We start from the raw sequence: 144,179 nt of genomic DNA on the forward strand, positions 1-144,179 counted from the left end.
CGGTGCCATTCAAATAAACTGTGAAAACATTCTTCCAGATGCGCAATGTCATTGGTCCTTAGCAGGTACATTATTCAAAGTCACCAACAGGCATTAATGATGGAACAGTGCCATCTAGTGGCATCTCTCAGTACACCTCAAGACCCCCTAGTAGTGACGGTTCAAAAAGAAAGGTAACACATCTGCCAAGGTTTCAGATTGCTATGTGTGACATTTTCATAATTACATTTTCATAATTTCAGTGTAATTATGAGTGACATTTCAGCAACTATGAGTGACACTTTTTCGCAAGAAAATTCAAGCGATGAAGACGAGGGGACAATATAAATATCGTAATATATTAAGAATCCTATACCTCCCGTTGTACACCAGCGCTACTTTGTGGCCTTTGATATACACAACATGAAGCTTAGCTAGCAAAGTGAGAGACTGGAACTAGAAGCATTTACCACACTTCAGGACACGGTTCTTTTGGAAGACAATCTCAGGCACTGCGGTAATGCGGAAAATGACTGAACATGCGTTATTCTAACACAAGACGCGTGGCACTTGGCAGGGCTGGAGTAAGGTGTAGAAGTTCACTCCAGGCCTCTGGTTGTCTGTACGAGTCAGGCTTTTAACGTGCTCCTTGGGCCTCACAAGCAATAAGTAAGCGCTATATAAACAGCACTACATGGCACTGGATATGAACTGAGGCAGCTGCAAGGAGAGACTGGTGGCAGCTGCCTAAACTCTCTTTTGAGAGACAGCAACAGGCTGGCACATCCTTGAAACGCGAAATTCCTTGGAAAGCACATGAAGTTCTGCACAACTCATGAAAAGAAAGTTACAAAAAATAAAAAAAAGTATTTTAGAAAAAAACTGCTAATAACTACAAAATATAACACATCTACATTATAAAGTGTCAAAATAAGCATCCTAAAATTAAACCCCTCGGCGTCCTCATTACTGAGAGAACATATCAAGGTGGTAGGAACGGTGGTGCCCAGGAACCTTCCATCCATGGTCTTGTTGCAGGCGGAAGCCCATCGCTACCGGACCGAGTCCGTCGTCGGTTTCAATGAATGCCAAAAAACAAATACAGTTCTAGTATGACCAAGTAAAGCGCTGGGAAGGCAAGCGTCATCGAGTTAGAAAACGAACACCCTATGAAGCGTTGGTGTTTACAGCGATTGGCAGCAGCTCCCAAATCTGGCGGCCATATTGTACATTGTATTCCTCATTGAACTGAGCCAAGAAACCCAAGTAGCTTAAGACGCCTCGTAGTTTCCTATAAAAAATAGATATTTTTATTATAATATTTAATTTATTCAAGTAAATACTTTAAACTAATTTCAAAAATCGAATTCTACTCAACAAATAAATTATCTTCTGATTATGTAAAAAACATTTCGCTATTTTAATAAAATTATATTGCTACCACAATGATTACATTTCCTCATCGCACAATACAGATAAATGCTTATTATTTTGACCGCGCTGGTCCTGCCACTTTCTAAGATGGCGACCTAGTGACAGGAAGCGGGCGCCGCGGCTCCGCCCCCTCTAATCCGCCGCAGCGTCCATGCCGGCGCCAGGCAGTCAGGCAGCCCACGGTGATGGAGGAGGCTGGGGAGACGGGGGTACCCTCGCCGGCGGGGCCCCCAGAGCCCGGCTCGGCAGTGCTGTCCCTGAACCGGCAGCGGCCCATGGTCTGCGTGGAGTACCCGGGAGTGCTGCGCAGCGTGGCGGGCATGCTGGCGACCCTGGGGGGCGCGGAAGGGGTCAGCCGGGTAAGCGCACCTGTCAACCGGTGAGCCGCCGGCTCACCCCTAAGCAGAGGCCCCCAAACCTTTAATGTTGCGCCCCGCACCAAGGGAAAATAAATAGCATTGGGGCCCCCTTCAAAATTTTCATAATTATTCTGCACTGTTTAAATATAGAGGTATTTAAACATTGCATTTAAGTTTTTCATATGGTTTTAAAAATGCAATCATATGCATATATATAATAATAATCTCAAACGTCCTGTTGTGGTCAGGCAGGCTTTACTAACTTGTAAAAGTATCCACTGTGTGATTACTGGGGGTGGGGTTGGGGTTTTGAGGAGTATTTAGAGTTCCCTCTCTTTTGACACACACTCCCAACTTGGATATGAATGACAAACACGGCAGTGATGGCCCATTACTGAGCATTTTACTGCTGCTTGCTTTTTTTCAGCTTAAACCAAAGCCCTGTTAGCAGCATAATGTTTCTTTTAGCCAGAACCTGGCGCCTCCTCCCCCTGGGATCACTTTTAGACCCCCCCAGTTTGAAGGCCCCTGCCCTAAAGAAATAGAGCGCTTCTGTACACTTCTGCGGGTCCACCGCTTTTTGCAGACCTGCTTCACCTCCGTAAAATAAAATACTTGCCCATCCACATTTTTAGTTCAGCCTTTTATGTGCAAGGATGGTGTTTGGTGCTCTGCACGCAGATATGGCAAAAGAACAACCTTTGATGAAAAAAAAATATATGTGTGTGTATATATATATATATATATATATATATATATACACACACACATACATACATTCAGCTTCCCTAATTTAGACAAACATTCTGCTGGCTCTCAGTGATGTTGACTGAATTTCAACCCAGTATACCTGTTCTGGATCACCCTCAGTATAATGGTACTTTATTAGATCTTATGCCAACAGTTTTGGGAATTAATTCTGGGACTGCACGGGCAACATTGGATGTTGGTATGGATCTCTTATTCATAAACTTGGTATATGTAGTATGGAGATCAGATAGTGTTCTGGAAGTAGTGAAGAGACAGTAAAGCAGGGTTTGTGCTTCACTATTAATTTTGGGGTGTATTATGAAAGCAGACCTAAGTCATCAGGGTTCACGTTGTCTGACCTCAATGGTGAATACACCCACACACACACACACTTGATTGAAACATATAGTTATAAAATGGTCAACATGTAATGGTCTGGGAAGGATTTTGTGGCAATATGTTGGGGTGTTGTACAATGACAGTATGTTTATTCCATTCCGTGTTGCCCCGTTTTTCACAGAATTAGCTTAGTTGATATGTGTCTGGTTAGGATTTGTAAAACAATGGAAATAATTGAACAGAACAGTTTGAAATTCCTTTAAAGAAGAGATTCGCCTCTGTATAGTTCTGATTAGATCAGTTTACATAGGAAATACTTTTTTTGTTTCTTTAATAACTTTGGCACTGTTTGATGAATTTGCCTAAACTTTCCAAAAAAAGTTGTTAATCCACTCCAGCTTCTTCATGGAAAGGTTTGCGCCAATCCATCAAGGAGGGGCACAAAAGAATGATTTCCCATGTTATTTCCCTTAGGAAGCTTTGCTCTACGATACATAAAAAAAAAAAATGGCTTGATCAAATCACAGTGAATTTGGCGGTAACAATTTAGAACAATCTAAACCATTGGTTAGCTGGAACTACCTGGACCTATTCGTAGTGGATGGATGGACACTCATTGACTGGCCACAATATGTTGTGGCAGTTATTACAGGACTCTGGGACTTTGTCCTAAATCCTGAAAAAAATGAAAACTCACATAAGGGGCCAAGTGGCGGCACATCTTGACCCCAAAAGCCATGTGCGGTGGAGGGTATCAGAAGGAAACCTCCTTAAGTTATAATGAAAAAAAAAAAAGTCATAGGTCCCACATTACCAGCTTGCCCTGTGGTATTGCTCTGTGGTATTGTACTGCTGTGGAACCACTAAAACCATAATAAAAAAATAATAATATTGTTATGAACGGACACTTCAGTCAAACACCATTAGCCTCTTGGAGTGGGATTGGGTGCAAGGCCTACCCACCGCTCCACACAGCTGAAGGCTGGGCACAAAGATGGAGGATGGGGCGCAAATAGAAGGTTGGATACATGCCCTGGCTGAAGGTCTCACCCTGCAGCCAAACCACGCAGCACACTGCCAAAGGCTGTACACAGCAGTTGGGTCACCACTGACCAGGGCTTGGGAGCAGAGATGGGTATCGATGGGGTTTTGGTGCAGTGCCTATCTTGGATGCCTGTGAGGCGTTGGGCACCCATGACAGGAAGGAGACTAGGCCAGTTACCAGGCCATGCGCGTCACCTTGTGCTGCGCATGGCCTTTGACTGTGCTCGTTGGGCAGTTGGTCACTCGCAGTGGATGCGGTGCCTAGGGTGGGGCGGAGGCTTTTAGGTGCTCATGGGGGAATAGACATAGGTCATAGCCAGAGGCCAGATTCTGCCCCCAAACCTCTGCTGTGCGTGGGCAAAGGCTATGCGCAGAGGGGGATTGGAAGCCTGGCAAGATGGGCGAATGGCCAGGCCGAAGGTTGAGCAACGGGTGGGGGTTGGCTGGAGGTCATTCCCTGCAGACAACACTTGCTGTGCACGGGCAGAGACACAGAGACACACTGAAATTCATAACTGCAGATATGTTTTGCTTCACTGCTGACCGAGCTGAAATACACACACACTGAAAATAATCTTTGGTATGCAACTCTTAGTCTAGGAAATACATTTATTAAATCACTCTGCGAGGCTTGTAAAGAAAGGTCAGTACAATTGAAAGTGCACGTTTAAACTGTGTGCAATAATGAAATGAAAACGTGTACACGGAACCTTCAATCTATAAAGAGCAAATATATATGCAAAGACACACACATATATGTATATATATACATACACAATGCAAAGCAGATAATAGGAATTAAAAATGCATCACCATGGGGCACAGTTGCTTCATCTTTCTCCCTTCAGTAAACAGTCGTAGACCCCAGATCGACTGTGAAGAGAAAGAGATCTACCCTCACAGAAAGGATGACAGGCATCAGCGTCCCAACCCTACCAGAGATCTGAATCACTTCACTTCCATCCGGTTTTCGGTCTCTTATATACCCTAAACAGGCCAGAAAGGACTTTTCTAGAAAACCCCTCCCGCTCTGCAAGTTGTTGTTAAAAAATACTGGCTACTTCAGGTCAGTTTTGAAAGCAACACGTTGGAACTGGCCAGGATCCCAAGGTGCTCTCTCAAAACCAAACTGTTCCCTGCTGTACCATTAACATTATTCTAATACATCCTTATCTGTCTAATCGATCAGGTTGAAGTTGGGGGTGGTGGGTCCCTCCTGACCCCACACGCCCGAAAGGAGACCACACAGCACACCCACGGCAGAGACAAGCTGTAGTATGATCTGTAAAAAAAACAAGTATGGTCATTCTTGCAAATAACATTTGTCAGCTGGGACGTGCTCCCATTTTTCCTTTCCTGGTTTCATGATCAGCAGGACATTATTGGGGCCCTTGGCTATAATTTCTGCAGGTTCTGAAGGGCCGTTTGGGGATTCCGCCCACACCTTAGCACCAGGCTTTTTGTCAGTTGAACCAAAACCTCCCTCCTTGCATACTGTCAGAAGGGCTGGTGCAACCCCCTTCTTCACCAATCCTCCATACACTGGAATTATGACAAGGTGGGCAATTCTGTAAGCATGTAGGTCAAGACCTGCAGATTCTGGTGTGGCTCTGTAAGGAGCTAAAGCTCCAGGTTTTATTTACCAGTACACAATGGTGTTGGTGGCCACATGTGGTTGTATCTGCAAAGCTGGGGTTAGCATTTGTATCAGGTGTGTTTCAGCATTTGTTAATGGTCAGTTATTCAGACTCTGGAGGGCTTCATTTAAATGCTCTCTCCAGTTTTTCAGAGTCCCATCAGATAAGTAGCACTTGTCATTGGGAGAAGTGAAATGCCTAAGTAGATTTGATGGCAGGGAGAGATCTTTGACAGTGATTCTAAGGAGATCTCCCACCTCCTCAAACTGTTTTGATGACATTAATGGGAATTACGTTTTCTTATTAGTGTGTGACTACAAGGCTCTCCTCGTTAACTCCTCCATGTAGCCCTCTTGACCTATGGCAAGGGTAGGAGAGTGAATGTGTGTACTGGTATGGTTTTAAAATACAGTATGTGTGCCCACCAGTTTGCAGTGATTACCCACGGTGTTATGTTTGCAGTGACACACAGCTGATACAGCATGTCTCAAAGAGGAGACTTCTGCTCCCTTTCTTGTATGCATGTCCAATATGTCGGTGTTGTTTTGTTTGTTTCATTAATTTTCTGCGTTTGTATGTCACATGACTTCATAAAGCTTGCATAAACAGCAAATCTTCCTGCTGCAGCACTTAAATAATACTGGTACTGAATGCATGTGTGCTGGTGACGTATGTAGTCAACTTAGGGATTGCGGTCCTGAAGAAAGCCCAGGATTATCTGAGGGGGTCATACAAAGGGCTGAAACATGTTGACCTGCTGCATGTAGGAGCAGTAATCTCTCCAATACATCCTATTTGCCAAGGTAACTATAACTCTTGACCCTACCATACAAAGTTTTCTCATCAATAGTTTTACAGCAAATGTTGCAGCGATATTATCAATGATGTCATAGATGTCGTCATGACTGATTTGCAGCCAACACCCCGCAAGCTGCCAACCCCACGGTTTTCTGGGCCTCTGAGTGGGTGTGTGAGTGGTTGTGTGGGTATGTAAGTGGACGTGTGAGTGTGTGGTGGGTGTGTGTATAAGTGGATATGTAAGTGGCTGTGTGGGTCTCTCAGTGATGTGTCAATGACTGGGTCTGTGAGTGGGTGTGTAAGAGGGTCTTTCTGTGTGTATTTGGCTATGTGGGTCTGTGAGTGGCTGTATGGCACTGAACGTGGGAGTCAGTCTGCGTATGTGGTGAGTGTTTGAGTGCATGTGTGGGCCTGTGAGTGGCTGTATAGGTGTGTGAGTGCCTCTGTGGGCCTGTTAGTGGATGTGTGAGTGGTTTCTGGGTCTTTGAGTAGGTCTGTGAGTGGCTGTATGGGTGTGTGAGTGGTGTTCTGGATCTCTGAGTGGTTGTGTGAGTGGCTGTATGGATGTGTGAGCAGGTGTGTGAGTGGGTCTGTCAGTGGGTGTCTTTGTTTTTTTTTAAATTGTGACTCAGGACCCGCAAATCCACCACATATTCATGGGGGGAAGGTGGGGGAGGGGGTGGCTGAGCACTACAGTGGATCCACGGATCCTTGTTTATGTAATAAAAAGTTTTCAGCAATTTCTTTCCCATGAGGCGTCCCTCACAGACCACTCCATCAGTCCCATGGGGTCAGGATATGTGTATCCCAACCCCTTATATCCTATTTAATCTTTATTTCCTCCCTTTCCCCCGGGAACCGTGTCCTGATTCACAAAATGGAGGCTGCAACTTTTTTTTCAGATTGCGGCTAGCCATTCACAGCATTGCAGTTGGCGTGTGGTGACTCTAGCTTCGCATAAACCTTTTTTCTTTAATCACTCTAAAACTACTAAACAGATACACACCATGATACCAAAAGAGTTTTTCGGAACCAAGATCTAGCTTTCTGCCAAATTTGCAGTAACTCCATCCAGCAGTTCGGGCTGTAACAGTGTCTAAAATCCCTATGGGAAATTGCATGAGGAAAACGTGTTTTGGGACCCCCCGCCCACTTTTCTCAGCCTCCTTTTGACAAATCACACTGAAACTTTCCAGACAGCAGCTGAAGTGAGTTGCGCGCTAGTTTTGAAAAAATTGTGAAGATTCGTCAAAAAGCTCAAAAACTAAAAAACGATTTTCCTATTTAAACTAGGTCCTAACTATAACTACCTACTGGCAACTGCCAGTGGTATATATGTATGTATATCTACCTATCTGTCTACCCTGGTACAAATTAGTTCAACATCATGAACTTCCAATGAGGTCATCAAACACCGACTCTTGGTTGCCTTCATCCCTTATACAGTACAGGGTACTAGTGTATTTGCGTGTACATTGAAGATAATGCATTTTTGGAGTTAACTAATATTTTGTTTCTAATGAAATTGAGAAACCAAGAACAAAATCCTCAGACTAGAATACATAAATTTTAAGCCAAATGCATTAAATAAATAAAAATATACAGAGACTGCAACTTTACGTGAAACTTGTGCTGTGTTCAAGTGATATCTTACTGTGATTCTACCCTGCCTGTGCCTACCAGGGCATGTCCCGCTTGCATCGCTCCCTGAAGAGGCGAGGTGGTGCAGCAAGGGTGTCGTGGGTATCGCGTACCAGTATGGAAATGTGACCTCCATCCACTAGTTGAATAGTAAAATACAGCCAGAGTTTGGGAGCAGTGGCCCCGTCAAGCACCCCTAGCCCTGGTGCCATTGCACCTGCTTCACTGTGTCCCAGGAGAGGCTCCCTTTACTTCTGTCCCCATTACAGAGCTCAAGGACTGCACTCAAAGCGTCCTTTCTGCTGGGAGGGAATTCAGCAAGAGGCCCAGTCCAGCGTGGCACATACAGGGGTTGGCTCCAGATATTACCTCCGAACAGGACCTCTTCAAATACGTCTGGCAGAATCAATGGTGATGTATGTTACTTTGGAAATGCAAACAATTATTTTGCAAAATTAGTCACTCGATGCCCCAGTTTCTGAACATGTGTTGCTGCTTTAGCAAATAAAATGCTTGCATTTCAAATGGAAACTGCAGATCATTTTTTATCCTGATGTTTCCGGGTACCAGGCAAGGGGCGCCTTGGAACAGGAAAGCACGAGTGGGGTCACGCCCCTCCTCCCCCCTTACCTTTCCCCCTGTTAGCTCTACCACTGAGTTACCGATCCTCTTTGGGTTCATTTTGACCTATTAATTAAAAATAAATGCCCTTATACAACTCGCTCTATATATGTTTTTCAAGCCTGTCAAGTACTTTTTGCATTCAAAAGTGAATGTACAGACTGTAAATTGCTGTAAGAGTGAGTCCATCAGGATTAGTTGCTCACATTCCGCGCCGTCTGCTCAAGGGTCCTAGGGCAGTTTGTCTGCATTGTGGGCGTTAACCCGTCCTTTTGGGAGATCTAAGACACCAAAAGCAAGCCACAAAAAAGTGCAGAAGAGCTTTGGAGACAAAGGAAGAGGTTTTTGCGACTCTTCACCAACATGAGTGGACTGACCAACCAGGAAGCCAGTGGTCATCTCACATACTGACGGATGGCTCTTGTCACCAATCGGAGCCTCGTTGATGATGAAATGAACAACCTGAAAAGGTGGTGGTGGCCCTCCTCTGTGAAACAGTGAGGACCCTCTCTTGATATCAGCAGCTGCTCACCCTGGTGTCCCATCACAGACATCTCATATTGAGAACAGTGCCATCGCTTCCAAGGCTGTGTTAAAAAAAAAAAAAAAAAAGACACATCCTGCCTCAAACCACCTAAAGACACATCCTGCCTCAAACCACCTTATACGATGTTTATGAAAATCTGCTCCACCACAGTCACCAAGACAAGCAGGCGGTGGTTGTGTTTCTCATGCAGTCCACCACTTCCAGCAAGCTCCACCCCTATATTATTTCAAAAGGGTGGTAGAAGTTTCTGAAGAAGCCACAAGCCTCTCTCGAAGGAACACCTATCTTTCTAAAGACTGCATTTACTATTCCCTTTGGTGACATTGCGTGCTCTCAGGACCGTGGCCCTTTACATTATTTTAGCAAACTTCACTTAAATGTATAGGTGGTTTTGCAGCATGCATCCAGAACATATTACATTTCTTTCCTTTTCTCTGTCCACGTTAAACTGCATTCACTCACTTATTCGTGTTCGATTAATAGCCTTAGTTTCATGCAGCATGCTTACAAAGTTACGCACTCTTACTCTGCTTGACAAGCAGGGCTACTGGAGTTATGTGATTGTGCAGCCGCAGTGTTTTATGCATAATTATATCTTTTCTGCATTTGACACATAATCCATCATCTCCTGCATAATCTGCATATTTTAACCAAAAAATCGTTTCCAGCTCAAACAGTTAAAATGTTACTAAAAATGCAGCCACATGTGTTGCTGCGCAGTGGAAGGCCCTTTACAAAGGTTGACTGGTCATCTTTCTGTTGCGGATTGCTGTTTTTGGGTTGTAAACTGGTACTAATGAGATGCAGCCTATGCCCAGACAGTGTTAACAAGTGTTCAAATGACAAAATAATTATGTAATGCTGTCACGAAATGTGCTGCATTACGCCGCATAATTTGCCTTTTCTTGCTGCATAATTTAGTCAATCCTGTCACATAATTTGTCCCTCCCCTGCCACATAATTCCAGTTGCCCAGTTGATAAGTGAACAACCTTGAGTGCACCTGGTCTCTTTCACACTTGTGATCAGATGTTATTCTCCCTGAAATAGAGATATTTCTTAAGTTTTGTAGATTTTTTTTTTCCTCTTTGTGGATCGAATCCTTTTTCTATTTGTGGGTAGAGGTTCTTAGCAGAAGTGTACATACAATTCATACCACGCGACTCACCCAGAGGAAGAGAACCGCATAGACAGATGAGGAGGAGACAGGCTCCACATAAAAGGTGAGAAAGAAGAAGAAGATATATTGGCCACTAAGGAGAGCATCTGGCAGCTTAGAAAACAAGCATTGGCCAGAGTCCATGTGGCTTTCAACTTGTTTGTGGTCTTTAAAAGAAACTAATCACCACGTCGCTTGAGTGAGTGAACTCCGCGAGATGAGTCCTGTAGCCACAATGTTCAGAACTTGCTACTAATACCCCAGTGCATCTTGTATCTGCCTGAATGTGTGACCAGCGGATTGCCTGACCCCCCACCCCCTCCAGGCTTGCCATTAATACCCCAGTGCATCGGGGATCCGCCTGAATGTGTCACCTGCGGAGTGCCTGACCCCCAGTACTTGCCATTAATACCCCAGTGCATCACAGATCTGCCTGAATGTGTCACCAGTGGATTGCGTGACCCTCAGCACTTGCCATTAATACCCTTGTGCATCGCAGATCCGCCTGAATGTGTCACCAGTGGATTATCTGACTCCCAATACTTGCCGTTAATACCTCAGTGCATCTCAGATCCGCCTGAATGTGTCACCAACAATTGCCTGACCCCCAGTACTTGCCATTAATACCCCAGTGCATCTCGGATCTGCCTGAATATGTCACCAGCAGATTGCCTGACCCCAGTACTTGCCATTAATACCCCGGTGCATCTCTGATCCGCCTGAATGTGTCACCAGCAATTGCCTGACCCCCAGTACTTGCCATTAATACCCCAGTGCATCACGGAGCCGCCTGAATATGTCACCAGAAGATTGCCGAACCCCCAGTACTTGCCCTTAATACCCCAGTGTATTGCAGACCCGCCTGAATGTGTCACCAGAAGATTGCCTGACCCCCCAGTAATTGCCATTAATACCCCGGTGCATCTCAAATCTACCTGAATGTGTCACCAGCGGTTAGTCTGACCCCCCCCAGTACTTGCCATTAATACCCCAGTTCATCGCAGATCCGCCTGAATGTGTTACAAGTGGATTGCCTGACCCCCTGGTACTTGCCATTAATATCCCAGTGCATTGTGGGTCCGCCTGAATGTGTCACCAGCAGATTGCCTGACCCCCCAGTACTTGCTATTAATACCCCAGTGCATTGTTAACCCGCCTGTGTGTCACCAGCGTATTACCTGATCCCCCAGTACTTGCCATTAATACCCCAGTGCATCGTTAATCATCCTGTGTGTCACCAGCGTATTACCTTATCCCCAGTACTTGCCATTAAGGCACCAGTGCATCGCGGATCTACCTGAATATGTCACCAGCAGATTACCTGACGCCTAGTTCTTGCCATTAATAATAACCCAGTGCATCGCGGATCTGCCTGAATGTGTCACCAGTGGATTGCCTGACCCCCCAGTACTTGCCATTAATAACCCAGTGCATCACGGATCCTCCTGAATGTGTCACCAGCGGTTTGCCTGACACCCCCAGTAATTGCCATTAATACCCCTGTGCATCTCAAATCCGCCTGAATGTGTCACCAGCGGTTAGTCTGACCCCCCCAATACTTGCCATTAATACCCCAGTTCATCGCAGATCTGCCTGAATGTGTCACCAGCGGATTGCCTGACCCCCCAGTACTTGCCATTAATACCCCAGTGCATTGTGGGTCCGCCTGAATGTGTCACCAGCGGATTGCCTAACCCCCTGGTACTTGCCATTAATATCCCAGAGCATTGTGGGTCTGCCTGAATGTGTCACCAGCGGATTGCCTGACCCCCCAGTACTTGCCATTAATACCCCAGTGCATCTTTAATCCGCCTGTGTGTCACCAGCGTATTACCTGATCCCCCAGTACTTGCCATTAATTCCCCAGTGCATCTTGGATCCACCTGAATGTGTCACCAGTGTATTACCTGATCCCCAGTACTTGCCATTAATGCACCAGTGCATCACGGATCTACCTGAATATGTCACCAGCAGATTACCTGACGCCTAGTTCTTGCCATTAATACCCCAGTGTATCGCAGATCCACCTGAATGTGTCACCAGTAGATTGCCTGGCCCCCAGTAATTGCCATTAATACCCCAGTGCATCACGGATCCTCCTGAATGTGTCACCAGCGGTTTGCCTGACCCCCCTAGTACCTGCCATTAATACCCCGGTGCATTGCTGTGTGTGTCACCAGCCGGTGTCCTGATCTCACAGTACTTTTAATTAATACTCCATTCATCTCATATCCTGCTGAGGTTTGGAAACCCCTTCAAGGTCAGGGACAGGGACTGATCAGTCCTGGTAGATTGGACGTTTATATCTATGAGCAAACCTTGTTGACGTGATATTAGATCAGCAGAAAATTAGCAAATCTTCACATGTGCAGTGTTCCCAGGTAGCCATTTAAACTGGACTTAAACAATCTTCTTTTGAAAAAGCTTATTTACATGAATTTGAATAACTTTATACTACTGCATGATGGCGTTCATGGTTTAGGGCCACTTGTTAAATTATACACATGCAGACCACTGAATACAATTTCCTTATGATCTTATTCTGTTGCATCAACAGCTCATGCATAAGATACTGGCCTTCAGAACACCCTTCTCGACTCAAAACAATGACCATGTGAACCTCAGCTTCTGAAAAGCAGCGCAGCCCTGGTGCTTCTCAAAATCATTAGTTCCAGAACCCACACATTTCCCTGCTCCTTATAAATGGATGCTCCCCTCCTGACTCACCAGCACCGCACTGTCTTACTGGGCTTTAAATGGCAATAAACAAGAGACTAGACGCAGACCATCCAGTCTGGTTAAAAATAACCCAGGTGCATGTTAAATCCTAGGCAGCCAGGCTTTCTAATTGCAAAACATATATTTTTCAAACACTTCGAATAAACTCTTGTGTTTCAAAGATGGCCTACAGTTCTCATGATGGCGGTGTTCTATGGGTGATGTGCCCGGTTCAGGTGCATATTAGGGATACTATAAGTCACTCAACGGTTCTCTTCCTCTGCAGTCAAAATGGATATGCCATAAAACTTCTTGGTGACCTGTGCTGTGCTTCTAACGCAAAGTTTGGGATGCTCTGTTCTATATATACATATAGCCTCTAATGGAAGTGAAGCTAGAATTGTCAGCATAAGAAGGTGTGTGACCAGACAACATGGATGTGCGTGACAAACCATGCAGGAGCGTGCTATGTGACTTGTGTGACCAGACCACATGCAGGTGTGTGCAATGTGAGTTGTGTGACCAGACCACCTGTAGGAGCACGCAATGTGAGGTGTGTGACCCGACCACACGCAGGAGCGTGCAATGTAAGGTGTGTAACTAGACCACATGCAAAGCATGCAATGTGAGGTGTGTGACCAGTCCACATGGAAGAGCGTGCAATGTAAGGTGTGTGACCAGACCACATGCAGGAGCGTGCAATGTGAATTGTGTGACCAGACCACATGCAGGTGTGTGCAGTGTGAGGTGTGTAACCAGACCACATGCAGAGGAGCATGCAATGTGAGGTGTGCAGTGTGAGGTATGGGACCAGACCACATGCAGGAGCAGGCAGTGTGAGGTGTGTAACTAGACCATATGCAAAATCGTGCAATGTTAAGTGTGTGGCCAGTCCACATGGAGGATCGTGCAATGTGAGGTTTGTGACCAGACCACATTCAGGAGCGTGTAAAGTAAGGTTTGTGACCAGACCACATGTAAGAGCGTGCAACAAATGTGAGGTGCGTGACCAGACCACATGCAGGTATGTGTGCAATGTGAGGTGCGTGACCAGACCACATGTAGGAGTGTACAATGTAAGGTTTGTGACTAGACCCCATGTAGGAGTGTGCAATGTGAGGTGTGTGACCAGACCACATGCAGGAGCGTGCAATGTAAAGTTTGTGACTAGACCACATGCAGGAGCGTGCAATGTAAGGTGTGTGACCAGACCACATGCTGGAGCGTGCAATGTAAGGTGTGTGACCAGACCACATGCTGGAGCGTGCAATGTGAGGTGTGTGACCAGACCACATGCTGGAGCGTGCAATGTGAAGTGTGTGACCAGACCACTTGGAGGTGCATGACAAACCACATGCAGATGTGTTGAATAAGAGTGGTGCGAGCACACCATCTGCAGGAGCATGCAATGTGTGGTGTGTGACCAGACCATGTGCAGGAGCATGCAATGTGAGGAGTGTGTCCAAACCACACGCAGAAGCATGCTGTGTAAGGTGTATGACCAGACCACATGCAAAAATGTGCAATTTAAGGTGCGTGACAAGACCACATTCCGGAGCGAGCAATGTGAGGTATGTGACAACACCACATACAGTAGCGTGCACTGTGAAGTATGTGTCCCGACCACAGGCAGGACCGTGCAGTTGGAGGTGTGTGACCAGACTGCTTGTAATCTACATTTTGGGATGCTCTGTTCTATCTAAATATACAGAACAGAGCATCCCAAACTTTACATTACAAGCGCATTATCGGTTCCCAAGAAGTCATGGCATATTCAGTATGATGCAAGAGGAACAGAAGTCTTGTGTGACTTATACTATCCTTAAAATTCACTTGAAGCAGGCCTTGTGGTGTGTGTGTGTGTGTGTATGTGTATATATATACATATATATTAATGTAGTGAGGTATGACACAGAAAGGCAGTGACTTGCCTACAAATCTACATATTTTTTCATGAGAATTCTTCAAGATGCTCTTTTTTTCCCCCCCAACTTTTGTTATGTTTTCCTTTCTTCAATAGATTCACGCTGACCCCTCCAAGAGACTTGAGTTGTACTTCCGTCCTAAGGACCCCTACTGTCATCCTGTGTGCGCCGACCGCTTCCCGACCACCAGCATGTTACTGCGTGTGAGGCGAAAGACCGGGCGGCGGAAGCGTCCTGCGGATGGTGTCCCCACACCTCGTGGGCCTGAACCCCAGCAGAGACTGAGAATGGACATCTTGGGCATCATCAGCACGGTCTACAAGTTTCAAGGTGCTCCTCTGCTTCTCTCTTGGTGGGGTGCTGACTAGTCATAATATACTTTACTGTAGGTTTATCTGTCCGATTGGACCTTCTGTTGCTGATCCGCACGTTTCTCATAGGGTCAACACAAGTGTGTGATGGGTTTGTCGTGTAGGGTATTTCACGTTGGGTATGTCATGTAGTGTGTCATATAGTGTTGTATATCTTCAGCGTTATTCCGCTTCGGATATGTGTTTCCTGCTTTACTTGTATCGTTCTGCATGACCATTTTTAAAGCGCTCTGATACCCCGGTGGGTCATGTGCGCACTATATAAAGCTTTTATAAATAAATAAAGTATGTATTATTATTGTTGTTTAAGGACAAGGCAGGGCAGGTGTGTCCTGAACCTAGATACTGCATATGATGGCCACTGTAGGGAAGGCTCTTTCCTCGGAGGTGAAGCTGGAATCGGAGTGAATAAATGTCCTGATTTTCTTTAGGATTTTTCTCCTGAGTATTTTGTTGAGGGATTCGATTATACATCATAACCAGAATGTTTTGTGTGAATCTTATGTTGAAAATAATTGTGTATCTTTTAAATTGTAATAACCCTGCACTCCTTCGCCCTCAGTGGAACAGGCCAGTGCAGTAGCCGTACATGTGGAGGCAGGGCAAACACCCAGCACGGCAGTGCACACTGAGACAGTGATACTGAGGCAGGGTAGAACGAGGCAGGGTAGAACGAGGCAGGGCACACCGACTCAGCAGCAGATGAGGTAGGGCTGAGTTGGGTATCAGCACACAAGGCGGCAGGTTGGATTGAGGCAGGATGGACTGAGCCAAGATCCACAAACACAGGAGGAATGGAAACAGAAAATAACAAAAGCGTGCAGACTAATATAGCCATGAGGCTGAGCCGACTGAGGCAGCAGCACAGGCTGAGAGGTGCAGCGCGTCAGCAGTAGGAGAGACATCAAGACTGGGCAGACTGAGGCAGCAGCTGCAGGAAGATAAAATGGAATGAGGTAGGATTGACTGAGTCAACACCCGCAAACAGAGGTAGAATGGAAGCAGGGCAGAGTAAGCTGCAGCGGACAAAGCTAGCAGGATATGAGGCCTAACAGGCTGCAGTAGGAGCAGTCAGTAGGAGACTGAGGCAGCAGCAGGAGACGCTAGACCGTATCAAGGTAAAATGGAATGAGGCAGGATAGGCTGCGGCGGCAGCAGACTTGAAAGGGAGGGCTGGGACAGCAACACGCGTGGCACAGATCAGAATGAGGCACTAGCAGCACACAGAGGACTGACTGAGATAGCAGCACGCTGTGTGATGGTTCAGGATGAGGTGGTAGCAGCACACATGAAAGCAGCACACGAGGTAGAATATACTGGGGTAGCTGCACACATGAAGGCACCGTACGAGATAGCAGCACACACTGAGGCCTAATAGAATGACGTAGTAGATCACATGGAGGCAACGCAGGGAGTAGCAGCACATGCCCAGGCAGAGCAGACTGAGGTAGCAGCATACATGTAGGCAGCACATGGGGTAGCAGCACACGCCCAGGCAGAGCAGACTGAGGTAGCAGCATACATGTAGGCAGCACATGGGGTAGCAGCACACGCCCCAGGCAGAGCAGACTGAGGAAGCAGGAGACATGTAGGCAGCACATGGGGTAGCAGCACACGCCCAGGCAGAGCAGACTGACGTAGCAGCATACATGTAGGCAGCACATGGGGTAGCAGAGCAGACTGAGGTAGCAGCATACCTGTAGGCAGCACATGGGGTAGCAGCACACGCCCCAGGCAGAGCAGACTGAGGTAGCAGCATACATGTAGGCAGCACATGGGGTAGCAGCACACGCCCCAGGCAGAGCAGACTGAGGTAGCAGCATACATGTAGGCAGCACATGGGGTAGCAGCACACGCCCCAGGCAGAGCAGACTGAGGAAGCAGGAGACATGGAGGCAGCACATGGGGTAGCAGCACACGCCCAGGCTGAGCAGACTGAGGAAGCAGGAGACATGTAGGGAGCACATGGGGTAGCAGCACACGCCCAGGCAAAGCAGACTGAGGTTGCAGCATAGATGGAGGCAGCACATGGGGTTGCAGCAGACGCCCAGGCAGAGCACACTGAGGTAGCAGCATACATGGAGGCAGCACATGGGGTAGCAGCAGACGCCCAGGCAGAGCACTCTGAGGTAGCAGCATACATGGAGGCAGCACATGGGGTAGCAGCACAGGCTAAGGCAGAGTTGAAGGAGGGACAAGCACACGTGGAGCCACCACGTGAGGTGGCCACACACATTGATGTGGAATAGAATAAAGAAGCAGCACACGCTGAGGCGGAATAGAATGCGGTAGTGCACAGCGAGACAGCGCGTGAGGTAGCAACACACATTTGAGTATGTCTGACAGAGGCAGCTCACATTCTCAGTGTGTGTGTTTGTTCTTGGAGCTCAGATGCGGGACTTGTGTCTGGTCTGCAGCCACACTTGAATATTGTCGTTTTCAGCCTCCTCTTCTGTCTGCACTAATCCCTAGGAATGTGTGACTTCCAGTACCTGGCGGTGCACACGGACACAGATGGGAAGCCCGTCTCCATGTACGACAAACTTCTGCTGCGGGAACCTCAGAGAGAAGAATTCTTCACCCAGGATGTCCCACTGTACATTCCTCCTCCCATATTCTCTCGCTTGGACAACCCTGTGGACTATTACTACCGACCGGACGTACAGCACAGGTCTGGCATCACTGTGTTTATGGAAGACGTGCATGCACGTGTGTGGTTCTGCTGCCCCTTACAGATACTGCATGTGGTCTGATCTGACACGCCTCGCATTCACCTCAATGTAATATGACCTCACACAACTCTTATTGCTTGCACTTGCATGTGGTCTCAAGCGCCTCCTATTGCATGTTCCTACATATGGTGTTGTCTCACATGCTTCCCATAGGATGCACCTGCATGTGATATGGTCACTCATCTCCCATTTCTTGCTCCTTTGTGTGGTCTGGTCTCCCATGCCTCCCACTGCATGCTCTTGCTCATGGTGTTGTCTCACATGCCTCCTATTGCATGCTCCTATATATGGTCTGCTCTCACATGCCTCCCATTGCATGCTCCTGCGTGCGGTCTGGTCTGATATGACTCCCATCATACACTCTACATGTGGTCTGGTCTCCCATGCCTCCCACTGCATGCTCTTGCTCTTGGTGTTGTCTCACATGCCTCCTATTGCATGCTCCTATATATGGTCTGCTCTCACATGCCTCCCATTGCATGCTCCTGCGTGTGGTCTGGTCTGATATGACTCCCATCATACACTCTACATGTCGTCTGGTCTCACATGCATCCCCTTGAATGTGATCTAGTCACATACTTCTCATTGCATGCTCCTGCCTAAGGTTTGGTCTCACACAACTCCCATTACAGGCTCTTGCATGTGATCTGGTTGCACACCTCCCTTTGCACACACCTGCATGTGGCCCCACGCCTACGCTGCACACTTCTGCATCTGATCACACGCTACTGTGTATATGTGCCCTGGTGAAAAATAATTGCTGTGAGTTTTACATATGACTATGCAGTGCTCTGCTGCTGATCATTAATGTCCACCTGCATTCCAGTAGGAAGTGGCGTGATTGTTTCTTCTAATGCAGGTCATACCCCGGGGCACTGACGTCATTGGGACTCTCTCCTGCCATAGTCAGACATGTGTTGGTTCTGATTTCCCAGATTGGCAGTGCTAAAACGCGCACGTGCAAAGATATGGCAGTAGCAGGTTTTACCACTTTTTGGAGCAAAGCCCTTGGGTAAATTTTAAAATACTGGTGTATCGGAATAGTTCCTAAGAGTCTTCAGGACATTACGCTGTCAGCTTGACTCTACAGCGTGTGTCTTGTAATTAATAGCTGAAAATTAAGGTTTGTGATTCACAAAATATGAATTTACAGTTGGAACTGTATTTACTCGCATGTAAAATAACACCAATGTGGCGTATATTTAAGGATTAATAAATGTATTGACAAGTAAGTTATGCGCCTTTGGGGGTGGATAAATCTGTGAAGTCAAGTGACGTCCGAACACTTGTAGATTTTTGGGTATTCTCAAACATTTTACGGCTCGTCCCCTGTCCTGCCAAAGGCCACATATTTATTCTTGATTTGCTCAGAGTTATGCTTCTACGAGAGGAGAGGACACCCCCAAACTGATGGAGTTGTAAGAGATTGGGGTACTCCACTGGAAAAATAAATCCCTGTGGGGAACCAACAAAAGGTTGCTTGGTGCAAATGCACTGATGCTTTACTTTGATGCAGTTGCAAATGTATACTTTCTAGAAGTTCAAATGCAGAAATGTTAATGCATGCAAGTGTTTTTTTTGAAGCTGCAACAGATAGAGGCAAGTTTCTGACTTCTTTGCGAGTTGGGCCCAGTCGGCTCATAGAAACACTGTTATTGAGGGGCTTTTGTGACCATGTACCACATGCCTGAATCCAGGTATGGAGCAGATAGGCCCGTGGTTGATGACATTGAATAACATGCCCCAATCGGTAACAGGCTCAACCCCTCCTTATTAAGGACAGTGTGCTCCTGTTGGCCTGCAGGGGAGACTTGGCAGACCTTCAAGTGGTGCCAGCGGTGGGACGGTTGTGTAATGCCTCTTGATAGGACAGTGGACAGAGCTGCTACCTACAGTGGGCCCCTTTCTTGGGGCATTGAGGCTCTGATTATGGGGCAGTACACTTTGTTGGGGCTGTTGTTTACCATTGGTGTCCCGGGGCAACAACAATATTGGATTCTTATTAGATAACCAAGTTACTCCCTGTGGGCAGCTGACACTCTCTAGGCTGTGGGGGCGGTCGGTCTTATTAGTCAGCGGGAGGGTTAGAAACCCTGAGACAGTACAGCACTTAGTCACACCAATGTCCAGGGAAAGTAAAGTACAAATAAATAGAGAAATAAAAATAACACACAAATCAATGATATGTGGCTTGTTTGTTTAGGCTGAGGTTTGACCCCAGACGTGCTACTAAATCAGGCGCAGTGACACCGTGCTGCAGGACACAGAATAGGAAATCACAAATTAGGAAATGCAAAACCAAGAGTGCCTATTGGCCTCCAACCCCCTTGTTGCTTCCCCCCCCCCACAAAAAAAGTGGTGCACATGTAAAGTACACAAATGCCCTAGGGGCATGTGCCTGCAACATGGCGTGTTAAAAAATGCATTTTGGGTGCATTTTTAAAAATTGCACAGGGTTACCATCGACTTGGAGTCTATGGTGATAGCATTTCTTAAATGGCCATCTCTCATTTAGGAAGTGCTTTGTACATGTGTTTAGGAAATCGCAAATAGGAAATCCATATTTGCGATTTCCTATTAAAGGAATCGCAAAATGTGATTTCTGCTAAGTAGAAATCGCATTTTACGATTCCCTATTGGCCTTTGTACATATGAAAAGGCAATCTATAATTTCTGAATGGACCGAAATTGTGATTCATTCCATTAAGAAATGCTAAATCCTTTCATATGTCCGGTCCTTTGTTTGTAGGTCCAAAATCACTAATTGCCACCACCCACACAACAAAGATCACCACCACAACCAGTGGAGCAGTTCAGGGTTGCTTTTGAGTCTTGGCGTTGAAGACAAAGCTCGTCACTTCTCGTGTTAGGTGCAGTCTAACTGATCTTTCAGGCATTTAAGCTCTGCATCCAGCAGCAAAAGTTCACGCAGGAATCTTGACTTGGACCCAGTCAGGAGGAAGAGGAACAATACGGCAGAGGTTCAGATTCTGGCAGTGTTCCTTCCCTGCCTTGGTACGCCTCCTTGAAGTCAAAACGAGGCACATCTATTGATTCAAGGATGTGAGTGTTTATCCCACTTGGCTGGCAATGACCTGCTTGCCCACCAAAGGGATGGCATTTTCTTAAGTTTGAAAGTGTCCCTAATCTAGTAAAGCGTACTTTTCTTTCTGCATGAAGGAGTCACAGGTCCGACCACTCAAGATGAAGATGATTTTGTAGAACCCCTTTGTAGGGTGAAATCTCCTCTAACCAAGAGAATACACTGACAGCATCCCCCACTCAGCCGGCAAAGCAGATTTTGGGGAGGGGCTCCTGGGCATGGGTACAGGCAGGCCCAGCCTCCCGTCCTGGATAAGGGCAGCCCGTGTGAAGCAAGAACACATGAGTTTCAAAAAGACCACACGTGCACACACGCCACATGTATTGCACGCGTGCAAGGGCAGGCTGACTATTGACTGCATTGTTTGTGCATTAAAGCATTGAGGCCATGCCTCAGCTGGTTTAGGTCTGCTCTGCTGCTGGTTTAGGGTCACTTCGCTATATGTGTTCACATTCCTCTTCCTTAACATCACAAAAAGGTAAACATGTTTCTGAATCTACGTTGTGTAGGGCACCTGTGCTACAGCGCCTCCTTTCCACTCCCCTTGTAATGAAGCGCTAACTTCTCACAGACAGCTCTTCACACCTCATCTTCAGTGTGTAGGGCTAGGCAAGGTACACCTGCAGGCAACTGAATGCTTCCCAATTCACTCCTGCACACATGCCCCACACAAAGAAGGCAAGAGACCCCCATCAAGGGGAAATAGATGGATCTTTAAACAGGGAGGAACCGTAGGAAAGCTGTCCGCAGAGTTACAGGCCTGTGCACTTGGGCCAACACCTCACCTCTACCACTGCTACTCACCGTATAGCCTGGCTTTTTGAGGGGCGGGAGAAAGGTGATCCCCCCCCCCCAGACTTCCCAATCCAATTTTGAGGATGATCAGCAAAGTAATTGATGGAAAATGTCCAGAGGAGTGTCATGAATGTCACTTTTGCTAGAGAACCATCCCAAGGCTTGCGAGAAAAAGCAGCAGCTTGTACAAGTCTTGGAGAGGACCTTTGTCCAAGCGCCTACACAGAATTTGGTAAATCACCTGTAGAGAGCCTATGTAGGGGGACCATGTCAGATGTGTCAGAGCTTGTCCCTGCCATGGGAGAAGGGTAAGTCATGGCATAGTATGTGTTCCACCGGTAGTCAGTTTGCCACAAGGCGAGTAAGCGCTCTTGCGTTTCTCTTCCGGTTGAAATGCCAGGTTAATATGAAGAGGGGAATGCTTGGTAGCCTCCCCATCCTTCCCAAGCTCCTGTCAGTTTACTTTTTCTTAAATGAGTGCAGCGATATCCTTATGGTCACGTGGCACACACGTGTGGAAGGGTGCAGTGGAATTTTGGAAGCCCTACTGCCAGCCACAGCTGTTATCATGTTTGCTATCCAAGCAGCACAAGTGAAATCTGCCCATTCTCCCAGCTGCAGCCGTGGGCTTCTCACCATTAACCTTGAGCAGAGTTTAGAACATAAGTAAACAAGGCGCGAGTCGCAGGCGCTTGCAAAGTTTGCTTTAACATGGCCACAGATGGGCAGAATAGTGTCTGGCATGTGCTCGACCATCTGACCTACTGAAGTACATGAGGTATCACCTTGAGAGTTATTACCTGGGATCTGATCAAAATGTGTATGGGTTCACCACACACACACCATGGATGTTTCTGCAGGTTGAGCAGTCGCTGAGTGCACATCCAATGCACTCCTTCGAAGATTGAGCAGTGTTCTGTCAGAGTACACATATATGTGCGCGTTGCACACGTCTGCAGAGTGAGCAGTCACCATTGCATGTAGACACGCCTGACAAGTGAGTCGTCTGCTGTGTGCACCTCGAATGCAAACGTGCAAAGGGAACAGTGGGCAAATTGCACATGCTTGCAGATATAGCAGTTTGAGTATAGCACGTATTTCACGGCTCACATGGCACACTCACTAAGTGAACACTCATCTGTAAAGTGAGCAGTCTTATTAGAGTGTTTATGCGTAAACCTTCCACCCCCAATCTGTGGATAGAACGCAATCACCAAAATGTAAATTTATGTACTAATTAATCACAAACAAGTTACTAGCTCAAGCAGTATTTTCAAAGTGTGGTTGTGTACACTTTACAAACACGAACATTTCTCCAGAGTGAGCAGTGTCTGATCATTGTACAGGTGTGAGCATCACAGACCAGCTTGCACATGCCTGCAAGCATTCTGTGCTCAAAGTGCATGCTTAGTCCCCACAAGCACAGACACATTAAAGTAACTGATCCATGACCATAGTACAGATGTAAGCACCTGACATGCTGAGTGAGCACTTCACATCCATGTAGAGTGACCTGTCTGATAAGGGAATGCAGATGTACATCACACATACCCACCTGCAAAGAGAAGCAGATGTGGTCATCCCAAGGTACCACAGTAGAGTAAGTGAGCTGATCAGAGTACATTTGTGCCCTGCACACACGCATATGGACGTAAAGTGAACAGACTTATCGTAGTACAGAGTTTGCACCTAACGCATGCCTGTAGAGTGAGGAGTTCTATCCAAGGACAGCTGCGCACCTCACATCCACAAGCATGTAGTGAGTAGTCAGAAAAGCGTGCTCATTGTATAGACCTGTGCACCCCAACATGCACATGTTTGCAGATTGAGAAGTTTGGAGTAAGATCATGGAGTCTGTTGGTTTGTACAGGGAGAAGTATTTCAAGTCAGGCTGGAAGAGCACTGGAGAAGAGCTGTAAGTTTGCTGCAGCCGGGATGTTTCTTACATTTGTAGAGGCGCCTGGCGCCGAGGACTGGACTAGCAAGCGGTACTGCAGGTCAGGATTCAGGTGCATGGGCAGGAACTACACGTGGTTATCGGAACTAAAAATCAGGTGTGATGTGCTTTTGCAAAACTTTGTATGGGGGGGGTTTGTTCCCGGTACTGGATTGTTTGTGTGCTACATACATGTGATAGGAGTGTTCGGACTAGATTGAGGCAGGTCATCTGGTTTACAAGCCTTTTAGGAAAGGTGTCTTTGAGACGTGAAACATATGTTGGTCTCCCCTAAAACATTACTGCGAAGGTACTGATGCAGTAGTAAAGACAGTCGTGCAGAAATGTAGTACTATGGTTTGTCGAGTCTTTAGGTAGGACTGCTTCCATCGCCCCGTTTAACCTGGAGCACTATTACAAACCACAGTAACCCACATGCACCATAAAAACATATTAAGCACTTTCTAGACCTTATGTGATTGAAGAAAAAAAAATGCTTTCTGGAGTAGAGGGACTGTGGCTCTGCCCAGATTATGATTACCCAAGTACAGCTTTTGGTGTGTCAGAAGCTGTGTACTTCCACAGGAAGAGTGCCTCCACTCCACCCAGCTGTGATCATTGGTTTATCCAGCTGCATAAGGCAGGCAAAGCTATTGTGTTTGACCTTTCAGGTCACACCCATGCCAGTGCGATGGATGGAGCTTGCCCTTTGATGCCACACAAATGCCACTGAGATACTATTAAACCACTTCTCTTTGGTAATTAGGTAATTATGATGTTTGTTCTTCTCTGGTTACAATGTGTGAAAGCTTATGCTTAGTAAAGCAGGGCCTTGTTGGTGACCGAGGCAAGCCAATGACCAAGACTATAAGCTAGATCTGTTTATTATGAAAAGTTATGCCAGTGGGCCTGATCTACCTATTGTGGAAAGGACATGTTAAAGTCAGCAAGCTTTTAAGGGTGGATTGTTTTTACTGTATTAAAATCTGCAGAGGAGTATTTTGTTACTTGGAATCTCACAGCTTACTGTAGAAGGCAAAGGTTTTAGGGCCCGGGTTAGATTTCGGCAGACAAGTTACTGCACCGAAATCTAAATCGGGCCCTTAGTGTTGATTACCCCTCTGACACACCAGGGGGATGGAAAATGTGTTAGTCCCTCTCAGGAGACCTAATAGTTTGCTTTGCAATCTGTAATGTTGTTTACATTTCTAGTTTTGTGACTGCCTTCCTGATGGTTGCCTTGCTGGAAAGCTTATGGGCAACGCAGTAGACCGGAGTTACTTATAGTAACAAGCCACTGATAAAAGGTACAAGCCTCATTGATCCACTGGTAAGAGTAATGCTCAAAGCCATAGGTCTGATGCCCTTATTATAAAAAATTATGACAAAGCCAGTAGGTTTGGTTTATTCATTGAGAAAGGCATTTTTAAAGCCACTAACCCTGTTAATTGTCGATTGTTATCATGCTGTGTTACAGGCTGCAGAGAAGTATTTTGTTATATGAAGTCAACGGGTTTGGTGTTTTACATCCCCTGTGACATACCCTAGGGCTATAAGGTTTTCATTGTGGTAATCCGTGTTAGGCTTGTTTGAAGTGGACGTGCAGGAGGGGTTTGTATCTTGAGTTGCCAACTGTAGTTTTGTATATTTTTGTAATGAAATTTTATGACCTTATACCTGATGGTTGCCTTGTGGGAAAGCGTACGCTCAGTACAGAGGCCTGAGTTGGTTACGGTGACAGGTTAGTGATAACACTTGTAGGACTGATTGGCTCACTAGGTAAAGGTATCACATAAGTTAAAACCAACAGGCCTTTAAAAAGGGTGTGTTGTTTTCACGCCATGTTAAAGCCGGCAGTTGAGTATTTTGTTCCATGAACTCTCGCATGTTATCTTGATAGGGAAGGATTTTGGTGTTGGTTACACCCTCTGACAAAACCCTAGGGGTAGAAGATTTGCACTGTAATAATCCTTGCTAGGATCTGTTCAGAAGGCCTGCCAGGCTTAGCTGTCTGCCATAATCTTATAGTAAAAAAAATCAATAAATAATAAAGTAATTCATTTATATCCATATAGATACATAGATGGCCTTTGAGTCAGCGCTCTTCTGCCGTTGCTCTGTTGGAGTGTCATTTCCACTCTGCTTCCATCCATGACTGTGTATTTCATAGGAGAGGACTCCAGTCCACATCAGCCATTGTCTCTCTTGCCCTGTGAATGAAAGTGTTGTCTGATCGCATGCACATCTAACGGAAAACGAGGGCGCTTCACTCTCAGAGCTGGTCGACCAGTTCTTTAGTCTTCAATATTCTCCTTTTATTTTTTCCCCTTTTATTTCTTTGCTTCTCTTTTTATTTTATTGTTTCCCGAGAGAATACAGCAGGTTTTCTGGCCGTGCGAATAGGCTGCTTGCTGCTCATGTCATCTGCACAACACATCATGGCAACTTCCTCTAAACTGGGCGACCGTTATGGGATGCTATTGTCCATAGTGTGTCGTTGTACTATTCCAAGACGGCCAGCATGTTGGTTCTAAATGTTTTGGCCACGTTTAAACTCTAAATCAGTGATGGACTATGTACGACGCACTGTAAGATGGACCCCCTCTCTTATGTTAGTTTTGTTATTACGAGCAGTGTTTAAATGGCAGCATATTTTATTTTTTTCTTCTTGTAGTCTTCTATCTTCAATATGTGGTTGAGTTTGTGTGGTCTTATTGTTTCAGAGGAGGAATACAAGAGTCAGTGGATAGGTGAATAGAAGCATGAGTGCAAAGATGAGTGACAGACTGTTTGCAGGATAACTGATTGTCAGTCTACATCCTTCAGTGACAAAAAGTCAATTTAAATCATAAACCAGACCTTTTGATATTGCCAGTGCTTGTTTTATATCTTTGTTTGACAGAATCTTGTTTCAGTTTTCTATGAGTTATTATGCCTCTAGTGGCATGTAAAAAAAATAAATAATAATGTTGATGCCTTAGAAAGACAAGTGTAGTTGGGTGATGTCTCTATTAGCATGTTGGGCAGTTGAATGTATGGTCCACTCTGTGTGGTTGTCACCATTGTTCGCAAGTGAGCATGTATCACTGTGAAATTTTAGTATGACAAGCACAAGTCTGTGACCTGATTTCCTTACTTTCTAGGGAAGGCTACAACCCGCCCCAGGTGTCCAGTGAGAACCTAATCGGCCTCAGCAGGGCCCGCCGCCCACACAATGCCATCTTTGTCAACTTTGAGGACAAGGAGATCCCCAGCAAGCCCTTGCCAGCTGCTCTGCAAAACTGGAAGAGAATTTGTACAAATGCCGTCGACAAACGGCTGGAGGATGATCTGAAACAGGTACAGTACCTTGGGTCTATCTCACAGATAGCACGATTCTCAGTACTTTTCTACAAGACCATTCCTCGCACCCAGGATTATACCTAGTCTTTACCTGAAACTATCCAGTCCACATCAGTGTATTCATAGTATCCATCTATTTTCCCCAGTTTGTTCCTGTTGCAACATCCCAGAAGCACTCAGTCCACATCTTGGTATACTTGGTAGAGCATAATGCATTGGCCATTCAGCTGTCCCCAATTTATACCTAGTGCTGTACCCAGCCCATGTGTTAGTATACTCTCAGTAGAGCATAATGCATTGGCCATTCAGCTGTCCCCAATTTATACCCAGTGCTGTACCCAGCCCATGTGATAGTACACTCAGTAGAGCATAATGCATTGGCCATTCAGCGTGCCCTATTTTGCACCTGGCGCAGTTCCCCAGCAGCACCCAGCACATGTTGGTCTACTCATTAAAGCTCTCTCCAGTTTATACCTAGTGCAGCACCCAGCCCATGTCTCAGTATACTCATCAGAGTCCAATGCACAGGCCTTTCATCTTGCCTCAGTTTATACCTAGTGCAGTGCCCCAGCTGCACCCAGCCCATGTCTCAGTATACTCATCAGAGCCCAATGCACAGGCCTTTCATCTCGCCTCAGTTTATACCTAGTGCAGTGCTCCAGCTGCACCCAGCCCATGTCCCAGTATACTCATCAGAGTCCAATGCATAGGTCATTCATCTCGCCTCAGTTTATACCTAGTGCAATGCTCCAGCTGCACCCAGCCCATGTCCCAGTATACTCATCAGAGTCCAATGCACAGGCCATTCATCTCGCCTCAGTTTATACCTAGTGCATTACCCCAGCAGCACCCATCCTACTGCTCGGTCTACTCAGTAGAGTTTGATGCATCGCCAGTCATCTCACCCTACTTTGTACCTGGCACACTACTCGAGGCATACCCAGTCCACGGTGGTGTGTTTTTAGTGTACCACGAAACCTTCCATCTTGCCATACTTTACAACTGGTACAGTACCCAAGGCTTTTCAGCCCACCTTGATGTGTTCTTAGGTTAATATTATGGGACATTAATTTCACTCCGTTTTATGCCTGGTGCAAAAACTATACCTATCCTGCCCATGGCTCGATATTCTTAGCAAAAAGCGATGCATGGGCCATTCATCTTGGCATATTATATACCCATTACAGTGCCCCAGGCTGTTCTAGCCCACATCGGTGTATTCTTAGCAGACTCCCAGGCGCCTTCCTTTTCCTCCAGGTTATACCAGGCACAGTACCCTCACACAATCTGCCCTCTATTGTGTATTCTTAGTAGAGAACACAAGCCGCCCGTCTCATCCTCTCTATACACAGTACAGTATCCCAGTCACCGGTAGTCCACTCCTTTGGAGAGTACCAATGGGGCTTCCATTGTACTCCAGGCAACACCTGGTACAAGACCGAGGCCCATCCAATCCACGTTTGTGTATTCTTAGTAGAGAACCACAAGCCGCCCGTCACATCCTGTCTACACCCAGTACAGAATCCCAGTTACCGGTAGTCCACTCCTTTGGAGAGTACCATTGGGCTTCCATTGTACTCCAGGCAACACCTGTTACAAGACCGAGGCCCATCCATCCACGTTTGTGTATCCTTAGTAGAGAACCACAAGCCGCCCGTCACATCCTGTCTACACCCAGTACAGAATCCCAGTTACCGGTAGTCCACTCCTTTGGAGAGTACCATCGGGCTTCCATTGTACTCCAGGCAACACCTGTTACAAGACCGAGGCCCATCCATCCACGTTTGTGTATTCTTAGTAGAGAACCACAAGCCGCCTGTCACATCCTGTCTACACCCAGTACAGTATCCCAGTCACCGGTAGTACACTCCTTTGGAGAGTACCATCGGGCTTCCATTGTACTCCAGGCAACACCTGGTACAAGACCAAGGCCCATCCATCCACGTTTGTGTATTCTCAGTAGAGAACCACAAGCCGCCTGTCACATCCTGTCTACACCCAGTACAGTATCCCAGTCACCGGTAGTCCACTCCTTTGGAGAGTACCGTGGTGCTTCCATTGTACTCCAGGCAACTCCTGGTACAAGACCGAGGCCCATCCATCCACGTTTGTGTATTCTTTGTAAATCTAGTGCCACAGTCATTCCATCTCCCTCAGCTACCCCTGTTATCCCACATTCACCCATCCCATGTCTCAGTATTCTTAGCAGCAATTCATCTCACCACAGTTTATACCTCATCAGAGTACCCCAAGCCCATCTAACCCTCTTCTCTCTTTCAGTCTGATACTAGGGACTGGTCAGGCCCGTGTCTTTGCTTTCTTGCCGTGGCACACCGGGCGCTAACCATGGTTTCTCAGTTTCCTTGCCATTTAAGAGGCTGCCCTTATCTGCCTCAGGCTTCTGGGCCTGTTTCTCCATGCCATTGAGCTTTTCTTAGAAGTTCCTCATAACTCACTGCCCTACTTTTGCAGGTTACCTGCCAGCACTTTGCATGTATGTAATTCCTCTCCCTTTTAAGCCTTCCTCCAGTCTCGCCGTGAGCATATTCCACGCTTGCTCCAGCAGCGAACCCACAGCCACATCTGCTCACACCGTTCCATCCGCGAGTGATGCACGATCTGCATTATTTTGTAATTATTCACCTCTAGCACTCTTTGAGTCTTACGGAAGGTCCTTACTCCTTGATAGAGACACTCTCTCTGTCAGTGCTGGCCTCTTCTGTTGTCACTGCTCCCCTCTGGTAATGTGCTATTAACATTCATGATTTTGTTTAGAGTGTACCCCATTGTAGAAAAGAAAATGGGTCGCTCAGTTGGAAAGTCTTTCCTGCTGAGATGCTTGTTGTTGTAGTTCTTTCACTATATTACTAGAATAAACTTCAAACCCTAAGGGAGTGACCTGATTAGACAGGAAAGAGTGAATTTGTCAGGAGCATCTTGAAAACGTTATGCTTGGATATGTGACATTTTGAAAATCTCATTTACTGTTCTTGGAGCAAATGTTATAAAAAAAAGGCCATTGCAGATACAAACGAGCATTGGTAAAGCCAATAGGTCTTGCCTACATAGTGTGATGGCTTTGCCAATGTTTGTCTGTAAAGTATTGTTTAAAAAAATGTAAAAAGGAATCTGTAGGGAAAGAATTACATATCTAATGGTATCTCAAAACTGTACATTAAATTAATTGTTTTCAGTATTTAAACTTATTCCAAATACTTTTCACTTTGGAAACACTGAACAGAATTTCAAATAAGGTGGTGTCAGAATTTAATGGGAAATGCTTGCTGTTGGACCTGGCTTTTTGACAGGGAGATCCCCAAACTTTTTGCCTCCTTCCTCCTATTTTTTCTGACCTGTTGTTGTTGGCTTTTGACCTCTGGGCACTTTACCACTGCTAACCAGTGCTAAAGTGCATATGCTCTCTGTGTAAATTGTACTACTGATTGGTTTATCCATGATTGACTATTTAATTTACGTGTAAGTCCCTGGCAGAGTGCACTACATGTGCCTAGGGCAGGTAGATTAAATGCTATTAGTGGGCCTGCAGCACTGGTTGTGCCACCCACCTCAGTAGCCCCTTAACCCTGTCTCAGGCCTGCCATTGCAAGGCCTGTGTGTGCAGTTTCACTGCCACTTCGACTTGGCATTTAAAAGTACTTGCCAAGCCTAGGGCTCCCCTTTTACTACATATAAGTCATCCCTAATGTGTGCCCTAGGTAACCCCTAGAGCAGGGTGCTGTGTAGGTAAAAGGCAGGACATGTACCTGTGTAGTTATATGTCCTGGTAGTGTAAAACTCCTAAATTCGTTTTTACACTACTGTGAGGCCTGCTCCTTTCATAGGCTAACATTGGGGCTGCCCTCATACACTGTTGAAGTGGCAGCTGCTGATCTGAAAGGAGCAGGAAGGTCATATTTAGTATGGCCAGAATGGTAATACAAAATCCTGCTGACTGGTGAAGTCGGATTTAATATTACTATTCTAGAAATGCCACTTTTAGAAAGTGAGCATTTCTTGGCACTAAAATCTTGTTGTGCCCTTCAATCCACGTCTGGCTAGGTTTAGTTGACAGCTCCTTGTGCATTCACTCAGACACACCCCACACACAGGGTACTCAGCCTCACTTGCATACATCTGCATTTTGAATGGGTCTTCCTGGGCTGGGAGGGTGGAGGGCCAGCCCTCACACAAAGGACTGCCACACCCCCTACTGGGACTCTGGCAGACAGGATTGAACTGAAAGGGGGCTTGGTGCATTTCTTAGAGACTCTTTGAAGTCACCCCCACTTCAAAGGCACAACTTAGTATAAAACAGGGCCTCTGCCCTACCTCATCAGACACTTGCTGGAGAAGAAACCTGAACCAGAACCTACATCCTGCCAAGAAGAACTGCCTGGCTGCTCAAAGGACTCACCTGCCTGCTTTCTACAAAGGACTGCTGCCTTGCTGTTGCCCTGCTGCCTTGCTGAACTCTTGTCTGGCTGTGAAAGTGCTCTCCCAGGGCTTGGATAGAGCTTGCCTCCTGTTCCTTGAAGTCTCAGGACCAAAAAGACTTCCCTCTTTTACTTGGACGCTCCGTGCACCGAAAATTTCGACGCACCGCTTGTTTCGCGGCGAGAAAAACGCCGCACTCCGACGCTGATCGACGCGACGCTCTCGGGACGATCGAAGATCCGACGCACGGCCTCGCAAGGACAACGCCACCCGACCTCTAGAGGAGAAATCGACGCAACGCCTGCCGTGAGATCGTAATTTCAACGCGCAGCCCCGCAGATCGAAGTCTAGAGGAGAAATCGACGCGACGCCTGCCGTGAGATCGTAACTTCGACGCGCAGCCCCGCAGACCGACGCGCAGCCGGAGAACAAGCAGGAAAATCCACGCACAGACCCGGGACATCTGGTAATCCCCGCGATCCACAGAAAGAGACTGTCCAAGCGCCGGAAAACGACGCCGACTTCCCCGCGTGGAAAATAACGACGCAAGTCCGTGTGTGCTGAGGAGAAATCGACGCGCACACCCGTTTTCCACGCACCTCTTCTCCTGTGGCCCTCTGAGAAGATTTTCCACCAGAAACCAGGTACTTGTGCTTGAAAGAGACTTTGTTTATATTCTAAAGACTTAAGACACTTTCTATCACTTTTCAGTGATATCTTTACAAATTCGTATTGCAACTTTGATCGTTTTGACCTGAAGATACCCAGATAAATATTATATATTTTTCTAAATACTGTGTGGTGTATTTTTGTGGTGTTATGCTATGGTGTTGTATGATTTATTGCACAAATGCTTTACACATTGCCTTCTAAGTTAAGCCTGACTGCTCGTGCCAAGCTACCGGAGGGTGAGCACAGGCTGATTTTGGATTGTGTGTGACTTACCCTGACTAGAGTGAGGGTTCTTGCTTGGACAGAGGGCAACCTGACTGCCAACCAAAAACCCCATTTCTAAAATTGGTGATCAGCGGTGAGGATAGGACTTGTGTTTGTGCAGTGACATACAGTAGCTAAGTATTTCACTACCTACCCACAGTTGAAGGTCAACTTGATTTTTCATCTTTTTTTGCTTTTGGTTCTCTGATGTCCTCCTGGATATACTATTGATATTTGGGACTTTGGATTTTGGTTTTTGCTAGTAAGATCTTATCAGAATGGGATTGCTTACCTACGCACTCTTTGTGCCTACTGACCACCTCACTAAGGCTGACTTAAGGAGGCTTTGCAGAAAATGGGGCCTTCCTGTATCAAGGAAATCTACTAAGATGGAAATGCTACATGCCTACATAGTCTGGGAGGAAGAAAGATGGGCAGAGAGAGAGGCAGAAAAAAACCAAATGACTAAATACCCCTCAGATGAGGAGGGGGACTTCTCAAATGAGGAGGATGACTACTCAGATGAGGAAAGAGATCCAGTGAGAGCAGAATGGCTCCGAGCTCGAGAGCGGTGGATGGAAGAACTAGATGAGTTTCTTGAAAGGGCTGAGGCAGCGAGTCTCTTAGCCCTGGAGGAAGAAAAGATTGCAGTTCAAGAGCTGAGCTGTAAAGAGCTGAAACTGGAGGCCGGAAGGGCTGAGTCCAGTTCAGATGGTGGCAGCAAAAATCTTGCATCTAGTACTGCTGAAGAAGGGCACAAGCCCAGAGATGTGGTGCCCAACTTGAAGAAGGGAGTTGACACACCCCAGGCAGTTCAAGGGTATGAGGTAGTTCCCGTTATGCACAGGGTCCCTGAGAAGGATTGGGGAACTGGCACAGGGAGTCATATTCCTACTGGGGGGAGGGACACTTTACTGACTCTAGCAGAGAGTGACAGAGAAAAGGGTTCCCCCCTGGTGGACGTCCTGGATATAGAGTGTAGAGACATCCCAGAAGAGTATGGGTTGAGTGTCAGGGACAGACAGATACTGTCTCACCAGTCTCAGGACGGTGAAGTAGAGTGCTTTTCCAAGGTTGAGTTACTGGGTGGTTGGGTGAAAGGTACTGTGGTTAATACATGTGAAGGGCAGAATTATGTAATTGCTGGAGAGCATATGTCTGGTCCTTATTTTCCAGAGCTACGCCAACACCAGGTGGAGTGTGAGTTCTCTGACCCCAGGGAACTTACAATGGAGGCAGACTTCTGGGTGAGTACCAGAGAGTCTGAAGAGGCATTTGGGGGTGCTCCTGAAGGGAGTGGTCTAGGTGGTTCCCAACCGAGTGTGGTGGGAAAGGATTGTAGTGTCCCAGGTAGGTCCCAGGTCCTAGAGGGTTCCATGAGGGAACACCAGGAGGGAAGCCTAGCCTGTACCGTAGGGCCACCTTTTGAGGGAAGCCCCGCAGTGTCAGAAGAACTTGGGGGGGTGACTGTAGCCAGCATCCCAACAGTTCTGGTGTCTGGCAGTACCCCTCCTAGTGAGGGGGTGCAGAAGTCCAGACATAGGGTTGAGAGGGGGTTGCAGACCCCAGTGGAGGACCTTGAGAGTCAGGGGACAGCTCTGAGAGCAGAGCCCCCCAGGAATGACCCAGGTGAAACCTTTTCTGGTTTGGGGGAAACCCAGACTCTGCCGGATGGGCAGAGGTCGGGAGACCTGCGCCAACCAGACTCTTGTGTGACCCTTGGGGACGGTATGTCCCTTGTGAGGGGTGAGAGTGCCCCCCAGGAAGTCCTGGCATGCCAGGCAAAGATTCAACCTCAGGGTGGTGACTCTAGGTTGGATACCCAGGTTCAGAGGTTAAACTCTGACCTGGTGGGAGGTAGATGTGCCTCCCAAGAAGTCCTGCTGTGCCAGGCAATTGTCCAACCTCAGGGTGTTGACTCTGGGTTGGATAACCAGGTTCAGAGGTTAAACTCTGACCTGATGGGGGGTAGGTGTGCCCCCCAGAAAGTCCTGGCGTGCCAGGCAATTGCCCAACCTCAGGGTGGTGACCCTGGGTTGGGGAACCAGGCTCAGCGGTTAAACTCTGACCTGGTGGGAGGTAGGTGTGCCTCCCTGGAAGTCCTGGCCTGCCAGGCAATGGTTCAACTTCGGGGTGATGACTCTGGATTGGCTAACCAGGTTCAGGGGATAAACTCTGACCTGTTGGGGGGTAGGTGTGCCCTCCAGAAAGTCCTGGTGTACCAGGCAGTGGTCCAACCTCAGAGTGCTGGCTCTGGGTTGGATAACCTGGTTCAGAGGTTAAACTCTGACCTGGTGGGGGGTAGGTGTGCCCCCCAGAAAGTCCTGGCATGCCAGGCAATTGTTCAACCTCAGGGTGGTGACTCTGGGTTGGATACCCAGGTTCAGAGATTAAACTCTGACCTGGTGGGAGGTAGGTGTGCCTCCCAAGAAGTCCTGCTGTGCCAGGCAAGTGTCCAACCTCAGGGTGTTGACTCTGGGTTGGATGACCAGGTTCAGAGGTTAAACTCTGACCTGGTGGGGGGTAGGGGTGCCCCCCAGAAAGTCCTGGCGTGCCAGGCAATTGCCCAACCTCAGGGTGGTGACCCTGGGTTGGGGCACCAGGCTCAGAGGTTAAACTCTGACCTGGTGGGAGGTAGGTGTGCCTCCCTGGAAGTCCTGGTGTACCAGGCAGTTGTCCAACCTCAGGGTGCTGACTCTGGGTTGGATAACCGGGTTCAGAGGTTAAACTCTGACCTGGTGGGGGGTAGGTGTGCCCCCCAGAAAGCCCTGGCGTGCCAGGCAGTTGCCCAACCTCAGGGTGGTGACCCTAGGTTGGAGAACCAGGTCCAGAGGTTAAACTCTGACCTAGTGGAGGGTCAGTGTGCCCTCCAGGAAGTCCTGGCGTGCCAGGCAATTGTTCAACTTCAGGGTGGTGACTCTGAGTTGAATGGTCAGGTGCAGAGGTTAAACTCTGACCTGGTGGGGGGTAGGTGTGCCCCCCCAGGAAGTCCTGGTTTGCCAGGCAGTGATCCAGTCTGAGGGTACAGACCCTGGGCTGGAAGACCAGGTTCAGGGTGTCCCCCCGGACCTGGAGGGAGGGGCTACTGATAACAGTGCCCCTACCATGTTGTCTTCTGAGGAGGCCACTCCTAGTTGGAGGGTGCTGGACCCCAGAGGGGAGGGCAGGGGGAGGGAAGCCTCACCCCGGGCCCTAGTCCAACCTGAAGGTACAGGCCCCAGGTTGGAGGGCCAGTTGCAGGTTAACAGCCCTGCACTGGTGGAGGAATGGTACAGGGCGACTTCTGTAAGCACCCTGACCATGTTGGACTCTGGGGGTACCGCTCCAGGAGGGAGGGTACAGAGCCCCAGAGGGGAGGACCAGGGTCAGGCTGTCATCCCTGACCTGGTGGAAGGGAGAGTGGTTAAAGGGTGCCCAGCACCTGGGGCTACCGCCCCCCACTCTCCACAGCCACAGTGGTTGGAGAGCTTTGAGAGGCCTGGGGCCTGGCTCTCATCCCTGGCAGCTGTCAGTAATCACTGTGGCTTGCTGTCCGGGTGGACAGAGTTATCCCTGGGGAGGGGACAAGTGTCACACCCCGGGGGTAGAGTAGGCAACACCACTGTGTTGGTCGTGGTGGTACTATCCTGCTCCTGGGATACATCTGTGAGCAAAGTAAGGTTAGGTGCTGCACAGATGGGATCCGCAGGTAAGGAGAAAGGTTCCCCATGGGTTGGCTTAGTGGGCCCTGAGAGTATGGACAGAGTGATCCAATTGGAGTCAGGAAGGCGAAGAACTGGAGCATGCCCCTGCTGTTGTGGGCCTGGGTCCTTGTTCTGTCGCCTCAAACAGGGAAGTACTTCAGGATAGTGATTGTTCTCCCCTGGCTTTAGGCTGGTAGGGGGTCATGTTGGACCTGGCTTTTTGACAGGGACATCCCCAAACTTTTTGCCTCCTTCCTCCTATTTTTTCTGACCTGTTGTTGTTGGCTTTTGACCTCTGGGCACTTTACCACTGCTAACTAGTGCTAAAGTGCATATGCTCTCTGTGTAAATTGTACTACTGATTGGTTTATCCATGATTGACTATTTAATTTACGTGTAAGTCCCTGGCAGTGTGCACTACATGTGCCTAGGGCAGGTAGATTAAATGCTATTAGTGGGCCTGCAGCACTGGTTGTGCCACCCACCTCAGTAGCCCCTTAACCCTGTCTCAGGCCTGCCATTGCAAGGCCTGTGTGTGCAGTTTCACTGCCACTTCGACTTGGCATTTAAAAGTACTTGCCAAGCCTAGAACTCCCCTTTTACTACATATAAGTCATCCCTAATGTGTGCCCTAGGTAACCCCTAGAGCAGGGTGCTGTGTAGGTAAAAGGCAGGACATGTACCTGTGTAGTTATATGTCCTGGTAGTGTAAAACTCCTAAATTCGTTTTTACACTACTGTGAGGCCTGCTCCTTTCATAGGCTAACATTGGGGCTGCCCTCATACACTGTTGAAGTGGCAGCTGCTGATCTGAAAGGAGCAGGAAGGTCATATTTAGTATGGCCAGAATGGTAATACAAAATCCTGCTGACTGGTGAAGTCGGATTTAATATTACTATTCTAGAAATGCCACTTTTAGAAAGTGAGCATTTCTTGGCACTAAAATCTTGTTGTGCCCTTCAATCCATGTCTGGCTAGGTTTAGTTGACAGCTCCTTGTGCATTCACTCAGACACACCCCAAACACAGGGTACTCAGCCTCACTTGCATACATCTGCATTTTGAATGGGTCTTCCTGGGCTGGGAGGGTGGAGGGCCAGCCCTCACACAAAGGACTGCCACACCCCCTACTGGGACTCTGGCAGACAGGATTGAACTGAAAGGGGGCTTGGTGCATTTCTTAGAGACTCTTTGAAGTCACCCCCACTTCAAAGGCACAACTTAGTATAAAACAGGGCCTCTGCCCTACCTCATCAGACACTTGCTGGAGAAGAAACCTGAACCAGAACCTACATCCTGCCAAGAAGAACTGCCTGGCTGCTCAAAGGACTCACCTGCCTGCTTTCTACAAAGGACTGCTGCCTTGCTGTTGCCCTGCTGCCTTGCTGAACTCTTGTCTGGCTGTGAAAGTGCTCTCCAAGGGCTTGGATAGAGCTTGCCTCCTGTTCCTTGAAGTCTCAGGACCAAAAAGACTTCCCTCTTTTACTTGGACGCTCCGTGCACCGAAAATTTCGACGCACAGCTTGTTTCGCGGCGAGAAAAACGCCGCACTCCGACGCTGATCGACGCGACGCTCTCTGGACGATCGAAGATCCGACGCACTGCCTCGCAAGGACAACGCCGCCCGACCTCTAGAGGAGAAATCGACGCAACGCCTGCCGTGAGATCGTAATTTCAACGCGCAGCCCCGCAGATCGAAGTCTAGAGGAGAAATCGACGCGACGCCTGCCGTGAGATCGTAACTTCGACGCGCAGCCCCGCAGACCGACGCGCAGTCGGAGAACAAGCAGGAAAATCCATGCACAGACCCGGGACATCTGGTAATCCCCGCGATCCACAGAAAGAGACTGTCCACGCGCCGGAAAACGACGCCGACTTCCCCGCGTGGAAAATAACGACGCAAGTCCGTGTGTGCTGAGGAGAAATCGACGCGCACACCCGTTTTCCACGCACCTCTTCTCCTGTGGCCCTCTGAGAAGATTTTCCACCAGAAACCAGGTACTTGTGCTTGAAAGAGACTTTGTTTATATTCTAAAGACTTAAGACACTTTCTATCACTTTTCAGTGATATCTTTACAAATTCGTATTGCAACTTTGATCGTTTTGACCTGAAGATACCCAGATAAATATTATATATTTTTCTAAATACTGTGTGGTGTATTTTTGTGGTGTTATGCTATGGTGTTGTATGATTTATTGCACAAATGCTTTACACATTGCCTTCTAAGTTAAGCCTGACTGCTCGTGCCAAGCTACCGGAGGGTGAGCACAGGCTGATTTTGGATTGTGTGTGACTTACCCTGACTAGAGTGAGGGTTCTTGCTTGGACAGAGGGCAACCTGACTGCCAACCAAAAACCCCATTTCTAACACTTGCCAAAGCCAGAAGGAGTGCTGTGCTAAGTACACCTACTGCCTGAGAGCCCAGCTGATTGGATGCAACAAATAGCCCTTCCCCGAGTGCCACAATATCCTTTGTGTGCCAAAGCTTGTGCTTCCATGCAATATGCAGAAAGTAGGGGATAAAGCAAAATAACCCTTAATTTCTGCTCTTCAGTCGTACCCCAGAAAAAGACCCTGTACCCATGCCTTTACGGACAATCTGGGAAGTGTGGGGAGCAACTCTATGTGGGATGGAGGCCGGTATTTGAGAGAGGTAAGCAGCACAAGAGGGAGATAGCTAGAAAACACATACATTTTCTTGGGGTGCTGAATGAAAAAGAAAAATTTTGTTCCCTAAATGTGAGCAGTGAAAAAGTCATTTCAGCCAATGAAAAGGATTGTGAAGAGGCTGTGCTCCAATGGAGGAAGAAACACAAAGAGGAGGAGGCAAACCAGAAGGCAAGCAAATGAGTGACAATAAAGCCAACCAATGGTAAGGAATGGGTGGGCTCTAAGCCCACTCCAAATTCACAGTAGCTCTTTCGTACAGTGCAAACTGTCTGGTAGGTGAGACCTAAGAATGCAACTCAGCAGCAGGAATGTAGCTGCTGATGAGGGGAGCTTCTTCCTGGTTGGCCCAGAAATAAAATCTCAACATCCCCCCCCCTCCATTTAACTTCGGTGTTCCTTGTGCAGTGCTGCAAGAATGCTGATGAATGTGGTAGGACTGGGTGACAGCCTAAGAAAGATAAGTTAGCTTATAGTGAGAGGCTAAGACATTTTCAGTTTTTTATTTTTAATCTTAAAATGTTTTTTTCTTCTTACAAAAGGCTTTGCTAATATCTCTTCTATTTAAGTGTCCAAGGAATGCACACTTAAAAACAAGTTTACACTTCCTGCTATCACATTCATTTTATTGGGATTCTTCTGATTCTTCTAGTGCCTTGGTCGCAGCCTGACGTTGCATAGAATTGTTGAACGCCCCTTACCCTTTTGATTTTGCAGTTGTTTGAGGTCCGTCCCATCTGGTCCCGGAACGCACTGAAGTCCAATATTGGAATCAACCCCGAGAAGCTGAAGCTGATGCTGCCTTGCGTGGCCTACTACATGGTAAGTGTCTGTGTAGGTGTCCGGCCGCAAGGCGTTGTTTGTGTAGGATGAGGCCGGGGGCCTGTGCCTGCTGCTCAGCTGAGAAGGGCGATGCAGAGGAAGTGCTTGTGCTGCTGTGCAAGACCCCATGCTGCAGGGCGAGTGCCTGCTAGGTAGACCGAAGTAGGTGATGCCGGATGAGTGCTTGGGACCCTATATTATACAGCGGGCACCTGCTACGTAGGACTAGGGAGGTAATGCAAGGTGTGTGCTTGTGCTGCTGTGCAAGACCCTATGCTGCAGGGTGAGGGCCTGCTAGGTAGATCAAAGTAGGTGATGTCGGATGAGTGCTTGGGACCCTATATTATACAGCAGGCACCTGCTACGTAGGGCTAGGGAGGTGATGCAAGATGTGTGTTTGTGCTGCTGTGCAAGACCCCATGCTGCAGGGTGAGTGCCTGCTAGGTAGACCGAAGTAGGTGATGCCGGATGAGTGCTTGGGACCCTATATTATACAGCGGGCACCTGCTACGTAGGACTAGGGAGGTAATGCAAGGTGTGTGCTTGTGCTGCTGTGCAAGACCCCATGCTACAGGGCGAGTGCCTGCTAGGTAGATCAAAGTAGGGGATGCAGGATGAGTGCTTGGGACCCTTTATTATACAGCGGGCACCTGCTACGTAGGGCTAGGGAGGTGATGCAAGGTTTGTTCTTGTGCTGCTGTGCAAGACCCCATGCTGCAGGGCGAGTGCCTGCTAGGTAGATCAAAGTAGGGGATGCAGGATGAGTGCTTGGGACCCTTTATTATACAGCGGGCACCTGCTACGTAGGGCTAGGGAGGTGATGCAAGGTTTGTTCTTGTGCTGCTGTGCAAGACCCCATGCTGCAGGGCGAGTGCCTGCTAGGTAGACCAAAGTAGGTGATGCCGGATGAGTGCTTGGGACCCTATATTATACAGCAGACACCTGCTACTTATGGCTAGGGAGTTGTTTTTTTTCTGAATTTATTTCTTAATTTCTTTGTTGCGGACGATTTTCATGGCATATTTGGGTCAGTTAATAGCCTGTAACAGAGGTCTTCAAACTGTGGTGTGGGCACCCCTGAGGGCTTGAATTTATTTCGAGGAGGGGGTAGGGAGCACCAGGTCCTAACCAAGAGGAGCATTTAGTATCCAAGCCAAATATCATGCTGGAAACAGTGCTGTGAATTTAGTGAAAGGAAACAGAGTGGCAGTGAGGCACACTGCAGGAATGTCTTTCATCACATATGCCCTGTAGGTGTCAAAGTGTGGGGTGAGATAACTCTCAAAGTCCTATACACCACAGATACTTTTAGGGAGGAAGACTTGGCTGCCATTAGTATGCAGGCAATCCTGTCTTTAAATAGATTTACCAGTACAAACATTTCATTTAAATGTAGTTATCCATTTTAAAGATGCAATCAGAGTTATGGATTATGTAGAATTATTGTGAGAAAATGTGTTTATCGTTCATGGAAGCCGATTACATTTTTTTTACACAGGACTGTGGGGTACAATTTTTAAAAGTTTGAAGATAATTAGTATTTTCTGTGGAATTTAATATTTGATCAGGATAGAAGGGATAAGCACTGGGAAAAATTCAAAGGTGTTACTCAGAGTATATAATTTATTTTATAACACTTGCAGCCACATTTTCTGTGTTTTGCAGCTTTATAAGTAACAGGCATCACCTGTACCCAATGTCCTGGTCGGCTTAGCATAAAACGCTGTGTCTGCATTGCATGCCAGAGCCTTGATCTGTGCAGTTCATATTGTGGTGCAGTAGCCCCTCTAGACCTAGAAACAAAGCCCTTCAATTTCTAGCTGCCTTTTCCATTGATCCTGGCTCAAAGGGGGGAGAATTAAACATCCCTTATCTCCTGGCGAAGGGTTGTTTGACCTCTGTCCTAGCTGCCCTGTAACTGAGACCCTTTCTTCTTCTCTCCAGTTAACCGGCCCCTGGAGGAGTCTGTGGGTGCGCTTTGGGTATGACCCCAGGAAAGACTCTTCCTCGAAGATTTACCAGGTCCTGGACTTCCGGATACGCTGCGGAATGAAATACGGTAAACTTCGAAGGCCCCGTGTAGACCTGTTTGGATATTGTCATGTCCAACTCAGGCAAATATCCATCTACTATTTCCAAAGTGGTTTTTGGGGTCCAGAATGAAGAGCCCTCTGTATTTGGAAAAGCTAAGTCTTTCCTGTAGAGTACCTTGGACATTTCAGAGTCCTGAATCTCCTCCATGTCTCCATGAGCAGCTCACACAGCCCTGATTGTCCCTTTCCACCTTTGGGATTGTACATTTGCTTAGAAAAAGTGCAAGCCCGTTGGTATCAGCATGCAAAGAGAAAAAACAGGGCTAGAACAGCCCCTCACACCTTAGAAGAAAACCATGGTATCCGTATTCTGGAACCTGGTAAGCAATATAGTTCCAAAGTCTGTGTGTTTATAGAAAAGCTGTGAGACCGACGCCAGGGCACTGTGAAATCATACCCCAAAGCATAGAAGCGTTATAAAGCACTTCACGCTCCAAGAATAATAAACCCGGCCCAAGTAGAAATCACCATTTCCAAACCATAAATTCCATAATAATCTAAATTGCAATACCAGGCTCTGGAATATTTCAGATCTAGCCTGGTCTTAAAAAGTCATTTTCCTCATATGAACCGTTCCCACCAGGAATGTAGATTTTCTTAAAGTTTCCTAAACATATCCAACAGAACAGCCTAACCTGTGACTCGGAAATTTCAGCAGCGTAAAAGGCCATGGCCTCCCTCATTATTAAAACCAATGAGTAAATAGCTCCAACATTTCCTGTCCACCGTGATGGATACTCTAGAAGAGCAGACTCAAATGGTAAAATCTGTTTTCTGAAAGACTACACGTAAAAACAAGTCATTGTTACTACTACAATGACATATGCGGGTAATCTTAAGTATATTCCTCTACTTTATAAAGCATGTTTAAAAAAATGCAACATTGTTTATGTATTTATCAGTGCTACTTTAAATGCATTTTTTACTATTTCTGCATTAAAAAACTTTTTGCCCATTTTTGAATGCAAGGAAGAAGTAATTGTGTGACGATGCATTGGCAACGCTTTGCTCGCCACTTTAATTTGTAAAACAACAAACAATATTGATGGAGCAATAAGGCATTATTTGTTAAATCGTCCATACCAAGCTATAGGTCAGTTCAGTCCTGTGGCTCTGAACGAAAGGCAATGTCCTCAGGCCTACCTGAGGTCTAAAAGATATTAAGGCAAAGATAGCTACAATAAGTGCTCTGTGGGGCAGCATTTCACCTCCCTGAGTCCATGAGCGTGGAATGCTAACCCCTGCCACAATTCAACACTTCTTATGCATTCACACCCTGTAGACAGCAATGGCATATACACGCGACAGAAAATGGAGCTCAGGCAGTGTGAGTCTCAGCAAATGCCAGGGGTTCTCATGAAAAGGATATGGAGAACTTTGAAAATATACAGATAATATACACTTTTTAGACAGCGAACTAGTTAGTTGTGAATGCTCCTCGCAAGTACCAGTACAAAGAAGAGACTAAATACATCAGACGTGCGACTCCAATGGAGGCCTAAGCGTTACAAAGATATACAGTATGACCGTGATTAAACAACACAGTGTTTTAGCTGAATGTAACATGAATCAACAGCGTTTAAAAAAAAGGTAAAATGAGTTCACAATAGCAAACCTAAGATGAGTTCACCATAACAAACAAAATTGAGTAATAAGACATTGCTGGTTTAAACTTCTGTAACAACCAATGGGTCTGTGCTGTGGTATGACTTTCACTTTTTGGGGATGTAATTTGTTAGACCTTTCAGCTCTTGCCGTATCCCCTGTCTTTTTGCTTCTGACCTCCAGTTTTTGATCCTGTGTTGAATTTCGTTTTTGCTAGATTTAGGATTCTGGGCACTTTACCACTGCTGACCAGTGCTAAAGTGCATGTGCTCTCTGTCTAAATGGTATTGGTGATTGGTTTATCCATGATTTCCATATTTGATTTACTAGTGAGTCCCTAGTATAGTGTACCATGTTTGCCCTGTAAATCAAATGCTACTAGTGGGCCTGCAGCACTGATTGTGCCACCCACATGCATAGCCCTGTGGACATCTCAGACCTGCCACTGTTGAGTCTGTGTGGGAAGTTTTAAACTGCCGTTTCGACCTGGCAAGTACGCCCATTAGCCAGGCCTAAACCTTCCCTTTTACTACATACAAGTCGCCCCTAAGGTAAGCCCAAGGCAGCCCCATGGGTAGGATGCAGTGTATTTCAAATTTAAAAGGTAGGGTATTTACTGGTGTGTTTTACATGTCCTGATAGTGAAACACTGCTAAATTAGTTTTTCACTACTGCAAGGACTCTCTCTCCCATAGGGTAACATAGGGATTGCCTTCAAATATCTTAAGTGTAATTTCACTGGGAGAAAATAGAGATGTGGAGTTTGGGGTCCCTGAATTCACATCTTAAAAACACATCCTTTGGTGCAGTTGGTTTTTGAATTGTAAGTTTAAAAATGGCACTTTTAGTAAGTGGGCTATTCGTCCTTGACCAGTCTGTGGCCCTGCCTGTCTGTGGAATACACACTTGGACAGTTGGGCTGTTTATGAATTCCCCCTAGACAGTGACACAGAGGGAGCTGAGGTGTGCCCCGCATGTCCTATTGGCCCATCACCAGGCTGATGGGTCTTTCTGAGCTAGAGTGGTGGGAGGAGCGGACAGTTGCTTCTGATTAGGGAAGTGCCTGTCCTTACACAAAGCAGTCTCTAACCCCCTGGAGTATGTCTAGGGCCAGGACAGGACAAGCAGGGTCTCGTGCACGACAAAGACTTTTCTTTGTAGTATGCCTACCTAAAGGCAGAGATGGGTATAGGTACTGGACCGCTGACCCCCAGAAAGTTAGAATTCTTCTGGACTCAGAACATTCTGCCAGGAAGAAGAGCTGAATGCTGTAGGAGGGGCTGCTACTCTGCCTGCTGCTTTTCTGTGCTGGCCTCCTGCTTCCTGCTTCTGTACTGGGAGTAAAAGGACTGGACTTTGCTTTCTTCATCCTGCTTCCAAAGGTTTCTCCAAGGGCTTGGACTAAGCTTGCCTCCTGTTAAGAAGTCTCAAGGACGTCCAATAGTCACCTTCAGTGTTTGGGCTCTTTTGCTGAGAGTCCTGACTTTCCAAGTGGTGCCAAATCCAGTCCCTGGGCCCTTGGAAGTGAGCTCTAGTGCAGCCCAGAAGAAATCAAGCTAATCAACTCCATAGTGGTTTTGGAACAGGCGCTGCTGCACGACTCCACGCCGCTGCCTGCACCGTAGCTGTGGGTGCAATGACTGCGCCCGATGCAGGCCCCCCGCTGCAGCACCTCCGAAGTCCCACTACATTGTGAGTCCCATGTACCGTTTTACTGACGCCCGTGACACGCAACTCCGCCGCACACCTGTGGCCCTGTGGGACACCACAAAGTCAGTGCCTCTCATCTTGACCTGCTGGACCCACAGGGTCGTAAGGAACTGACGCCTCGCCACCAATGCCGCATCGACTTCCTTGCACCAGTAAGGAACCGACACCTCACCTCTCCTACCGACTCCTCACATCCCCGGTAGCAGTAAAGAATAGATGCTGCACAGGCTCCCGCAACGCCTCACCTCCCCGACTCTTTGCAACGTCTTTGTTTCCTCATCGGTTTTCAAGGTACTGTACCTGTGGTCCGTGCAACTCCGTGACCGGCCTGCACTCCCTCGCGAGTGGGGTCTAACTGTTGGGAATGACTCTTTCAAGACGCTGTTATAGCCCCATTTAGAGCTATTGTGTTTCTAAGCACTATTCTTTGCTTCTATATGTTGTATTTTTGTCATTTGGTGTTGTTTTACTCTTATAAATATTGGCTATTTTTCTAAACTGGTGTGGAGTACTTTTGTGGTATTTTCACTGTGTTATTGTGTGTGTTTACAAATACTTTTCACATTGCCCTGAGATTAGCCTGACTGCTCGTGCCAAGCTACCAAGGGAGTTAGCAAGGGTTATCTTAGCTGTGTGGCTCCCTTACCCTGTCTAAAGTGAGGGTCCCTACTTGGACATGGTGAAAACCACTGCCAACTAGAGAGCCCATTTCTGACATAAATCTTGCTTAATTTTTAAGTAGGTGATATTAAGTTTCACTTTGGTGAAAGCACACATTGAAAATACAGACGATATATAAATAAATAAGCTGTAAATTGCTGATTGCAGCAAATATCGTTGCCTCCTGTTGTAAGGCTGTGTTTCTTTATGGATTCTGCTCTGTTTTTAGCTTTATTTGGGAGTAATTGCTTGATAGTGTGTTTAGTTGCATGCCAGCATTGTTTGTAGAGAAATTCTTTGGCAGGACACCTTTTGTGCTGTTTTTCCCCTGCTCTCCATTTGGGGGGCCTGAGCCGATGCAGTGATCCCATGGTCAGCAGATGGTAGATCAGTTTTCTTTCTCATCTGTTCTGCTACTTTTAATTTCCAAAATGCCATTATTTTCATTTTTTTTATTTGACATTCCCACATTTCTTTTCCAGTTAGTGAAGCATTTTCTTTTGTGCTCCCTAGGATACATGCCAAACGAAATGCCGGTAAAAGCCAAGCGCAGCACTTTCAACTACAGCTTTCCAGTCACTTTAAGTGCCAAAAAGCAAGGTAAGCAATGCGTATTGCGATGGGATGGTGGCTGCCCTTTGTAGGGAAAGCTGCTCCAAAAATGCTTGTTTTGTGCTTACAGGGTGGTTTGAGCTCAGATTTTTTTTACAAACTAAACAGTATGATTTACACTTGAGTCCGTGTGACCAAATTAACAAAAATCAGTTTCAACTAGTTGTCTTTCCTTGTAGGGTCAAACTTGTGCCCCTTCATTTTGCAGCCACTGTCAAGCTCCTAGTTCTGTACAGGCTGGAGTGTGGAAATGCCATATTAAAGGACCTGCCATTAAGCCCTCGTACCCCACACACATATCAAACTGCTGCCTATATAAATACTTTTATTTTTTTATTTTTCAATTCTTTATTGAAAAATGGAAATAGCATCTTATATAACAATATTGTGTAGCATAATGAGCTTCCTTCATTGGTACACCCAAACCATTAGCAATATCCATAAACCTCAGCAGAGAAATACAATGCCACAAATTGCAAAACCGTAACATGGTATTCGTGTACGTGTGCGGGACCCTAGGCATGTGCCAATCGGAGGAAAGGGAAATTACTGTAAGGTGTCAGGGCCGACCGCATGTAGAGGGGCAGGACGAGGAACAGCGCTACGATTTGTGTCTACAGAGAACCCAAGGGACCTCTGTTTTGCTGACCCGGTGAGGGACCCTTGCGGGTCTGGGGTCAGTGGTAGGTGGATATCACAGTGGGGTCACAACGGTGCAACGAAGGGGGTGGGTGTGGTAGAGGACAATATCTATCACTGAGAGCTCTTATCTTACTACGGGAAGAGAGGAAATGGTTATGGAGTGGATGAAGAGAGGAGAGGAATAGAGGACAAGATACCTGCAAGAAAAGAAAAGGGGGTGAGAAGAGGGTCAGGAGGTGTAAGAAAAAAGAAGAGAATAGGGAAAAGGGGGAGGGAGGAAAGGGAGAGAGATGCGAAGGAGAGAAGGAAGAAGAAGAAGAGGGATAAGGAAGGGGAGGAGGGAAAAGAGAAGAAAGGGCAGAGAAAGAGAAAAAGAAAAGAGAAGAAGAAAGATGGAGCGACTAGGGGGTAGAGGAGGGAGATTGTAAGGGGGGGATGAGGGGGCTGAACATCTGAGCATCTAGGGGTGGGGAGGGTATCACAGAGTGGCGCCACATGGGGCCCCGGAGTTTCCGAGGTGTGGGATGAGAGGGCACTCAGGTGGTAAGGGAGAGGACGATGAAGACTAGGTTGGGGAGGGGAATACGATCAACATTTCTGAGGAAAGGGGGCCATGTTTGCAGAAATACCTCTGTCCTATCTTGTAAGCTATTAATAATGCGTTCGTGGGCAGCTTTTTGGAACATTGCCGATAGACATTCGTCATGTGAGGGGGCCGTTGTTGCTCGCCAATGTTGGAGAATACACAGTTTAGCCGTAGCCAACGCAGTGTGCAGGAGGCGGATTGCGTTCGAGACAGGCGTTGGATTTCCCCGGTATCGTGCAAAAGGAGCAGAGTTTTGGGAAGAAAGGCAGGAGTGGCAAGACTTCTCGCAGCGTGTCCCCCACTGCTTCCCAGTATGATAGTATATTTGGACTGTCGCAGAGTACATGAAGTAGGTCGCAATGCGGGTGGGAGCAGCACCAGCAATTCTCATGGGTCAGTAGTCCTGCTGCTGTAAGTTTCTGGGGCATCCAGTACCATTTGTGCAGAGTTTTAAAAAGACAGAATTTGATTTGAGCCTCCCTAGCACCCCGTTCATGCTCTTCCAATAGGGCAGTCCAGTCTTCCATATCATATTCCACCTGTAATTGTGCCTGCCATTTGGCCTTGAAGGTGATTAGAAGGGGCAAGGAGAATAAATGCCGGCTCAGCAGGTTGCGCATACCTGACGTCACTCCCCGGAAGAAACCCCAGATTTCTAGATAATCAAGCACCAGGAATCGCTGCAATGTCCATGGGCGGTTCCCCATACGGCTATGAAGGCAGTGCGAGAGCTGCAAGTAACTGCAGGAATAGTGGCCAGTTAGGTCAAATTCGAACTGTAGCGCCGGGAATTGCTTCAGATTCCCATTATCTAGGAGTTGATGGATGTGTAAGAAACCCTTAGATTGCCAGTCCTCCCAGTCAGTCACTACACCTCCCCTCCCCCACCCCTCAGTTAGCAAACCGGTATTGCCCCAAAGTGGAGCATGGGTATGAATCCGAGGGTCCACTCCTAACAGGCGGTGAGCCCTGCGCCAGGAGTTCAACATGGCCTGCATCATTGGGTTAACAGGTCGGAACGGGGGAGCTCTGGTGCCGTAAAGCACAACTAGTCCTTGTGACATTTGTGACAGAGTGCATTCCGCCTCCACCCATAGTGGAGTGTCTGGTACACCCGGGAGCGTAAAGGCCAGTTGAGAAAGATGTAGAGCCAGTGCATAGTGTTCCACAGAAGGTAATCCCAGCTCACCGCATTCCCGGTGAGCAGTGAGTTTAGCTCTGGATAGCTGTGGTCTCATTGAACCCATACAAATGCGCATATACAACTATCCACCGTTCTGAGCATTGGCAGAGGTACTTGTAGTGGTAACATTCCAAGGACATGTGTGTCTCGTGGTGGAGTTACCGTGCGTACAGCCTGCACCCTCCCCCAAAGGGACAGCCCCAGATGGGACCATGGGCCAGATGTAGCAAGCCGTTTGCATGGCGCAAACTGCGTTTTTTGCTGTTTGCGCCATGCAAACGGCCGAACGTGATGCTCATTCTCAAATTGCGAGTCGGTACCGACTCGCAATTTGGGAATGCGACTCGCAAATAGGAAGGGGTGTTCCCTTCCTATTTGCGACTCGCATCGCAATTCAGAGTTGCTTTGTGACCGCGAATGTGGTCGCAAACCAACTCGCAGTTACCACCAGTGTCACACTGGTGGTAACTCATTCGCAAAAGGGAAGGGGGGAAGGGGTCCCCATGGGACCCCTTCCTCTTTGTGAATGTCGACAAAAATAATTTTTTAGAGCAGCCAGTGGTTTCGGTTTATTTTTCATTTTGCAACTCGTTTTCCTTTAAGGAAAACAGGCTGCAAAAAGGGGGAAAAAAAAACTGCTTTATTTATAAAGCAGTCACAGACATGGAGGTCTGCTGACTACAGCAGGCCACCATCCCTGTGAGTGCAGGGACTCGCTATGGGGTCGCAAAATGCGACCCACCTCATGAATATTGATGAGGTGGGTCTTTGCGACCCCATAGCGAGTCGCAGAAGGTGTCTGAGACACCATTCTGCATATGCTTTTGCGAGTCTGAAATTGCGAGTCGCACCGACTCGCAATTTCAGACTCGCAAAAGCATATCTTCCTACATCTGGCCCCATTTCTCTAAATCTTGTTTGGTGCGGGTGAGCAGTGGCTCCAGGTTATCCTGCACCATCTGATCCAGTACTCTATTAATATAAATCCCTAGGTATTTAAGGTGTGACTGTTTCCAGTGGATTGGGAAGCCCGCTAGAGCGGTGCACATGGTCACAAGGGACAGGGGTAGTGGTTCGCTTTTATCCCAATTGCTTTTATACCCTGATATCGCTTCAAATTACGCCAGAATAACTCTTAATGCTGGGAGGGAAATTGTAAGATCCGTGAGTGTGAGCAATATGTTGTCGGCTTATAAGTAGATCGGGCCTCGCCTCCTGGTATGGGTACGTCGTCAATGAATGGTGAGAGCTGCCAGAGGCTCAACTGCCAGGAGCAATAACAGCTGCAACAGTAGGCAGCCTTTCCGGGTTCCTTGTTTGACGGAGAACACGTCTGAAAGGAATCCCCCACAATTGACTTGTGCCGTGGGCGAGTCATATATCCAAAGGACTTTGTTAGTGAACCCATCACCCAGACTGAAGCGTTTCAGGGTCTCAAAGAGATACCATTCTATCCTATCGTAGGCTTTCTCAGCATCAAGGGAGAGAGCCAAGGCCTCATCCCTGTAGTCTCTGGTGGCCCAAAGTGCATGTGCTAGGGTGCGAAGATAGTTCCTAGAGGACCTCCCTTGTACAAATCCCACCTGGGTGTGGTGGCTAAGGGACGGTATAACCTTGAGGCGGGCCGCCAAGACTCCAGCCGATATCTTGACATCCCCGTTGAGAAGGAAAATAGGATGATAGCTGCCACACAGTAATGAATCCTTCCCTGGTTTCGGTAAAACCGCTATGGATGCCCTATTAGAAATAGGACTCAAGGAGCCTGTACGTTCTGCTCCCCGGTAGGCTTCATATAATGAGTCCACAGTTTCCTCTCCCGGGCGTTTATTGTATTCCGCCGGGAACCCGTCCTCCCCTGGGGCCTTATGGTAGGGGAGTTTGGATATGGCTAGTACTATCTCCTCCTTGCTGATCTCTTCCCCAGTAGTCCTCAGCCTGTCGCAGTGAGACTGGGTATATGGGCCTCCTCAAAAACTGCGGCGAGACTGTCATGGTGCGCCCCCGTTTTGGAGGTGTAGTGTCCCCGATAGAAGCCCCCAAGTGCACAAGCTATGTCCTGAGGGGGTGTGAGGATCGTACCGTCTACATCTCTTATGGCAAGAACGGCTAGTGCTGCTTCCTGCTGGCGTAGTTGGGCTGCTTGCAGCTGCCTGCCTTTGCTCGTTGCTCCTCTACCCTTCATCCTTTGCAGTACATATTCTACCTGGGAACTATATAGAGCAGTAGGTTCCATTTTTGCCTTTTCGAGGTGATAGCGCGTGGTAGGGGAGGGAGACACAGTGTAGTCGCGGGTACAGAGCGCTATAATTCCCTCCAGCGCTTGCTGACAGGAACGTCTCTGGGCATTAGCGAGGACATTATCCCTCATGAGATGTCCCTTTATTGTCGCCTTCACCGCAGCCAACAGAACCTGAGGGGAAGAGAACGAGCCCTTATTGACGGTCATGTAGGGTGCGTAGTTGGTCCTTGCCCCGCGTCGAGCAGTATCACAATGCATTCAGGTGCCATGGTTTACACCCCGGAGAGGCAAGGCCCAAGTCTAGTGCCAGGAAAACAGGGGTATGGTCGGATAATGCGGCCTCCGGTATCTGGGATTCCCTGACCAAGGGAACAATTTTGTGGGAAGTGAGGAAGTAGTCCCACCGAGACTGTGGACTGGTGATACAAAAGTGCACTCTTGATCGAGCGGATGCAAAAGACGCCAGTGGTCTATCAGCCCATGGTCCGATAGTCTGATAGTATGTCCCCCAACAATGCGCTGTCCACGTTATTGGCGACGGAAAGAAAAGCTAGGGCAAATCAGGACCAGGTGGGGGTGCCAAGAGTGAAGGTGGGGGTAGAGACAGTTGACAGTGGGGGTGGAGGTGAGGGGATGCGTCTTGGGGGTAAAGGTACTACAACTGAGCTCACGCATGAATAGCAGCACCATCAGCAAGGGAGGAACGATATGTGAAACGGTATAAACGTGTGGCGTACTGGCACTGGCTTAGGAGACAGATTCGCAGTAGATCCTAACTACATGTCAACAATAGGACTTTCCCTATGCTCCCACCTGGATCTGTGGGAGCGATACATTATGTCGATAGCCACAAGATCGAAGAGCCTGGAGGTTACGTGGTCCCATGTTTCTGTCAAGCTGCAGGGGATACTCTCCAGCAGGGCAGCTGGATGGTACTGAACGCCCTAAAGGGGCTGTGCGGGCGGTGAGTTGGCCTCAGGTCGGAGAGTCAAGTTTGGCGCGAGTTAGGATCAGGAAAGGGGTAACTATGGGAAAACGAGGGGGAGCGGTGGTGGGATGAGAGGTGAGTGATGCTGACAAGTAGAGGGGAAGGAATGGGGAGGGGGGACTGAGGAGAGAGAGAAAGGGGGGGGGGGGCTCATGTGGGTATCTATGTCTCGGCAGTAAGGGGATTTATGCCAGTCCAAGGAAACTGGGTGCTACCAAAGGTTCTCCCCGGGCTGTATAAATGCCCTTACAAATGCATACTAATAAAAAGTGTATGCAGATGATTAAATATAAACAAAAACTCAAGAATATAAGAGAGCTCCTTGTGATCCCCAGTTGGGCAGGTCACTGGGATAAATAGTCCAGCAGGAGCGAATGAGCTAATCAACACCACTCTTTACATGAGTACAAAACCCTGAACATATACGCATATAGCATACATGGGATATCAGTGCAGTAGACACCAGACCTGAGTCAAACAGAATGGTAGAGTCACTATGACTGCAATGAGCTGGCCCTAGGCAAGCCCAGAAACTGTGTAATTGACGCAGCAGTAACAACAATAGTAAGAGTAATAAAGCAGTGGAGAGGTATGCGCATGATACTCAGCGTTCCGCGAATGGACAGTCTGGTTGTTCACAAGTGGCCGTCAGATGATCCAGCGACCGCCCTCTAGGAAACATGCAAGTCAGTCAGCAGGAGGCGGACGCTTCAAAGGGGACCTTGATTTGTCTCTGTGCAATCCCTGAGTGAGGGCTGCCACCGCTTGAAGGGCAATATCCCTGCCATCTTCAGACCTCAGTGGGCGGTCAAAAATCCTGTCTCTTTTCAGCGTGGCGGAGTGAGTACGAAGGGCGCCAGGTTTGGTGTCCGTGTGCAGGGTAGAGCCACTTACCATTGAGAAACTTGCGGTTAGGTCCGTGGGTTCGAGGTCCATGGACAGGGCGAGGAGGCCGTACAGGAAGGTGCACAGTTCCGTAGCCTCAAAATGTCCCTGGATTTGCCATCCATCGTTATCCACATTTGGGCCAGCTCTAAGAGTCCAAATTTAATGTTCAGATTTCTCAGTCGCATTTCATTCGTTTCTTGTGAAAAGTCTGCTGCAACATGGATTTCATGGCCTTCGTGGTTGTATGGGCCAAGGGCTCTCGCGGCCATTAGAAGCTGGCGTACTTGTTCATGCCGGAGGAAGCACACTATGATAGGACAGGGTCTCCCAGTGTTGCTCTTGTGGAGGGGACCAGTTCTATGGGCTTGCTGAAATTCCAGTATGGGATAAAAAGTAAGGCCCGTGAGAGTAGGGATGAAGTCCTTAAGGAAGGCCATCATATCTGCACCCTCCTTGTGTTCCGGTAGTCCAAAAAAAGACATTATCCCTCCGGCTCCTGTCTTCTAGGTCCGTGAGTTTGTGTCGAAGAAATTGCAGTTCTGATTCACTGTACAGCAGACCCGCTATCCTGCCTTTGACGGCATTCACGCGGTGGTCCAGATCTGTGACTTTATCCTGGAGACCAGCTATGTCCAGATCAACTTGGAGGCTGCAGATAGGTCCGTGACCTTGGAGTCCATGGCTTCCAGACGACGGCCCACTGCGGCAATTTCCTGTAGGATGCGCTCCATTGCAGTGTCTGAGTGGGTGTCTACGGAGGCGTCTGTAGGGCTGGGGCCAGGAGGGACGGCAGATGAAGCCATGGGACGTGGTTGTGAGATAGCCTCAAGGAAGAGCAGTGAACATGTAGATTCAACTGTCATTTTGCCGGAGAACAGCTCCACAGTCCAAAGCCTAAGGCCCAGCGTCAGAGGGGCGGCTGTGTCATGATGGTCTTGGGGGCTAGACGAGCCCTCCGACCCTGCTCTGCCTGTAGGGCGCAGCTGTGTCACCTGTTGACACTTGCCTCACATCAAGAAGGTGGGCAGGGTGAGTCAACAGTACAGAGGGCCACACAATCGACAAAGGCATCATCAATAACCGTCACAGACCCTGGGTATGAGGATTGCGGGCCTGCAAGCCTATGACGACTTAGAATGGGTGGCGCAGATCGTCTGTCCGTTTGTTGCGCGCTACCCTGAATCAGATGGTATAGAGTTAGAGGTGCGTCCCGGCAAGACTCCCCTGGTCTCGCAAAGCCATATGTAGATCCCAGCATCCTGTACCAGGTCGTGGCTCCAGTCTCATTGAAGAAGAAGATGGAGGGTAATTAATTCCCGGTCAAGGCCAGGGGCAAGACTGTTTCAAATTAGGCTGGCAGAAGGAAAGGATGCAGCCCTCTACTGGCTCCGTGACTCCGCCGTCCACTAGCAAGCGGGGCCGTGGCTTGTTGTGGGCCATGAGGAGCCAGACTACTCCCAGCAGGCATCCGGGCGGGCAATCAAATCTCCCCCAGTAGCTCTGCAGTGCTCACAGTCTTTAATACACTGGCGAAGATGGCCAGTGGCTGTACTCTGTGCTGCTGGCCTAAGTGTAAGTCACTGTATGGCAATGTCCACACTGGGGTCCCTCAGCAACTTTTAAGGGCTCAGCACCATCTTTTGAGGGTGGGGGCGGTAAGGCACAGGAAACACCTGCCCACAGATGGGTCAGGATTCTGTCTGCCCTCTGATCACTTCCTCTGGTTTTTCATCAGTGAAATGTAGGTGGCCGCTAAGCCGGGGGCTCCAGGCGTGCTGTCCCCCTATAACGCAGGTCTAGATGTGGGCACCCGGCTCGAGGCATCTGTTGCGGCGTCAGCCCAGTCCTCCGGAGGGGAGTGAGAAGGATGAGGAGCACCCCGAGTTGTCCGCCGGCCATCAGTCCGCTCCCATGTGTCCTCGTTGGACGAGGACGGCGTCCGGCGGGTGGAGAGGAGGAATCGAGGGGAAGAAATCAGGCCCGCAGCTGCCCACAGCGCTGCGGGCCGGGCAACCCCTCCGGAAGGCGAGGTGTGCCCAGAAAAGGAGGGGCGTGGACCCCCAGCGATGTACCAGCCGCATGCGAGGCCGCTCTGTCGGGTCTCCACTATCGCGCGCGGCTGTGCTGCCAAAATCAAGCCCGCGGCTGCACTTAGTGCCGTGGGCTCCGCTGCCGCTCCCTGGGCCCCCCGAAGGCTCCCGCGGTCGCCCGGCGCCTGGCCCCTGTCCTCCATGGTAGGAGGGAGGTAAGGATGAGGCTTCCCCAGTGTCCCGTCCGCTCTGCCGCCGTCCCCGAGCACAGACAAGCACGTGGAGCTCGACAATCAGGCAGCCATTTTCCCCGTGGCCAGACCATGCCCCCATAACTACAATTTCTTAAAACCAGATCCTCTGGCAACCTCTGTTCTTTTTAATTTCCATTGGTTACCACTTTAAACTGTCGTATTTATGAATAAGGGCCTGGTTTAGAATTCGGTGAAGGGGTTACTCTGTCACAGCGCTGACGGATATTCCACCCGCCGAAATATAAATCCCATTATATCATATTGTTATATACTTCGGCAGATGGGATATTCGTCACCTTTGTGACAGAGGAACCTGTCTGCCGATATATAAATCGTGCCCAAAGTCTGTTCCACACGAAAACCAAACATTACCATTCATGGCCCTCTTGCAAATGAATCTGATGTTCCCCTGCTGCATCGCAACATGGACACAAGCTAGAGATGGACCAGAGCACAACACACGAAGAACGTCTTCATGCAGCAACTCACAGTTATGTCTTTGCAAAAGATACATACTTGACAACCTCCAACTCTGCAAACCTGTGCAGAGGTCAACTGTGTGCTATACAAATACTCATAAAACACCACATTGATGGCTTTCTTAAGGACACTCACTTAGAGACATCCTGTCTATCTGTGGCATCTGTCCGCTAAGCCACTGAGTTCCTGTCAATCTCGACTTGTTGGATACTATCTTCAGTGAATTTTGCTCACTTAACCAATAGTTAATCAAAAATCCTCATTTGATATTTAAACTTTTTCTGCGTATTTGTGAAGTTTCAGAGTTTGTGGAGCCTTTTTTGGATTTTTTTGCTTGTGTCATTATATTTGATCATTTGCGCTATTCTGTATCATCCCATGGTTTGATAGTGTCCTTTAAAAAAACGATGGAACTCTGCGGTTGCTCGCAGTTCCTAGCTGGGGAGCCGCAGCCTTTTCCACTGAGACACTCCTGCTAGCTAGGGAGCCGCTGCCTTTTCCACTGAGACACTCCTCCTAGCTAGGGAGCCGCTGCCTTTTCCACTGAGACACTCCTGCTAGCTGGGGGGCCACTGCCTTTTCCACTGAGACACTCCTGCTAGCTAGGGAGCCGCAGGTTTTCCACTGAGACACTCCTGCTAGCTAGGGAGCCGCTGCCTTTTCCACTGAGACACTCCTGCTAGCTAGGGAGCCGCTGCCTTTTCCACTGAGACACTCCTGCTAGCTAGGGAGCCGCTGCCTTTTCCACAGAGACACTCCTGCTAGCTGGGGGGCCACTGCCTTTTCCACTGAGACACTCCTGCTAGCTAGGGAGCCGCTGCCTTTTCCACTGAGACACTCCTGCTAGCTGGGGAGCCGCTGCCTTTTCCACTGAGACACTCCTGCTAGCTGGGGGGCTGCTGCCTTTTCCACTGAGACACTCCTGCTAGCTAGGGAGCCGCAGCCTTTTCCACTGAGACACTCCTGCTAGCTAGGGAGCCGCTGCCTTTTCCACTGAGACACTCCTGCTAGCTAGGGAGCCGCTGCCTTTTCCACTGAGACACTCCTGCTAGCTGGGGAGCCGCTGCCTTTTCCACTGAGACACTCCTGCTAGCTAGGGAGCCGCTGCCTTTTCCACTCTCCTAGGACACGCTCTACCTGGCTGGGGAGCTACACTTTTTTCCCTCTCCTACCAGTAAGACGCGCTATTCGCTAACTGGGGTGCTGCAGTCTTTTCCACTCTCCTATCACTGATGCACACACTCCCTCGATGGGCGCCATAGGCTTTTCTGCTCTCCTTCCACTGAGACATGCTTTCCCTAGCCAGGGAACAGCAGTCTTTTCCCCTCTCCTTCCACTGAGGCACACTCTCTCTAGCTAGCGAGCAGCCCACATTGGGCAGCAGGTTGTCAAGTGTGGTCTCCCACACCATCAAGTTCTGTCCCTTGGGCAACCCTGATGTTATTTACAGAAGTGCCTATCCCTCGCTTGAAGTTCAGAGGGGTGAAGATGGACAGATGATGGTCCTTGAACCCTTTAGCAACACTGAGGAACTTGTTGTAAGCCTCGTTCTCTGCCCCAGCTTGGCTAATGCGTGCTTAATAAACCTAAAGTTCATATACTCGCCCAGCATTCATTACTCCCACACTCTGGTCTTATGTGCACCTTTATCTTAGCTGCACTTTGGCACAAGCCTGCACTTTCTTGCCATTTCACCTTCTCATGTTGCTTTGATAATCTTGCATAAAGTGATGCATGTTAGTGCTTTGCCATCCAAGAGCACTTGTTGATACCATCGTAAGGGTTCAGGGATCCTGACCTCATTGTGTAGGTCTAGTTTCAAAATAGAGGCTGCATTTTAAACCCTGACGATCATGCTATTGTGTCTTTCTAAAATATTTTCCATCTCCTTTCACTCTTTGGATTGTCATTGTCCAAACTACATCGATGTTATTTATTTTTTCAAATGTACCAAGCCTGTATCATTTACTGCTGCGTCTACCAACATCATATATCGTGTCCTCTTTATTGTAGGCCTGGAGGGTACTTTAACCTTGTGTTCTCTTGCTTATCTCAGATGCTTTTTACGCCATTTTTCTTTCTGCATGGTATGTTACTCTGTCACGTGTGAAGTATGCTTCTGATGGCAGAGTACATTGTTCCTTGTGTAGGCTGCCTGCATCTGGCTTTGAGTGGGATGGTACAGAGTGCATGCCCCAGCTGTGTGTGTAGTGTGCATGTAGAATGGTGTCTGTGAAATGCACACGTGCACAGCTACTGGAAAGTTTCCAGCATACATGTGATCTGATATGTGTTTAAAGAGACCAGAATTGCCAGGCCTGTCAAGTCTGTTTTCGTGCCTACTGCTGCCACTCCTGTTTTTTTTTTGTCTTGTGCTCCCAACCACATGAAGGTGCCCTGGGAGCAGTGTGTGAGGTTGCATGAGACATCCTGGGGCATCAGAATCAGGCTCAGAGTGCAGGGATCCTGAACTCCGGGCTCCTGAACTCTGGTGTGACAGGTGGTAGCAGCAGACGGGGAGAAACCCACCGAGCCTGCATACACAGCCAGCCCTCTCCTGAACCCGCTGCCAGTGTGCCTGTGTACCAGCTGCAACTGGAGGGAGTAAGAGACTGGGCAGGGGGGCTTTGGGGGCAGATGTTTGGAGGGATTGGGCATTAAAAATGCAGTGACTATTTTAGAAACCGCGTATCACAAATGGAGTTTTATGAAATGTAATTTGGCCCAATATGACAAAGATGCAAGCACCTGCTGTATCAGTACCTGCACACTGCCTACAACAGTGGCACTCTGTATAGACAGCTGCTGTACTCAACCATGATCTTTAAACACCTCTTTGTGGTCAGGACACGAAAGCCTTTCAGTATAAGAATAAGAGCAGACCCATTGGCTTGGTCTGTGCTTGTTCTGTCTTGGGGTTGGAGGTAGGAGGAGCATATTCCAAATGCTTTATGGTCTGAGATCTTAAGGCTGCTACACTGAATGTCTGAAGTTGCCCAATACTGCTGGGAGGTTCCTGCTTCATATAATGTTCATTCTCATGATATGTGTACATTTCTGTATATAGCCAAAGATTATTATGTTATATGCAGCACTTTCTCTCTGCCGCTTTCAGCTGCACAGTCGATAAGTATGCAGGACTTGAAGCATGGGCTGGGCACATCCACCTCTGCGGATAAGAAAACACCTGCCAGCAAGCAGAAGGCAAAAGTGAGTACATTCATTCCAGCTCATTGAGCACCTCTTTGCTTTATGGGCCTGGTGCAGGCGAACGTGCACTTTAGCTGTGTGAGGGCTGCCTCTTGGCTTGGAAGCATGCTGGAACACACACTCTGTTGTGAAGAGGAAAGTGTGACGTGTCAGACAGGGCACTAAATGAAATATCATAAAGCAGGACGTTTGTCCCAGCATGCTTCTTACGCCGCAAACTTGCAGGACTTTCGCTTAAATATTCTATGAAGTGATGGGTGTTCATCCCTCTCTCTCTGTCTAGGATTCAGCATTTATCTTCAGAGAGGGAATGTTGCCTCCTTACCGACAGATGTTTTATCAACTCTGTGACCTTGACGTAGACAGGTAACAGGCAGAATTCTTCACTCTGTCTCTACAGCCCTTTCATTGCCTTTTTCTCTCTGACCTCCAACAAACACACTGCTTTGGTGATGCTTTGTTCAATTGAATCTGATTGTTGGATTTTTATATCTACAACTTCTTGTGGAAGTGGAAATGAATGAAGGATGTGACCTAGCTACTGACCTCTGTTCTTCATCATTTCCCTTAATTTCCTCCATCATCACCTTCCTAGCCTGTATCCCCCTGTATCGGCCGCATCACTTCGCGTCAATGCTGCTGCAAGGATGCGGCTCCCTGTGGTCCTGATGTTTGCATCCTTTTTTTGCAGCCTGCAGCACATCATTCGTCGCAACGACGGGGCAGAGGCCGAATGCACCGAGCGTGATGGCTGGTGTCTCCCGAAGACGAGTGATGAGCTGAGGGACAGCATGTCCGCCATGATCAAACATATTATACGATCCAAGCGGCCAGGTAAGGACAGCATGGTGTCCCCGAGCCCACATCAGTTGGTCAAGAATTTAGGGACAAAAACTCTGTCTAAGCCAGGGGACAAGGGAGTGCAGTTGGCACGCTGTTGACGAGGACTGGATGTCAAAGCATTGGTTTTATTTCAGCCACCTCCAAACTCCCCTTCGCTCAGACACTGAGTGCCTGAGTTAAGGGGGAGAAAACAGTCACTGCTAAATAATGCCTAAGAGCTTTGGGTGTCTGAGCCAAGGGGAGAAGTCATGCACCGCCGCAGATATAGGAAGGGAAGCACGTGTGTCTGTCAAGGGAAAAGACATATTTTTCAATGTCGTGGGTGTTTGTGTGCATTGGGAGAAGACTAGTGCTGCTAAGGATGTGACAGAGTACTGTCTGCTGGCATGGGGTGGGAAGTAGTGGGCTTGTGAGGGCTCACTGGGAGGAGCAAGTGTCAGGGACACTACATGTCATAAAGTGCAGAGTGTCCAAGGTCGTGCCTAGGTGTAAACTCTGATTGGGACATGTGGTTGATTTCTAGGTACACTTTCTGCTTGCTGATGGCGTGTGGACTTGGTTGTAGGTCCAGATTTATTTAAGACATGATGTGTGGGCAGTATTGATGGATTCTGTTGACTGCACGGAAGATGAGTTCTAAATACAGATAGTTTAGTGTGCATGGGAGGCTAAGCTCTAGGTATTGATTCTCCCAGTGACATGAGGGTGTGGGTTCCAGGTACACATAATCCTGATTTCATGGAATGATGGATTTAGGGTATAGATCCGGTGATGCATTAGAGGCCAGATTCTGTGTGGATACTTTTTTTTGATGCATGAGGGATTTGTTTCCATTTATAGATTCTTCTTATGGCATGAGAGGTTAAACTCCCCCTATAGATTCTACTGTGGGAACAAGAGAGTAGATTCACTGTGTTGGCTCTATTGATTATGTAAGAGGTTAGATTTCATCATACAGTCTTCTGATGGTGTATGGTGTTAGATTACATAGGTTCTTCTGATTGCATCAGAGGTTAGGTCAAAGATCTAGATTCTTTTTAATAATAAGAGGGTAGATTCTCCACGTTAGATCCTCTGTACAGATTCTTCCAATGTATAAGAAGTTAGAACTTCCATACAGGTTATTCTGATGAGATGAAAATTTATATTACCTGTTTGAATTCTTCCGATGAAGTTGTAGTATTGATTCTTTAGATTCAGTTGAGAGATGCTTAATGATGGCATTATTGGTGGAGACTAGCCATAGAAACTGCTGATGATATAGGGATCTAGCTAAAGATTTTGCTGATGGCAAGAGAGGTTATTTTTACTGCATAAATTCTTCTGATGGCAAAAGAGGTGGGATTCTCCATGTACATTCTCCTGATTGTATAAGAGGTGGGATTCTCCATGTAGATTCTCCTGATTGTATAAGAGGTGGGATTCTCCATGTACATTCTCCTGATTGTATAAGAGGTGGGATTCTCCGTGTAGATTCTCCTGATTGTAGAAGAGGTGGGATTCTCCATGTACATTCTCCTGATTGTATAAGAGGTGGGATTCTCCATGTAGATTCTTCTAATGCATGAGAGTTTAGAGCAGTGGTCTTCAAGATTTTTAAAGCAACCCGACTTCATAAAAAAAAAAAAAATACATCAGGACCCTCAAAATGACAAGCATATTTAGTTATAATTATTCTATAAAACTGGCACCTCTGAACAGATTAAGGGCCTGATCACGATCTCGGCGGACGGGCTTACCCCGTAACAAACATGGCGGATATCCTGTCTGCCATATTACGATTCCGTTATATGCTATGGAGATTGGAATATGTCGGATGGAATAGCCGTCACGTTTGGGACAGAGCATTCCATCCGCCAAGGTCACAATCAGACTCTTAGCCATTTAAACACTGCAGTTCTGCTCATTCATCTCTTTTAAAATGCAATCAAACCATGAGTGCCTTATAATACCTTTGACACCAACTTCCAGCTGGCACATGAGTGAAAAAAGATGTTACTGAAAGCCAATCACATAGTGTCTCACTGCTGCTCCGTTTTTGTCACCGAAGGCACAGCACTGTCTTAAGCGTGAAGTTTGTTTCTTTCGCTAGGGGCATAACAAATGCTCCTCTTGGCCAGAGACTGGCACCACACCTGAGACTAAAATAAATTCTGGGCCCTCTTCCCCTGGGAGGGAGGGGGAGAGGAGATAGATGGTCAGCCCAGTTTGAATACCAGTCTTTGCAAAGTCTTTTCATGGGACATGAGGTCTGATTTTCATTAGAGGTACATCAGATATTAGGAAAGGGTATGTTCTCCATAGAGATTCTTCTGGTGGGATGAGCTGTTAGATTCTCTCTATGGACTATTCTCGCTTTGCTTCCACCAATAGATCCTGAATGATGCAATTGGGCTGGTTCTGGGAACAATCATCTGGTGATCTGGGTCTAGATATTGATTTGTCTTGTGTCACAGGGGGGTTGGGGCCTAGGCAGGTTTTTAAATTGGCAGGACAGGTTGGGTTTTTCAGAAAGACTCTTGTGGTGGGATGAGAAGTTTGGTTCAAGGCTATGACTCTTGTGATGTCTTTAAAGATTTCCTTTGTGGAATGGTTTCCTCTGATGCATTTATTAACCCTGCTTCTCTCTTGGGTAGCCCTGTTTTCCAGCACCCCTGAGCCTGCTAGCACTGCCAGCAAGGAGCCACGAGCATATGAGTCTGGGGATGAGGAAGGTGAAGACGAAGAGGAAGACGAGGTTGTATTCCAGCCTTCGGATGGCAGTGACAATGAAATGGAAACAGAGATCCTGGACTATGTGTGAAGGGTGCTTACAACAGGAATTGTTGCCTCAACCCAACAGACTGTCAGCTGATGGTGCATTCTTGCTACTGTCCACAGGTACTCGGCATTAGTCCGAGAAGCATGGTGGCCTGATGACAAAAGATCAGATCACATCTCCAGCGCCAGGGCAGTGGGAACAAGGCAGTGTTCATCCATTCAGCAATCCATCCAACCTGTGCTTTTATTCAAGAAATCCGTCCACACGCCCTCCGCCTCATGAATGTTTGTGCTGATTTAAGACCTCCTTTGGCCTCCTTGATCAATGTGTTCCCTGCTTAGTTTAAGGTCCTTCTGTACTTTTTCTCTTTTGCACCTCCTACAGTCAAGAGCATATCTGGCCACTTGAGTTATGCACGAGAAATGCTAGGAAAATGAAAGAACTTTGGGTCAACTAAACCAGACTTATTGTCTTGAGCAATTACTTTTTCAGGTATTTCAGGAAAATGAGAAAATCTTTACTCTGTATTGTGGTCTTTTTGGAAGTTGTCACAACAGGGTTGTGTGGTGACTATTATTGTGTCATGCCCAAGCTGTCACATACTGCCTGTTTTATGAATATCAGTGAAAGTTGTGTCCAAAACACACACCAAGATGCAGGCTTATCCGCCATCCTCTGAATTCACATTGTGCATCCCTGTCCTGACTCTGACTAGCTATATTGTCTTTAATAAAAATGTGGCTTGTTGAATGTCACAAGCTTGATTGGAAGAAATGTCCAACAAACCAGCCACGTTGACACAAGTTAGTAAGAATGCTGACCTGTTAGTGCAACCAGAAGTACTTTTCAGGAACGATCTAGTGAGTTTAATACATCTCCTCTGTGCCGCATGCTCACAGGGCTGGTTGGGGCTTGTGGCCAGTTGGATTAGGGCCCAAGTATTTGAACACTTCCAGAGGCAGCATCTAGTAAATTTCAAGAAGGAAAATCTATGCTAAATGTCTGGGCATTCATGGAAGTCCCATTGCCTAAGCCATAGCTGCCTGCTCTGTTGACCTGTTCTGAAATGACGTAAAGCAACAGCCGTAGTGGACTGTAAGTGACTTGTCACGAGTCAAGCAGTTCCTGCGGATTTTTGTGTAGACTTAAGGTGAGAGATTCGATTGCCTCGTAACCAATGCGGGCAACTAGATGTCTGCTGTGCTGGCTGCCATGAATATCTCCATCTCCATCAGGCATGCTGCTGCTCTCTGGGTGTCTACAACAAGGCTGTTTTAGTAAATTGTTTTAAAAGTAGTAGCCATGAGATGTGCAATTCGTGGTTCCCTTGTACAGAGGAATCCACGCTACCATAGGATTTCCAGAGTCAATGCTTTTGGACTGCTACCTGGGTTTCCCCTTGAGTTTGAAAATCTTTTTGTAATTTTCAGATACACTTCCCCTTAAACTGTGTTTTTTGTCTCTGTTCGCAAGGTAGTACTGTCAAAGGGTTATCACAGGTTTAGGTTGGAAAGATTCTGGAGCCAGGAAAAATAGCACTTTCGTCTGTAGCCCTATGCATTGGACATGTCAACAAACATGCAACACTGTTTTATCCATTTGGTATAGATGCCATTTGCATTCCTCTCTATGAGCTGGTCATGGTGGCGTGCCAGGGCAGGGTGTTGTGCGGCAGGTAGAGCTGCCAATTACTGACTGATGCAAAGACCATGTTAGATGAGGGACGGCGGAGTCCAGGCGACCTGTTCCCATTGGCAGACATGTGGGGCGTGGCCAGCAACGGGGAACCGCATTGGATGCTTCATAACACTTACTAAGCACTGCTTCCTGGACACTAACCGTTCCATTGCAGCAAGTGAACAAGAAAGAACCCGCTTTAGTTCAGTTTTTTATGACATTTTCAAAAGAAATGTAATAAAGCATTTATTTTCTTGACAAAACATTTCCTCTTACTTAGTGTTTTTTTTTTATTAGTGTGGCTCGGATAATGTGTGTGGTAAATTTTCTTGTTGAATGCTTCCCAAGAGCAGAGCACACATGGGGCCAGATGTATCAGAGGGTTTTACCCATTCTGTGTCTATGGGAAAATGCTTTAGTACATATGGCCCATGGTCCACAGTTCCTGGTTGTAGTAGTGCTGAAGAACTACTTTTAATGCTCTGCTGCAATATCCTAAGAAATACTCCTACTGATCCTGGAAACTAACAACCCTCCGTCCCCCAATAGCGCCTAGTCAATAGCACATTTACCAGAGATCAAATTGTGTGTTAATCGAATATTCAGCAGGGAAGTACTGCGGCTGTAAATGTAATAACCGTAAAAAAAGTTTCAAATGCTTTAGCACTGACAGAATCTTCGGTGTCTAGAACAATATGATACTCATTCGATAAACTAAAAGTGCACTAACCCCACTGTAGAACCACGACCTTCTGCGCTGTGAGTTTTACTGTTTCGCGCCAGTCCGATTAATCTTCTGCAGAAATGCGTAAGCAATCCGTGGTACTCAGTGTTTAAATGTTGGTGGTTTACATCCTGGCACCACACCTCATCCAGGTAGTTTTGCACATTTGTTTGTCAGTCTCCAGGAATCTGATGAGTCGTAGATCAGACAAGAGAAAAAAACTCTCTCTCCAATGCACTACTCTGTGTCAACGAAGACCTCTCTCAATCTATCCTCGATCGCCACTCTGTGACTCACCCCAAACCTCATTCTACTGCTATGATCTCCGAAATAACCCTTCCTAGACCTTTCCCTCCTGGCTCGCCCCAAACCTTAGTTTAGTACTATGGTTTAGTTTAGTACTATGATCTCCCAAACAACCCTACTACATTCTTCCCTCGTATCTCTCCTCTGACTCATCCCAAACCTCACTTTACTACTGTGATCTCCCTAATCCCTTTCTAGAGACTCTCCCCTCCTCCATCTCTCCTTTTATTCATCCCAAACCTCATCTTACTTCTATGATCTCCCAGCTAACACTTTCTAGACTCTTCCTTCTTCTGTCTGTCCATTATTCTATTCAATCCAACTAACGGACTCACGTGTCCATCGCACAAATTAACTCCTATTTCCCTATACTAATCCATCACTGACCCTTTTGGGTTCTGAAGTAGCAAGCTACTTCCCGAAAAGCGCTTTGGTGCCGTTTCAGGGGTAGTAAGCGCTAGATAATTACAATTACAAATAACATTGCAATCTTTATGGATATTTAGCCTTACAACAACATAAAATGATGCAGGTAAGACGTATAGTTTGTTTGACAGGACAATAAAGCCTCCTGGACTTGGACCATTGTGACATTGATCAATTTATGAAGTCTTTGATGTTCAGAGTTGGAAAAAACTTGAATTTGGCCAATAAGTGTGTATTGTTGTTTGTTCTTTTAAGCGCAATGGAAATTTTGAGTAGGGTATCACTATGCAGGGGCCTTGCCCAGAATGCCAGGAGCCCGGAGGCTTGGCAGCACAGCCGGCTTCTGCTCTACATGTTGTTCATCACACATAGTGCATTCTGCTTGTTACCACCCAGAGTGGCTGGGAAACCCCTGAGGAGGCAGAGAAGAAGACTATCCAAGCAGCTCGAGACCTGACTGGGTCCGCGGCTCTAGAGCAGGCAGGACACCGACGGAGCAAAGGCCCTGGTGGCGTCTTTTATCTCAACGTTACTTACTAAGAGATCACTTGGGGCCTGATTTAGAGTTTGCAGGAGGGATTACTCTGTCACAAACGTGACAGATATCATGTCCGCTGTATTACAAGTTCCATAGGCTGTAATGGAATTGTAATGTGGTGTAACATTTGTGCCGGAGAAACCCCTCTGCCAAACTCTAAATCAGGGCTCTAGTGTTTTTTTTCACATCCTCTTATCTTGACAATCAATATTTCCAATTATTAAAATCGTCTGATTAACAGGTGGTAGTGTCATTAAATTCATGAACTACATACATTCAGTGAGTTATTTTACCAGATTGCCTTGTAACACTCTGGAATAGAGATTGCACAAGTATTTTGCTTTGAGGGCAATAAATAAAATTCAGATGACAGAATTCAGTTAATGTTTTTGCTCAAATTAAGTCCTAGACTGCCTTTTTCTTCCCCTCACTTTAAAGTAGAAATGTGTACAGATATCTCCTAACTCCACCCCCACCTTGCCTCCCCATATGGATTTCAATCTCAAAACAGTTTCACCCCCCCTTGTCCTGCTATTGGAAGCCAACTGTTGACAGAAGTGGTTCAAAATAGACCTGGCTACCTCTGGATAAGAGCTTGGCCCTGGGCCTGAAATAACAAACAGCAGCAGGTGATGGCCTCCTAAGGTCTTCCCAGCCATGAGACTGATGGACGACTCCAGATAGGTAAACCGCACGCCCACCTTATCTGGAGTGGGCGTGGTTATGTTCCCTCTGATGCTAAGCACAGTGGTGGCGGAGTACAAGTGTATATAAGTGTCATCGTAGGTCATAGCTTTGGATTTGGTTATCAAGCAGTCGACATGGTCACCTGGGGGATGCGAGCTGTGGCACTAGCCTGCTGCCTGGCAGCGGTGCAGGCCACCACGGTAAGTCTATGGAAGGGGGCACCACAAGGCCTTTGCAGAGGGCTATTGAATTCATTTGTTCACAGTGGTCTTTGGGTGAACCATGGCACAAGACTGTTGGATTACCAGTGCCAGCTAGTCAGTCTGCATCTGCTTTACTCCTGCACTCCTCTACCACTCCCAAGACTAGAAGTAGAGAATGAGGTAGATAGGTAAAAGAATGGCTTTTGAGCTCCGGTTGAAGTTCAGCATCAGTCACCATACTTTTGAAGCTCTTGATTTACAATTGTGCGTGATTGGGCGTCCTATCAGAGGACTGAGGGCCACTAGACCAACACATTCTGTTCCATTTCGGAAAAGCTCCCTGTTACAAAGGTTGCTGCAGGAGGCACAAAAGTTATAAGACGAATGCGTCACTATGTCAGAACAAGTCTGGAGACCACTTGGGGCCACTTGAGTGTACTTGACTGGTATGGCCTTGTTGACTCGCTAAAGCTACTCTTACATGTGGTGTACTTAGAGTTCTGTGATTTTGTCAGTTCTCTCTAATGCACCTCCTGACTCCCTAGTGTTCCGTACAGTCCAAGTCCACATACAGACATATGCAAATGATACTCAGTTTAAATTACCATCAGTTCAGAGAGTAAGATCTTGGTTGCACCAGAGCAATGTGTGGCTGCCATGCAGTATTGTATGAACTCAGTCCGTCTGCCACTACATGGTAGGAAGACTGAGCTCATGCTCTATATCCAAGAGGGACAATCCGCCTTTAGTCATTCTTCATTGTTTGTTGATCCCGTCTTCCATCCCTGAGGAAGGTGGACCACTTGAGGTTCGTCTTGGGTAGAGGATGTGCCTCTGTAACTTCGGATTGGAGCTGTTCTTTCCAGCGCCACAAGTCAAAGTGGATCATTCTTTTCTTATCTAATGCCTACAAGGCGATGGTCTTGGGCACTGATATCTGCTAGTGCGAAGACTTCTGCAACTCCCTCTAGTCTGGTTTGTGAATATACCTTATGCAGGAACTGACCTTGAATGTTGCAGTTTGGAATCTATGCACTAAATATCTGTTTAGCACAGTTCTCTGGGCTTACAACTTATTAAAGCGGACACAAAGCAGGAGCACTCTATCACTGTCTAGTGACCATCGCATAGAAATGAATCAGACTCCTGTCTGTGAACAAACCCAGAACCACAAATCCCAGACAGCCCGCATCAATGGTGTTAGAATATTTCATCACATCTCACCCCACCTGCTTCCATTCTTGGTCTTTGGTCTCACATGTTTGAAACTACTCCTGTGGCAGGCAAATAATCCTCAAAATATTCCCCTAACCAAAGACAAGTATGCTAGTCCTCCTTTTATGTGGTCAAGAGGTCCATCATGTACGAGTCCCTGAGGAAGCAATTGGAGAAAATGGAGCTTCTGCAATATGACAAATCCCCAATCATAGCCCATCTCTTCCCATCTCAGACAACCCTGGGCCCAGGCCTTAAAGCGGCGAAACTAGATACAAACATGGATGCCATACCATACTTGATTGGGAACTGATGATGACTCCGCAAGTCAGTGTGGTCACGAGAGCATGTGGCTGCCACCTGAAAACCCAGAGATTGACTTTGCCCTTCGTCTCCTTCCAAAGAGGTGCGTCTGACCGGAGCTATTTTAGGGTTACACCACTCAGGCTCTGGCTTGGACTTCCAGGTTATGAAATACGCAGACTCCAAATATGTTCTGGCTCAAGGTACACCATCATGAGAAACTAACATTCTTTGTCAATAAACCTCACTCTTACTGCTCCGGCTTCCTATTCTCCAAAGAATCCAACGCAACATCCTTTGCAGAAACCACTTCAGTCTCCACAGGACAGGGTTCTTGTCCAAAGCAGGCCTCCTCGCAGTAGTCCACACCCAGAAATAGCATGGGCGTTCCATTCCTTCTTTGGACTCGCTACCAACATCAACACCACGGCCGACCACCTGCCCATCAGAAACTACTGAAAAATGATACACAACAGTCGCTGGAGCAGACTCCCCCAACCTCACCAAAGGAATCTTGGCCTTTAATTTGACCCAATGAGAGTAATACTACAGACCATGACATCAGCAGAGAGCTGCTTCTCCACAGCCTCCCCTGCACCCGCATCCCACAGACCCACCAAGCCAACACCTCCACAAGCACTGCCATTTCTGCTAAGTAAACTCTCTCTCTACCATGTGTTAGCACCTTGGTAATCAAACCAAACTGGCACTTGAATGTAGCACCCCCTCAGTCTTTTATTACAGATGAATAAACCACTCAAACTGCTTCTTTACGTACACTAGATCACCAAAGCCACAACCAACCTCAACAGTGCAAAGACAACACAGCACATTTATCATCGCAGATTGATTTTGCAATTTCATTGTCACGGGCCACGGTAATATATTTTGGAAGAGCTGTGGTCCTGAACACATCCTCCTCCATCTGCCAGCACTTTCAGATCCTAATGAAATGACAATATTCCTTCTGGACTCATCAAATAATGTCCAGAAGGGATAGTATAATTTATATACTGTTTACATGCAGATTCTCCTCTGGCATACTGGGTTGCCCTTGATTTTCCCCTACCAGACAGAGCAGCTCTCTTGTTGCTGAATACATCTTAGGGACATTCTGAAAGCTGAACTAAGAATGCATTCTGCCCATTTCTTACCATTGGTTTTGTGGTTTGTAACTCATGTTTGCATGCTTTCCTTTTGCTGACTTTATTTGTTTTAGGCTATCCAGCATGTTTTTTCCCCTCTCATGTAGCATAGCCTTATTACTGTATTGTTCCATGAGTGCTCGCATTCTGTAAACCAGCCTGTAACTTTTGCTCTTATGTTGTCAAATTTGCTGTGCATTCAAAAAGAGGGATCGAATGTCAGACTGTGTCTTCTGAAGGAGCCTGGTGTTTACATTTCTTTGTCTGACTTCAAAATGAGAGGATTTAGCTGACAATCTGGGTGTGTGAAAGGAAAGGCTTTTCTCTACCATACAACAAATTTTAAATGTCTGTAAATTAAATGTGGAAATATTTCAGAATGTATCAGAAACAGGATAGCACAAAGCAAAAAAAAAAACATTTTTTTTTATATTTCTGAAGAGTGCTGGAAACAAATATTTTAATATGAACAAAACAAATCTATATGATGGTGATGCTATTTTCTCACATTATTGTGTATACGCTGTATGGTTTTAGCAGTAAAACTGCATGTGCACATGTAATGGTCATTTCAATTGAAAATGTGTTGCCTAGAATGGCAGCCACTACCACACCGTGCATACTCCATTCTACTCCACTCTACTCCACTCTACTCCACTCCACTCCACTCTACTCCACTCTACTCCACTCTACTCCACTCTGTGCCACACATGCCAGCCTACATCACTCCGCACTACAACACAAGGCCACTCTGTGCCACTACCACACCGTGCATACTCCACTCTACTCCACTCTGTGCCACACATGCCAGCCTACATCACTCCGCACTACAACACAAGGCCACTCTGTGCCACTACCACACCGTGCATACTCCACTCTACTCGCCTCTGTGCCACACATGCCAGCCTACATCACTCCGCACTACAACACAAGGCCACTCTGTGCCACTACCACACCGTGCATACTCCACTCCACTCCACTCCACTCTACTCCACTCCACTCCACTCCACTCCACTCCACTCCACTCCACTCCACTCCACTCCACTCCACTCCACTCCACTCCACTCCACTCCACTCCACTCCACTCCACTCCACTCCACTCCACTCCACTCCACTCCACTCCACTCCACTCCACTCCACTCTACTCTACTCTACTCTACTCTACTCCACTCCACTCCACTCCACTCCACTCTGTCACTCCACTCTATGCTACACATGCCAGCCTACATCACTCTGCACTACAACACAAGGCCACTCTGTGTCACTACCTCACCCCACGCCACAAAATTCCACACTACGACACTTCACTCTACGACAGTGTACACCACTCCGCTATACGCCACTCTACAACACTTTGCACCACTTCACAACACTATATGCCACTCTACAACACTCTGTGCCACTCCACTCTACTAGACTTAACTCCACTTTATTCCACTCTACGACACTCCACTTTTTTCCTCAGTGCCACTCTACAACCCTCCACACTGACACTCTGCACCTCTCCACTCTATGGCACTCCACAACACTCTATGCCACTCCACTTTACAACACTCCAAGTCATTTTACTCCTCTCTACACCACTCACCACGGACACTCCGCAGAACTCAACAACACTCTATGCTACTCCATACCACTCCACTCTGATGTATTTCAAACCACTTTACTTCACTCTATAATACTCCACGCTACACCACTCCACTGCCATCCAACCCAGCTTGACTCCACTCTAACACTCCACATCACTTCACTCTGGCACTCTACTCCACTCTATGCCCCTCCATGACACTCTATGCCACTGTACTTTGTCACCCTATGCCACTCATAACACTCTGCCCCACTCCACTCTACTGTATGCAACTCCACTCTGACACTCTGTTCCTCTCTACTCTAATCCATTATACGCTGTTCCACTTCACTCTGCTACACTCTACGCCCCTCCAGTGTATGCACCTCCATGCCATCAGAGCACAAACCCACCCCCATCCAGATGGAACTCCATTGACTCCCCTTATCGACAAGCACCATCTTCAGAACCCGCTGCATCAATTACAAAGCCATCACGACCAGCACCTCTGCTTATCTTCCAGACAGGCTCACCATCTCTGGTGGATCTCGGCTGACCACAAACCAGGTCACCATCACCCTGCAGACAAAGGTGTTAAAAAAAAAAATACAAGGCAGCAGGCCTTCCCTATCTGTGCACCCAAAATCTGGAACAGCATCCCCGTATCCATGTGGACTGGCCCAACGTATTGAGAAGAATCGAAGACGCACCTCTTTAAAGAACACTACCTCACAATGCATTAACCATACACAACCAGCCACCTCTCCTATCGCTCGCTGACTTCTTGCTGGTCTTGGCCCGGTGCAGTGCTCCGCTCGCTTTTGGCTAGGTTTGCACTAGAAATACTATATAGATGCATGCATGCATACATACATTCATACATATAAAATTGTGGGGTGGGGTGGGGGCGGTGGGCAGTGTGTCTACTATCTTCTTTGGTACTATTTCCCGTACAGGCAGTGACTGGAGCTAAGAAGTTTAAGTTAACTTTTGTTTAATTTTATTCCCTATCAAAAGAGAGAGTTGCCAAGCTTTTTTCAAAGTGGAAAATGGAGAGAATGTCTCTTGAAAGGACTACACTCTGTGCCACTTCATGATAACTACTACTCGCAAGTTTGTCTCCCCAAATCCCAGTGGCTGGCCTCCACTGCACTGGCCCGCCTCTTTGGTGACACGTCATGCTCACATTCCTAAATGGACTGTTCCATTCATGCGGGGGTGGCCGCGCTTCTCCTCTCTGTGCTCATATTCATCTAGGCCGTTGCTAGCCCGATCTGTCCTGGCTCAGATGTGAATAGGACCACGGCTGGCTTTAGGGCGGTGCGACGGGTGCGACGGGTGCGGCCGTACTGGGCGCTGACCTGTGTGGTGGTGGTGGCACTGAGCTAGGGTGTTTAGCAATAAGATACGATTTAAAAGCACCTGCTGCAGAGTTCCCTATGCGTCCAGCGTTCAGGCAGCAATAAAAATGTCAAGATGACTCTTGTGATTAATGTTCCTGCTAGAGAGAAAGAGATCAGTTTTGTATGTGGCAGTTCTGACTCCCCATAAAGTAGCGCAGTTGGGGTAATGTGCCTGCTGCAAAGAACAGATCTGTATTTTATGCCATATTGTTAAGTGGATTAGTAAAGCCAGTCTTTACCAGTGCTTTAAAACAAATAAAATGTATGTGAGAGAGGGGCTATGGAGACATGAGGGGCACTTCTGCCGGGTGGTAGTGAGGGAATCCGAGGAGGAGGTCATTTGGGGGGGGAGGGTGGGTGTAAAAGATTGCACACTTGTGCCACCAGCACTAAAGCCAGCCCTGAATAGGACCTTCTTTTTACCAGCTTGCAGGATTGATAAACCTAAGAATTCATGTAAATATCACCTATTTGAAACCTTCCCCATATTTTGAAGTATTTGGTTCAAAACAGACAATGCTTTCTTCGGATGGCAGCGCGCAGCACCCTGCAGAGGGATGTTTGGCACAGATCTCATGAATGCCTGTTCCCTCAAAATTATAGCCAGCTGGGTCACTGCAGCCCCTCCACATATACCCCCAGCTCATCATGCCGATGCTGGTCACACCTCCCCTACAGCATGCTGCTCATCAGGACACCCCCTTAAATACACACACACACACGTCTGGTCACTGCCCCCCCATCAAATATACAACTCACTCAGCTGCTAGTGGTCCTTTGAATGCGCACTGACCCCTGCAGCTGCATATCTACAGCTCATTATGTTAAGGTGACAATGACTGCACACACAGCTACAGCTCATCGGGTCCCCTCAAATGCATGCAGCTCCTTTAGGCTAATGTGTGTGTCAGACGTCTTGGGTTTAGCAGTCTGAAGATGGCGGCCTAGTGCATGAAACTGAACCGCGTGCATGTATAGTGATGGGTGGGTGATGGTGGGATTAATTAGCAAGGGGAGTGGCGGGTGGCAACCTTTAAAAGTCATGGGGCATAATCCTTGGCTCGAATTCCAAAGAGCTTTTCCTTGAAGGATTCTCTCACACTTTTTTGAACTGTTTACTGATTCACTCATTCTGACTAATTCATGCATTCTCACAATTCTACTCTGGCGCACCCTGTCTCACTCAGTCCCACTCATTCTGAATCAGTCTTACTGGGTCTCAGTCGCACACACAGTAACGCTCAGTTACACTCACTGTCATTCTCCCTCACTGGCTCATATTCACTCACACATACTCGTCCTTACTGTCACTCATTCTCACTGATTCTGACTGACTGTCTCACTTTAACTCAGGCGCATAGTCGCACAGACATGCTCACAGCGCTGGGATTTCACCAGCTCTGAACACTCTGTGCGGGCCCCTTCATGCACCTGTGTCATCAGTCAGACAATGTCACTTACTGCCTCAGTTTGTTGCTGGGCCTGAAGCGGGTCTACACTTTATTTTTATTAAATCAAGAGTGAATAATTACCACAAAACAAGGAGGGTGTAGTGTACCTGTGGAGCCCATAAAGGAGAGCCGCCGCTGGTCCAGGGACACCTATCCATCCACTCAATCATCCATTCTTTCACATATCCAACCCCTCCTTTCATCCATCCATTCAATCATCCATCTATCCTTTCGCTCCATCCATCCATCATCCTCCCTTTGGCTCATCCATCTATCCACCCTTTCACTCAGCCTTCCACCCATCCTTCCACCCATCCTTTGTCCCATCTATCCCTTCATACATCCCTTCATTTACTCTTTCAGTCAGCCACCCATCCTTTCACTCACTCATCCATCTAGCTATCTATTCATCTATCAATTCATCCTTTCATCCAGACATCCATCTACCCTGCCTTTCACACATCCATCCATTGTTTTACTCATCCATCTTCACACACATCCTTTCACTCATTTCTCCACACTTTAACTCCACCCACCCATCCATTCATCCATCTACCCTTCCACTCATCCATCCTTTCACTCATTCTACCATCAATCCTCTCATCATCTATCCATCCATCCTCCCTTTCACTCATACACCCTCCCTGCCTTTCACTCTTCCATTCTTAAGTCCATCCTTTCACTCATCCATCCATGCATCTATTCATCCGCCATTTCTTCCATGCATCCACCCATCCTTTCTTTCACTCACTCACCCTCCCAAGTTAATTATGAGCCCTTGTCTGCCGAGCTGCAAACAGAAGAGGCCCCTCAAGAATCTAACCCCACAATAGCTGCCAAAGGGGGAGGGGGTGTGACGATGCCCCTGATGCAGGTAGAAGCTTAACTGCACACTTACCTGTTAGTCCACTAGTGCAATTGTTGTCCGCACTGGTTACTTCCCTCTCTCGGACCTCTACAGTCGAGATAAGGAATACTTTGTCATGCTCTGCTCTGTAATGTTTTTTCAAAGTGAAACTAAATGCAGTAATAAACATGTACTACTGCCAGGAGAGCGCCCCCTGCAACGCTCCTACAGTCTGCTTCTCTGTGCAATCAACCAATTGTTGCCACCCACTCCCTCCTTGTCCTCATCAACCTGCCCCACGCCAGCCACTGAAGTGAATGGAGCTGTCCTAACTCCTCTTAGAGCCACTGTTTTTTGCACCCCAAAAGCAACCGGATCCATGGCTTTCTACTCCAGCACTCCCTCTCCTGAGGGCACTGCTGTGGCTCGTGCCTGCAGGTCGAAGACAACCTCGCCGGACTGGCACTTGCACAGTAGGACATCTGCAGATCTCACTAGAGCTCACCCAGGAGATTCAGCACACTGTCTCCGAGCACTGATTTATTTTCAGCTGCTCTGTTTTTAATTCCCTGTTCTTGCCTCTCCACAATGAAGGGTGGCAGGACGACTCCCCTTTTGCCCATGAACACCAGTCGCCCCTGATTAACTGTTCTTTGGTTTGTGGAACCCTGTCTCCTTGGTTATTTTTACATTGATGCCCCATCACTGCCACCTGAGACTGCTCTAAATCTCTCTTTTCCATCCACTCTTCCCAGCTTGGAATCGTGCACACCGAAGGAGGCATGGTCGAGGGGACCAGCAAGAAGCTCGGACTCCTATTTGCAGACTACGTTGATATTTTTAAAGGGATCCCCTTCGCTGCTCCCACTAAGACCCTAGAGAAGCCGGAGCCTCACCCAGGCTGGAAAGGTAAGAATTTCGCACCTACTGGGCCCCTTCTCCATGGTTTGGTTCCTTTTCATCTTCTCCTCGAAGCTTGCACCCCAGTTGGAAAGGTGAAAGATGCCCTTCTATTGAGCACTGTGTCCTGGGCTTGCCCCTTTTCATCTTCCCCTAGTAGCTGCACCCCAGTAATAAAGGTAGGAGATGCCTATCTGTTGGGCACCAGGGCTTGGTCCCTATACATCTTCTCCTCGAAGCTTGCACCCCAGTTGGAAAGGTGAAAGATGCATGTCTATTGAGCACAGTGTCCTGGGCTTGGCCCCTTTTCATCTTCCCCTAGAAGCTGCTCCCCAGTGATAAAGGTAGGAGATGCCCATCTGTTGGGCACCAGGGCTTGGTCCCTTTACATCTTCTCCTCGAAGCTGCACCCCAGTCGGAAAGAAAAAAGATGCCCATCTAGTGGGCACCTTCTCCAGGGCTTGGTCCCTTTTTGCCATCTCTTCAGAGTTGCACTCCCTCCGGAAAGGTAAGAGATGTCCATCTACCTAACACCTTCCACAGGGCATGGGTTCCTGTTCACTCTCTCCTCAGACCTGTACCCCTGCTGAAAGGTAAAAGATGCCCGTTGGACAGGCACCTTCTCCTCAGCCTGACACGGTTCCACCTCCTCAGGGTTCTCAACTCTTAATTTTCACTGTGTTCTATGGATGTAGTGGATATGGTTCAGGAGCCCTAGGATGTAAATAATTACAAATTAAGGGCCCGATTGAGATTTTAGCAGACGAGTTACTCCGTCACAACGGTGATGGATATCTCGTCCGCTGAAATATGAATTCCATTATATCAAATAGGATTTTTATTTTGGCATAACTAGTCTGCCAAGATCTCAATCAGGCCCAAAATACGGAACACATATACTGGCCCAAAAATGGTAAACTCTTTACGCAAGATGACAGTTACAAAATATTGGACTCTGCTAGATTTTACATTAGTGCAGAAAGAGCTTCTCCCTCTGCTCTGTAAACTCTGCTTGGCATCCTTTGGTGGAGCCTTGGTTCATGGATCCATTGAGTTCCCTCTCGCCAAATCTCCCGAAGACAGAACGTGTAACTCCTATTGCCTTACATTCATAGATGGAGCCTTGGTTATTAAGGTCCTGGAGTTCCCCTCTACCCCGCCCCACCCCATAACTTCTAAATATCTTCTGCCCAAAGTCCTCCCCATACCATGATTTTTAAATATCTTCTGCCAAAGTCCTCCCTATACCATGACTTTTAAATATCTTCTGCCCAAAGTCCTCCCCACCCTATAACTTCTAGATATCTTCTGCCTGAAGTCCTCCCCATACCATGACTTTTAAATATCTTCTTCCCACAGTTCTCCCCATCCTATAACTTTAAGATATCTTCTGCCTGAAGACCTCCCTATACCATGGCTTTTAAATGTCTTCTGCCCATAGTCCTTTGATGGCCTCCTCATCTCTACCCTTTCCCACATTTCAATACTAAGATTCTAAATTTAATGAACTGAAAACTGGACTATCATCTCCTATACTTGGCAAAGACTCTCTTGCTTTATCCATATTGTTTTCTCGCTTGTAGCATCCTCTAGTGTGGCTCTCAAGTGCCGGAGATGCTCAATTTCACTCAAAACAATCCTTTCTTGGAACCGCATGCAATGCCTTAATGCAACTCACTCACTTCCAAGGGCACTGAACCTGATGTGCCAAGAGAAGACCAACAAAGAAACCAAGTCAGTGCAAACATGTAAAACCCCTTTGTGCTCTTAGGGTATCTCCTGGACTGAGGGAGTGCACAACAGGCACATGTCCTTTCATGCTCCTCTGACCGCCTTCTCTCTCACTCTTACACGAGACCCTTTGTCCTATATGTGGATATTCTGTGCCCCTCCCTTGCTTTGGATAATATACTTCTTGCAGTGACCCAGCTCCCAAGAGAGCACCGGACCACCTTTCCAACCCCAACAATTGTCTATATATCACTGATGTGAGAGGTGTGCATTGACTTATTGAATAACTTATTGATGACCGCCTTTGTAATGACAGTAGGGTTCCCAGCAGGGATGGACTGCCCAGCAACTGACTTGTAAAGTGACTGACTGACCAGTGCAACCAGGGCTGCCCTGGCTGAAATAGGGATATATTGCATTACATGCGCAGACCCCCCCCCCCCCCGCCCCCCCCCCCCCACCCCCAACACCCCCCCCCCCCCCCCCAACACCCCACCAAACAAAGGCACCGTCAGGCACATATTAGGCAGTCAGTGGCAGATCCTTCACTCTGTTCCATCTTCAGAGACGCTTCGAATCTTACCAAGGCACCTATCGGCTAAATAACTTTAGTCAGTGGTACAGCTCATAATTGGGGTACATCCACCTTCTGGAAGATTCTGTGGCCTGTGATATTTTGCCTTCCAATGTACACCTCTATGTTCCAGACCAAAGGCTGGTCCTGCACCACCATAACAGTAATTTAGCAATGTCAGTAAATAATGCATAAATGTCATTTGGAAAGTCCAACACATTTCAGAAACAGGTGCTTAGACTGAATAACCTCAAAGAACTTTCACACACTAAAACAAGCCGTAGCAATGCCAACATGCCTGGCTTGCAATGTAATGTGTGCCTGTAACACACACAAGTAGACACAGGGTGGTGCCATTATTCCATGAATGCAAAACTGTGAAAAGGTAAATGACTTTGAGAACTTCTTGCACAGTGTGTAAACATTTGTGGTGTTGATGACATTAGCCCTCCAAAAACAAATGACATCCACATTAGTGTCCTGTAGTGTCAAGTAGTCATAAGGCAGCAAGAGTAGGGATTTTACTAGTCTGGCCTTCATTTCAATCAGTTTGAAAGAGACACCAGTGTTGTTTTAGATACCTGGCGACCACAGCACGTGCCCGTGTCAAGAGACAGGATGGCGCCTTATGAGCATAAGGGCATATTTAGAAGAAAGTGGCGCATCAACTCTGATACGCCACTTTTCTCGACTCTAATTTCACCGTGGTAGCGCCATCTTTACTAAACAGCTGCACCATGATGCACAATAGCGTCATCATTTATCATTTGCTGGATTAGCTCCATAAATTATGGCGCCCGTCCAGCAAAGCACGTGGAGGCTCATAGGTTATTATCAGAGCGTCACGTTAACGCCTGCTCACGTTAACGCCTGCCATGAGCAGGCATTAAAATGACGGAAAAAAGGGCGCAGTGAAATCATGTAAATTTCACTGCGCCATTTTTTGGGCCTCCCTGTGTGGGAATGCCCCCTTGCATACATTATACCTGGTGCAGGTATAATGTGGTGCAAGGGGTTACAAAAAGGCGCAATGCATGCATTGCGCCACTTTTAAATACGGTGCATGGTGGGGGCCTCCTTAACGCCTCCTTAGCGTAAAAACAAAAAATTACGTTAGGGCAGCGCAGGGGGCTTGTAAATATGACCTGTAGTGTCTGCCTGTGTTCCTGGACACGTGGTTCACTTGGAGCAGCTGCCTCTGGGAGAATTTAGTTTCACTCTGTAAAGGTTGATGAGGACATCAGAACTGGGAGTGATACTTTTTTTTTTTTAAATAACCACAACTGCTGCAAATTGTACACATTGTGCTGCAGGAGTTTACTTTTTCTGCTGCTGATTGATTGAAATCTACACTACCTTATCTGGAAGATATCCAACAATAATTTAGAAAGGCAGTCAGGAAAATCAGGTCATTTTGTAACATACCTGCAAAGGAAGGATATTACAATACTGAACTCTTCTAGTCACGTTCTCCGTAATGATATATGTAGGAAGCTGGCTCTGTCTATACTATATCACAATGAGATAAAGGCCCTCGTTACGACCCTGGAGGTCGGCGGTAATTTGAGGAAAGTTACTGCCAACAGGCTGGCGGTACCTTTTCCTAAATTATGACATTGGTGGTTTGGCTCAAGCTAAACCACCAATGTACCACTCTGTCCGCCAGGGTGGTAACAGCCGCTGGGCTAGAGACTTTGGTCTCCAATCTGGCGGCCGTCACAATCCCACCCTCGGGATTATGACCCCACCTACTGCCATGGTTTTCGTGGCAAGCGTACCGCCACGAAAACCATGGTGGTACGCACTATCAGTGCCAGGGAATTCCTTTCCTGGCACTGATAGGGGTCTCATCAGCCCCACTCCCCTCCCCAGAGTCCTCTCCCACTCCCTCTTCTGCCCCCCCACACATTTACACACCCACACACGCACACATACACAATCATACACACACGCATACCCACATCCACCCACGCGTGCACACATACACACCCACACACCGCAACACACCAACATACATAGTCGCACACACGCGTCCTCAACCCACAACATACACGTACACTCACATTCAGTCATTCACGCACGCATTCAACAAGACTCACACCCGCATGCATGCATACAAAAACAGACACACACAACACACACGCACACACCACCCCACACCTCCCTCCCCCCTCCCCTGCTGGAGAACCCTACATATCTACTTGCGGGGGGTCCTCCGGCAGGAGACGGGACGCGGCGCTGCTGCCAGCAGCAGCGTCCGCCAGAAAAACAATGCCAGGCCGTATAATTTCTCATAATACGGTCGCCGGTGTTTTTCTGGCGTGAAGCTGGTGCTGGCAGCAGCGCCACCTTACCGCCGTCCGCCACCATGACCGTCGACGGTATTCCACCATCCTTCTGGCGGAATTCCATCTATGGTCATAATGTGGGTGGGCGGCTGGTAGCCACGGCGACGGTATGTTGGCGGCCGTCGCCGTGGCGGTAGGGCGTCAGTTACCGCCTAAGTTGTAATGAGGGCCATAGTGTGCACAGAGTCCAGGGGTTCCACAAGAGGCTTGACCGAGGCAATAACAGATAATACTAATGCTCTATTTGTGGTAGTGTGGTCGAGCAGTTAGGCTTATCAGAGGGTAGTGCAAATATTTGTTGTACACACACAGAAAACAGAAGAAACACACACTCAATAAGTTAACTCCAGACCAATGGTTTTTATATTGCAAAAATATTTTTTCTTAGTTTCTTTTTAGAACCACAAGATTCAAGTTGCAGGTAAGTACCTTAAAAGTTTCGTATTTCACACATGTATCAACAGTACTTTGTTTGAAATATGTAAGTAATACAGTTTTTTAATTATTGGCAAAAAGCTATTTTAAAAATGGACACAGTGCATTTTTCAAACAGTTCCTGGGGGGAAGAAAAACTTCACCCACTTAAGTTAAAGGTCAGGGTGTTGGGTTTTCTGTAACAATGAACAACATTCAACTACCTGTAAATGAACTGTACAAATATTTCAAAAAGTAGCAGTTAGGAAAGCAGACATGAAGAACTTATTTTGTAATTCTGAAGTGTGAAGGCTAGAAAGGTGCTGATTTAGAACTCAGTGGAGGGATTACACAACTGTGACGGGTACGCCGTCCGCCGCAATCAAAGTCCCATAGCATAAAATGGTATTTAGATTTTTGTGGAGTCCGAAATCAGGGCCAAAGATTTTAATAGGATCAAAACAACTAAGGAGGTTGTACTTAGTAATGTGCAGACGATAAATATTTGCTGGAAACTGATTTGCACACATTATCGTTTGTGCACTGAATAGTTTTATCAGTACAACTGCATGTCAATGCACATGTTGTTGTCATTTCAATGGAAAATGAGCTGCCTGTGTGATCCAAAATGCACCGCAGGCTGTGTACCACTCCCTTACCATGCTCCCGCTGAGTGGGTGTGGCTCATTTGCTACACTTGTTCTTTGTGTGACACTTGGAATTTTCACATGTTCTATGACGTCCTTGATACACAATTGATGGCGCTGCCCAACTCTTAAATTGTTCCAGCATCACCGGCATTTTTGGTGCATTCAGCACCTTGCCTGACTAAGGAAGGAGAGAATGAGGAATTTGGGGACGGTGTGTGTGCCAATGGTGGTAGAGTAGATGGCAATTAATTTATTTTCAAATTACAGCTGCACCACCGACCGTGGCACACTTGATGTGATATGATATGACGCGGCTCCTTCCATATCTTGTGTGCTGCCCGGTGCATGCTGTTCTGTGTCCGGCACAAGGTACCATTGCTTGCACCATGGTACCTGCTGCTGCATCCTAGTCATTACAGAGAGCTCTCCAGAACAGCCACAAAACTGGCCCCGCATTCTATAAAATTGCTCCCCGCTCATCCACAAAACTGGTCCACACTGTGCGGCAGGCAAGTCCTTCTGCCATGGCCAGATTGTCCGATAGGCCAGTCTCAGTCTGGCCCAGCTTAGCAGGTCATTCAGGCCTCCTTCAGTTATCAACCCCACTGAGCAGTGAACAGTAGTGCCCTCTAGAGGTCACAGGGACTCAGCACACGCTAACTCTCAGTCATGACATTCAGATATGTTGTGACCTGATCACTGCAGGCACTCACTCACTAGGAAGGGCCCTTTACAGGACAGCTGGGGAATGGTGTGATTTACCAACAATGAGTTGACTCTGGACTGCTGTAAGGACTGGGGTGGAGTCAGTCAGCCTGGAAACATGGGATGAACGGGGCATGGAAAGAGGTCTTGAACAGTGTGTTGGGTTTTTTCAATTGTCCTCGTGTTTCTTCTTTTTTTCCCAGGAACGCTGAAGACCCAAGATTTCAAACCCCGCTGTTTGCAGACTAAGTTAGACCAGACCGAGGCGTTTGGGAGTACCGACTGCCTGTACCTGAATATCTGGATCCCGCAGTCCAGGAAGGGAAGTAAGTTGATGGTGGGTTCATCTGACGAGGACTAATCCCTCTGGATCTTGGCCTTCAAAGACCACTGCCTCTAACTCCATGGTGGTAAGGCCTGCAGAGTCTGGGCTGAGACTGGATGTGACTGACCTTTGGTTCCATATAAACACGTCTTATGATCTCTCAATCCAGGCTCACACAGCCTCTGATCCCTAGATCCAGGCTTATACCGCACCTGATCTCAGTTCAGGCTCACACGGCCCGTTATCCCTAGATCCAGGCTCATACAGCAGCCCATAATCTCTCAATCCAGGAACACAGCCCATGATCCAGGCTCACATAGCCGATGATTCCTAGATCCATGCTCACACAGCCCAGGATTCCTAAATCCAGGCTCACACAGCTCATGATTCCTAGATCCAGGCTCACACAGCCCATGATTTCTAGATCCAGGCCAACACAGCCCATGATTCCTAGATACAGGCAACACAGCCCATGATCCCTACAGCCAGGGTCACACAGCCCATGATTCCAGGCTCACACAGCCCATGATTCCTATATCTAGGCTCACACGTCCCATGATCCCTAGAGCCAGGCTCACACAGCTCGAGATTTAGGCTCACATTGTCCAGCTCAGCTCGTGATGACTGGATCCAGGCTCACTCAGCCTGTGATCTCTAGATCCAAACTCACTTAGCTATGATCTCTGGATCCAATCTCTCACAGCCTGTAATCTCTGGATCCAGGCCGCCACAGCCCGTGATCTCTCCATCCAGGCCCTCATAGCCCTTGATATCATGAACCAGGCTCATACTGTGATCTCTGAATTGAATGTCACCCAGCATGTGATCTTTGGATCCAGAGGTTATGCTCACACAGCCCATGGTCTCTGGATCAAGTTTCACACAGTGTGAAATCTCTTGACCCACACTCACACAGTTTGTGATCTGTAGATCTAGGCTCACACATCTTGTGTTCTCTGCATCCAGGCTCAAACAACACATTCTCTGGATTCAGGCTTACTCAGTCCATGTACTCTTGATTGAGGAGTAAACAGCCAGTGATCTCTGGATCCAAGCAGATGAAATGCATGATCCTTGATTCCAGCCTATGATCTCTGGATCTAAGCAGACAAATTATGTGGTCCTTGGATCCTGCCTGTGATCTCTTAGTCTAGGCAGACAAAGGATGTGATCCTTGGATCCTGCCTGTGATCTCTAGATTGAGGCAGACAAAGGATGTGATCCTACAGGGTCTGATCTCTAGATCTAGGCAGACAAAGGATGTGATCCTAGGATCAATCCTGGCTCAGCCTTGATCTCTGGATCCAGGCTGATAGAACACATGATCTATGGATTTGTGACCTCTAAATCCAGGCTGGTGCAGATGAGACGTCTGGATCCAAGATCACGCAGCCCACCATCTCACGATTCATGTTGAGTCTGCCCATGACCTCCAGATCCCAGCTGGCAAGACCCATGATCCAGATTCAGACTGGCAACGCCCACGACCACTGGATCCAGACTTAGATACCCACAGCCTGTAGATTCACAAATGTGCCACTCTTTGTGCCGAGAAGAGCTGCACAGAACCGTGCAGTGCGGAACCTCTGCACATGCCTACATCACAAGAATCTACTGGTGCCACGCAGTGGCCATGAGTGCACCACCATCTGTCTGGTGACACCAGGGCTTGCACTTTACTGCTCACTCAGGAACCTGTGAGCTTCCCTGTCATGCAGTGATGGCTTATTCCAAACAGCACTCTCCGGGTACAGACTGAGGGGGCCTCGTCTCCGTTCCATGAGTCACTGAAACATAAAGTTTTGTGTGCATTGTTTTCCACTGGGGTCCACATTTTTCTAGATGCACCTGTTTATGTGGATGAAGGAATATTGGCAGAGAAAGGGTCTGATTTAGAGTTGGATGGTAATAGAAGATTCCCCCTTCACTTATCAGAGGATTGACAGATACCACCCAAGCCTAATTAGTCCCACACTCATTTGCTGAAAATCACATAGTGCACGAAATGGGGGAAGACCCCCAAATTCATAACCGGCACATCTGAACATACTGCACATCTCTCGGGGCTACAGTATTTTCCAGTTTCATTGGGTACACCTGCCTCATCCTAACTAGAAAGTACCTGTGTTTGAGCCACAGTTCTAAAGCACTGCTTATAAGAGGCATCTTTCGAGAGGCCTATGTGAGCTAAGATCCTCTTTGCAGCAGTCTGACGTCACTTCCTGTTTCCCACTTTGCTGAAGCAATCATTGGGCATCCATCTTGGATTTTTCCATTCTCTATGAGACTTACGAAAAATAACACACACCGTAACTAAGAGTGTGGTCCAAGCTGTGAGACTGTTACCGCTGGTGTGTAACACAGAGTGTGAGGTTGTGTGCCAGGCAGTGAGACTCACACCCAAAAGAGCGTCCCGAAACTTGAGGGGCCCTCCTGAAAAGTACATGAAACCCCCGTCTTTTAGACTCAGTCAGGAGCTCTCAGGCTTGGGTACTGTGCTGAGGGAGCCCCCTGGAGCTTGGCCAATCCCTCCACTGTGAGGGCTGCGGGGGCCTATGTTATGCCAAAGCGAAAGAGTCAAATTTGTAGCATTTGGGTAAAAAGGCATTTTAATGACCTAAGGCGGATAACAAAAAGGTACTTTTTGATGGAAATAACACTTGTTGGTTTGTGTTAATATTTGATCAAGGCCGGCTTCAGGGCTGGTAGCGCCCGATGCAACAATCTTTGTTGCTGCCCCCAATTACATCCTCTTTCATGCATTCTCACTCACTAACACACTCCAAGGGTACCCCCTCATCGCCCATGTATTTAGTTTCTCTTATAGTGCTTGTCATCCCAATGTATGGTTTTAGAGCGCTTTAAGTCCCACACACATTATAGAGAAACAATGAATCATACAAGTGTGTAAATGAATGTTTAGGAAATGTTACCAAAGAGGTTGAATAGGTGTAGGAGTCACATGCCATCCATACTGGTAGGCAGTATATTTTAAGAGTGCTGAGTCTCAAAAAGCAGAAACTCAGGATTTAAAATGTAACAGTGAGTGGTAGGAGTTGGTGTTACTAATAAGAGTTCATTCTATCCAACAAACCACTCTTAGCCACCAAAGAAAGGGGAAGTAACATAAGGTTCTAAACCTATGCCTTTTTAGTTTCCATGCAGATGTTTGATGGCAGTTCATAGCTCACTATGCTGCTATATTAACTTACGAGTTGTAAACAACAAAACGATCTTTGTGACAAAAGCAGCAACCCACTGAGCTATCTACATCAAATACAGTTGTGTGCTGTTCACGTTAGAGGTGCTTTGTAGCAGGTGTATCAACCCTCTGCACTACCTGCGCTAGACAAAACTCAAATCTCTCTCCAGCAGGTACATCAATCCCCAGAGTTATCTTGACATTTTTAAAACTTCCTATAAACTTCTGGGCACACAAGGAAGTCTCCATCAAGTGGTTTTAATCCTCTAAGATATTTTAAAACCGCACCCCTTGAGGTCGGCACCCGGCGCATTGGCACCAGTTGCACCACCCTAAATCCTTCCCTGTATTCGATCCTTGCAACTGAACCCATGGGTAGTAATGGGAACGAGTGTGGCCTACTAGAGGGGCACATAATCAGATGTATACAGCACCCACTATTTATACATAAGGGAGGGGACTACAAGCTCAGAGTCCGGGCCCCGCTTTGCCACGCCTCCAGGGGGACATGACGCATACACCCCTACCCGCAATCCCCGCGTAGGTACCGTCTGTTCCTGCCCGCAGTCTCCACCCACGCAGTCCACCTCGAAGGGTCGCTGATACCTTCTCTTGTATCCAGCAGCCTTCACCCAAGCTGCTAGGGTTGCTACCTTCACCAAAACAAAATACCAGCCATCGGTTCACCTATTAACATTCTGCAAAAGCCCAGACATGATTCTTTAGTAGAACTTTGTGAAATCGACCATATTCATTTTTGATGGCTTTTCTGTCTTTGTTTACTTTAATTATCAGTCAGGTGTCATCAGCCCAGTTGTAGAACATATTTCATAGCGTTTTCTTCTAATATTTACTGTTTAAAGTATGTACCGATAAGGAGAAAAATACAGACTTTAGGTGATTTTTGTAATATTTGTACCGACCGTGGCGTAAAAAAATGGGCGGTATAAAACTGACCAGGTGGCAACCCTACACTCGGCCTACCTGCAGGAAGTTCTCTCTTGCAGTCTCCACCCACATGCCCTACCTACAGACCCAATATCCTCTCCGCTACAGTGTGCACGCATATGGCCGACCCCCATGGAGCACTGACCCCTTCTCTTCTATCACACAGCCCCCACCAACATGGCCCCCTTGCAGGGTCTGCTGGCACAATGTCTTCTCTCCCACCTTCTACACCCACATGTCCTACCTTTAGGGGGCGCTGACGCCTTCTCTTCTCTCCTGCAGTTTCCACCCACATGCCCGTCATGGTTTGGATCTATGGTGGAGGCTTCCTGCTGGGGGCTAGTCAGGGAGCCAACTTCGTGGGCAACTACTTGTACGATGGTGAAGAGCTGGCAGTGCGTGGAAACGTCATCGTGGTGACCTTCAACTACCGCGTGGGCCCCCTGGGGTTCCTGAGCACCGGAGATGCTAACGCTCCAGGTAAGGGTCCCCCACCACACGCGCAATGGTCGGTATTGATGCTTGTGGGGAGTGAAGGCTGGGAGATGCTGGGGTTGGAGGGAACACACCAGCTATTGGACAACTAGGGGACAGTCCAATGGACCTGCCCTATCTGCAGCACTGTTTGTCACCTGTAACTGAATGAATGAAACTGTGATTCTGCAGTACCATTAAAGCTGTCTTAAAGTGCTGCAAGGGACAGGAGCAAATGAATGACTGAGAAGCCTTGTAGATAGAATGACCTGCCTCAAAATGATAGAATTTCACCAGGAAGGTGCTTTGTGGGTGGCAGTAGTTGGCCTTGGACATCTGATTGAGTGGTTAGGAGATTTGGTGAAACAAGAACAAAACATGGTGGGGAAGAGCGTCAACAAAGGAATGAGAGAGGCAGTGCTTTAAGTGGGATGAGAAAGATGGGGGATCTCTAAATCAGGTGTGGCCAAAGAAGCCTAACTATTGTTTTCTAGGGGCGTGGCCTGTGTAATTGTGGGTGTGCCTGAAACATGAGAAGTAATCTTCTATGAGTGATACAGCACTCCACCTGACCAGTATTTGGGTGCCTTTCTTTGTGATCTCTGTAAGTGCGTTCAAATACATCACACAACAACACACACATAAACCTAAAACATACCAGACCTACTGGCTTTAAAATCACTTGTTAGCACTAATCTTTATGCATACTGAATAAATGAGTAACCACACTCATTCTTACCTTCACATTACTCTGCATTCTCACACTTGTTCTCCCTTCTCCACATCACTGTCTTTTCACATTCCCCTTCCACGGGAACTTCTTTTTGTAGGTCTGGGTTTTCAATAGGACAGCTGTCAAACAGACCTACTGCTAACAATATAATATATTGGGTCCACCCCTTTCATGCACCGGCTTTCTTTGACCAGTTTCTTGCAGCATTTGCCAATCAAGTCTTGCCTCAGTGGAGTATTTATCTTCAAATTAATGCTATTGGTGGTTTGTGTGTATCCTTCTGCATCCTTCTGCATCATTGCATGAGGGACTACTTTACAACTACAGCTCCCTCTTAAAAGTCCCTCTGGCGCTCTCTGTCAAATGTGCTAATGCTGCATGTGTTAGCACTTTATACACAGATCTACTGTCTTTGCCAATGCTTGTTCTCCTTGACACTCTCACTCACTTGCTTACCCTACCTGTGCAGCTTCTTACTTTCTCTTCTCTGGCACAAACCATATTTCAACAGCTGTGCGACTCTTTCACACCCTTTCCCACTGAACCATAATTACAGTTGGCACATATGAGGCATCACTTTGCAGAGAGGCCAATGACTGATGTGTGTGTAGTCTCAACACCTTTATCGCACAGCGACAGCAAGCACCCTCATTCATGCCAAACCATGAACACTCATCCACACACTGAACTTACCTAGGCACCTAGAGGTGACTCAGTCCGCAGTATGCGCTGTGTACGCATTGGTATTTGTATACCGCCAACCTAGCTAAGAAGCAACGCAGCACTGGACACTAAATAGGGGGTGGGTGGGATTGGGAGACGATCTGAGATCGCGTACATCAAATGGGGATGATTAATTCATGACAAGAGTCCTATGACGAATGAAAAACAAAACTATAGAACACACCTGGGAAAAGAAAATGCTTGTAGGAAATAGGGGCATGTATAGTTTGCAACCTCCAAATCTGGTTTTCGCACCAACCACAGCACCAAGACCGCCCTGATCCGCCGCCACTGATGACATCCTCACCCTGCTCGACAGGGGAGAATCAGCGGCCCTGATCCTCCTCGAACTCTCCACAGCTTTTGACACCGTAGCCCACCACACACTCGTCAAGAAACTGCACCGGATCGAGATCAGGGGAGATGCACTCAAGTGGATTGCATCATTCCACACGGGACGAATGCAGAGAATCCGCAGCATGCCTCAAGATTCATCATCAGCCACACACCTATATGACTCCTCTAGCCACCGTCATCAGAACCCCCGATCTCAACATCATATCCGACGCCGAAGCTACCCAGCTCATTCTCTCTCTACAAGCAGACCCCACCACCACTAAGAGCAACTTACACAACTGCTTGAAGAATGTCACTGCGAGGATTAAGGACAACTGTTTGAAGTCCAACACTGACAAGACCGAAGTGCTGATCTTTGGCAAGCACTCCTCCCTCTGGAATGACGCTTGGTGGCCCATCGAACCCAGACCATCTCCCGCACCAAAAGACCATGCCCGCAACCTCAGCATCATCCTGGACAGCAAACTCCCCATGAAACAACAGATCAACACAGTCTCCCCTGCTCCAAGGAATCTTCAAATGGCTCCCCATCAGCACGAGAGAAACAGTCATGCAAGCCTTAATCACCAGCTGGTTTGACTACTGCAATGCACTGTATGCAGAAACCACTACCAAACCCATGAGAAGGCTCCAGACAGTACAGACCTCCACAGCCAGATAGATCCTCAACCTGCCCAAACTGAGCTACATCACCCAAGACCTGAGAATCCTCTACTGGCTCACCGTCCAGGAAAGATGCCAATTCAAGTTACTGGCACGCTGCAAAGCCCTTCACGACCAAGGACCAGCAAACATGGCCCACTGCCTGAACTTCCACCAACCACCCGGAAACCTTCATTCCTCCTCCCCCCGCACTAGCACAGACACCATGCATCCGCAGTAGCCACAGCACGGGCCACTCTTTCTCCCTCCTCACTGCCAAATCCTGGAACGCCCTCCCCCTCCGAACATCTCTCTTTCCTGACGGACATCAGGAGGAGACTCTTTGACTAAGCCCAGCAACCTAGCGCCTGGATACCCTCACGGGTGATAAGCCACGCTTTACAACTACTGATTGGTTGATTGACATGAAATAAATTGTTTGAACAGTGACAGGGACTGCATCACTGACTTGAATTACCTTAATGGTTTTTGCACCCATTTTCGAGAAAAGGGTCGGTGTTTTTGTTTGTATGGTTAAGGACATGAATAAAGGTCCCAATAGGGACCCGTTTCAATGTGTGTTTTTAAAGGTCCCACCCCACTTAAAACTTAAAACCCAGGCTTGAGGTACACTAGAAACAGGCAGATAAGAGAATAAACTGAAAGTAAACATGTATGTGAGAGCTAAGCTTAGTTTCTGTAATTTAAAACTCTGTGACTCTTTCCTTCACCAGTCAGCAGCAAAAAGCAGACTGTGGAGGGTGGAACAAGAGATTAACCTTATCAGGTCATATGGGGTTAAAGGGTGTGTGATGTCACTTCCGCTACCCGTGATGTTTTGGTGAACCAATATCCATGGTCTCAGCTGAAGAAGGAGGTGACGGCAAGGAGCGAGTTGGCAATTCCTACGCACACTGCCCCCTGGCGTCCGTAGGTTCTAGGGCTTCTGAAACTGAGCACAAGGACATCAGAATTCAAGGACGACCCTCCTCACTGATGGCCAGGCCGAGCACTTGCAGAGGGTAGAAGGTCCCTCCAATGGGCTCCCAGAGTTGAAAATATCAAGTGTGGAGCACACATGACACCAAACTTACTACTCATAGGTGACATCTCAACCAATCACCTTATCCATCCCATCTGTACACACAAAAGGGTAGTAGCTATTTACCTGACCAGTAGGATAGTGTTTATAGTTTTGTCAAGAGATGGGAAGATGCTATAGAAATAGAACACCTACAAGGTAGCTGAGGTACCCCACCCCCATCTTAGTGGCATGAGCATGACAAGTTCTAGAGTAGGGGGATCCAACCTTTTCTGAAGTGAGAGCTACTTCTGGTCAGTGAAATCCTAGTGAGCTGCTGAAAGCTACACAACTCAAGGATTGTTACCAGACTCCCTCACGTCCAGTTTCCTTGACTTTAATCCTAACATCCATAGAACCACATACAATGGTTCTAACAAAATACTTTGAGTAACAGCAGTATGACAGGGCTGCCATGTGTGTCAGTGAGAGCGTGGTCTTTGAGGATGTATGAACACGTGCGTATGAATGGGATATATGTGTATGAGTAATTGAGAGCCTATGTTGTACATACTTGTGTCACAGGACATACCTTTCACCATATGTGGCATCGTTCCCTGTATAATACAAACATACAACTTTTTTTTAAATGGGAGAAATTTAAAGTGCAGAAAAATGTTCTGGCAAAATATTTTAAAAATTTAACATTTTCCTGAACTTTGAATTTCTCCCATTTTTAAAAACAAAATACTGTATTTTTCAGTTCTATATGGTGCAGTGTCTACTGGCCTCTGGAAGTAAGAGGCCTGTGTTTGTAAATGTGACACTTTGAAATGTCAGAAAATTAAAATGAAGTGTTAACTTAATAATTAAGGCAACTTTTCATTTTAATTTTCTCCCATTTAACAGCATTTAGAAGCATCATTTCTTTCTCACCCTCCAATATTGAGTTGGCAAGGACTTTTTATTTAAGAGTTAAATACCTCAGTGCTTCAGTTTTTCACCTCTGTACCCCAGCTGCAGCCCCAGCGTAAACCTGATGGAGCACTGCTCGCTATCAGGCCCTACTATCTGCAACTTGTTGATAATAATACCAAATAAACACAGCCTTCCTTAATTTTAAAAGGAAAACGTGACCCTGTGCTAACCAACCTACTATGAAGGTGTCTGGGAGCTACTTGGAGCTGAGGACTGACTGGATGGAGACACCTGTTCTAGAGTATATATTTAGAATATGGGGTGGGAGGTCAATAAAATGAGTACCATTGAGTTGGGTAATGATAAACATCAGTTATTCAGCGCCAAGAGTCCTACAGGTGAACGTGCGCTTTACAAATACGCATGTTATGTTATGTTATGTTACTGGAGGGGGCGGCTTCTATTATCAGCTTATTCTGAACTAGAGCCTGCAATTGTCTTCTGACCACATCAGGTTTCTTCTTTTGCCAGTGACTTCATTTCATCTCTGTTTGACTATTGTGAAGCGGTTCACTTAAGTTTGTCCAAGGCCTTCATAATGGTTCTGCCAGAGAATTGCAGAGATTTTAATAAAAACCTGATCATGCTTGCCAGGGGGTGGTAGGAGGGGATGGGCAATACACCCAAGTCCTATGATTATAATTGAGACGTGGTACTCTCAGGGGCATCATGCCACACTCTGCAAGGCGCTCCTAACACTTTTAGGTCTCGCCTACAGAGAGCGTGTGCTGTGCTGCAAGACGTATTGTTTACAATTCAGTGGGCTTACAACCCGTCCACAGCGCACCATTAGTTGTTTTTCTTGTCACTCTCATTTGCAATCTTTCGCTTACTTAGCTCCTGTTGCTTTCCCTTCCTTTCATGTGTTAGCTCCTCCCCGGAGCACGGGCCAAGCTTTTTGCAAAGCACTATTTTCTTTTTTATTTCATAAGCATTTCAGAATTATTTCTGGATGTGCAGTGTGCTTTCCTGTTTTTAACATAGACATACGGCTTCAATTTATGTCGCTTTCACCCTATCTGCCATCTCTGTTGAGGCTTCAGTTACACCCACAACTGTACTACTCTACGCCACTCCACTCTATGCACTTCACTCTACACTCTACTTAATGGCATTCTACTTTGTCACTCCCCTCCATAGTGTCACTCTACCGCTCTATACCCCACACCACTCGAAGCCACTCCACTCTATGCCACTTCACGACACTTTACGCCTCTCTACTCTATGCTAATCTATGCCACTCTACTCCACGCAACTCTACTCAACTGTATGCCACTCTACTCTACATCACTCAACTCTACGCCATTCCACTCTACTCAATGCAACTCCACACTACTGCCCGCCACTCTACTACATGCTGTTTCACGCTATTCCATTGGACACAGTGCACTCTACAGCACTCTACGCTAATCCACTCTACCCCAATCTACTCTACTCTCCTCCACTTCACTCTGTTTCACTCCAGGCTATTCTTCTCTATGCCATTGTACTCTATGCCCCTCTGCTCTACGCCACTTCATTCCACTCTACTCCACGCCACTCTACTCAATCTCACTCTATGCCATTCTACTTTATGCCACTCTACAGACTTTACACCATTGTACACACACAACTCTATACCACTCTATTCTATGTCACTCCAATCTACTGTACACCACTACACTCTATGCTACTCCACTCTAGGTTGTCACTCTACACCATGTCACTCTATGCCACTTTAATCTTTGCTATTCTACTTTACACCACTGCACACTACTCTGTGCACTTTACGCTGCTCCACTCGACACCACTCTACCTTACCCCAGTATGTGCCACTCCATGCCACTCTGCGGCCCTCTGCTCCATGCCATACCACTCTACTCTATGGCACTCTACTCTATGCACTCAACTTTATGCCCTCTACTTTATGCCATTCCATACTCTATGCCACTCTACACTACTCCACTCTATGCCATCTTACTCTATGCAATGCCACACCACTCTATTTTATGCCATTCTACTCTGCTCCACTCTACTCTGTGCCACTTAACTGTATTTTATGCCACTCCATTCTACACCATGCCACTTCACTCTACATCATGCCACTCCACTCGATGCCATGCCACTCTACACCACACCACTCCACACAATGCCATTCTATGCCACTCCACTGTGCTCCAATCTACTGGTACCCATCTCTATGCCACTCTACTCTAAGCCTGTCTACACTATGCCACTCTACTCTAAGCCACTCTATGCCACGCCCTCTACTGTATGCTACCCCACTTTATGCCACTCCACTGTGCCACCCTACATTACGCCACTCTTGTCAATGCCGCTCTAGTCTACACCTCTGTCATTCCACTTTATGGCAGTTCATGCTACTCTATCCTAATCAGTGACACTCATGCCACTGTACTCCACTCTACACCATTCCACTTTGCCACTCTGCTCTATGCCATTGTACTCTATGCCACTCCACTTTACTCTTTGCCATTCAACTCTGTCACCCCACTTTGTGCCACTCTACTCTACGCCACTTCACTCTACACCAGTCTACTTTACACTGGTCCATGCCCTCTACTCTTCTCCACACGGCTCCTCTGTTCTATGCCACCCTACCCTACCCACTTTACTTTCAGCTACTCCACTCCAAGCAATGCCTCTCAACACCCCTCTACAACATTCTACACTATGCCACTCTACTCCACGCCGGGGATATGAGGAGGTGGTTGCTGATGATCAAGAGAAGGGACAGAATTAGATATGAAAACATACAAATGACAGGCAAGACGTGTGAGGAATGCTGTTTTGCTCTGAGCTGTTTTCTGGGAAGGAGCCAGTCCAATAATCTGCTTATCGAGGGAGCCACACTTGGCCTTTAGTTTCATATGTGTCTGTGGGGTTGGCTAGTACCAGGAGGCCTGTGGCACCTGTGTAAGATGCTTTGAAGTCATCCCAATTTTTGAGCAGGACAGTATCATTTGATGGTTTACTAAAAAGGAGTGTGTGAACACTGAAGTGGGCTTGTAGTTGCTCTACAAAGGTTTGTTCTAGAACCTTCTATGTATCGGGTGAATTGAAGAATTTTGAGAAAAGGAGTGACAATAGCTCACTGAATAGAGGCCTAGAGAACTTTTGATTTTGTTTTAATAAAGTCCATGACACATGGGGATAGGATGCCAGTGCATGTTTTGAAAAGTTTTGTTTTGGGTGGTTCTCCTGTTGTGGTAAGGTCATGAAGATGGCCAACGTTGCGCCTGCAAGAATTGGGGCTTCTTCAGGGCAGACTGTAAAGCTGGAGGTAAAAGGTCTCCCACTAGATGGGATTTTCCTTTGAAATCTACTGCTTTCAGTGCCTTTTAGTTGTCCTAGCGGGGGAGGCCGGACTGTAAAGCAGTGAGGAGTTATTGTTTTTCAGAAAGTCCTGTGCTTTTGAAAGTCCGGTTGTGCTGAGGCGGTCCTTTGTTAGAATTTGAAATGCATTTGTATTTTAAACAGGTAACTACGGACTGTGGGACCAGCACATGGCCATTTCCTGGGTGAAGAGAAACATTGTTGCCTTTGGGGGTGATCCAGATAACATCACCATCTTCGGGGAGTCTGCAGGGGGAGCCAGTGTCAGTCTACAGGTAAGAAATCTGATGATTCCTTCCACCAAAAATGGAACAGACAGGAATGCATTGTAACGGAGTTCATCTGTTGCCGTCTGAGTGCACCCTACTTTGGTGGGAGACGAGAAGGGCAAGGGGTGCTTGTATGTATGTCCTTGTATGCATAGGTTTTTGTTGAAGGCAAACCTACCTAGAAAGCAACAGAGCACTGAACAAGAGTAACGATTCAGGGTTGTTTACAATGAAGCAGGGTGTTTGCAGGAGCGGCTCGCTGTACTTTTTATGAGTGGGGCGGCGCATGGAGACACTTACCTGCATGATGCCGCCACCAACACACCTCCTCTGTTACATGCACAGGCTCCCACTCTTCCCTGTGGCCAATCCTGACGCTGCTCAGAGCAGCGTTGGGATTGGCTGCAGTGCCCAGCCAGAGCGCTCCCAGGCAGACTTGGGAGCCTGTGCCTGCTCTCTTCAGCCCGGCAACACAGTCCCACAACCAAATTTGGGGGAAAAACTCCCTACGTAGCTACACTCAGAGAAAGATCTACTTCCTGACACGCCAATTAAAAACCTTCGTCTTCTTCTATGATTTATACCACCAGACTCCACCCTTTTCAAAGACCATTAATTCCATTTTGAATAAAAGTTTGTTTTCAGCCTCTTCACACTTACTTATAAAAGGAACCTCTTTGCGCATTAATCATCTCCTTATCCGGCTCCTATGGAAAGCATGTACATCAGCTCCCACTCATTACACGCCCTGCCAGAAACCAATGAAGCTGTCGACTCCCCGGGCCCAGACAAGATGGTGACCACCCTAGAATCTCTTTTCCCTGTCTGAAAAGGGTGCGAAAGAGCCATTTCCAAAGACACATTATTCAGCTAGAATCCAAACAGACAAACACCAGACCAGCCAGTGAATAAACATCCTATGCCCAAGCACACGCAAAGAATAGTTCAGGTCGCTAGGACTTGGACGTTTGAATAGCGCAGGATGGTTAGAATTAGTGTGTTGGTTGAGTCTGCTGGGAAGAGCAACTAATGTCTGCCCTGGAAGAGCTGAGCCTTTGCCTGCCTTGTTCATCGAAGAACTCTGGCCTGGGCACTGTAAGCCCATTTTACGGAAAACTTAAACTACCCCTACTATATCAAGGATGGTCTGAATGTCTTGGGATAGCCATCCTGATTCCTGGGCACTTGTTCTCATCCTGCTGAGCCACAGCATTGCAGAGATATCTCCCACACCCTGCCATTGTTGGCGTTTGAAGTATGTCAAGCCATGCGCACTAGTAACTTTACACACCCCTTGCTTTGGCAAGAAATGCCTTATTGGCAGTGTTTTCATTGGGTGCAGTCTTCTGGGATGAGCCACTTTGGACAAGAGTAACACTTTGCAAGACTAAAACAGAAACATTGTAAGTAGTTGAATAATCAAAAAAGACCAAAGACAAATGTAATGTGAAACAAAAAACTCTTGTTACGGATTGTACACGACATCGCTAAGCACTTTAATGTCTTCAAGAGGAGCCATATTTCCATGTTTTGTAGGATGGGTAGAGTGATGCGTGCAATCAGTAAACGCTCTTGTCTTTTGTCCCTCTCTGGATGCTGTAGACACTGACTCCGTACAACGTGGGGAAGTTCAAGCGAGCAATCAGCATGAGTGGCGTTGGCCTGACCCCCTGGGCCATCCAAAGGGACCCTCTCTTCTGGGCTACAAAGGTAAAGGCACACAATATCAAGTTGACTTGGGTCTTGCAATTGATAAGAAAGTGCTGTGTGAATACCAATACAATGATTTCTGAAATAAAGCGGGCTGGATATGGGGGTGGTAAGCACAGGGGTCCTTCCCGCTGCTGGTTCGGTATCTCCAATTATGTCTGGAGAGCTTGTTCCAGAAGTGTCATGTTGAGTTTTTCTTCCAACAGCCTGAGTTTGTTTGAGTTGCTCATCTGACATCATGTAACTATGAGATATCCTGCAGGTGGGGGCAGAGTACCGACAACCCTGTGATGACACATGGGCCCGGGTACTAGATAAACTGATGCATGTTACAAAGGTCTTCAAACGTGAACCTGCGTTAAACCAGAAGCAACACTGGGGCTTCAGTGCCCATTCCATGTGTTTGTGCTATTTTCCATTGATGCTCGCTGTGGTGGATTGTTTTAACAAAAACAAACAAGTGGGAAATTGCCAGTCAGACTTTCAATACCTTGTAAATAAGTATTCCTGTATTGACCTAACCATAGCAACCCTGCCCCAGTATCATTGTGTGTTTTTACACAATCATCAACATTAACAGTCACACATTTGTGTATTACATTGTTTTTAGAAACAAAAATGCAAACGCCATCTAGAATGACACACCTATGGGGTACCACTGTGGCCTTTGTCTTTTCGGTGACCAGGCTTTTGCCTCCCTCAGCCTTCTACTTTTCTGTAACCTGGCCTTTACTTCCCTCAGTCTTTACTTTACTGTGACGTAGATTTTGCTACCCTCAGCTTTTTAGTTTACCGTGACTTGGCTTTTGCTTCCCTCAGTTTTTTTAACTTTACCCTGACCTGCCTTTTGCTTCCTTCAGTCTTTTACTTTGCTGTGACTTGGCTTTTGCCCCCCTCAGCCTTTTACTTTACTGTGACCTGGCTTTTGCTTTCCTCAGTCCTTTACTTTACTGTGACTTGACTTCTTGCCCCCCTCAGCCTTTTGCTTTACTGTGTTATGGCCTTTTGCTTCCCTCAGTCTTTAACTTTACTTTGACCTGGCTTTTGCTCCCTTCAGCCTTTTACCTTACTATGACTGGCTTGTGCTTCTCTTAGATTTTCCTTTACTGTGACCTGGCCTTTTCTCCCCTCAGTATTTAGTTTACTGTGATCTGGTTTTTGATCCCCTCAGTATTTACTTTACTGTGACCTGGTTTTTGCGCCCCTCAGTATTTACTTTACTGTGATCTGGTTTTTGCGCCCCTCAGTATTTACTTTACTGTGATCTGGTTTTTGCTCCCCTCAGTATTTAGTTTACTGTGATCTGGTTTTTGCTCCCCTCAGTATTTACTTTACTGTGATCTGGTTTTTGCTCCCCCCAGTATTTACTTTACTGTGACCTGGCTTCTGCTCCCCACACTATTTACTTTACTGTGACCTGTTTTTTTCTCCCCTCAGTATTTACTTTACTGTGACCTGGTTTTTGCTCCCCTCAGTATTTACTTTACTGTGATCTGTTTTTTTCTCCCCTCAGTATTTACTTTACTGTGATCTGGTTTTTGCTCCCCTCAGTATTTACTTTACTGTGACCTGGCTTCTGCTCCCCTCACTATTTACTTTACTGTGACCTGGGTTTTGCTCCCCCCAGAATTTACTTTACTGTGACCTGGCTTCTGCTCCCCTCACTATTTACTTTACTGTGACCTGGGTTTTGCTCCCCTCAGTATTTACTTTACTGTGACCTGGCTTCTGCTTCCCTCAGCCTTCAACTATTCTTTGACCTGTTTTTTCGTTTTTAATTCTTTCAGCTAGCACAGAAAGTGGGGTGCCCCGTGAGCGACAACGCGGCTATGGTGAACTGCTTGAAAGTGACAGACCCGCAAGCCATCACCATGGCGTACCAACTGGTCCTTAGTGGCCTGGAGTGTAAGTCCCCCCCCCCAAATCTAATCCTGCTTCACAGAAGTGAGCTCCGCTGCCCACAAACAGCAACCACTAGCGCAAATAAAGCACTGGAAGAAAACAAGCTGTGGCTGTGAGCTGTCTAAGGGACGCCGCAGGCGGTCAGATGTGCACTTATTTAATGCAGAGTGTAGGAGCTACCACTGTTAGTGAGGCGGGCCACGTGTAGAAGGGGGCTACAAGTTTAGTAGGTCAGGGAACCAGGTGCAAGAGTAACCCCATAAGTTAAGTTCACAGATGGCATCCTTCAGTCAGTTGCGCTCAATTCATTATGAGTAAATTGGGCAATCGTGAGACATCGGACCACAAGTGCACAATTGGTGTTAACACCGATTTCTTTTCTAGTATAAGTGACTGCAGCTGTTTTTACGTTCCCTTATGAATTTCTCAGCATCAAAAGAAGTGCCTGCCCAGTGGCAAAGGGGCGTTCCCAGCTTGGCGGGGTGAGGCTACATGCAAATGAGGGAAACCTTTCCTCTGCACACTTGTTCCATGTTGTTGAAGTAAGGGCAGAGGCAAAAAAAAAGCCTACTGGGGATGAGCTAAATGTGTGTAAATTAATATACCTCCTGTAGTATTGTGAGACTAGGAGCTCTAGAACCCTTGCGGTTCTGGGCGGACGTAAGAGAGAGATCGCGTAGTTTGCTGTGAGGTAAGTTGTAGTTATTAACGGTTATGATGTAATCAGGGAATATTGTGTGATCATATGCTGAGTAATAAAGACGTCTAATCTAGAGCTCTATGTGTGGCATGTTTGTTATCATGCTCCCAGTCTGGGGAGGAGGCTACACCTCCAACTCTCCACCTATACCCTCTGCCCTTGGAGAGGGGCATGGATGGTTCCTGAAACACTCTCTCTGTTGTCTCAGGGTTCCAAGAGGACTGTAGTGCCCCTGAGCAGGCAAGTTGGTATCTGTGTTGCCTCTAAGGGGGTGTGGTTATGAAGACCGCCACAGTAGTGTGTGCAGCCCTTTAATTCACATACCCACGTGGAAGTCTTCAGTGGGCCCCTTAACAGTTTGGTAGTTCTACCACACAAACCACCCAGCGGTGGGTGTCTTTCTGTGCTGCACTGTGTGCTGTGCATTTGCAAACTCCTTGAGCAGTGCATGCTGTGTGCTGCACTTGCTGTCCTCAGCAAGATGCACACAAAAAAATGTGAACACCCTTTTAATAATCACATCCTTGTTCTTAACAGCAGAAATAACTTTAAGACTGGCAACAAGTGCTTTATGAAAAGTTCATTATAATACTGTAAATGCAACCGTAATTACTATTTTATTTTCTAAAATTGCGATTCTTGCAGTCTTAAAAAAGAGAGATAGCTATTCTTCTAGCTCAACTTGAGTTACTAATGTTGCTGTACTTAACACTAACAACAGTGAAAAGATTCCAGTTGTCCTTAAATCCAGCATTTTACTTACCTGTGTCTTTCTTTGTGTTCATTCTCAGCAGGCATTCTAAAAAGAAGCCCAACTTCCTGCGGGAAAAAAAACAAAACTAAAAGAAAAATAAGTCCAACTGAGATATTCTACAGGACTGGGCATAAAATTACAATTTCGAGCACCTCTCTTGCTGTAGACTTGTTGACTTCAGCAGACGCAGCTGAGGGAGATTTGTAGTAAGCTAATAGCCTGTACTAAAGTTTAACATTGTTAAAGCTCAGAACCAAGAGCCTGATTTAGAGTTTGGCCGACGGGTTAATCCATCACCAACGTGACGGATATCCCTTCTGCCGTATTATGATCCCATTATATCCTATGGGAATCGTAATACTGCGGACGGGATATCAGTCACGTTTGTGTCGGCCAAACTCTAAATCAGATCCCACGTTTCGCCAATTGCTTTCCAAATTCCTGTGTTTCTTACCAACCTCCTGCTATTTCCGACTCACCCGTTCTCCTGTTTTTTTTCACCAACAGATCCCATGGTACATTATATTGCCTATTCCCCAGTCATTGATGGCGACTTCATCCCTGCTGAGCCGGAGAACCTCTTCAAGAACGCAGCCAACGTGGACTACATGGCGGGAGTGAACAACATGGACGGCCACCTCTTCGCCGGCCTCGACGTACCTCAAATCAACCAGCCTCTTCAGAAGATCACCCCGTAAGATGGACCCGGGTGCGGGTGGGGGAGCTATTTTGAGTGCCACAGCATCCAGGTGCACTGTGTCGTCGAAACAATGTGCAAACATATCAGAGGTAGAAAGTTAGACAAGGACCTGGAGTCTCTCCTGGTCAGTTTCTGATGTTTTGCTCCCTATTCTATAGTGACAATTTACCATCTCATTTCAGTTGCAGAGAAGTAAATCCCTGGCCCATCTAATCTGACAAATGTGTCGCAGCACTGTCGACTCTACTTAGCTGAAACCTCTCTTAAAATGTAATCTCCAGTTGGCCCCTAAAACTGGATTACAAGTTGGGCAGAAATTGTGCCTGACTCAGGAGTTTGTCCCTACAATTTGCAGTAGGAAAACCTGCTGGAAATCATGGGAGCAAATTGTGCAAATTCTTGGTATGCATACACAGTAGTGGATGGAGTCATGCATAAATCGAGTTTGATTTCCCACCCCTGCATGTGCAAACTGTGATCTGGCACGTTTGAGCACCCTGTGCTAACACAAATTAGCAGATATGATTTGCACCCGTATTTTGTGGGATCATTGCAGCAAGGGCCTTGTGTCTGGTGCTCTTTGCTGGTGCACTAGAGAAACTTTTATATTTTATATTTGTTCTGAAGCTAGTGGGAACTGTGTAAAACAAATACTTTTTAGGCAGGTTTCACCCAAGTTTATCTTTGTTTTAAATGACTCTTAGGCCCCCCTCCCAACCATCAGCACCCAATTTCTTTTGTAAGACATATACTTTCTCTTGATGTTTGCAGGAACACTGTGTTCAAGGTGGTTGAAGGGCTGACAATGGAGAAGGGGGTTCAGGGTGCAAATATGGTCTACAACTTGTACACTCAGTCCTGGCCCGAGTCACCCGACCAGGAGACGATGAAGAGGACAGTTGTGGACGTGGAAACAGACTACATTTTCCTGGTTCCCACCCAGACAGCCCTGGCCCTGCACCACCGCAATGCCAAGTGAGTATTGTATGTTATTCATCATGGTCAGTTTTGTTTGTTGTCTGGATATGAAGCAATATTGGTGCATTCTCCAGGCCCAGCTACTTGTGGGGGATCTCATAGGTTCAGAGGAGACACTGCATGCATTTTCTACTGATTTAAGTACAACATGTTTACTCTCACACAAACAGAAGAACACACAAAAAATACCTTCTGCTCTAAGTTACCTCCTCAGTGTGCTCACTTCTGGAAAAATTGTGACAAACGATGGTCTCATGATGTTTGGAACCAGCTCAAGGTCAAGGCCAGAACAATGGAGATCCCATCCTGTGACTACTAGACAGACCACAAGCACCATCCTAGGACTGGCTATGGACTCCAAGTTTACCTTCAGGTCACAAGTGAGCCAAGCAGCTAATTGACCTCTTGATGAGGGGCATTCAGTGAGTTTTCCCATACCTTGGGTTCCTGCAAAAGGGCCAGGCTACTTTTGGATGGTTACTTTCTCAGCTTGACTACACCCCTGGTTTACTCTTTAGAAGTCCTATGAAACTTGTTGACTTAATACTTTTTTAGAAAAAACAGTTATTTGTTCAATGTAACAAGAACATTCAAGCAGAGCGACTGAACTCGGGTACTGTGAACAAACCCGCAAACAGCGCACATTTTACAGTACAATACTCTGGGAGAACATTATGCAGGGGACAGTGAGTTCAGGTTGTAGTCTAGTGTGGTAGATTAGTGAACCAGGAAGTGGTGGTCTCAAAGCAAGAAACCCTTAGTCTGCCAGGTTCATATAGGCCACATCATTCGGCATCGGAATCCGTGCCTTTCGCACTGCAGCCTTCCTCTGCAGGAGACATTGGGCCAGATGTACAAAGCCATTTAGCATTTCTTAACGTCTTAACGGTCTGAATCGCTATTTTGGGCCATTAAGAAATACTTAATGGGCTTTTCAGATGTAGAAAGATCTTTAGAGAATCGCAAAATGTGACTTCTACCCAGTAGAAATTGCGTTTTGTGATTCGCAAATAGTGATTTCCTATTTGCGATTTCCAATGCACATGTACGAAGCAGTTCCTAAATGGAAAACAGACATTTAGGAAATGCAAATACCATTGACTCCAAGTTGATGGTAACAATGTGTAATTTTAAAAAAGCACCCAAAAATGTTTTTTTTTTGTTTAAAGTGCAATAGAGCACACACATGCCCCAGGGCGTATGTATGCTCTATGTGTGCACCACTATTTTTGGTGTGCATCACAAGGGGCCTATTGCCATAGCCATCCTTGGTTTGGGAAATGCAAAACCAGCCCATTGAACAAATGCAATGGAATTTCCTAATAGCGAGTCCTACTTTGTAGGAATCGCTATTGGAAAATCGATAATTACATACATATCATTTTGCATTTCCTAAATAGCGATTTCTGTGGCGTCACAGGAAATGCAAAATTGCATATTGATAGATCCATTAAACCGTTCACACAGCGCTACTCTTGCACCCAAATCCTCCTGAAGTTTTCCATCATTTCTATTGTGTTTCAAGTGCCCCTCCTCTGCCAGCGACCATTCTGCCACATCCTCTCCCAGCGCTCTGTAGACGGCACCCGTTGTCCCACCCACATGATCGCTACTCGCCTCCTAGCCAGCAACCAGTCTAGTCTAGCCGCACAAACTTATAAGTCATTCTCCTCCTCTTGGCTCCCATCCGACAAACCTGTGGCGTAAGGACTCCCCGCAGTGACTTAATATTCAGTAAACTGAAGAGAACACAGGAGAAGTTTTTGTACAGTGCACATCCCCAAGTCATGTATTTGGAGGCCCTCTTGTATGTGATAATGAAGAAAAAGGAGGGAAAGTGAAGTAAAACAATTGCCTAGGATCACACAATTTGGTAAAGTGGGGATGCTGGGACTGATCACAGGTTTTCTTGTTTTACATTGTGCAATTCAGACACTAGATGTACGTGTTTCACGTCCCTTACACCCACCTTACCTTACCTCACCCCCCACCCCAATCACCACCCTGCTATCATCAGTGCGGCCCTCGGTCATACTACTAACCAAACTTATTGGCCCCTTGGAAAATACTTGTGAGTACTCATGGGCTAGACCAGTCATAGTTAAAGCAATGCCCTTATCTCACTGAGCGATCCACAGGACTAAACCACTCTTCCTTCAAGAGAAACTCAAATATTACCAATTATAATCTGCTCTAGGCTGGCTCCTTCACAAGGATCCATCCAGCGAGTGAAACTTTAGTGCGGATTGATCCCTCGGACATGGAGAATTTGCAAACATCACCAATTCTGGAAAGCATTAGAACATGACCTACTCATCCACATAACCCCAGTGTCCAGGATATGAAATGCAGACATTGGGCAGTAGGTCCTCACAGCTTCGCCTTTCCTCTCGCTCTCCACGACGCATAATACTTATGCGCTGCATGTTTGGAGCATGTTTCCACACCTCACGCAACTCAGCCAAAATCGCCCGCATAGAGCATGAAAAAGGAAAGAACAGGGAGAGATAATAGAAGACGGAAAGAACAGGGAGAGATAAAGATATTTCTCCCTATGCCACCCCTGAGGTGGCGTAGGAGTCTGGTACAATAGTGCCTGCGTAATGGGGATGATTGTTTCTGTGCAGGAAGTTGCCCCTTCCTGCACAAAAACAATCACAAGAGGTGATTTCCTATTTCTAAGTGTGCTGCAGAATGCTGCACACATAGAGATAGGAAAGAACAGGGAGAGAATATAGAAATAGGAAAGAAAAGGGAGAGAAAAATATATTTATCCCCTATGCCACACCCGAGGTGGCATAGGAATCTGACGCATTCCCAGACTTGTAAATCTGGGAATGCGTCCGATTCCTTTGGGTTTCATGGGTCATGCGTGGGAACACCCATTGAACAGTGTTCTGCGTGGAAGGGGTCCATATTTACGGAAGGTGGCTTTGCATGGCCTTGTAAATACGGGCTGGCATACTGCACCACCAGAAAAAATAAGGTTTGGTGGCGCAGTGTGCCGCTAGTGCCTCGTAAATGAGGCCCTATGTCCGCTCAACCCAGAAAGGTTTAAGGCGGTTCCCCTAGGCTAGGGTCTGACATCCTAAAGTCTGCCTGCTACTGACTTGATAATGTGAGAAGCACCAACAAGAAGTGCCCCTGAAGATAAGCTGCTTTTGTAACTGGATCTTAACAGAACTGGCCTGTGTGGCTTCAGGCATTCCATGCCCCACTGGTAAACTCTGGCCAGGGACCCCTTTTTGCACTGATAATACTTATAGAAAACTTTCATTCAAAAACCAAAGTGGGCTCAAGGAACTCGCTTCTGAGGAGTCCGATTTGTCAGAGCAGAAAATAATCTCAAGTCTCCCAGGTACATGAGGGAGTGTCTCATCCAGTCCAGGTGTTTCCTTTGCATTCAGACCTTTGAAGATCTGATTATATAATTCATGAGTTTATGAGTTTGTAGCTCATCCAATCTAGGTTTTGCCTTTTCATGACCCTCATAAAAGTGTGTTGCAGTTGGTGAAAGAGAAGAAACAGGTGTGGTATGAAGTGTTGGATGCAGGGCTAGTGCAGATGACTCTGTATAGAGTGTAGTGTTTTATGGAGGGGTTTGTTTAATTTAGCATGTGAATAGAGGGGTAGCATGTAACATACATTACTCAATCTGCTGCTAGTAACACCGCCATACACACAGCAGACGTATCTTTAACAGCATATCCATATTTCATACACAAAGTGCAAATTCAATCTCAGTGGGCAAGCCATGCCAGAAAATTACACCATGCTCCAAAAGAGCCTCTTCCGTACACCCAACCACCACGCCAATCCACCAAGGTGCCCCCTGGGCAACCAGTGCTCATTAGGTCACCTTTTCCAATATCTATAACCACATTTCAACCTCTGCACTAATCACGGCCATGATAACCATCAAGCCACATCTAACATTCATCGGCACAACACCAGTGCCTCAAATAATCTGAGCAAGCAACAAAATCTTCACCACAACCAACACAAAACAAATGCCTAGCATCCCACCTCCTCCAGTGAAAGCCAACATAGCCCCATCACATTCATAAGACTTCCCCATCACTTTCTTCGCAAAGAAATAAACATTTCATTACCACCAACCAACATAATTCAGGCAATAAATAAACCCTCAAGATAAACTTTAAACTCAAGAATCCATCATCATATTTCCACTCCTTACTCTTTGCACTGAGGCCACCACACTACATTATGCGCATACATCTGTCCAACTTGCACTAGAAACTCCACGCACCATTGCGATTCCTTTGGGTTCATTCATAAAGTCACAATAGCCTTCTACTTAAAGCAGGCAAAACAACCCTTCTGCCACCTGCAGCCACCAATCTAAACATTCTGCCGCCAATCTAAACCTTCTGCCATATATAGCCATGATGCTGTCTACCAATTTACCTATCCTCCCACATAAATCACAATCTAACACTGACCACCTACAGACCGCCATCCACCCATCTGTCACCATTAAATCCCCTTTGTCACCTAAAGCCACCTACCCAACCCATGCACTACATACAGCTGCCAACTTAACCATTCTATCACCAATCCAACCCTTTGGCCATCTGCAACCACTACTCCAAGTCTTCATGCACCGATTCAAGATCCTGACCACCTACAGTCATCAATACAGTCCTTCTGCCACCAATCCAATTTTTCTGCCACCAATCCAGCTCCTTGGCCACTTACAGCCACCAATCCAATCCTCCCGTCACCTGTAGCCACTGATTCAACACTGCAGCCACTAATCCGAAACCTTGGCCGTCTACAGCCACTAATACAGTTATTCTGCCATCTCAGCCATTCTGTTTTAGCCATTCTGCAACACACAATCCCCAAGCCAACCCTTTGACCACCTACAGACCCTAATGCAACCTTTTGTTCAATAATCCTAACTTTCTCCCCCCAATACATCCCCCTAGCCACCTACAGCCATCAATCCAACTCTTCTGCTACAACTGCAAATGTAAACAATATGCTACCTGAAATCACTGGTCCAGTCCTTCAGCCACCTGTTGCCCCCAATCCAACCCACTTGCAATGCCCCCAATCCAAACCCTCTTGCTACAGTCGTCTTTTTAAACCAACGTCTCTTTCAACGCAAACTCTACCAAATACACCCCGACTACAGCACAGATGAAACAGAGTGTGTCTTCCAGTCACCAACACTCCATGCCCACAAGTTAGTCCTTATTTTGCAGTTGAGTGTTCGATAGCAGCCTTGTCATCACCTGAGATGGAGGTGTGGTGCCCAAAGTTACAGTTTAAGATGACAGGGAATACTCTGTTTTATTCTGTACTCAGTGTGTCCTATCACTTTATTATAGGAATGTTAAGACCTACAGTTACGTGTTCTCCCACCCCTCGCGAATGCCCATCTACCCCAGCTGGATGGGGGCAGACCATGCAGAGGATCTCCAGTACATCTTCGCCAAGCCCTTTTCCACCCCCATCGGCTACCGCCCTAGGGACCGAGATGTCTCGCAATACATGATTGCGTACTGGACAAACTTCGCGAGAACGGGGTAAGCGCCCAGACCACTACCCAAGCTCCTGAACATCTGGGAGCGGTTACTTTCTTGTAAGTGTCAAAATGCTAATTCTACATGCACTGACCTGCTGCATGTGAAGATGTAGAGCACTATCCCTGCAAAGCATGTCTGTCTGTCTGTCTGTCTGTCTGTCTGTCTGTCTGTCTGTCTGTCTGTCTGTCTGTCTGTCTGTCTGTCTATCTATCTGTCTATCTGTCTATCTATCTATCTATATATCTATATATCTATATATCTATCTACATATATCTTTCTATCCCTCTATCTATATGTAAATATGTCTATCTATACCTATGTAAATATGTCTAGCTATATTTATATGTATATCTCTATCTATGTCTATCTGTTTATATCTGTCTATGCATATTTATATCTATCTATATATAGGGGGCGTGGCCAAGATGGCGACCAAGTAAGTCGCACTTCACAGAGCTCTGCAGCCCCCGGTTGCATTACTGATCCTGCTGCATGAAAGGTCCACATGTGGGGGCAAATGCTGTGCAAGTGGGGGACCCCATTTAACCCTGGAGTGCTCCCCCTGGATATGAGGGGGGCTCTCCATGGCTCGCGGGCCTCACCAGCTGCGTGTGCGGTTCAACAGCGCCCCATAGAGCGGCCGCTCATCATGCGTGATATGCCCCAAATGTCAACCTGGCCTGTTTTCTGCAGTCCCTTACTCCAACCCTGTTACATAATTTACAAGCACTCACTCACTGGAGTGGAGATTGTAATTGTGTACCAAACCTCGACGGAGATCGTTCCCACCCTCCACTGTCGGGAGTGCACTCAATATTGCTTACCCAACACCTTACACGTTGGGCATCACACACACAAGTGATGAAGCATGGCACAGCCTCCATCCCTTACTTAGGAAATATTCATTCTATTCAGGGCTGCATGATATCCACACCAGGATTGACCTCATGTACTATAGCAACGAGGCACTCACCAGGGTCTCCATGGCTGAATATTTAGGTTGCACCAAATCAGATCATTCCCACTTACAACTGCAACTGAGATGGGGCCAAGAACGCCATTGTATACCAACTTGGCGCTTCCAAGAGGTTGAAGCTCTGCATGATTAATCTTCTGCACGGACATCTCCAACCATATCACTACTTATTTTACACATGAGGGTACAGCCACAGACCCAGGCACGAAATGGGATGCCTTTTAAGCTGTGCTTCGAGGGCACTCTATTAAATTGTCGTACGGCTCCAAATTGACACTACGCAGAGTTCTGCATACTCTAGAATCTGACATCAAGCAATACGAAAAAAGTCTATTGGTTGACCCGTCTGTAGCTGCCCTTTTACCAAGTGCGTGACTGACATACACTGCAATGCTACGCAACTATGCAAAATAGACTACACCAAATACCGCGCTCGTAAACACGCTGAGGGTGATAAGGCATGCAGATTATTGGCGTGGTTGCTTCGCCCTGAGAGACCAAGACCCCCAATCACCACAATATGCAACAAGATGGGCACTTTCCTTAACACGCAAAAGGAAATCAACACCGCATTTCGTGATTACTACAAAGACTTATACACAACACCCCAAAGCACGGATGCCTCCCAAATTGGGTCATTTCTGGATACGGTACAACTGCCGTGACTGCAGGAGTCACTGTGTGCAGATCTCGAAACCCCCAATACTGAAACAGATCTCAGAAGCAATTTCACAAATGTTGCACGGGAAAACCCCGGGTTCAGATGGCTGGCCTACAGAAGTTTATGCCACCTTCAAAGCCAGGCTCACCCTTTTCCTACTTAAACTGTATAATTCAGCCCTTTCCAAGGGAATCTTCCCTATGTCTCTTCATGAGGCTTTACTAGTGATCTTACTCAAACCCGATGGGGACCCACTTCTAATGGGGTCGTACAGGCCTCTGTCCCTATTGAATTTGGCTTATAAGATCCGGGGAAGGTGTTGGCCAACCGTCTGATCCCTATTGCACAAATTCTAGTACACCCTGATCAAAATGGGTTTATACCGGGACGCAACACCTTTCTGAACCTACACCACCTGATCATGTTAATGGGCTGGGCAAGCTCAACGAACACAAACATCTGGGTGGCATCGTTAGACATAGAAAAGGCCTTTGATACCTTGGAATGGGATTATCTAAAGGCGGTTCTGGTGTGGATGGGAATAGGACCCAAATTCGTCAAAATTTTACTGCAAACATTACATTGATATTATCAGTGATGTTATCAAAGATGCCATGAGTGCCATAACTTATGAGTAATTAGCAGTGCATGGCGAGGGCGTGAGTTACAGTTACCTTAAGGCACAAGTTATAGTTACTTGAGATAACTCTAACTATACCTGGCGAATTTCTAAGGTTTTGTACGTTTAAAATGTGAGCCTAACTATAATGTACCTGTAACCTTTGTTTTTTTTAAGTGATTTTCTATGGTTGTTTAAATTCTACTTCCTAACTATAACGCCCCTGCAACCTTTGGCTTTTTCAGTGAATTTCAGTGTTTTTTTAAATGTATAGTAATTTTCACTTCTATACGTTAATGCAATCAGCAGCCATGTGCGGCGGCGGTTGGTGACAGGGCCTGGCCTGGGGCCAGGCCTTGTGGCCAACCCCCTACAACTACCCAACATTACACCATGCACAGCCTTCACCATGTGCAGCGGAGGTTGCCCACAAGACTTGGCCTGCAGCCAGACCCCGCGGACAACCTCCCTAACCACCCAACCCCATGTTGCGCATTTCACTTTGGCCATGCATGGCAGGAGTTGTCTGCGACCTCTCTGGGTGTGGGAATAGGTGTGAGAGGGTGTATCTGGGGGTGAGAGTGGCTTTCAGATTGTCTGGGTGTGAGAGCGCACACAACAGTGTTTTAGTGGGTGATTCAGTGTGTGCGCGGGTCTGTGAGTGGGTGCATGAGGGTGTCAGTGGGTCTGTGAGTGCGTGTGTGACAGTCTGAGTGGGTGTGTTAGTGGGTGCGTAACTGTCAGTGTGTCTGTAAGTGGGGGTGCATGAGGGTCCGACTGGGGCTGTGAGTGAGTGCACAAGGGTCTGAGTGGGTGTGTGAGTGGGAGAAATCGATTGAAAGAGAGAGAGAAACTGAGGGCGTGAGATAGTTTTTTTAGGGTTTGATGTCTGATATGCTCAGGATGAGATATTTGTGTACAATTTAAAATCAAAAATGTATTTGTTATTTTTTTTAATTGTTTAAAAATAAAAAAATAAAGAGTCCAGCTTGACTCGAACCCCAATGCTCAGTTTGAAGGTCTGCGACCCTCACACTGAGCTTTGGGTTTTCATTTTTTTTAATTAGCTCTTTATGGCCTATCTGGCACCGCGAGGGAGCGCTCAAGGGCTCCCCCGTGGTCCCTATATATTTATTAATTAATTAATTATAATTTTTTTTTAATATATATATTTTTAAAATATTTGCCCCAGGGAGGTGTTGGTCCCCAGGCAGCCGCCCCCAGCTTGTAAAACAGTGTAGCCCTAGGGAGGTGGTGGTTCACGGGGCTGTGAGGGATGCTATCGGGGTCCACTTACTTAAACCATTTTTTCCCTGAGGGGATGGTGGTCACCTGGGTGCCGGGGTCCAGATGGACCCCCCTTCATATTTGTATATTCACCCCAGGGAGGAGGTGGTCCCAGGGGCTGTGGAGGAGGCTGTACAGCCTCCCCCACCTTAAAAAGAATCTTGCCCTGGGGGTGGTGGTCCCCAGGGCGCATGTGGAGGTGGAGTGGACCCCCGATCACATTTGCTCAATCGCCCCAGGGAGGTGGTGGTCCACGGGGATTATTAAAGCCCAAGGAGGAGGGCCCCATGCGCCCCCCTCCTCTATTAAGCTCCAAATGCCCCAGGACCTGGCCCAACCAGGGGCAAAAAAACAAAAAAGTGCAGGAGACCTCATTTAAAAAAAAAAAAAAAATCGACGGATCCGCCTGCGGATTTTTCAGATTTTTTTTTTTGATTTTTTTTTTTAAATACTTTTTAGCCCTGGCGGGGACCCTCACAGGCCCCAGCACTAGAGTTAAAGGGTCAGGGTGACTCTACCCTGCCCCCTTTCTTTTTCTGGGACTCGGCTTATGCCGAGTCCCAAGATGGCTGCCACCACTTCCTTGTTGAAGTGTTGGCAGCCAATCAGATATCAGCACAGGACAGTTGGAGCCACATCCCTATACATCTATATTGTTTTGTCCTTAAATCACTCTGAAACTACTGAACCGATTCACACCAAACCACAAAAAAACGTGATCTGCGGAACAGAATATAGCTTCATGACAAATTTGGTGTAATTCCGTTCAGTGGTTTGGCTGAAGGCGTGTCTAAAGGTCCTATGGAAAAATTTATGGGGAAAATCGTTTTGGAACCCCCTTTTTCTTGGGCCCTGCTTGAGGGTCACCCCAAAACTTTCACGACAGAAGCTGAACTTAGCAAAGTACAAGTTTCGGAAATTGTGTGAAGATATGTCAAGCGGCGCCAAAGTTATAGACAAAACAAAAAACCCTCTTCCTATGGAAACTAGGACAGCCACTATATAATATATTTAAAAAATAAACACACACATACCTATGTGTATTGACTGAAAAAATCAAAGGCTACAGGGACATTATAGTTCGGAAATAGAATTTAAAAACATAGCAATTCACTACAAAACCAAAGGTTACATGGACATTATAGTTAGGAAATAAAATTTAATAAACATAGAAATTCACTGAAAAACCAAAGGTTACAGGGACGTTATAGTTAGGCTCACATTTCACACATACAAAAGCACTAAAATTCAGCGGTTAGTTACCTCAGCTAACTATAACTTGCGCTCCCGTAATGCACTGCTTATGACCTCACATATTATATCACTCATGACATGATCAGTGATGACATCTCCCCAGGGTGATATTGGCCAAGGGGACCCCATCTCCCAGGGCCTGGCCTAATTATTATTATTTTTTTGGGGGGGAAGGGGCCTCGTGGCCTCCTCCCCAGGGCTGATCTCAGCCCAGGGGACCCCATTCCCCAGAGCCCGGACAAATTATTATTTCTTTTGTTAAAGCCCCGAGAGGTGGCGGTCCCATGGGTGCAGGGGGTGGGGGGCTCAGGCAGTCCCAACCCACATTTAATTTATTTGAAGCCCCGGGGAGGAGGGGGTCCCTGGGGCTGTTGTGGGGTGGCTGGGTGCTGAAGTCGAGTCCCAAGATGTCTGACAACACTTCCTGCTTGAAGTGTTGGCAGCCAATCAGATATCTGCACAGGGCCAGTCGAATCCACAGAGAATCTGAAGCCCTGTATAGCTATATTTTATAAACTCTAATTTCTCCGAACTACTAAACGGATTTACACTTTCGGAACCAAGATCTAGCTTTCTACCAAATTTGGTGTAAATTGGTTCAGCGGTTTGGCATGTAATGGGGAACAAGTGTTTTGGGATCCTCCTTTTCTTGGCCCCCTCTTGACAGATCATCCCGAAACTTTCTAGAAAGCAGCTTAACTGACCAAAGTATAAGTTTAGAAATTTCGTGAAGACTCATCAATCGGTGCCAAAGTTATTAGCAAAAGCTCCATCTATGGTAAAAAAAAAGTCCTGAATAACTACCTACTGGTGACCGCCACTGGGTAATATAGATAGATAGATAGATAGCTAGATAGATATTTGTGTGTGTGATGCTCTTAAAATGAATATGTGGGCAATAACATGTTATTTACAGCATCTGTATTAATAAATACATTCACTTGTTTACTATCACAGTGCGAAGTGCACATGAGTTTATTACGACTGAGAAAACTTCAAATGAGAAAATCACTGTTACTACATCTCATATTCCATACTACAATTGCTTAGCACACTAAAACAGCTCTCCTGGTGACCTTTTCAGTGGGAGTTTGTTACTGCACTAATTGAGCCCCTTGAAACTTGTTTTTGGTTAATTATCTCTTAAAAAAAACATGAAAAAAAGTCATGGCGTAAACATTAATTGCTAGTGCAGAGAATGTAATATGCTGCTTATTACCGGGATTGAGGGACGGAAGGGGGCATCAAGAGACACTCAAGACTTTGCCCTCATTACGACTCTGGCGGTCTGAAGACTGCGAGGGCCGGAGTGGTGGTCTCGCCGCCGACGGGCCGGCATGAAGACTGCCACATTAGGAGTGTGGGGGTTTGGCCTGTGCCAAACAGCCACATCCCTGCTGGTACCGCCAGGGGGGATGGACAGCCGGGCCAGAGATCAGCATCCGTTCAGTATCTTTTAAGAAATTAGCATTACAAAATGTGTCATTAGATTTGAAACTAATAATAGTTAGAGATGGTTGGACTATTACTCCATGGATAGTCATTCACTTCGGGTTGATAGACTGCCCGTGGGCCTAAATTAAAAATAATAAATGCCACTACTGGACAACAGGACTTTTTTTTGCTGCTGCCATCTATTATAGGTCTATGGTACCTATACAATTTTAAAAACATGCGCTGGCAAACCTCAAGCCACGGAATAAGGCCTAGTTCCCATGATCAGGTCCAAAAGCCATGCACAGAAGGGTTTTGAGGTGGGATGGTTGCAGAGCCTGTCCTACTGCCAGGTCTTGCAACCAATTCCATTGTGCACATCTAAAGGCTTTATGCAAAACTGTACCATGGGGGGTTGGTCCAAGTCTCTAAGGCCAACTTCCTTTGCTCACAGACAAAGTCTCTGTGCAGCAAAGGTCGGTCAACTAGGGCTTTGGTTGCAGAGCCTCCGCCAACTGTTGGAAGAAATACTTGATTAAAAACCCCAGAAATTCACGGACAAAAGAAAGTTAAAAAGAAACTCTGGTAAAGTTTGGTAATAAAACATTACAAAACATTCATAAATAGCATTGGAAATTGACTTAAAATCGCAGTTAAAAGTTCTGTTATTGTTAGACCAATTGATTCATTTAAAAAAAAGGTTAACTGAAAACGTTATGGTTAAAGTGCAGTTATGATTACAAAACAAAACCTAAAAACCACTGAAATTCATCAGCTATGGCAAGTAAACTAACCATAACTAGCACACCAGCGATGCACTGCTTGGGACGTCACATATGATACCACTTGTGGCATTAAATGGCATCTTGTGACATCACTGATTACCTCACCCAATCCTGCCCACCTATAGATTAACTTTCATTAAGAACGTTATTATGAACTAATTTAATAATTACTGTTCTTTCAGATAATATACAAAGTAATCATAACTTTCATTCCATAAATACGACACCACATATTTTGCCTATGACTGTACAAAACAATACCACAAGCTTGACTCTATAAATATAATTTTCATACGGTAATGCACTTTTATTCACACTAAACATAGTATGTATTAAAACACAATACATTATTAAATCATAGAGCAAGAGTTATAAATCACTATAAAACAGACATTCAGTATAACTGCCACACGTCCACCGTCTCAGCTTAAAATTATCAAAATATACCACACATATACTGAAATAATTATTTTACTACTTCATCACAGCTACCGTAGTATAAAAACACAGACAATGTAACCATCCCTCCATATGTGCTATGAAACTCAACCATAAACCAACAGGGAGCCCTTCAAACTACCGGCATGAACAGCCAGAGCCAAAGTACCACCTCTCACAGAGTGACACATGTTGCCATACAGCCACAAAGGTACCAGCCCCATTCAGTCACAGAAGCAAATGATCTCAAAATACACAAAACTACACTTTAAAAAGTTTTGAGGTTTTTTGGCCACTTTCTTTTCTGCATTTTATGTTTTTATTGGTAATGTATGGTGCCTCATTGGGCACTGGGGCAGAGGGAAAGATGAAGCCAGGGATGTCTAAGGCAGTGGTTTCCAACTTGTGGTCTGGGGACCCGAGGGGGTCTGCGACGCCTCCTCAGAGGGTCTGCGACTGCTTAGAAAATTAAATAATATTAACAGATGAGGTCCTCAGCTTTCAGTAATGACTCAGTGGAGTGTCCCTGGATTCCAATAATGTTTTAGTGGGGGTCCCTGGGTTCCAGTAATGTTAAAGTGGGGGTCCACAGAAGTCAAAAGGTTGGAAACCACTGATCTGAGGAATATTTAGAAGTGGGAATCACAAGTCATAGATGAAAGGAAGACAACAAGAATATTTGTTGCCAACATGGGGACACAGTGATACAACTACCTAAACTGCAGACTATTTCGATTTTCAATGTTGCTTCTTCATCATCTGTAAACAGCCCTGCATCTGTTCTGCTGTTTTTCCAATTTCAACATAATCAGTAATGTCCGATCCACTGCTGAGTCATTTAAGCAAAATAATTGCAAGAAAATTTGAGTAAATGAAATATAAACAAGTATTGGCCAAGCCCCAATATCTCACCTGGGACACCTGGTGGCAGGTTCATTGGATTTGCCAATCTCTTTTTGGTGGGCCCATTTTTTACTGTGGCAGAATCCACAATAAATCATTGAAGACGGTCATCAGTGTATGTGCATGCATGGTGGTCACCTTGTAATATTTGAAAGCAAATGAGAATGCATGGTAATGTAGGCAATACTGTATGTGCATACACAGAGGCCATCTTGAAACAGTCTTTCGTGACGCAAAATAATTCCAAGATGGCTCCCATGTACACCTATTCGTGGGCGGACATCTTTGAATGGTGCAAACAAACATACATGGATGGCTGCCAGCCAATACAGCAGTTGGCAGCAGACGGGAGGAGGGGGCGAGTTGGTGGTAGTTGGGTGACAATAAAGAGTGGATTTGTTTGAGTCACAAATATTGAAACAGGCCAGGGGTTGAGAACGGGGATAGGAAGCAGCTAATGCAAAAAGAGAGTGAGAGGAATTAGGCCCTTGTGCACAGCACTATAAGTTGTTGAGTACAGCAGTGCAAGGATCCAACTCCTCCAATGGAAACAGTGAGACTGGAAGTCTATTTGTGTGGGGCAAACACTAGGGGAGATGTTGTAATTTACTTGCTGTTCAGCACGATGCTTTAAGTATGTGAATGTATGCACTCACATTCCATTCTAATGGCATTCCATGTAGTTGTGCTATCTGGTGACCTTCTCCCCCCAATGGCAGTCACTGGCTGCCCGGTGAAAGGGGCACTTCGTTGAGAGCGGACGCCTTCATGAATAAAAGCCTTTATTCACTACTCAAGAAAGCAGCTTCTTCACTACATTTTGGCGACAAGGATACACTGAATCCGAAGCAGAGAACAGAGGCACAGGAAAGCCATTGAAACATTAGGTTGAAAGTGACCCCAAACCCTTCTAAGTCTACTGTGCCTATAAAAGATAGGTTGCCAGCAGACACCTGAAACCATTTGTAGTAGGCAAGGTGTAAAATACAAAACAAATTCTATAGTTGTATCCTTATTATGTGGGAGTAAAAAGTATGGATACTTTGTTCGAGGCGGAGTTTACCTGAGCCAACCCATGGCTCCCACACAGTGCTTAATTTGTGCTTGTTGTTTCCGGTGCAGAGCACCGGCACTTATTTTTGATGGCCAGCGCTTATTCTTCTGCCTCAAACATTTACTGAGAGAAAAAGACACATATGGGAAAGACGGAGGAAGAGAAAAATGAAAAAGCATCACAAAGGGAGAAAGCTGTAAGAGTGAGCTGAAGGGGCAGGGAGTGGCTGTAAATGGATTGAAGAGGCCTGAGATGTTTCCAGGAATACGCCGCCTCAGTATTCCGTGTCCCCACATTTAATTGCAGCAGCCGCATGTTTAATAGGAGGGCTTTGGGTACCGGCACCTTTTTATTTACAAATTAAGCACTGCTCCCACATCTGTATTTTCTACCCAGGAGGGGTAGGGCGTCTAGGAGAAGCGCTGCTGCGCAGAAGTAAGGAAACTATCGGTGCCACACGCCAACAGTTTCCTCACCATACCCTGCTGCCAGACCTCTAGATGGGGTAGGGAGGCGAGGAGGGGGTTGTTAAGCTTCTGGTGCTAAGGAACAGACCTGCCTAGGGAGTTTGAATTCAGTAGTTTAAGGTCAGCAGCAGTTGCAACACACTTTCTGTCGCATAGGACCTCTATTTTTTTGTTTTACTTTTCCACCTTTGTGCTATGCAAATCTAGCAGAGTTTAAAAAAAAAAAATTGCGAAGTTGGGAAGTATTGAACTTCACACATTTCTGTACTTGCTGCACAGTTTAATTATCTTCAAGTTTGATGTATTGTAAAAGGGAGCAAGGTGGCCACATAGACAGAATGCCTGGCCCATGGCTAGTTCACAGGTCCTAGCCACAGGTACAAACTGTTAAAGCAAGAAAGCAAATACCATCTACTACACTGGATATCTGTTAAATTGAGGCATGGGATTCATAGACCAGAAATAAAATAATAATTTTAAAAACTTTGATGTTGAGTTGTCGCGTGTCTTCCCTGTGCTGGTGCATTAGTTATCTCATCTTTGTGTCCTTAAATTTAAATAAAATGCACCCTTTGGCTTAGACCACGGGGCATCTACTGATATTCTTTCTATGAAACACCTGAGTCATGTTCCCAACTAACCTGTGGTCTGTCTTCCCTCCTACAGTGACCCCAACAAAGGCGATTCCAGCGTCCCCACCCCTTGGCTGCCATATTCCCCTGAGTATCAGCAGTACTTGGAAATCAATCACAAAATCAACCTGCAATCCATGAAGCAGTACCTGAGGAAAGAGTATGTGCAGTTCTGGGCGCAATCCTACCAGAGCCTGCCCAGCGCGTCCGCGCCAGAACCATACTAAACTCACCCAGAAAAGCCACCACCAATCCATGAGCAGACCCTGTGAGGTTCTGGGTGAAACCCTACCAGAACCTCCCCAGCATGTCCAAGCCAGAACCATTCCAAAAATCACCCAGAAAGCCAACCTGCAATCCATGAAGCAGAACCTGAGAAGGGACTTCGTGAGGTTCTGGACGCAAACCTACCAGAACCTGCCCAGTGGATCCAGGCCAGAACCATACTAAACTCACCCAGAAAAGCAACCACCAACCCACGAAGCAGAACCTGTGAGGTTCTGGGTGCAATCCTACCAGAACCTCCCCAGCATGTCCAAGCCAGAACCATACTAAAAATCACACAGAAAGCCAACCTGCAATCCATGAAGCAGAACCTGAGAAGGGACTTCGTGAGGTTCTGGACGCAAACCTACCAGAACCTGCCCAGTGGATCCAGGCCATAACCATACTAAAAATCACCCGCAAATGCAACCACCAACCCACGAAGCAGAACCTGAGAGGGGACTTTGTGAAATTCTGGGCACAAACCTACCAAAGCCTTCCCTGCAAATCCCAGATAGAACCATACTAATGTTAGATACAAAGGTTCAATAAATGCATTTAAGCCACCAAAACTCTCTTGTTGTTCCTTCAAAAGTGCAGCGCAGATGCATTGAGCTATTGAATATTCCTCTTGTGGTGTATCTCTTGTGATTGGTTTCATCTCGACTGCCATGAGGACGTTAGATTTGAAAATATTCTTCTGTGATGCATCATAGGAAAGAAATGGGTGAGGTATCTGTGCCCTGATGTAGACATGTGCCTAGCAACACACTGGCATGGGCAAATGAGGGAATCACTTTGCCTCTGCACCTGTTCCATGTTATCAACGTGGGCGCAGAGGCAAACAAGCCTTTAGGAGGGGATAATGGGAGTCCCATGGATCCTCAAACATCCTCTTGCAATCGGGTGCAGTAACTCACTGCCCCTGCTCGAAAGGGTATGTCTCGCCCCTCTTTAAAGTGTAGGCGGCAACGCCTGACCAGGGAAACACGGAGCAGCTTTGAAGCATATGCTCTGTATTTCACTTGAATGCACTGTCCCCAGGGCGGAGTGAGTTCGAGGCTGCCGCGGGGGAACCGCATTGATGGTAATACGGCAACACTTTTCCTGTTTGCGCAAGGTGCACCTATTTAAAGGTGCGCCGTGGCGTAGCGTGGGTTGTCAGCACCCGGGGCAAGGCAAGTAATTTGCGCCCCCTAACCCGGGGCAAGGCAAGTAATTTGCGCCCCCTAACCCGTGGATTTTAGCACTCGAGTCTCTTCCAAGATGTTGCGCCCGGTGCGGCCGGCCCCCCCTGCACCCCTCACGCTACGCCACTGCGCCATGGTGCAAACAGGGAAAGCCCGCCGTTTATGTAATACGGCCCCTGGTAAAAAAAAAGCACCAGTAGAGATCATGAAAGGCTCCACCGACTCATGAGCTGACCACCACATCACTTAGAAAGTTCTACTTGGCTCCTGGAAGAAATGCCAGACCACCAGCAAGGAGTGACCCAGGCCTGTCTGAATTACTCATACCAGCAAAAATATTATGGAAATGCACTAATTTAGTCCCAAACAAATCAGCTTTTTATTTTCAGCAAATGAGCTCAGTTCTGTCCAAATGCAGCTTTTCATTTTTAGATGGATCCACGCACAGTTTCATTTGTCTGCATCTTGGAAACCTGTAACAACAGTTTTGCAGTGTGCAACGCTTCTAGATTCACTTGTTGCTTTGTCGCGCCATCTAGTGGTTGGGTCTGGGTCATGCTGCAAAACTATTGCTGCAGGTGAGTAACTTGTTTCTTATGCAGTGTGAATTCTAGAGCCACAAACCTTGCACAGATGGTACAGTGGTTTACGAGATCTCTGTGAAGGGTGAATGTGTTTCATCGCTGATGGGCCCCCTGTGCTCCACATTCATTGCCTGGATCTCCACACAATAATGGGTGTGAGTTGTGTGCTGACGACCGTGTTGCTGCAGTGCACATATCTGTTAGCGAGGTTTCCCATGGCGCCTTTATCCCTGGTGGAATGTGCTATTTCTCTATCTTGCCATTGGGTGGTGCACTTGCACTATTTTTTGGCCTACCGAAGCCCTTGACACTGGTTGTCCTATAATTGTCTGTTCCTAAAGTCCTTTGAAGCTTAAAACGACTCTCCTTGTGCCCAGGGTGTGATATTGTTTCTGCACGTGGATGCTTTGATTAACATGAAAGCTGGAACCTACTTTGGCTACAACTTTTGGCTTGAATTTCATCATTACCTTGTCTTTGTGTACCTCGGAGCACGGCTCCTGGATAGTGAGGTCTTCTACGTCACTTACCCTTAATGGTGACATTGGTACCAGATAGTCAAGGGTGGTTTTAGAAGTTGTGTTAGAACCACGTTTACATTCCACACTGGTGGTTGGATAGGCTTTGGTGTGTATATACCCTTTGTCACTTTTAGAAATCTTTGACTGGCTGGGACTTAAAAAAAAAAAAAAAAAATATATATATATATATATATATATATATATATATATATCAAAACAAATCCCTTTCAGAGATATATATATGACGTTCGGCGATATGTGCACCCCAGCTGCTGCATTAAGTACCATCTGATGTTAGTCCCACCAGTCTGACCATCTGTATCTTTTTACTGTTGATTCAAATTAAGACATCTTAGCCATGTTGCAGAACCAGCCTCTTTGCTCCTTACTGACTGTGTGACACATTTCTGGGATATGAAGGTGGGCAACCCCCAAGCCTTCAGGAGCCATGCCAGGAGGGATCGTTGTTCTGGTTAGAGTGTCTGTCCTGTCATTGTTCACGTGTTTTGGAGTTTTGGTAAGTTTTTGACTGATCCTTGGACGTTGTTATTGTGTGGCAGCCATGTTGGTCTTGCTCACGGAAGGTCTATGACTGGTGTTCCCAACTCCGTAAAGATGGCTTCCTAGACTTCATGATTCAGTGCCCGCTCATGGGGTATACCTACTTCTCTGCTCAGTCTGTCTGCTTCTGTGTTCAGCTGTCCCACTACATTCACACCTGTGACCTTGTTTATTTGGCTGTAGTGCTGTCTGGCTGCATTAATATGTTTTTTCCTTTTACTGAGCCTTCGGCAAGCGTTATCTCTGAAAAGATGGTCTTAAACTCAAGTGTTTATATGTTGGAAGCTTCTCTCATGTTCTACTGACTCTTGATCTGTAGTGTCCTCAAGGGTGCACCTCATCCTGTGTGTGAGCTATCCCTTGTTACATCACAGGAAGAGCTGGTGCCCTGACACACCGACCTTTGTTATGTTCTCCGTTGTTCGCCAGTTTCCCTCTTTGAAGTCGCTTTTTGGTCACCAATAGATCATCCCCGGCCCCTTTGTTTTGTGACCATTGGCCATGCCTGCAGGGTCCATGTGTGCAGTCTGGTATGTAGTATGATTGGGAAGCATGACGCCATCATGCCCAGGAGTCTAAGCACTGTCCTCGCAGTCAGAGACTGACTTCTGGTAAAGACAAGTCTCCACTGCAGTGCCAGAAACCTCTTTATGTGGAGACGTCAGGTGTCACTTGAGAACTGAGATGCCCCAAAAACAATGTTTTCCTGCTCTGTGAATTCTTGGTAATCACTGAAAATCCCAGTGAGTTTAGCAGCGAAATAATCATGTTGGTGGTTGTCTGTCATTGAAGGAAGGGATTATCCTTCACCGGCCAGTCATCTTCTGAGATAAGCTGCATCTACTACAAGACACTGTGAATACCCTTGCCTTGGGGCAGACTTAATCTCAAAGGGTAGTACCCTGACATGGTGATCATTTCCCCCATCACAAACATGCGGTATTTGTGATGATGTTTTAAGAGTATGTGCCAGTAGGTGTGTTTTAATTCTATCCTTGCTAGATATTCTCCCTTCTCCAGCATGGGAATGACCTCCTGCAATGTCATTTTGAACACTTGTGTTTTTATGAATTTGTTTAGGAACCGAGGGTCTCGGATCAGCCTCTGTGCCTGGTCTCTTTTGTTTTGAGGAAGTAAACGCAGTGTTTGTGGTCCTGTCTCTAAGGCATTCTTTGCTACAGGTTCTTGCACTTCTTACAAGTGGTTCAGAATGCGTCTGTCTGTATGTTGCTGTCAATCTCTAGAAGGGAGTCAGCCAGGCAAGGCCTTGCGGCAGTGCTTAATTTGTAAGTAAAAACGTGCTGGTGCCCAAAGCTCTCCTCTGAAACACGTGGCTGCTGCAATTAAAAGCACAAGCCCAGAATCCTTAGGCAGCCTAATCCTGACGCAATCTCAGCCCTTTTAAATTGATTTACAGCCACTTCCTGCCCCTTCAACTCACTCTTGCAGCTTTCTGCTTTCTCCCTTTGTGGCGCTTTTTCGGTTCTCTCTTCTTACGTCTTTCCCATATGTGTCTTTTGCTCTCAGAAAATGCTTGAGGCAGAAAAATAAATGCCAGCCATCAGAAATAAGTGGCTGTGCCCCGCACCGGAAACCACCGGCTCATATTAGGCACTGCCTTGAGGATCTCCACTGGCTTCCAGTTGCTCAGCTAATTGAATTCAGATCCCTTTGTATTGCGTGTAGAGCCCTGCATTCTCGTGGGCCCCCCATTCTGCCCCAGCCCGTCAACCCCTACTCTCCCCAAAGGGCCTTAAGATCTTCTACTGCCCATTTGCTCACAGCCCCACTATCAGAGGAGCTAGAAGTGGTGGACAGTTTCAATGTAGCCAAACTGTGGAACTCACTTGCCTTGCAGCCACAAGCAGTGGCTTGGCTTTCTATGAATTAACTTGGCTGTCGGCATTTCTTACGGGTATGGCTTCTGGCTTCAACTAGTGCTGGGATAACTTCTGGTCGCCATGCGCTTTACAAATTCCATAGCATGGCATAGCTCTTCTTTTGTCAGTGCTTGTGCTTGTTGTAATTCTGTTCTCTTTGGCATGCACAGTCTTGGTTTACCTTCGAGTTGTAGGCAATATCACTGCTGGAAAATATTTATTACCCGTTTGTCTGTCGTGACTTTTCTCCTTTCTTGAATAAAGTCTTGGATTCTGCTCCCTACCGGTGTTAGATGCTCTACGAGCAGCCGGATGCAGCCACTGTGTGTCCTTCTAGTGGACTGGCCTCTTCCCCTCACTCTAACCCAAAGGGGGGGACATGCAGGTGAACTTTGCTGCCATTGAGAAGCCACCTGGATATGCTTTGGTCCTGCACTGATTGTGTCTGAATGACAGAGGGTCTAGAGGCTCCCTTTCCTCTTATGGAGTATGATCTCCCCTACAGAGGCCTTCCCTTGACTGCAAGGCTCCCATGACCAAAAAGTGTCTTTTGCTGTTTTCATGTTCTCCAAGGATTCATCCGCACTGTCCCCAAAACAATCAATCAATCAATCAATCAGTGATTGAATGATGAAGCCTTGGAGAACATCAAAACAGCAAAAGACACTTTTTGGTCATGGGAACTTGCAATCTAGGGTAGGCTTGTGTAGAGGAGAACATACTGTGCTACATGGATTGTTAATGACTGATGTTTGCACCTCTGGTGTGAATCCCAAGATTCTGCGCCGTGCGTGTTTACGCAGCAGCATGCCCGTGCACAGCTGCCTCTTGGTGATATCTGCTGAATCCCGGGGCGAGTTGAGGCTTGTTTTGGAGATGGTCCTACCCTCTGCAGTGACGCTCTTTGCCATCTTATGAAATTGTTCAGGGAGATGTTTCATGAGGCACTCACTCTCCGTCTGTCACTGGTGCCTGTAGCATGAAAGGGGTGCATTAAACTTGGCCGCCTTCCATTGTGATGTTGCCGCTGTTCCTCATCTTCTTCCCAAGTGCATCTGAGCTGAAACCGTCCCAGTCTGGTATGGTCCACTAGTGGCTATATTACTGGCTCTTTTCCTGGGTGTAGGGACAATGAGAAAGTCATGCTTCCCATGGCTATACCCCATAAGTATCTGCCCTTCTTCTTGCCACTGCATGAAAGATGGATCTATCCTCTGGTGGACTGGTCTTGTAGGGCATGTTTCTACCTCTTCTGGTGGATCAGCCCGGCTCCGATACCATATGTCGCATCCGGAGTGCTGCGTTCCCTCTTGCGCTATGTTGCATGTCCTTCTCTATGTGTATTTGACGATTTACTTTCTGACCTTGTGGTTCCAGTGTGAGTGGATTTCTTCCTTCTTTACCTGTTTCCCTTTGTCTTTTTTGTCCCATTTTATTTCTGCTCTGGAAGGATATCTGCCAGTTTGGCTTGGAATCTGCGTTTCTTTCGATGTCCAGTGCTCCGCTATCGATGTCAACCATTGTTTGCTTCTTGTGTACCTCAGGCTGTGGTGTTTAGAACTGCTTGATCTTTGCCTTCCTCCAGTCTCAGTCGGTCCATGCCAAGCCAGATGGCTTTGGCTTCTTCACCACATCGGTGTCTTTGTTTTTTGATCTGTGCGTTGAGTCTTTCGGCCTTTTGATTATCGGTGTTTGTAGTTGAGGGCTTAGCTTTTTCTTTTCTTAAGTCTGTTTTTCACCAGAAGACTCTTCTTTCTGAGACATTGTTTGATTAGGCTTTTTAGTCGTTGAAAGCATGCCTCCTGGTACTGTATCAATCAACTCCATGAGTATGTGAGGTGTATCATCTACAACTGAACTCTAGATATCTTTCTCCCGTGCCTCATCGGTACCCTCAGGGGTACTGGATCCCTCCCCATCAGATAATCCGTATTCTGCCACAATTTGTCCTCTTCCTCTGCCATGGCGTAGTGTGCCCACCTTCGTTTCTTTCAGGTCTTTGGCTTAATATGACCACAGGCCTCAGAATTATGGTCCTTCAGAAGACATGGATTGGATGTACCTCACCGCCATCCACTGTGCAAATTTTCATTGGCACTTTGGGTAGAATTTAAATAGAGTATTTTCTAGGACACTCACTTAAAAAATAAGAAGAAGGGCCCAAGCAGAATAGCACTTCAAAGGGTACATTCTCTAATTCTCCGCGTGTCGAGTTTTCCTCCAGAAAAAAAATGTTTCCTCATTCTCCCTGTCTTCAGATATGTCTCCTTTTCAGATGTGTGCTGTCTTGGTTACCGATATGTTTGTACGTCACTCAACATCATATCCCTGTTTCCCACCACCAATGGCTAGCACCCACAATGAAATAACTTTGAATTAAGTCAAGGTTTATAGACCCAACTACTATATGGAAGAATAATGCAAAGCATGTGAATCTAGAAAAGATTCACACTGAATAACCATCAAATACCCTGGCCGATGCAACTTTATGGGACCTCCACTCAGTTCACCTTCCCTGCCACTCAGACCATTGCACCAAATTACCAATCTGAACAAACGTCCTGTGACATAAAGATGTGGCCTGGATGTTACACACATCGACTGCAGCTGCATTATCTTTAGATTAAACCTGGCCTGCTTTGGAGAAAGTGCATACACCCCTCAAGCTGTTGCACGTTTCATTGAAGCATCTGGTCTGCAGATTAGGCATGGGCGGAACTCGCAGAGTTACAGAAAAACTCTGCAAGTTTCCACAGAGTTCTGCAAGCGGACTGAATCAGGGCTGTTGAGCTGTTTTTGCTGATGTTTAGCACCCACAAGCTACTTCCGCACTGTAGAATCAGCACGAAAGGCACCACGTGGTGCGCCAGAGGGCGCTGCTTCTTTCTGCCACTCTAGTAGATTTTCTACTCGAGCAGCAGCTTTCTCAACATGAATGGCTATGACCTGCTGCAAATGCCCGTGATGATAACTGTCGCTGGGAGGCGTTCTAGCACTTGATAAACGTGCTAGGGTTGGTGAGCCATGTGCGAGAAAAAACTCTTCCATTTGGCGGTTGGCAAAGTTTTGCTGGAACTCTTCGCTCCAAGCGGAGCAGGCAGGACTCTGAGAACTCCGTCTGCGGAGCGGAATTTTTTAACCCACCCCTACTGCAGACTACACTGACCTCTAGGCCAGATGTAGAGACCGCTGCAATAACTTAAGATTCCACCTGTAATAATTGTATGCGAGGGGAAATCTAGGTTAATGTACACGGACTGGGCTGTCTGTGCTTGGTAGAGCGTGTGGATAGATGGGCATCATGAGAGACGTGGCAGTGCCTGGTGCAGGTTCTTATGTTAGTTGTCATGTCACTCATGAGGGACCAGAGCCCAGTTAATGGTGCAGTACTGCGATACCAGTGCACGATGTGGGTTGCTATAGAGGAATACTGTAGGAGCCCTCTCAACCGTGCAGCATTGGGGTTTCAGTGCCTGGTGCAAGTCGGTACAGAGTTGCATCGAGAGAATCATGCGAATGCCTCAGCACCGGGATATCAGTGTAAGGCTCAAGCTAGAAAAGATGGGTATTTGAAGCACTGTAAGGGTACCTCAGTGCTGGGTACCAAAGTTAGCAGAGGCACGATGAGGCGTTGGATGATGTGCCATTGTTTGAAGGCCGCTGTGTGGTGCAAATCAGGGTAGGAGAGCATGTGCTTCCCGTCTACGTTATATTTTATTGTGTAATCCTGTGAATGATGTCACAATGGGGTTTATATCCCAACCAGATATCATCAAACAAAGGGTTCTTCTGGAACCCAGATTGTTGGTGATTGTTGATGATGTAAGATTGGGTAAGTGGACTAGATATTTACTTGCACTGGATGGGCCCTTTAAACCAGGGATATGAATGATGACTGGCTCGTGGTGTGACTCACTCTGAATACCTTGCCCGCACTCTATCGGACCATAATCCCCTGTTGTTGTCGTTGAGGGTATCGGAAGACAGACCCCCCATACCGTCGTGGAGACTGGCCCCCGCGGCGCTTGAAGATCAGGTGTACAGAGAGGCTCTGCACTGCCATCTGGCAGAATACATTGAGACCAACAATGGATCCACCCCTTCTAGGGCCACGGAATGGGAGACACTTAAAGTGATGATTAGGGGCTTCTGTCTGGGGCAGTCGGTGGGGGTGAGGCGTACACTTGAGAGGGAACTGACTGCCCTGGAGAAGGTCATGCATGAGGGGGAATTGAGACAGGGGCCAGTGGCTCAAGGAAATGAGGAATATAACCGTGCCCGCAGAGAACATTCCCGAATTGAGGAGCGGCTTAGGTGTCACAGCATGCAAAAATATTTGGCATCCCTACAATCAGAGGAGGGCAGATCGGGTAGACTGCTGGCGTGGCTGGTGCGCCCGAGTGGAGATAGCGAGCCCATCACAAGCGTACTGGACAAAGGGGGACATCGTAGACTCAGACCAGGCCCCACAAATGACGCATTTAGGGATTATTATACACACCTGTATGGGAGACCTAGCAACTTGGAGACGGAGGCCTTTGATAACTTCCTAGTGCAAATCCCACTGCCGATACTGAATCCAGAAGGGAGGGACAGCCTACGGGGATCTGTGACAGCGGAGGAGATAAGTGAGGCCATAGCGCAACTGGCCACTGGGAAGACCCCTGGTACTGACGGTCTTCCCATGGATTTTTACAAAAAATATAAACCATTATTGGTTTCCCAGCTGGCGGAGATGTACGCGGAGGCACTGCATCGTGGGGAGCTGCCGTGCACACTACGGGAGGCCTTGGTGGTGCCACTCCCCAAGACAAACAGTAGGGAAGCATCAGTGACCGACTTTCGTCCTTTATCGATGCTAAACAGTGACTTTAAGATCCTTAGTAAGATCATGGCTGGCCGGCTGCTCCCCATCATGACCACACTGGTACACGTGGACCAGAACGGTTTTGTCCCCGGTCGCAGCACCTCCCTGAACCTTAGGCGAATCTTCGCTATTTTTGCACATGCCCAACGAGTTGAAGCCGCCTACGGGGGTCTTGCTTGCGGTGTACTTGGAGAAGGCTTTCGACTCAATTAGATGGTACTATCTAAGGGCCGTGATGTTAAGAATGGGACTCGGGGAGAGTTGGGTTAAATGGGTGGACCTGCTATATTCGTCCCCACTGGCTAGAGTGAAAACGGGCAGAACAATTTCTAGTGCATACCCAGTATTTCGGGGAACCAGACAGGGTTGCCCCCTGTCCCCACTGTTATTTGCCCTGGCAATTGAGCCCCTGGCGGCCCAGCTACGGAGGGAGGGGGTGGGCAGGGGGATTGAATGGGGGCCAACTGAACACATTGTCTCTCTGTACGCCGACGATATACTAATTTATCTCAGTGATGGGACTGATGGACTCCCATGGGCTCTAAGGGTCCTGGAGGACTTCGGAGTGGTGTCAGGGCTACGCCTTAACCGCGGCAAAACATTTGTGTTTCCCATGCTACCCGGCTGCGTACGCCCCGGAGCATGCCCGATGGACGTGAACTGGGCCCCACAGACCTTCAAATATTTGGGCATTCAAATATTCCATGAGTTGAGTGATCTCTGGGACGGTAATCTTGGCAGGACGCTCCATTCCTTGCGGTCTTCGGTTGGGTTCTAGCGCTCATTGAAATTAACAATAATGGCCAGAGTGGCGCTGTCCAAAATGATTATGCTCCCTCGCCTCCTCTATTACTTCACTAATTTACCACTACTGATCCCCCCGGCGTAGTTTCGCGAATTGAACACTTTGCTCAGGGAGCTAATATGGGACGATGGACGCAGACGCACAGCACTGACGACCATCTGCAGACCGACCCACATGGGCGGGCTGGGTGCACCTGACTTCGAGGCATATTACCTGGCATCCCAACTACAGTGGGTGTCTGGTTGGCTGGTGGGCAGGGGACATCTGCACTTGTGTACCTCCCACAGTGTAATTGATACAGCTTGGATTGCAGCGCTATGGCAGACAGGAAGATTGCCCCATTAGGGGACAACATAATGAATAGTGTCGCGATGTCATGCTGAAAAGGTGCGTAAGAAGGGTTGGAGTGGGCCCACCATACTCCCCAGCTTTGCAGTTATCAGTCCTTGTTCTGGAACCGAGAGGAAAGGGACCGGGGGGTCTGGGGCTGGGTCCTTGGACAAGAGTAGGAGTAGAGACAATTGGGGGGCTCTTTGGTTAGGGTGTGCTGAAGAGCTTCACTGACCTAACAAGTGGGGGTGTTCCTTAGGGGCAGTTTTTACTCTTCAGGAAGCTAGTGCATACTCTGAAGGACCACTGGGACACGATTAACGTGGAGCCCACTATTCATAGGGTGCTACACCTTCTGTTGACATCAGGAGAGGAACCTCATTTGATTGTTAAATTATATCGGGCCCAGATTGAGGCCACGCTAGACCCCCTGCATTCCCTGAGAGAAAGATGGGGGAATACGATCGGGCGGGACATATCTGAGGCAGAGTGGAGCAGAACACTGGCTTACCCCCGGACGATTTCACGTAACACGCGGTTAAGATACATCCAATAAAACTATTTACATAGGACGTACCTTACTCCTCACCGACTGTTCTGCATATATGGGGGGACCCCTAGGACATGCCCTAGATGTGGGGGTAGGGAAGCGGACTTTGACCACATGGTCTGGGGATGCCCGGTGCTTCAGGCTGGTTGGAGGGAGATGATGACGATTCTATCAGAACTACTTGGGATGGAATTGCTGCCCACCCTTGATTTGTGCTTGCTGGGCCTCAAGACGGGTACGCTGCGGGGGAAGGTTAGGGGTCGTTTCCTGGACCTGACCCTGGCCCTTTACAAAAGACTGATCACGAAGGGTTGGAAGGCCTCTGGCCACCCCTCACTGACTGAATGGAAAGGCGACGTTGTGAGATGGATTAGGGCTGAGCTGCAGGTCCTGAAGGCTGAGGAAGCCAGGGGCATCCGTCAGGCCCCCATTGCCCCAGAGTGGGAGGACCTAGTGATGAGCTGGGATGACCTAATAAAGTGACCGAAAGACCCCGAGATAGACGTAGGAGACGATTAACACACTCTACGGGGTTGGCCCATGGGGGAGGGTTCCCAAAACTGAAGCGGAGACATGGATGAATACATCAACAGACTGCACCAAGCGATGTAGAGCAGAGAAGGGCGAGACTACATCACTGTTGGTAGGGGGGAGAGTGGGTGGCTGGCCGTCCCCCGTACACTGACGTGCCCTAGGAATGACTTCCTTTATCAGCCACAAGACCCACCCACACAAGCCGTTAAGTTGATTTTTTCAACTTATAGTTTAGAGTTGATTTAAGACTGTTATGTGGTCATACAATTCAAAATGGTAACACAGAACCGCAAGGAGCATAGCCCCTTAAAGCAAAGATGTTAGTATATTAGATCTAGTGATCAATGAATACAGAAGGACAGATAACAGTACTAAGAAGGTGTGTAGCAAAGCACATGTAACATATAACATAAATGCTGATTATTTGATTGATATGTATGATAAGAACAAGATGTTACCACAAACGGAACTGCAAATGTAAGACAGCGAAGTGTTAATAAACACATATTTATAAAAATAAAAAAAGATCCCTAGGTACCCAGAACCAATAAATGAGCTGCACCTTGCAATGGGTTTTCATTCTAAACTGGGTACACAGCAATTCATTTGCTGAAATATAAAGAGTGAAAAATAGGTATCAAGAAAACCTTTGTATTTCCAAAATGGGCACAAGATAAGGTGTTGAGAAGCAGTGGTTATTTGCACATCTCTGAATTCCGGGGTGCCCATACTAGCATGTGAATTACAGGGCATTTCTCAAATAGACGTCTTTTTTACACACTGTCTTACATTTGGAAGGAAAAAATGTAGAGAAAGAGAAGGGGCTATAACACTTGTTTTGCTATTCTGTGTTCCCCCAAGTCTCCCGATAAAAATGGTACCTCACTTGCGTGGGTAGGCCTAATGCTCGCGACAGGAAACGCAGCATGAACACATCACATTTTTACATTGAAATCTGGCGTGTTTTTTGCAAAGTGCCTATCTGTAGATTTTGGCCTCTAGCTCAGCCGGCAACTAGGGAAACCTACCAAACCTGTGCATTTTTTAAAACTAAACACATAGGGGAATCCAAGATGGCGTGACTTGTGGGGCTCTCACCAGGTTCTGTTACCCAGAATCCTTTGCAAACCTCAAATTTTGACCAAAAAAAACACTTTTGCCTCACATTTCGGTGACAGAAACTTCAGGAATCTGGGAGGAGCCACAAATTTACTTCCACCGAGCATTCCCCCAAGTCTCCCACATAAAAATGGTACCCCACTTGTGTGACTAGGCCTAGCGCCCGCGACAGAAAATGCCCCAAAACACAACGTGGACACATCACATTTTCCCAAAGAAAATAGAGCTGTTTTTTGTAAAGTGCCTAGCTGTGGATTTTGGCCTTTAGCTCAGGCGGCACCTAGGGAAATCTACCAAACCTGCACATTTTTTAAAACTGGACACCTAGGGGAATCCAAGATGGGGTGACTTGTGGGGCTCTCACCAGGTTCTGTTAACCAGAATCCTTTGCAAACCTCAAAATGTGGCCAAAAAACACTTTTTCCTTTCATTTGGGTGACAGAAAGTTCTGGAATATGAGAGGAGACACAAATTTCCTTCCACCCAGCGTTTCCCCAAGTTTCCCGATAAAAATGGTACCTCACTTGTGGGGTAGGCCTAGTGCCTGCGAAAGAAAATGCCCCAAAACACTATCTGGACACATCAAAATTATCAAATACAAAACTACCTGTTTTTGTGGGGGCACCTGCGTTTTTGGTCCTGGGCTCAGCAGCCATCTAGGGAAACCTACCAAACCCAGACATTTCTGAAAACTTGACAACCGAAGGAGTCCAGGGAAGTGTGACTTGCGTGGATCCCACAGTGTTTTCTTACCCAGAATCCTCAGCAAACCTCAAATTTAGCTAAACAAAATCACATTTTCCTACATGTCTGTGTGGGATCACCGACCAGGACAAATTTCTTACCACCCAACGTTCCCCTCAGTCTCCCAGTAAAAATGATACCTCCCTTGTGTAGGTGGGCCAAGTGCCTGTGACAGGGAAGAGCCAAAAACATGTCGAAATTGAGGGGGAACCAAAGCGGGTCCAAAAGGTCAGTTTATAAAAAAAACATTTTTAGGCTGATAAGTGCAGCAGAATTTTTATCGGTATAGATGAGATAATGCTGGGTGGTAGGAATTTTGTGGATTCCTGCAGATTCCGGAAGGTTCCATCACAAAAATGTGGGGAAAATGTGTGATTTCCAGCTAAATTGGATATTTGCAGGGCATTGTGGGTAAGAAAAAGGTGCGGGGTGCATGTGATGCACACCACCCTGGAATCACTCAGATGTTTAGTTTTCAGATGTGTCTCGGTCTTGTGGATTTTTCTACATGGCAGCGTCCCAAAGTACAAAAAGTGCAGCCCTCACCATTCCAAGTGGGACGATTTTGAGAGTTAGCCAAGCTCTCATGGCCCAAATGTAAAACCAAAACCCAAAATCCAAAATAATCAAATGTCCTCTTGCTTGCCGTGGGATAAGATGTTTTAGTGTGTGGGGGGGAGCTGAAAGACTGTTACCGCCTTCAGTTGGGGTGGGGGCATAACCAGGCCCACACTGGTTGGTAGTCACCACCACACTATTTGTTTTTTAAATGTTTTTATTCCCTCACATATTACACTCATGACATCTCATATGGCATCACTGATGACATCATCCACATAGTCATACACCCACTCATTTGCTGATACAAAGTGTTGCATACCCACACACACATCTACTCATGTATTCAGAGATGCATAAAAGTAGTGATATACAGACATTCATTCAGTCAGTCAAACAGCCACTGACCCAATCACACTCACTCACCCATACACTATTAACTGAGGTATTCACAGACTCATACAGCTACTTACACACCCTCTCATACACCGACTGACACACCCACACATACTCACGCAGCCCATTAATAAATCACTATTCTACTGACACATCCAGCTAATCAGCTGTAGAAACACTGACACACCCATACACTCACCCATACAGTCACTGACTCATTATTACAGTCACTTACACACGCAGTCACTCAACTATACAACAATTCACACCACAACTCACTCACATGAACAGGCACTTTCATACCCACTCAGTTCCCCATATAGCCATTCACACAGCCACTCACTGACCAACACACATTCTCACACATCTACTCACTACCCTATATAAAAACTGACTCACCCACTTAGTTTACGATACAGACACTCTTACACTCACTGACTCTCCCATACAGTCACTGACAAGGCCACTCAGTTATACCTATACAGCAACTTACACATCCGTTCAGTCTCCCTTACAGCAAATGATTCAACCACTCATTCACCCATAGACAAACTCACATACCCACTCACACATCGATACAGCAACTTACACTCACTGGATGATGTCATCAGTGATGCCATATGATATGTCATCAGTGATGTCACTGTCCATGTTATGAATGATGTAATATGTGAGGTCATATGGAGTGCATTATGGGAGCACAAGTTATAGTTAGATCAGGTATATATAAATATATACACACACACACACACCCAGCCCCTCCCCCACCCTACGGAGCCTTTATGGACACATTTAGAGCATATGTTGATAACTGGGCACCTAAAAAGTAATCACTTATGCAAATCACCAAGAAGCTAAATTAACCTTAAAAGAGGTAAGGGAGGCTCCCTTGAGCCAACGAGCTGACACGTTCTGGTTCAAGCACCTGCGTGCCAGTGAGTGGTACACAAACCTGAGAGGACTTTTGGCAGCATTTCCAGCAACCCCACAGACAAAGCTGCACTCTGCTGACGAAGGGCTGAACCAAGAAACACGTGTCCAGAGACTTACAGCACTCGCTGCACCTACTAAGGTGAAAAACTTTAGTTTACTTTATGGATAAAAAACAAACCTGTACTGCATTTACCATAATGCATTGGGGCTGACTGCATGCTGGAGTGTGAGGCAGGGTGCTCCCTTCCTGGTTTTTCAATTTGAGATTCACGCCTGCTGAATGTTGAGTGAATACTCCGTGGTCACAGGTCACTTTCCCTAATCCATAATGTGTCCCCACTTTAGTGTGTGGCAGTTTCCAATGGTTTGCCTGTGGTATTTCCCATTGGTTTACAAGTACCCCAGAGGTTGGTCCAGGTGTCCGGGTCCTGAGACCTCAGGCACAAAGCTGCTAAATCTATGGCCTCAGAATCGAGAATCAAAAAGGTTCCATGTGAATTCAAAATGTACAGCGAGTGAATTGTGAATACTAGACACGCAGTGCGTGAATTGGGAGTCTAGTTTAAACTTGGCTTCAAAAGCCTCTTTGCTGCACAGAATTACGCTTTAGCAAAGGCAAGTACCTGCCAGGTGTGTGTTGTTCAAAGTTTCGACCAAGAGCTCTTCCTCGTCCTTTGTTAACTCAATGTTCCCATGTTCTGCAGTTCCCCCTGCAAGGGTCATCTGACTCCCAGATGTTGCTTCATCTTCTCCGATGATTCTCCTCTGTTCCCCAGAGGGTCCTCTGATCCCCATTAAATCCATAATCCAAACTTCCCACTCAAGAAGTGCAATCGCTTTCTTCCATGTCCTTTGAGGTAATTTTGGGACTGTTTTAAAGTATAGTTATGCCACATTCTCGTACGAGGCTCTATTTTATTAGAGTCGATAACGTTTCTGATGTTCCGCTCTTATTTTTGAGGGCCGGCGCTTATTCTTTTGCCTCAAGCATTTACTGCGAGCAAAAGACACATATGGCAAAGATGGACAAAGAGAAAGACGGAAAAGCGTCACAAAGGGAGAAAGCAGAAAGCTGCAAGTGTGAGCTGAAGGGGCAGGGAGTGACTGTAAATGGATTAAAGAGGCCCGAGATGGCTTCAGGATTACGCTGCCCCAGTATTCCGTGTTCCCACATTTAGTTGCAGCAGCCGCACGTTTAAGAGGAGGGCTTTAGGCACTGGCACCTTTTTATTTACAAATTAAGTACTGCACCCCTGGAGTGCAGTTGCTGAGCAACCAAGCAGAACATTATCTTTTACCTTAAGAAATGGGTTAGTGCTAAAAGTTTTAATTATTCTGGAGCTGTTTTTTGATTTGTCAGTGTGATGCAACCATGATCATGTTGTGCTGAGTCTGCAGTTTTTACAATTGTTTATGATTAAAATGTGTATGGAAGGGTCGGGGGAGACTTCTCATTTTCCTCCTAAGACTGTCTGATTTTTGGAGACTTTCTCTAACCCCATTGGGATGCGGTCAGTACTTTATCTGAAGAGATTTAACCGCTTACATAGGGATTTTGGCCCATTTTTATACTTTTTGACGCAAAACTGCGCCAGCGCAGTTTTGCGTAAAAAATATTACCGCCGGCTAACGCCATTTTGGTGCACCGTGCGGGCGTCATATTTATACTTTAACGCACGGCGGCGCAAACAACAGGTGGGAGTCATTATTTTTGACGCACACCACGGCGTCAAGTCGTAAAGGAAAACAACGTTAACGTGGCGGAAATGACTGTGGGTCGATTTACGACACCGCAAACCGGATATGCGCCGTTTATTTTGACGCAATAGCGTCAAAAAACACAGCGAACACAGCCATTTCACCAGAGGAGAGCCAAAATGGATCCCAGATGCCACTACAGACCCCAGGAAGATGACAGCAGACCAGGAACCAGCCAGGAGGACCCACACAAGAACCAGGGCACTTTCAAGAAGAAAAGAAAGTGTCGCTTTAGTGCAGAGGAGCAGGACATTCTGGTTAAAGAGGTGACGGAAACCGCACCAACTGTTTGTCACATCAAAGTTGCCAATCAGTAGGAGGCAACAAATTGTCGACAAGATTAACAGTGTGGCTGAAGTACGCAGAACTGTCATCGTGTGCAAGAAACGCTGGCATGACTGCAAACGCAGGACCAAGGAAAAGATGGCCAGGAACAGGAAGGCAGCACTGCAGACTGGAGGTGGGAGTCCAGCACACCAGGAGGCCCTGGACCACATGGAGGAGATAGTCGCACCCGTCATCCCTGAGGAGATCGTCACAGGGATTCAAGGACAGGACAGTGCAGACTACCTGGAGACAACGCACATGCAGGGTAAGTTGCATGCGGAATTAAAATGCACAAATGTTAACTTCAAGCGGGGGGTACCGACCACAAAATGCATGGAAGTCATTATATACAGGGAGTGGCATGGGTAAAGGGGCACGGCTTGGGGGCATGGCCTGCACAGACAGAAGCTGGGGCACACCATTACACTACACCAACAACAGTCCCATTGGGGCATGCTGTCATGCCAACGATGGAGCAAAGGGAAAGCCACGCCAGGAGGGAAGGCCACTACGTCAAACTGACATCCTGGCACTCGTCAGCTAACATACCCCCTACATTAACTAGGGCCCTATTAGCAATCCTATAGCCAAACCGACAACTGCAACGTAACTGCGACAACAGTTGCCACTACCACCTCTGCTCTGTGTGCAGCTCAAGTAGCCAATGGCAGTAACCTCCCCATGGATCATACACACCTAAATTAGGGGGTGAGGATGACAACTTCAACAATCCCCAGAAACAAGACAAAGGCCCCTGTACTCTCAAATGTCAATGCCCATAGTTGTCGCAAACATCAGCCAATGTAAACAACGATAGGAGCGACACAGCACTAAGGACACACCCATGCTGCATATGTCAGGGTCCATCCTGTGCCTGGGTAACAAGGCAACATCCCAAATGTCATACTGCTCAGACAACAGCATTGAGGAGGGGACACATGGAACTGGTCACTGAAATACACCTGCACAGTCAGAGGAGGAAATAGGACACTGATACGACTATCAGGGCAATCCAATGTAACACACATTACCCAACATCAGCTGTACACATTACCAATGCCAACATCCATATCAGATCATAACATTGCCATGCATAGGATATGTCACATGTCAATTAAATTTAAGTCGATGTGAACGATCAGGGATTGGGGCAGGTCCTGATAGTTAAGTGTGCTGCCAGGGCCATCAGTACACCCACAGCCAGTGAAAGGTCTCACCATGAGAATGGATGTAGACGGAGGGTCGAGTAGGACAAGAAGGTGGCAATTCTCTATTTGGCAAAAATCAACACCTAGAGGCGATGAGGCTGATAACTCAATAACATACATGTGACACACAGGTGGGCCATAGGCCTGAAAGAATGCCCATCTGAAGGACTGGAGAAATTAACACAAAACAAGATCACAAAGTGAATTCATCAAAAGGCAGGCACGTCACATCAAAATTGCCACAACACAGACACACTAATTGTACCCTGTTTCATTGCAGAGGAAGATGGATCTCCTGCCGATATGCCTATCCCAGATTTCCCTGATGACATGGATGACGAGCCGATAAACATTCCCCAGGAGACTATCCAAAAGGTCCTTGAAACCCTCCAGACCCCACCTTCTGTCACAAGGAGGAGCACAGAACAAGCAGCCATCGCAGAGGAACCACCCACCACCCCAATTGTAAGACCTGCCAGCTCCAATACAGCTGAGGACTCAGACAACACAGGCACCAGCTTTGAGAGAACTGTAGTTGGAGTACAGCTGGAGCTGGCCAAGGAGGTGCGGGTGGGGATGCAAAATATGGCAGCCAGCCTAGAGGGGGTGCGTTCGTGCATGATGTCATCTGCAGATCAGGCAGCAGCTATGCAAGCCCTAACATCTATCTTGCAGGAACTGCAGAAAACCCAGAAGGAAATCAGCACAGCTGTGATACAGTTGACCCAACACCTACAACAGCAATCCTGTCAACGCGTGCACGAATACAACACTGAACCCCTCAGGGCCGACCTGGCTGCCTACCATCGTGATGTGGCTGCTATTCTCAAGAACCAGCAGGCCTCCTTGCAGCAGTACTGCCCTTAAGACCTTCACAGGGAGCAGCGACCGGGATGTCTGACTCCACGTCTTCTAACACTGAGCTGTGTGTTGCCCCTTCACAACCAACAACAACAAGGACAAAGCAGGCAACACACACATCAGAAGAAGAAGACGTGGAACAGATCACATTCACAAGGAAAATGACCCAGAAGCACTAGTCCCTGCCACATGGCCAACTATTACCAAGGTCCTGTGCTTTGTAACTTGCCAGTCTTGCAACAACTGTACTCAAGCACTGTTCTGCAAACCACTGTATATCTTGTCACCCAGCCCAGTGATTGTCTCTCTCCTGCTCATTGGCTAAGTCTGTCCCTCTGCACTGTCTGAAACAGCAACCCCAGCATGACAAAAGCATTTTGGTAAACCCTTGTGTTGGATGACACTGGAAGATATCGCTATAATGGACTCACAATCATGGACAATGTACATATAGCACTACAGCACTTTTCAATAAATTGCACTTACACAACAAATCTGTCTCTGGGTAATGTGACATATCAACTGCGCAGTAGATAATTGAAATGTCCCTACTGTCAAATAACGTAGCTTGTCAATACAACCGTCCTGATAATATGTAGTTAGAGAAATCTGCACAGTGGCCAGGATTACATCATACTCTGCCCATCCTGAGGGAATAATCTGATGAAGTGAGGAACCAAACACCACCATGCTGTGTAGGACAGAAGAATGCTTCCTCAGGGGATAACTAAGTCATCAAATAGTGCCCGCTAAATGTTGTCAACATGCAAAAATAACACAATAAACATGCCACACTAATCTAAGTAAATACAATATAAAATTGCACAAATGAAGGTGTCTGAGTTAACATACAAATAGGTAATCATGCCGAACTGTGTCACAAATGATGTATGAGGGTCATGAAGACAAGAATACAAGATTGCCAATGAGAACTCATAAGGGTGTGCATGATCATCACACTGCAGTCAGACCTCAAGCTGTTTCCCCAATATCAAGTCTGGAAGCACTGTTAGTGACTTTGAAACCACACTTATCAACAGAAACACATTGGGATCCATATTAACTGTGATTGGTGGTTGCAACAAAGGGTAGACACTTTGCAAGGTAGCTCTGGGTTAGCTGCCAATCATACAGCTCAGTTGGGATTTGTTTGTAGCATTGGACACAGATGTTATAGTACAAAAGAGATGTACACGGAATCCAAACCCACGATCAAGTACCATTCAACACATACTATTAAGGGGTAACCAAATATTTATTAAAGGCTAACCATAGATGAGGAAACTGAAGGAAAAAACTTACCTACCCTAATCTACCCTGACTACTCATTACCCACAACTGTCCCTAACTAACCTAAGCTACACTTACTTATCACATGTAACAAAACGTTCTAAACATCTACCCCCCACCCCCCTTATGAGACGGGACACATGGAGGACAACACATACTAACCTAAACACATACTATACTATCCTAAACAAATATATATTTTTTTGTATTTTTAATTTTTTTTTATATTTGTTTTGTAGTTTTTTCTATTTTTTACACACAAGAACCCAAACATAGCCCCCCACCCACACATGTAATAAGTCAAAAAAGAAACAAGCAGGAGCCCCCACCCCACACCCACTAACACTAACTAAACTGACAGCCTATACTAACCTAACACTAAGCCCCCTAAGCCCACTAACTATAAGAACAAGGAAAGAGGAGGGAGGGGAGGGTATCATGTCCATCAAATCAAGTGTCTAGAGGTTGGCCCTCCGGAGGGTCCTCTTAATATCCTTGACCCGCCGTTTAATGTGCTGCACGTCCCGGCTCAGGTGGCTCACCTTTCGCAGCACTTTGTCCATCTTATGTTCAAGTCTGTTGAAGGCTGCAGGGTCAACAGCTGGAGCAGTGGCAGTCTGGGTACCGGTGGAGGAGGTCTGTGTGGGCTGTCCTGCACCGGTGGCAATACTGGGGCCAGGAAGTCCTGCAGATGTTGGATCAACAGTGGCAGCTGTGGGTGAGGCAACCTGGCTCTGATTGGTGGTTGTTTCTGTGGTGGCTGTGGTGGGCAAAGTAGGCCCACCCTGTGGGAAGGCTCGCCATGCCCCGGAGGCACGTTCATGGCGATATCGCCGGGCTATCCTCTGGAACCCCGACTCCACCAGCAGGATGTGCTGGTATCGCATGGCCCGGCGCTGAAATTCACGGACCTGGTCTGGAGTCATGTTAGCTGCTGTGAAGAAAAATGCAGATATGCTACATTAGTAACTGCATTGTGTGAAACTGCACCGCAAGTTAATCAGACATTACATCTACTGTACTTCTAACAGCTCATATCACGATACAAAACATTGAATGTCCCTGAGGAAGTACATGGCAGGCCAGACAACAAAGGTCACATCACACAAAGCACATCCATAACCTACAAGATGGGTAACAACTGGCTTTGACTTGCTATCTGACAGTTATCATCTAAAAATCATGCTGCATATCCTCTGCCAAGAGCTGGGCTACAAATGTCAGTGTACCGAAAGCAAAACTAAAGCCACATGGTCTGCAAGTTGTAACTGGACTTTCCAGTATGGTACCAAGTGCCAAACCTGAGTGTGTATACTAGTATGCAACCAAACCGTCACTTATTCACAGGTATGTGTAACATACTGGTAGCATCAGTACTAGGTACCCCATTCACAAACCCATGGCCGTGTTTGAGGGGGGCGGTGGATACACAACTATAATTTGCCAACAACAGAACTTAGTACACAAGATATACTTCCAGTGAGGCCAGAATTACATCAGACACAGAGTTGCTAGAACACCCATGATCATGAATTGCATGCACACCTAGGCCATTACACTCAGGTTCCACAGACTTGATACACTACATGTGGAAGTACATGCTGCTCGGAGGTTCTACCTACTGTTTCAAACTTACGTAGGTAAATAGGGAAGCAGATGTCTATTGGAAAGCTATTAGCTCCACCAATCTTCGAGAATGTGGGTCTGACAGGCTGACTAAGTAGGGGCTATCTTCCATTGCGACTCTTGGTCATACAAGTGTCATACACATGACTATCCCCTGTACTCACTGTGGGGCCTACAGGGATGTCCTACAATCCCTACATAATACCATTGGATACGCATTGGCAAACTCAAAACATGTGAGAACTGCATTCTCACTCATGGAACAAGTGAAAAGCTTGCCCAACGCATCACACCTTGCTATGCGTCCAACTCACACGAGTCCATAACCAGCAAACACAACACATAACAGACATATCAACACTTACTGGAGTGGTCAGGGGTCCTCAAATGTCACCACCTCTCCCACAGTATAGGGTGCCGATCCACCTGTAAGGTATGAAAGGAAGAAATGTGCTCAAAATCTGTGCACAGTGCAACAATTTCATAAACATATACAATGTGTAGGCTGAATAAGGAAATGGCAGCCATTCAGACATGATGGTACTGCATCTGATATTTCACGGCCAACTTGTACATAGCATGGGTCTCCTGTGACACTTACACACATATCTGCATACATACATTGGCCCTAACTATCATGTGGTTGCAAACATGCCCCATAATTGGTGAGCACTAAAAAATATGGAGTGTAATCGTCTCATCATGTGCATCCAAGAGAAACATCCAATGCCTGGTTACTTGAGGACTGCATTACCAGTCAAACATGCCTTGTGGCCATGACACATTTATTGCACATAGGCCCAATGTACAGAGGGAGGGGCAGGGACTCTTGTAAGCCATCATGTTGTTACAGTATAGTCAATTGATGTGGCCCAGCTATGGTGATTTGCACCAACCATGGAGATGTGAAGCCATGTGCATACACTTGGACTGCCATCCATATTTGGATTGTGGCTCAACTAATTCCATCAAACATCTTAAGATGTTAGCTGAGGGAACCTTACACCTTTTCACGATGTTTTCAAATCAAGAACTGACATGTATCCAAAAAGATCAAGAAACACAATAATCCCACACATTCATAGTACTTCTGTGAACGCTTTCCTTCCACACTCACCAGACTAACATGAGACCAATGTCTGAGCCACTTTGCTATTATCAATTTACGTGAAGGCAGCACTCATTTTATGCATCATGTAGTGATTCTAAAGTCAGTCTAGCAATTGCGTCAACATAGTTGGCCTAAATGTTGGTACATCTGTACTTCTCTGTCAATAGTACCCTATATAGACATGATTGGCTCCTATTTTGTTAGCTGTGCTGACAAAAAGGCCGCACCATGGTAAAGTAACCTGTAAGTTTGCTGAACACGTGCTACCTGACAGCTAGCAATTGTGATCCTTGCCATAGTGCATCAATGATCCTCTTATATTTCCCCAGCATTACACACAGTCATCAAGTTAGCTGGCAGACATTGCACTAATCCCTACAGAGCATTTAATCGTGCACATGAACAATAGTCGTACTCACCAACAGTGCCACCAATCATGATTCCCAGGTGGTCCAAGAGATCCTGCTCCCTGGTGATGAGGTCAGCCCACCGGCGCTTCAGCTGGTGGTCACTCCTCTGGCTGGCATACACACGCTGCAGGTGATGCAGCACCTTTCCCCAACGGATTCTGCGCGCCTCTGTCGGGTACCGCTGTATGACCCTGCCCCCTGCCTGGATCATGAGTGGCAAGAAATGTGTCACCAGCCAGATGAAGCCCCCCAACTCCTCTTCCCCCATCCTGCCAAGACATGGCCTACCAGACATACTTATAGTTGAAGATAAGAAATAGGGGTAAAAGAAATAGAAAGGGGAAAAGGGTGAAAGTAGGGGTAAAAAGACAGAAAAAAAGTAAACCTAAACACTAAAAGAGTCCAACTATCTCCAAACTAACACTACCCACAACAGACTCCCACAAACAAGAAAAACACAAGATAAATGGACAAATGTAGACAAAACACAGTACTACAGTATACACAAACAATATTTATTTCACAAAAGGACTTTACAGATAGCACACAGGACAAAAACAGCACAAAATCTCTGGACAACACTCTCTACACAGCCACACAGTCTAGAAGGATCATAGACTGCAAAGTGAAAGTGAAAGTACACCCACTGTACATGATCTGTAAACAGGATATCCTATTACATCACTTCCTGTATGAAAAGTCCCGCCTTTTTCGCGTTATGCGTCATTTTTTGTTGCACAAAACTGTATTTGCGTCATTTTTTTTGACGCACAGACGTGAATATTAACCCGCATAATGATACATGGACTGTACAAATATCTGGATGCGGGCTAAATTTCACTCCTGTGCGTCCAAAAAAATGACGCAAATACATTTTGGTAAACAAAAAATTACGCACACCGCTAGGGACGTCAAAATTACAGTGCATTAACTGGTTTGGGGCATTTTTACTTGTTTTTTGGTTATTTTACATTTGGAACACATCAGAGATTGGCTAATTGAAGACAGTATGGTGTTGATGGTGTATGTTCACATGTGTGACATCATACTGCAGCGGAACATCATCCACTACACCCTTCACAGTATTTTTACAGTTGGCTGACGCAATAGATGGTCATAAGTGTGACCTACATATATGTGTGGCACAAATTGTGCATGTTTGGCATAAAGAGAGGATAGCATTGTGACGCACCATGTACAATACCTAAATTCCTTTGGCTCAAAGTGTGTGCTTTGACAACTAATGTATTGGTTGACCAAGTGTGTGTGTATCACATGAAGCAAAATTGTACATATGGTTGTATGAATGTGACGTCCATGTGTCCAATCCTAAGATGCAAGTCAAATTGAAAATTAGCAAGGGCATGTGTTAGTCATATATGTAACAGCACCCGTAAAGTATACTTCCAAGTTTTAGCGTCACGTAGACACCACATGTGACATAGCATGCACCAGATGGATGGCAGACGCATGTTCATGTCAATGGTCCACATTGTCTACATCCTATGTCCTAGAGTATTGGTAACAGCTTCCTAGGCACTAGTTGATGAATCCCACAGTGAGTC

The 144,179-nt window shown here is 46.8% G+C and overlaps 2 protein-coding genes across 2 annotated transcripts; both read left to right on the forward strand.

Moving 5' to 3' along the window:
• Nucleotides 1-1,578: 1,578 nt before the first annotated feature.
• GTF3C5 (general transcription factor IIIC subunit 5) lies at nucleotides 1,579-64,496 on the forward strand. Its single transcript, XM_069237132.1, has 11 exons — nucleotides 1,579-1,772; nucleotides 15,046-15,280; nucleotides 17,794-17,992; nucleotides 27,031-27,226; nucleotides 39,668-39,772; nucleotides 41,717-41,831; nucleotides 46,354-46,440; nucleotides 58,858-58,952; nucleotides 59,236-59,318; nucleotides 59,644-59,786; nucleotides 62,432-64,496. Exons 1-11 carry the CDS (start codon nucleotides 1,599-1,601, stop codon nucleotides 62,596-62,598), a joined length of 1,599 nt encoding a protein of 532 aa, XP_069093233.1. The 5' UTR covers nucleotides 1,579-1,598; the 3' UTR covers nucleotides 62,599-64,496.
• Nucleotides 64,497-67,015: 2,519 nt separating this feature from the next.
• CEL (carboxyl ester lipase) lies at nucleotides 67,016-119,017 on the forward strand. Its single transcript, XM_069237133.1, has 11 exons — nucleotides 67,016-67,114; nucleotides 75,804-75,957; nucleotides 82,574-82,696; nucleotides 87,128-87,325; nucleotides 95,254-95,384; nucleotides 96,981-97,088; nucleotides 98,876-98,993; nucleotides 100,952-101,138; nucleotides 101,916-102,119; nucleotides 107,480-107,677; nucleotides 118,222-119,017. The coding sequence occupies exons 1-11, from the start codon at nucleotides 67,049-67,051 to the stop codon at nucleotides 118,412-118,414; spliced, it is 1,680 nt and encodes a 559-aa protein (XP_069093234.1). The 5' UTR covers nucleotides 67,016-67,048; the 3' UTR covers nucleotides 118,415-119,017.
• The last annotated feature ends 25,162 nt before the right edge of the window (nucleotides 119,018-144,179 follow it).

The sequence above is a fragment of the Pleurodeles waltl genome, chromosome 6 (genome assembly GCF_031143425.1).
Source record: "Pleurodeles waltl isolate 20211129_DDA chromosome 6, aPleWal1.hap1.20221129, whole genome shotgun sequence".
In the NCBI taxonomy this organism is placed as follows: Eukaryota; Metazoa; Chordata; class Amphibia; order Caudata; family Salamandridae; genus Pleurodeles; species Pleurodeles waltl.

What these genes read in the sequence shown, in the direction of transcription:
- CEL (XM_069237133.1), top strand. Translation starts at nt 67,049, where the DNA reads ATGGTCACCTGGGGGATGCGAGCTGTGGCACTAGCCTGCTGCCTGGCA. An exon ending in CAGCGGTGCAGGCCACCACG is followed by an intron (nt 67,115 to 75,803) that starts GTAAGTCTATGG and finishes CACTCTTCCCAG; the next exon opens with CTTGGAATCGTGCACACCGA. An exon ending in CCCGCAGTCCAGGAAGGGAA is followed by an intron (nt 82,697 to 87,127) that starts GTAAGTTGATGG and finishes TCTCTCCTGCAG; the next exon opens with TTTCCACCCACATGCCCGTC.
- GTF3C5 (XM_069237132.1), top strand. Translation starts at nt 1,599, where the DNA reads ATGGAGGAGGCTGGGGAGACGGGGGTACCCTCGCCGGCGGGGCCCCCA. An exon ending in ACGCTGCGGAATGAAATACG is followed by an intron (nt 41,832 to 46,353) that starts GTAAACTTCGAA and finishes TGTGCTCCCTAG; the next exon opens with GATACATGCCAAACGAAATG. An exon ending in TTTAAGTGCCAAAAAGCAAG is followed by an intron (nt 46,441 to 58,857) that starts GTAAGCAATGCG and finishes TGCCGCTTTCAG; the next exon opens with CTGCACAGTCGATAAGTATG.